We start from the raw sequence: 144,179 nt of genomic DNA on the forward strand, positions 1-144,179 counted from the left end.
TCAATTATTCTCATCTGGGACAGTACAAAGTAAAGGATATAGTATTTGCGTGTGTGTAACACTTTTCAGTTGAGGAGCTCAGAGTACCTTCCACAAACATTAACCAATTATCTCTCACAACACTTGAGAGAGGAAGCCAGGCATGGTTATTATACACATTTTACAAATAGAGGAGAGTGGGGCACAGAGGAGTTAAGTAGGTTGTTCAAGGTCACACAGGGAATCCATGACAAATAGGAATAGAACCCAGGAGTCCTGGGCTGAAACCACGAAACTCTTGTTGCTTTTCTGGAGGGAGAAGAAAGGAAGTTCTTTCCTACTTTTTCTCAGCCCATTTCTGAGTAAAGAACAGGAGCTTTTTTATGTGCCAGGTTATATTCAGGGGTCACATCAGATACAGGATGGTGATGGAGCCTGTTGGCCAACAGTTGAGAACCTGAATATCCACTGCGGGATACCTTGTGCAGTCAGTGACAACAGAGCAAACTGAGTGCATGATGGGTGTAAAATATTATTGAGCAAAGTTATAGCATTTTACACACATTGCTGAGTAAGTTCCTGGCCAATGGAGAATCAGGTTCTTACAATTTTAATGATTTAAAAAAAATGTTTTGTTTTGTATTGCTGTCAGGTGTACTAAGAAAGTGCCAAAGCACATAGTCAGTCAACTCTGAGATTATATTAAAATCCTTATGTTTCCTTTAAGCTCTCAGTGAAGGAAAATTAATAATCCTACATATTCCAATAAACTTTCTGGCTCATTTCAGGGCACTGTTACCATCCAGTTCACATCCAACCAGCAGAGGGGTCCATGAACCACCAGGACAGGAAAGAGAAAGTCAAACCCAGTATTGGTGGCTCCCCGCTCAGGAGGGAGACAGAAGCTGTGGGGAGTGAGAGTAGGAGCAACAGGCCAGAGCCAGCAGCCTGGGATCAGGCAAGGAAGCTTGGGAGAGGGGAATGAAAGGCTGGAGAGCCCCTGTTGGTGGCAGGGGGGTGCCAGTAGTCATCAGAGATTTTACACTGCTAAGCAGCCTGGATAGACCGATATGCACTTGCACAAATGGGGGCCCTCCGATCAACAGGGGAACCTCCCCCCAGAACATACACAACCCAACCCAGAGGCAAGAAGAGGTCAGGGCATTGCAGGGGGAGAACCCACCTGCTCACTGTGGTGAAAGCCACCCAGGCCTCAGAGCCAGCCCAGCCTTGCAGGACAGACACAGGTGCACAGTGAGTGCAGGGAGGGCTTGCTCACTCTACAGCAGGCCCCCTTGGGCCTCCCCCACCTCCCAGGAACAGGTCCCAAACTCCTCCCTCCCCCCAGGCCTCCCATCTCCTTGGGACAGGGAAGGTGTGTGTGTGTGTGTGTGTGGGCAATTGTCATGGTGCATAGGGGCCCAAAATTCTTTCACCTGGCCCTGCTGCCAAGGTTTGAGGTCCACTATTGATCTTAAAAATGGTTCTAAATGGATAAGGGCATTACTCCACTCTACATTTCTAGCTGACCTCTTAAATCTCTCACTCCATCAATGAGCAAATATTAAAACCAACTATTTATACAGCCATCTAAACCCAATTTTTGGTGCCTCCTCCGTCGGCTCTGTCTGCGCCAGCAGTTAAATAACAAACACTAGAACTATGCTTTGCAAACATGTTAGCTTTAAAGTATTAGGTGTTAAACAAAGTTAGCCTAAATAATTTATCTCCATTTAAAATGCAAAGAGGGATGGGGAAAAGCAATATTTTCTTAATGGAAAATGCCAAGTAGGTTGCGAAAAATATTTACTTCCAAGCCTCAAAAATCTATTACCAATCTTGGGGAGTATAAAGTTCTGTAACCCTATTGAAAATATTTGTCAATATTCTTAGGCCTAATTCTCAACTAATCTCTTCATCCCAAGAACCAGAGGATTTCACGATTTGGTTCATCAGAGTGTGCCCGTCATGCCTCACAACAGCAAGCTATTTTTATGAAAGGGAAGAAATATGTTTAATAACTTGATAACTAGACTTGGGAGTCTGACCCAGAGTTCAGCTAACATCAGGTTTATGGCATTTTGAAGTAGTATTGAAGGTACATGGCCAAATCTGATCAACACCCCATAAATCTAATGATGATTAAGCAACATTTTATTTGGCAAAGCACAAATAACCATTGTGACGGAGTCAGACCAGAAGGATATAAGAGAGTGGTCCTATTGGGATCCAGGAAGTGGCAGGCTTCCGCCCGCCCACCCACTGCTAAAGCCCTCCCACTGCTAAAGGATCCCGCCCCAGCCTAAGAGGGGGATCCACAGGACCTGGAAACCAAACGATTACGGGGGACAACTAATGAAATAACAGGGACAGGAGTGGGGTCAAAGGGTCAAACGAAGGGAACCAGATGGGGACACCGAGCAGAGAACCCCAGACAGCGCCCACTGCTCCTCAAAGGTGTCAAGGGAGTCAGTGGATGCCACCCAGAGAAACTCTGCCCGGATACGTGAATGGACGGAGGATCGGAAATAGGCCCCACAGTCACAGGAGACTCCATCGGCGAACCTCCTCACCCTGGTTTTATAGATGGCCACTTTAGCCAGGGCCAGGAGGAGGTTGACCAGGAGGTCCTGTGACTTTGTGGGGCCAGGGATAGGGAGTGCATAAAGAAAAAGGGGAGGGGAAAAGTGCAACCGAAATCTTAACAAAATGTCTAATAGGAGCCTGAATAGGGGCTACAGGCTGGCGCACTCTAAGTACATGTGCGCCAGGGTTTCCCTCACGCCGCAAAAGGGGAAGGTGTCTGGGATAGGGGTAAACCGTGCCAAGTACATGCCTGTGGTCACGGGCCCGTGAAGGAGCCGCCAACTTATATCCCCGGCAGGATTAAGGTGGAATATAGGCTGGGCCACCGGGGTTCCTCACCCTCTACAGGTGGCAGGAGCTCCCGCCATTTTGTATCGGGACGGGACGCGAAGGTGAGGATGTGAAGGGTGTGAAGCTGAGCGTGTTTAGATGTTTTCTTGGCGCGGTCTGGAAGCAGACCGGCTGCAACTCGTGCAGCTGGCTCATGGTGAAAGGACGGGGGGGGGGGCGGGTCGGTTGGGTCCACGGGGCAGGGGCCCAATGAAAAGCTCCACAGGGCCTGGGGTGGAGGGTGGGCGGGGCGTGCCCTCATGTAGGACCCGGTCGAGGTAAACCCGAGCAGTGGGCGGCAAAGCAGCCCTCATCTCCTGAAGTATGCACTGGGAGTACGAGAACTGGATAGCCCCATGCGCTGAGCGAGCGTCAGGGGATTCAGCCAATCTCCCCAGTCATAGTCCGGGAGGTCTTCAACACTTGTAACTTCTGCCAGGACCAACCTCTGGCGCACTGAGGGGGACTCCGCCACCTGCACACGGAGCTGGGGGTTGTGTAGCAGGGGCTCCATGAGAGAGTGGTCTTATTGGGATCCAGGAAGTGCTAAAGGATCCCCCCCCAGCCTAAGGGGGGTCCACAGGACCTGGAAAACCAAATAATTACGGGGGACAACTAATGAACAACAGGGACAGGAGTGCGGTCAAAGGGTCAAACGAAGGGAACCGGACGGGGACACTGAGCAGAGAACCCCAGACAGCGCCCACTGCTCCTCAAAGGCGTCAAAGGAGTCAGTGGGCGCCGCCCAGAGGAACTCTGCCCGGAGGCGTGAACGGACTGAGGATCGGAAATAGGCCCCACAGTCACAGGAGACTCCACTGGCCAACCTCCTCACCCTGGTTTTATAGATGGCCACTTTAGCCAGGGCCAGGAGGAGGTTGACGAGGAGGTCCCACAACTTAGTGGGGCCACGGACAGGGAGTGCATAGATAAGGAGGTGAGGGGAAAAGTGCAACCAAAATCTTAACAAAATATTCGTGAGGAGCCGGAATAGGGGCTGCAGCCTGGCGCACTCCAGGTAGACGTGCGCCAGGGTTTCCCTCATGCCGCAAAAGGGGCAGGTGTCTGGGATTGGGGTGAACCACGTCAAGTACACGCCTGTGCTCACGGCCCCGTGAAGGAGCTGCCAACTGATATCCCTGGCGGGCCTCGGGACTAAGGCGGAATATAGGCTGGCCCGCCGGGGCTCCTCACCCTCTAGAGGTGGCAGGAGGTCCCGCCACTTTGTGTCAGGGCGGGACGCGAGGGTGAGGACGTGAAGGGTGTTGAGCACGAGCGTGTATAGCTGTTTCTTTGGCACGGTCTGGAACCGGACCGGCTGTAGCTCGCGTAGCCGGCTCACGGTGAAGGGGCAGAGGGGGGTCAGTCGGGTCCACGGGGCAGGGGCCCGATGAAAAGGTGCGGAGGGCCTGGGGTGGAGGGTGGGTGGGGCGTGCCCTCTCTTAGGACCCGGTCGAGGTAAACCCGAGTAGCGGGTGGCAAAGCGGCCCTCACCTCCTGAAGTACGCACAGGGGAGTACGAGGTCTGGAGAGCCCCATGCGCTGAGTGAGAGTCAGGGGATTCAGCCAATCTCCCCAGTCATAGTCCAGGAGGTCTCCAACACTTCTGCCAGGACCAACCTCTGGCGCACTGAGGGGGACTCCGCCACCTGCACACAGAGCTGGGGGTTGTGTAGTAGGGGCTCCACGAGAGAGTGGTCCTATTGGGATCCAGGAAGTGGGCGGGCAAAGTTCGCCCACTGCTAAAGGATCCCCCTCCAGCCTAAGGGGGGGATCCACAGGACCTAGAAACCAAATGATTACGTGGGACAACTAATGAAGAACAGGAACGGGAGTGTGGTCAAAGGGTCAAAAAAAGGGAACCGGATGGGGACACCGAGCAGAGGACCCCGGACAGCGCCCACCGCTCCTCAAAGGCGTCAAGGGAGTCGGTGGACGCCGCCCAGAGGAACTCTGCCCGGAGGCGTGAACGGACTGAGGATCGGAAATAGGCCCCGCAGTCGCAGGAGACTCCATCGGCTAACCTCCTCACCCTGGTTTTATAGATGGCCACTTTAGCCAGGGCCAGGAGGAGGTTGACCAGGAGGTCCCACGACTTAGTGGGGCCACGGACAGGGAGTGCGTAAATAAGAAGGTGAGGAGAAAAGTGCAACCAAAACTTTAATAAAATATTGGTGAGGAGCCGGAATAGGGGCTGCAACCTGGCGCACTCCAGGTAGACGTGCGCCAGGGTTTCCCTCACGCCGCAAAAGGGGCAGGTGTTCGGGATTGGGGTAAACCGCGCCAAGTACACGCCCGTGCTCACGGCCCCGTGTAGGAGCCGCCAACTGATATCCCCGGCGGGCCTCGGGACTAAGGTGGAATAGAGGCTGGCCCACCGGGGCTCCTCACCCTCTAGGTGGCAGGAGATCCCGCCACTTTGTGTCAGGGCGGGACGCGAGGGTGAGGACGTGAAGGGTGTTGAGCACGAGCGTGTATAGCTGTTTCTTTGGCGCGGTCTGGAACCGGACCGGCTGTAGCTCGCGTAGCCGGCTCACGGTGAAGGGGCAGAGGGGGGTCAGTCGGGTCCACGGGGCAGGGGCCCGATGAAAAGGTGCGGAGGGCCTGGGGTGGAGGGTGGGTGGGGCGTGCCCTCTCTTAGGACCCGGTCGAGGTAAACCCGAGTAGCGGGCGGCAAAGCGGCCCTCACCTCCTGAAGTACGCACAGGGGAGTACGAGGTCTGGAGAGCCCCATGCGCTGAGTGAGAGTCAGGGGATTCAGCCAATCTCCCCAGTCATAGTCCAGGAGGTCTCCAACACTTCTGCCAGGACCAACCTCTGGCGCACTGAGGGGGACTCCGCCACCTGCACACAGAGCTGGGGGTTGTGTAGTAGGGGCTCCACGAGAGAGTGGTGGAAGGCGGGTATATCAGCCTCAGGATGAGCAGGTTCCTGTTCCTTGGATAGCCAAACAAAGGCTACTCCAGGCCATTCAAGAAACCTGACGCCAATTAACCAATTAAGGTCATTGGGCTAATGGAGACAGGTGGAAGCAATCAAGGTGTCACTCAGACTGCTTAAAAGCTCTCCTTTCCAGTTCCCTTGAGAGAGCCCAGGTGAAAGGAGCTGGAAAAGGGAGCATTGCTGTATCCTGAGGTAAGGGTGAAGCTAGGAAGAGGGGACCACGGGGGAAGCGGCCCAGGGAATCAAAGCAGCATTTAGCGGTGGCGGGAAAGCCACAAACAGCGGTTATCCTTAGGGTCTCTGGGCAGGAACCCTGAGTAGAGGGTGGGCCTGGGTTCCCCCCCAAAACTCTACAGAGATCCCCTTGAGAGGGGAAACAAGTCTCGGTCCATTCAGGAGGGTGAACTGTGCCTACTGAGCTCTACGGCGAAACAAAGACTGAGGGGTATTTCCCCTTTCCATGTCCCCATCACTGGCCTGTGATGAAAGTAACTCAATAGGCTGTGACCCTGGCCACTACACTGTGAAAGGAAGGTCACATTGGGGCTTTAGTGAATCTCTGAGGCCCCTGGATCTGCCAGGAAGTGTGGGACGCACAATTACAGGCTCGGAACTTTGTCAGACCATGTAATAACTCTGTAATTCTATGGTAATTTCTTACACGTGGGTACTGATGCCCTGTAAAATAACGTGTTACTAATGATTCCATATTACATCTCTGGTCTTAAATATAAGACCTCTGACAGACCATTCATTTTAAATTTTCTTTTAGTTTGGAACAGAAATCATGGATAATATCTATATATCTTGATGGGTAACTTGCTTGCTTTTCATTAGTATTTCCTTGCCCTGGTGGTACATATCAGTTATGTATTAATATGGTCCTAGACTGTTTGTAGGATATTATGAATAATAAAAGAACTTCTAGCTCTGCAGGTTTGCACAGAGACCTATGTGTGTTGCCCAAGCTCTCACAGCAAATCAGTGACAGCACCTGTAATAAAATTCAGATTGCCTGAGTTCCAGTCAAGTACTCTAGTGACTATTAGGTTGCATCAAGTTATCTTGATAGTCTATTGTAGTTGAATTAATAATAAAAATTGATGGATTAGATTATTTGCCCCATGGCAAGGAGCTCAGGAAAGGTACTAGCTTGAGACCACTGGAAACCTGAAATCCCCTGCTTATCCAGATTCGGTACAGGCAGTGGTAGTGACCAACATACCTTATGCATCTCTAGGATACAAGGATAGTTTTATTTCCATATGTATTTAGTCCTTTGCCTCTCTATTGAGATTGCCAATAAAAGGAGCTACTTATTGGAGATTTTGTAGGCAGTGGTCCCTTTTAAAATATTATTTCTACAATCGATGGACTTTTTGAGAGTTTTTTAAATTTATTTTTGTGTTTACAATCATGCCTTGAGACTCCAACCCAGATCAGGGTCTCATTTTGCTAGACATTATACAAACACATAGTGAGAGACAGTCTGTACCCTTAAGAGTTTAAATAGACAAAACAGCTGACAAGAGAAACAGAAGCAGAGAGAGATTAAGTGACTTTCCCAAAATCACAAAGCAGGTAAGAGCCAGGGATGGTACCAGCCTCTTCCCAATGGAAGGACTGAGGTGGGCTAGATAGAAAATTTGGGGGGGGGTGTCTCTCTGTGGGGGGCATGAGCTGCCCAGCTCTGAAGGCAATGCTCCCCCAGCAGCAGCAGAGAAGTAAGGGTGGTGTGGTAGGAGATTGCTGCTGCTGCTTGCCTTCAAACTAGAGCTGGGTGCCTGGCCAGCAGTCACGGCTCTCCAGCCACCCAGCTCTGAAAGCAGCAGTGCAGAAGTAAGAGTGGCAATCCCATAGCATGCTACCCTTACTTCTGTGTAATGTTTGACCTTTACACTGGGAGGGGTGGCTACAGGGGGAGCTAAGGCAAATTTTGGGGAGGCAATAGGTCCAGCAAGTCCCCCCTAGTGCCGCCCCTGTGCAGATATAGGAGTACATGGGTTTCCTGACTCATAGGACTCATAGAATCTCAGGGTTGGAAGGGACCTCAGGAAGTCATCTAGTCCAACCCGCTGCTCAAAGCAGGACCAATCCCCAATTTTTGCCCCAGATCCCTAAAGGGACTCCCATTCCAGAACCCCAGCCAGTGGACTATGCTGGTCTTCAAGGATGGTACTGCACAATACTATAGACCTTTCTTAACCATATATGTTCACAGGAACCTCTTCCTTTCAAAACTATTTATTTTTGTTCTGTGGGAGAATTTTTGGGAACTTCTGTGAAATGGATCCCAATCAAACTGCATAACTTTTTCTGTCCTAATGAATTGAATAAAATAAGATAGAGAACAAAACCTAATCACTCAAAACATCTTTAACCTTTGGCAACATTTGAATCTAGATCCATATTTAATGGCTGACAATTTCTCTGTAATTGACCAATCAGACCCCAAGTTTGGAAAAATGCAGATATGGCTCCAGATTTGAACTTGGCCACTCAGAATTATCTCTAATTAAAAAGAACAGGTATCATCACAACAGCTCAATCCTGCATCATTAAGGTCAGTGGGAGTTTTGTCACTGACTTTAATGGGAGTAGTCTGAAAGTAACACTCAATTTGCATGTTTAGGGGACAACCCTGTAGTCTGCTGAGCACTTCAAGTGACATTGACATTGCTCAGTACTTCACAGGACTGGACTCTAAGGAGCCTAAGACTTGAGGCAATTTAGAAATGTATGTAGTCCTGTCAATGAAGCAAATATCTTGTTTCATTCTTTATTTTATTTGTATGGTTTTCAGATTTCCAAAGTCCCTCTTCTATTTATAACTAATCAACTCTGGTATATTTTGTACAGCCAGTGCAGTGGAAACCTGATTGTAGTAACAGTCTTTCCTTGAAATAACAATAAATAATTCCCGAAGTTATTGAAAGGCAAACTGTAGCTATATAGCAGACAGTATTGCTTAATAAGAGAGATTTAATATGAGGATGGGGTTCTCTAATGACCTCCCAGATTTGGTGGGTGCAGATTTCTGGATTGGGCCAAAAGTTTTAGGAAAGAAAGAATTTTAAACTTCAGTGAAATGAAAAAAGATTTTTAATTCACAAAAGAAGCTTTTTTGTTTCTTTCAGGAAAAATAAAAAACCAAAACATGCTCAACAAACAAACAAAAAGAAATATGCTAAACAAATTCTGATTTGCAGATGGAGTGTAACGAACAGCAACAAACCAGAAAGCCAATATATAATACCATAGTCTTTCCTTCCATTGAGAATTTTCTTTTCAGGGCACAGGGTATTCGAAATAATAAATTAAAACATACCTTATTTATTTATAAATTACATTTTCAGAGATTTATAAACATTTTTATCTTATCATTATTATCAGTTTCTAAATACATAATGATAATACAATTCCATTGGACCTGATTCTGCATCCTAATTCACATTTGAGGAGTCCGTTTGACTTCAGTGGGATTAGTTAGATGACTAAGAGATGCAGGATCAAGCCCAAGGATAGCAACTTTCATCATCTCACAAATGAACAATAATCAATGGCCTAATTTTGCAAATACTCATGTCAGTAACATGGTTTCATCTCTGTAGCGAAGTGCAATAAGACTGCTGACATAAATGAAGACTGTCTTGCATGTAAATATTTGCAGAATTGGGCCCTAAGTGATTATATAGTCTCTTTGGACGCAGCTCGACTTAGCGTACCATTAGAGTTCATTTTATCAACTCTGATCGTCAGATAAACAGACTGGGAAGAGAACGGAACCATCTGTGCCTAGAAATAAAAGTGAATTCCAGTTGACTAAACCCACTGGTAATCACAGATATTGGACTGTGGTAGATCTTCATGAATAAGAGCAATATTTGACCCATGGATACAATAGTCCTCAAAATTCACTTTTGAATTTAAAGTAATTTTTAAAAATCTGTGTTGGTTTAGTATGCAGCTGTGGAAGCACAGAAACTAATGGATTTTTTGTTTGTTCTGACATTTACTTATTTTTTTGCACTCTGTTCTCTGCGCTCCCTTAAAGGATGCATGGATGCAAACAATACCTCCTACAGGTCCGATCATATCTGCTGTGTAAATAAGAAATTTTCAAAACACTTTGTAACGTGTCTCATTACTAGGGTTTGTACATATTTATTAAAAGATGAAATTTAAATATTGGCACTGGATTCTGTGCTTTGTGCCCTACAATTAGCATAGCTAACCATAGGATGATCACTGCAATGTATAGGAACCTCCAGTAATGTAGATCTGAGAGCAACCCTCTGCAAACCCCTTCCCGTTGCTGGCCAGGACTTCTCTGTGGCCCAGCAATCCCTGTTTGCCATATTGATCCTTAGAGCTGCTGGCAATTGGCACAAGTTAGAGCCATGTTTGGATGACTCTAATTTATACGAGGGGCCATACTGGCTCCGAGCTGGCCTAGCACCAGAAGATAGTAAAGGTGGTATAAAGCCACATTTGTACTCCTGCTTCTAAATTGCATTATGAAATTGAATGCAACTGAGGATTTGGGTGCTGGTATCCAATAAATCCAAAAACTCCACATCCACATATATTAGAGACATATTCTGAGGTTTGATCCAAAGAAACATAAGTGAAGATTACTTGGAAGTTCCATATAGTACTGCGTATGGCAACAAATCAACTTCTCACATTATTTACAATAGTATTGGCAAATAATGCATAATGATTTTTCACAAAACTTTGCTTGAACTGAGAAGTCATTTTGCTTTGGTTACATTTTCACTGTTCCAGTGATCACTGTGAGATAGTTATCCTGAGATGGCCAGTACAACAAGTGTGCTGATGTAGGAGCAGTCCAGTGACTCTGAGTCATGCTTTGGTTCCTTCTTTCTTGTTGTTCCAGTCCTCTGCTCCCCACCTACCTGTGCAGGAGGGGAAGGCTGGTCACATGGGTACTCCTCTGCATGGGTGAGTAAGGCAGGTCACAAGTAAGTCCTTTTTGAGTTTTGTTCACACAGTCATGAAAACTAAATCTAAACTCAGTCTTGAATATTTGCACCAGAAGGGGTATGTGTATATATATATATATAATATATATATATATGTTTTGTGACAGCATTGGGGACCCTAAACTTTTTGTACAGCAGATAACTAATAAAACTAGGGGAACATATTACAGCCTGTATCAAATGGAGATACAAAGGTATTTCAGATTAAACAGTTTTTTTTTAAAAAGGAATTTATAATTGACACAGGCAGACCAGGCCTCAGCTCATGCCAGAGCCCCAGGCCAATTCACTTGTGTATTAGTATAGATCAAAGTGATTGCTGAATGCATAAGAGCATATTTGATGTTTAAACTTCATGAAAACAAGTGGGATGTTACTGGCATTGTTTTTGCTTATCTGTATCCTGTTATGATGTAGTAGCAAACATTTACATTGCACATAACCCATCAAACCTTGTGGAATGCAAATGAAGAACTTTAATAGAAAAGTGCTACTTTCAAAACAAGTGGCCATTGTGTATGATAATCGGAGGACAAATACTGAAAATGCATTCCTCACACTCCATCAAAGTAAAAGCCCAAGTATGGAGTCAAGGAAAGACCCTTCATCTCTGGACTGTTTGGACTCTTACAGGAAAGTGTACCAGATGCAAAGCTGAGACTCCCCAGAGATAATCTGGTACCTTGAAAAGACTTTTGGGAAACTGGCAGTTTCTTGCGTCACTGTCATCATTTGGAATTACAAACTGTGAGTCACCTGTGCTTATCTTTTACTTGCTTTAACCTCTCAATAACTCTCTTTGTTTTCTTAGCTAATAACCTTTACTTAGTTTACTATAGAATTAGCTACCAGCATTGTCTTTGGTGTAAGATCTAGTGTACCAACTGGTCTCTTGGGACCGGGAGCAACCTCATGTGGTGGGAATTTTGGTTTAAATGACCTTTAATCACAAAAAGAAAAGGAGTACTTGTGGCCCCTTAGACTTAATGCATCCGATGAAGTGAGCTGTAGCTCACAAAAGCTTATGCTCAAATAAATTTGTTAGTCTCTAAGGTGCCACAAGTACTCCTTTTCTTTTTGCGAATACAGACGAACACGGCTGCTACTCTGAAACCTTTAATCACAAAGTCTAGTTTGTTTGGGTGGCAAGATAAACTGAAGAGTTCAAAGGGACTGTCTGTGACTCCATGGTAAGACTGGTATAGAGATCCAGGAGTTCACATTTGTTACTGGGTTGGTGAAATCTAATTATAGAACACACCACCAGCCTCAGGTGTTTGCCTTGTTTTCTGACAGTCTGCCCTGGGATAGGCACTCACAGTTGTGAGCCACCCCAGACAGCATGACAGTAATGTCAGTATTGAATAGTATTTTATGAAACATGGTCATAATAATTTTATTTTAATGTCTTTTTTAGTTATGACACTTTTTACCATGGTATCTAAGTGTCTGCGAGTACAGGGCTCCCAAACCCCTTTCTTAAGCCTTGTGAAAGGGGCAGTCAAATGACCAACATAAGGATTTGATCACACCCTTCACGAGCTAGGACTGAGCATGTCATTACTTTCTGTCAGTGACTGCAGTGATGACAGAAAAATACAGAACAGTAAAAGCAATGCACTTGGTATATTTTATATGGGATGATGCACTGCTCATCATATTAAAATGGGACAGGGATCACAAAACCCTGCACTAGAGCCCCAGCATAGAGACACGTACATTAGCTAGAGAAGGATCTGACCAAACCCTTTGCAACTAGGACTACGGAATGCACGTGCGGATAAAAGAAAATTAAATTTAAGCTTCAGAACCCTAGTGCATCCTTCAAGCCTTCTCCTTGATTTTAAGGGTTTTTCTCATCAAAATAGAAACTATATCATAAGATTTATGCCACCGGTTATGTTTTGAATATTGTCACAGGTTATGTTTTGAATATTGAATATATGTCACAGGTTATGTTTTGAATATTGATTATCAAATTCTTATAGAACTTTTTTCAAGGAATCTTCAGGTTTAAAAAGAAAATCATATCATTTGGAGTAAATTGGAATAATGACTAAATTAGGGGAAATTTTGATCCATTTTTGGATATGCCACAAGTAAATATAGAGGCCAAATGTACTGAGGGAATTATTCATCAAGGGTCCTCTCCAATGGCCACTGAAGCCAGTGGGAGTCTTTCCATTGGCTTTAACAGATGTTGGATCAGGCCCTAATTAACTTAATTTTCTGTGCATGCACTGCTGCTGGAAGCAGCATTAGGAACTCCTCATTGTCGTCATCATATCTCCATGGTAACCAACATGCCAAAAAGTCCTAGTGCAACTGACTTACTGAAATATGATGACCGAATTACAGAGCAGTATTGATTAAAGCTTTGAAGGAAGTCTCTCAAGTGGTTCTTCAAGTTAGGAGGCTAAATACTGCATATGTAACTGACAAGTGCTGGGAGTAATGGGTCAGAGGCAACAAAGCAGCAGATATCCCCAGCTACAGAGTAGGTAAAATTCCTCTGTTACCATGAAATGCTGCTTTTAGTACCGTTTCCTGTATCAAGTTGATAGTTGCCAGCAAACACATAATAATAGTTCTTTCTGATCCGGAGAAGAGAAAATATTGTTGGTAACAGTTTTCAGGCTTCAGCCATAAAACCATCACCAGATGAGGAGGTAAATAAGAAATAGAAGTTTCCCCTCATTTGACCAATGGTACCTCAGAAAAAAACCCTCTTTAAGTAAAAAGCCTATAAGAAAGAGAACAAGCACTAAACCAGACCCTCTTGTGCTTCCGTTTCTTGGATTTATTTATTTATTCATCCATGCCAGATTATAAGCATCCATCCTTTTTGCTACTTAGCTAATTCGAGCCCAGGTCATGGCTGCCCTGCAGTTCCTGATCTGCTAGCTCCACCAGTAGAAAAGGTGCCCCAAGGATTTTCCCCAGTATAGGCATAAATTGGTGAAGCCAGCTCTGTACCAGACCTGTGGGGGACCCTGATGCAAGGGACATTCCAGGGGCATGTTAGGATTGCGGTGGGGGGGGGGGTTATGCCCTCGTTTTTCCCTTCTGCCTCTACCCCCTCCAAGGACAACTGGGAGCTGGGTGCAAGTCAGGGAAAATCTCAGGACTATTCCAACATCAATATGAGGCCAAATTGGCTCTGCAACCCCCCACTGTGGGGGAGATGTAAGAGTGACATAAAAACTTCATTAAATTCAGTTCTGGTGCAAGGATGGCTTCCGCCCATTACTTTGTTATTGATAAAGTTTTCACTATGCTCCATTATGTCTTTCAGTGTGATTGTGGTTTCTTTTTAGTTTGTTCATCACTTCTAAATGAGGTAGATTTTAAAATTCAGAAAATGTTGAAAAAGCTTCTTGAGAGCTCATAGTTATTTCCAGTTGGTAAACTTTATTTCAAGTGTTGTTCCAAGAGAAATTATACTCTGAACTTTAAAGGCATAGCCACTGTGAATAATCCACCTTTTAATCCACTAAGCAAGAGCAGAAGGGGTGGGTTTTTGAAATCTATCATTGTTGGTACTTATCTGATCCCCTCTTGGAAACTGAATAAGAAAAGCACAGCTTCCATCACCTTCGTAATGTGTACTGTGTACAGTGCTGAGATTTGTTCTAAAATATAACAAATTGGATTTAAAGAAGAAAAAGAAGAATAAACCTCCAAATTATTTAAAGGCCATCTTATGCTTTTAGGAAGCTGCACAGAAGAATATAGATAAGTTTACTAGCTCCAGAGGGATCTAAAATTAGCTTGTAGACACTAAAAAGCAGCAAAGTACTAATTTAATGCTTTTCGATGTGGTTCATATAACTCACTTCAATATGCTGAAAGTAGTGCACAGAGAGAGAGTGCCAATGTCCTTGGAACTGACAACATTTCAGCACCAACAAATACTTTATTGTCCTCCTTCCTAGAGAAACTGGAAGCAATGGTGACCCTAAAGCATTCTCTTTGGAAAAGGAAAACAACTTTGCAATAATAATTATTCCTTGAGTTCAAAAGATTAAGCCTTATCCAGAAAGAAATAAAATGATTATAACAGCTGTTTGAAATTGAATGAAGATGTCAATTATGCAGATAAGGAAAAAGGAATGGTGGTCTAAAAGCTTCAAAGGAAAATCTATGTATAGATGTGTTTGGGTTTTTGTAAAAATAGATCTACACTGCTAGATGGTCTGCCCAATTAATGTTTCACCTTTTATGTTTTTTCCCTTCTTAAATGCTTTCAGTTCCATGCATAACCACAGACTTTTCTGAAAGAATAAAAAGTTTGCCTGAAATAGCCCCCCAGTACCTTTTCCAAGTGTCCCAAAGCCTGATCTAAGAACATTACTGATCCTTTCTCTCTTTGACAGCGAAATTGTTTGCACACTGTTCAGTCCGCGGTGCTTACTTTACCAGTGACAAGAATAGTCTCATGCACCATCCTTCTCTGTGGTAAAGGAAAAGCTTATTTACTTAAAACAACTGCTTGCAATGCTGCAGTTAAAGAGATAGTCAGTGTTTGCATTTAATGGGTATAAACTTGGTTTTAAACCCTGGACACTACTGAAATTTGTAGTATAAGAGAACAATACTGCGCAGAACTAAATTTAAAAATAGATTCTTCAAAGACAGAATTAACATCTGATAACTGGCTACCATGCATATGCAATGAATATTTTTTCAATTACATTTCAAATTAGCATTGTGTTTATTACAAGTCTGGTTCACGCTACTATTGCAAAAAGTGCTAATGTCATGCATATTATGAATCATTAATGTGCATACATTCAAGATGAAATTCTCTATAGCAGGGGTGGGCAAACTTTTTGGGCAGAGGGCCACATCTGGGTGGGGAAATTGTATGTAGGGCTGGGGCAGGGGGTTAGGGTGTGGGAGGGAGTGCGGGGTGTGGGAGGGATGCAGCGTGCAGGATCGGGTTCAGGGCAAGGGATTGGGGCAGAGGAGGGTGCGGGGTGTATGAGGGGGCTCAGGGCAGCGGTGCAGGAGGGGTGCAGACTGCAGGAGGGAGCTCAGGACAGGGGGCTGGGGTTTGGGGTGTGGCCGGGGGCTCAGGGCAAGGGGTTGGGGTTCCCCATTCCTGGCCAATGGGAGCTGCGGGGGGTGGTGCCTGGAGGGAAGGGCAGCACACTGAGCCCTTTGCCCCCCCCCTGCCCCCAGGGACATGGTGTTGGCCTCTTCTGAGAGTGGCACAGGGCCTGCAGCACCACGGGGAGCAATCCCACATGCTGGATACGAAGCCCTGAGGGGCTGGATCCAGCCCGCGGGCTGTAGTTTGCCCACCTGCTCTATAGGAAGAGAGAACGCTACCCTGTGCACCTAGACAGTTAGGTGGATTGTGTAGAACTTTCCTTTGTCTGGATGGGCTGTCAAACCTTTCTGAGGTTGGTTTGTGGAGTGGAACAGCTGCACAAAAGGAGGGTTAATATCCAGGCCACCTTTTAAGACCATGTGGTCCTGGGTGAGCAGTTTTACATTAGGAGATTTCTAGGGGTAAGTAGGGAAAGTGAAGATTTTTTTATGCAGGAGTGTCCAAGAGAGAGACACAGGCCTAAAAGAGATGCTTCTTAGCCTATACTGAGGTTTCTGCAAGGAGGGAATTGGCTATGTGTAGTTTTAGCTACGCAGTTCCAGGTAAATAGGATTGGTGTACAACTAATAAATACACAACTGCACGCACAAGTTACGGTAGAAAATATTTAACTCTGCTTCACTGACTTGTCAAAAAGGAAGTTGACCTGCAAAATCTCAAAATTTGCTACCGCTCAGCACTAGGGTTTAACATGATGGAGCTGTTGTTCTGTATCATGTCAAAGAATGGTTTTTAGTTTCATCTCAATATTAGAGTTTAAACAATACTCTGTTCCATTTCCAAGAGCAAAGGACATATTTAAAGACGCTTTGTTTAACAAGTAAAACTGCCTTTCTAGAAGGAGCTATTACCATCTATTGAATAAATATGTATTTCACTGAGTCAGACATTTGTTTTTCAATTTTTTTTGTGCATTACAGGAAAATGTATAAGTGCCATTTGGAATCTTTGTTAACTAATTTTCTAAAAATAAAGGAAATTCCCCAAAATAACAACAATATGTAGTTAAAAGGTCGGACTTAAATAGAACAGAGAAAATCCTGGAAATTCAGAGTGAAGGGTAAAACTGCATCATTCTTAACGGCGTCGTGGTGTAACAGATGATGTATCACATGGAGCTGCCATTGCTCAGAAGCCCCCTGACAGAGGGCCGTATTTACAGTGTGAAAACATGATGGGACCAGCTTATTTTATTTTCACAGGGGCAAAAGGAATAGATTATTTTTTCTCCTCCTTGTCACACAAGACCCTCCTGTTCTCTAGAACACTCCTCAACATTTTCTTTATAACATTTGCAAGACAGAAATATTGAACTACATTCCTGTCCCAACTTCAATACAGAAAGGAAAGATGGTTTAGCAACCAGAAGAGCCTGTCTTCTTAATCTAAAATCTATGTGAGGGATAGACTTTTAAGGTCTCACAGGCTTAAGCCCCTACCCTTACTCTCAAAACTCCCAAATTGTTTGTGTGATTTCACCCAGTTTTGCCTGGTATCCAGGAGTTCCCCATCTTCCTCATCGGTTACTGGTAGGCAGGTTCACAGATCTGGGGCTTCAAAAACCAACTTGGAGCATCTCCTAGTTTCTGCCTTTGTTTAAATTCAGTCTTCTGGTACACATTGTTGTAGCAAGCCCTAGTACTTGTGGGCTCCATTGGGCTCCAGCCACACCCGGTTTCTTTAAACACTAGGAATAGCTGATGCCTTGCATGTGGCTGATCTTCAAACCATTAGTATGTGAATTGTCTTTCAAAATCTGATACAAATATTAACTGTCATGGCTGCTCTTGTGACTACTACAGCTGCTGTTCTGGAGTGGCAGTTGACAGCTTCATCCTGCCTTGTCTCTAGGGCTTTTACTCTCCCTCACTCAGCAAACTACAGCTGGTCTGTTTTTTCTCTGAGATTAACTTTCTGGATTTATTTATGCTATGGCTGCCAATTCTGGAGAAGCCCATTCCTAGAATTGGAAGAAACATTTAGGATAAGGAACTAGTGAAGCGGAGTAAGCACTCAAGCCCAAGTATGTATAAGGTATGTAAAATAGGTACTTGTTTACTAACACTTCAATCTGCCCCCTGCTAATTCTTCCTTTTTGTTTCCTTTCTTCTCCTGTGGTCTCCATTCATTTAAGTCATGTGGACAATGGCTGCCATAATATGGGCCTGAATATGAGAAGTCCGGAATACCTAAGTCAGGTAACTTTTACCCAGGGAAGCACCACTGTAGCTATCCTTCAGGCAGACAAGATTATGAGGCCTATTGGTCTTCATCAGGCTAAATGTACTTAAAAATGCATGCTACCAGTAGGGCATCTAGGGGAATAGCAGAGCTGGGCATGAGGAAAACACCTCATCAGGGAGAGAGAGGGGAGAGTTTCCTCCCTGCCAGTTATATTCTGGATCTTTCATATGTTGGAAGAATTCTGTCACCACTGTCATTGTCCCACTCAATATAGTCAATATAGCAAAAGTAAAGTGTTGACTCTGGATCATTTGAAATGAGTAACAGTACGTCTACATTGGGTTGATGCTACTATCTGTATAAACACTGTATTATTTTTCTTTCTCTCTCTCTGCACTGTACATTCCTGATTCCATATTGTAATCACTAGACTTTCCAAGTTTCCCCATCAGCCAACATCCCCCACTGTGTAGCTGAGCAATGTTTTGTATTAACTCTACCAAATAGTAAATATGATACAGAAAATAAACACCGGTAAATGTCACAGAGAAATTAGCCTGCTAATGCATCTAAACCACTAACCCCACTGAAGTTATTTTGGACCAGGGGTTGGGATTTCAGAGCTGTGTAAATTGCTAGACATCAATCCATATTTTGTTGTTGTAACTTTTACTCTTAGTCACCAGATAATACGTTGATAGCTTTTGTACCTTACTATACTCTATTTACAGTATTTCCACTCTGAAAAGTTAATCTCTGCTATTTGTATAGCATATGGAATATTGAAAATTCATTTATGATACTTAAACCTTTGAGCTGCAGTATAAAAAAAAATATTTCCTATTAGATAAGAAAGTCAACACTGAAAGTACATACATCATAAAAGGAAGTTCAACTAAATGAATGGGCATAGGCACTGTTAGCTTCCCAGACCCTAAAACTAAATTCCAAGTTAATTTTCTTTGGAGGGAAAAGAACTGTTGCTACGTAATATCACTCATGCATCCTGGGACACTTAGTTTCTCATAAGCCTTTGAATTTTTTTAAAATCCTGTTTTAAGAATTCATATTTTTGAGGTGGTGGTTTTTTATTCTACAAAAGTCTGTTTCCATTATTATAAGTATAGACAGGGATGAATTGAAAACATTGCGTAAAATACGATGACTTGAACCTTCATCCAAAACTTGAACCACTTTGAATTAAAATAATCTCAGATGCAAAGAAAGATGGAAAAGCACTGATGAGCCAAATGCTGTCTAAGAATATGAAATGCAGGCTTTCTGCAGAGCTCCTGTCAGAGTGCAGCGAACTATGACCCAGAGAAGCTGAAGGGAATAAGATTTTAATATGGCAGACGTTCAGAGAAAGTGGCAAATATAAAACTTCTAAGTGACGGAGTTATTAAAGGCAGGGGTATATAGTGGGTGATAGTAATGGTTGGAAAAGGTCATGAAGTTTGAGGGGGTTAAAATAGTGGGGTTTAGGGGTTGGTACCAGAATGCTTTATCTATCTAATCTGTAAATAGTTAATAGCTAAATTACCTGTGTTTTGTGGAACCAATAAAACTCATTGTGCACTGGAAATGGCTTCCTCTGCGTGCTGCTCTTTACATTAGTTCTTAACAGGTCTCAGGAAGCCTCCTGGGAATATAAAAAGGGAGCTCAGAAAATGTATTTAGGATTAGAAAGATTGATTTGGGTATGGTTAAGCCTATTGTACATCAGGGAGCTGTTTGTAGTTTATGCAGAAGGAACTGGGCCTAGAAAGGGAAGCCGGATCAGGAAAAGGTACACTGGAAGGCAGGAAGAAGGTTGGGACATGGTGAAGAGGGAAGAGAGGTACTGGAACTGGTTAAATACTTTGAATAATCATCCAGGAAGGTGCTCCTCTGAATTTATTTAACACACTTTTCACCAGTAAACAATATGCTATAAAAATAGCTCTTGAGGTGTAACCTGCTGTCAGAAATCTCAGGTTGGGAAGGATTTGTTGTTCCCAAATTTGAAAAAAAGAAAAATCAGTTTTAAAAAGTTAATATCTGGCAAGCCTGGGATAGGAGGGAGCTGTCACCCGCCTTTTAACAAGTAAATAACAATTACTATTTTCGCCATCTTTTATTTAATCATTTAAATGACGTCTCTGTTTCTAAATAGCTTTCTATGGGATGCAACTGTAAATCTTGGCAAAAGAGGGTTTCTGCAACTTTTCCCAACTCCTTCTATTGAACATGTGGAATCCAGATCCAGGACCTTTCATAAGCTTTCACAATGCAGAATGGTGCAAGGGTTGTTTATTTGTTGAACTGAACTCTAAACTCTAGAGTTCTAGTGAACAGGAGCATGTTTAAATGACAGAGGGTGTGTGTGTGTGTGTGTGTGTTATTATACGTTTATTTTCTTCAAGTATGAATTCAATAGCTGATTCACGCTGTGGGTATTATAGGAAATGGAGTGAACTTCATATTATGAAGTGTGAAATGGCTTGTCAACTGAGCCAAAAATTAACTTCAGTGAAATATTCTCTTTTTAAATTGGCAAAGTTGAGGACAGCTATGTTCTATCACCTCCACTCTTCAGACCAGCTAGCACTAAATATGTTCGACAATGCAAGTTATTTAAATGATGTGTTAGTGTGCTGGTGAAAGCTGAAAATGCTTTAGAAGTTAGATTCAAGAAAAGAACATGTAAATAATTAGTTTCATCCAAATACAGTAGTAAATGACATCAATGACTGTCTCTCCTTTCCGTTTTATCTTGGGCTGTGTATCAAGCAAGTATTTATTGAAATATTAATGAAATATTGTGCTGCTTATGTAAACAGCATGCCGATTGCTTGTGAGTGATGTGATAGTGATGGTAAGAAAGCTGTACCTTCAGCTCAAACTCTCTATGATTTAAAACACACATCTTTAATTTACTTATTGCCACTTTTATGGACTCTAGGCCAGATCCTTTGATGTGCTGAGTGCCAATTTCTAGTTGCTGAGTGCCCTCAATTTCTACTGACCCAGGAAGTATTGACTTGTTTCTTTTTGAAGGCGAGCATAGTGGTCATAAGGCTAATAATGCAGCCCTTATAAAGCAGTTCATTGTTGTCAGCAGAGCAGATGCAAGAAGTGGCAGTACAAGCTTCCACAAACCTCTGTCTACGTGCCTTTCTACAACGTAAGAGGACCCATGTGCCACACCTTCTGGGGGTGGAAGAGCAGGTCAGCCTTCAGGCCTCCCTAATCCTTCGATTCTCTGATGAGCTTGCCAACAAGTTTGCCCATTGGTGACAATTCTGATGGGGTTTTTTTTTTCATCTGTCTATGGAACCTCTCCACACAGGAGCTAGATTCAAACAGTCAACTCATTTTACTTAGGCTGGCAAACAGCTGTATAATGACTGACAAAGACTTTTTGGTAACTGCAAGCGAGAGTAGTGCCCATTACTTCCATATTGTAGAGCAACATCTTACATTCCAATATCTGGTTATATTTATAAGATATTTTAAAAGGAGTTGTAAAAAAATCCTTTAAGGTTAAATTTAAAGTACATAACAGAGTCTGACTCAAGAAATAAGCTCCCAAAGCAAATTACAAATACTTGTGGTTTGCAAAGTTGCAAGAAAATGACAGAGCTGCCATTTAAGAACACATTTATAATGCAGCTGGATGATTCCATGGCACATTGGACTTTTTCTTCCTGAAATAAAACTTCTCTAGCTAGCCAGGAGAGAGGTTATATCAGGAAATCATTTCCATAGGTTGAAGTACTAGACTTTGTATAAAGTTCAAGTGTTAACTCTGATATGATTTAAAGTGGTTCTTGTTTCATGCAAATATCACAAGGAAAACAACAGAGGAATTTGAAAACCTGTTAAGTTAAAATTATAGGTCTAATTTCCTTTTGAAAATGACTCTTCAATTTTTTTTTTTGCAGCACAATACAAAATAACTTTATCAAAACAAAGAGAAATGCAATTCCCTGCCAGCTCTAGTATATTTGGAAAGATTTAAAATTTTGATCACTTGGCTCAAATGCTGAAGGTAATTTGACTGCATAAATTTCATTCTGATACCAAGGTGATGAGCTTTTCACAACTTGGAGCTGTACATCAAAATAATGAGTGCAGCTAAATTACATTATGCTATTAATTAAGTAAGTCTGCCTGTTGTTATTATCCTCTGATGGGCACCAGTGTGAGTGCGTGCACAGACACAAAGAAAGTCAGGATGTGTAACTGGAGGGAGTTGTGATAACCTAATTTGTGTAGGAATATATCAGAAATGGCACTCTACAGTACATGCATATGTTGCATGGGTTTTTTCTACTTTTGGTTTGATGTTCTAGGCTATGATTTAAAACAATAATAATTATAGAATTGTAATTGTATCATGTTGTGAATCCTTATTTACATGGCTATAGTAAATATCACATCAATTAGATGAGTTAATACTTCCTTTCTCATATTCTAAGAAATTATTTAATCAGGAATTTAGAGAAACGTAATTGTGGATGACCTCCTATTCATACTATTACAATCACCTGCTTCCCCATACAAAATCTATTTTCTGCACACTGTGTCCTAGATCTCCCCTTTTTTCCTTTTCCATGCACTATCAAACAGTTTAAGATTTGAGTCTGAGCTCGTGCCTGTGGCTCAGCAGTAAACTTGGCCCCTGGGAAGAGAGAGAGTGCCTTGACTAGCCCTGTAGTGACAAGGCCAAGACAGTTCAGACCAGGCTCAGGTAGGAGTACGCCACAATCAAAAGCACAGTCACCCAGCCTCCATAATTTACAAATTTCTAAAAATAAATGCATTCATGTAAAGCCAAGTCTGCTCTTGCTGATGTCAATAGGAAACTCCTACTCAGCTCAAATGTTAAACATTGGAGATAGAAAATAAATGGGAAGATGAAGCACATATCTCATTTTCAGAAGAAGATTGTAAAGAAATTGGCAGAACGTCAGGAATACTTTGAACTTTTTCTCTTTATGATTTTTCCAGAACAAAGTCTTCAACAGCTTTTACAGGAAACCAGGGCATCTACATAAATTTGCTTTAGCTAATGCTGCACTCTAAATGGAAGGGAGGGTCAGGCAGAATATACAAGCACAGAAACACTCAGATGAGAGAAGCTGAAGAGAACTTTATCGCAATAAGACTGAAATGGACATTTACAGTAACTTTTTCTCCTTCTTTCATATGCTCCACAAGTTGATATCTGCATTGTTCAGACATCTTACTGCTGCATCACTGAGTGTAGCAAGATGCTGCAGTCCTCCTATCCTCAACCCCATGTCTGACCATCAGCATCGCTGACCCGCAGTCATGCTATGAAGATTGGGCTAAGCCAAATTTCTGCATTGTGACAGCCACTCTGGCTGGTCCAGTCAACAGCCTGGTAAACCCAGTCCAGAATCTTCATCCCAGGTTGAAAACTGGTGGGTGTAAGTTAGGGGTTCTGAAGTTCATCAACATTCCTGTCTCTCTATCCCAGGACTGCTGCCACTCTGCAAGGACATAGTTATTAAACCTGATATACCATTATTCGTCTGAGCTTAACACTACACTGGGAGCGCTGGACATGAACTTATGAACAGCAACTGCAAAAGGATGTGACAAAGGCAGTCATGGCAAGTCAGCAGGAACTGCAGGTGTAACTTCTCTAGATGTGCCTTAAGTCTTGTCCATGGCTATGTAATGCCATGGGGTCTTTACAAAGTCATGGCCTGTTCAAGGCTGTGAACACCAGTGGATCTTAGCACTGGTATTTTCAAAAACACTACAGAGGTCCCTAATTCTGCTCCTATTGAACTCTATAATTACTATTCAAAGGGAACAAAGCCAACGCTCAGAGCAAAACTCCCACACTCAATGATGAGGAGCTTCCCCTGATAGAAAAGTGTGCAGTCCGGTGATTTAAAATGTGTCGGGTGAATTTAGTGAATATTTAGTGAAAATTTAGTGAATATTGCTACCCCCTAATGGAATTACTCATGCAGCTGAAGTGGCAGAAGCCATGCTTTGGAGATGAATGTCTAGGTTCCTAATACACTGAAGACTCAGAAATTCAATAAGCTAATAATTATAAAAGCTGCAAAACAGCAACTAAGCTATCTGGGGTTTTTTTTTTTGTGGCAAACAACAAAAATATTGGTACAATATATGCAAAAAGTCTCTCCAAAGCAATAATACCTAGATCTTATATAGCACTTTTCACCACTAGGTCTCAAAGCACTTTGCAAAAAGGGCAAGTATCAATATCCCCATTTTACAGATGGGGGAAACTGAGGCACAGAGCAATTAAGTGATTTACCCAAGGTCATCTAGCAGGCAAATTGCAAAGCCAGGAACAGATCCCAAGTGTCTTGAATCTCAATCCAGAGCCCTATCCACTCGGGAACATTACCTAAATGTATTCTGTTCTTGATCTCATTAAGTTAATAACAAGACTCTTATTGACCCAAAGAGGAGAGATTTTATACCCAGATATTCTGTGGATATGACAGGAGGCTAGTTTTCAGTCTGCAGTTAAACATTAGTCAGGAGGTCTGGAAGAATAATCTAAACAAATTCACACTCTTATTCAAACGGGAAGCTTTTTTATTACTTTTCTTTTTCATGTCTCATTGGGCTTAATTAAGCTAAACCTAATACCTAAAAGCAACTATTAATGAGTCTGATATGTGTTGGACATAAACAAATGAGAAGAGAGATATGACAGGAATGTGTGAGTATTTCAGCAATCTGATTATAATGTAAATTATTTCTAGTTTTATTGGATTTACTTTTCCCATCATATTCTATTGATGGATTTCAGATCTGTAGTGGAACTTTATACAGAGAGGACTGAAAAATTAATTTACTAATTGATTAATACACTCATTTTCTATAGCTGTAAAACATACAAACAACTGGAAATACACTTAATTAGTCTCATATTATCCTACAGCTATTTTGTGTACACGTGAAACCAAAGTTGATAAACTTAGACACAGACTATAGCTTGTAAGAAACAAATTCTAGCTATTCTAATAGGGCCTGAGTTTCCATTGACTTCAGTGGGCTTTGGATACAGATCATACAGTTGGATAACTCTAAAGTAAAGTTAAGCTGATAATAGGTAACATTTCTGTCAAATAAGATAGAGGATGAGATTTTGTGCTATGCCTTAGAAAGGTAAAATAGGTTTGATGTTTGAGCAAAGATTCAGGTCAGTCCTTATTTTATTCAAAGTTGGCTTTTCTCTACTTATGTGTAAAGCAATGTCATCAGCAAAGTCAAGGTTATGGAACTTGTCTCCACTAGTCCATTCTACACTCTCAGGAATGCCTTTTGTTGTCCTTTTCAACATCCAGTCTCGTTAGTACAAAGAGGATTGGTGATAATACACACCTTTGTTTAACTCCACACAATATCAAACCACTCACCCAGAAGTTTATCCCATCTTACTGAGTATCTACTTCCATTATATAAACCCCTTATTATATTGATCAGCTTTTTTGGTATCCCAGGCTGCTAACAATATTCAAGAAAATTGATTAAAATGGGTTTTTCCCAAGCAGTAGCTATTTCAATGATCTGGCAAAGAATGAAGTATGATGTGAAATGGAATGATTGCCCTTACAACAGAGGTAGAACAGGAAGTAGCAAAAACAGGATTGAAAGTAAATGCAGAGAAAACTAAGATTATGATGGTAGGAAACTGGGTAACAGATGTAAAGATCTACATGGATGGTAGAGTTTTGCTATATGGAGAATGTGATGACATTTGAAGATGGGTGTGATAAAGATATTCCTATGGGATTAGTAAAAGCAAGCACCACCTTTGGAAGGTTGAACAACATCTGGTCAAACAGAAGTCTCCACACCAGTGGTGGGCAACCTGCGGCCTGTGGGCCATACACGGCCCGTCAGGGTAATCTGCTGGCGGGCCGCGAGACAGTTTGTTTACATTGATTGTCTGCAGTTTACATTGTCTGCAGTGGCCGCGGTTAGTCGTTTCCAGCCAATGGGAGCTGTGGGAAGCAGTGCAGGCCGCAGGGACATGCTGGCCACTGCTTCCCACACCTCCCATTGGCTGGGAACAGTGAACTGCGGCCACTGGGAGCTGCGGGCAGCCATGCCTGTAGGCGGTTAACGTAAACAAACTGTCTTGCGGGCTGCCAGCAGATTACCCTGACAGGCCGCGTGCAGCCCACGATCCGCAGGTTGCTCACTGCTGCTCCACCCTGAAGGTCCGATTATTACCATGCGATTGTACTGAGCACAAATGTACAAAGCAGAGACTTGACAGATGACAGGGACTAAAAAAGGAAGAGATTGGAAACTGCCCATCACAGATGACTGAGGCACATTTCATGGAAAGACAAAATAACAAATGTGAGAGTAAGAAAGGTGGCAGAGCAGCTCATGTTAGAAAATATCACGGGAGGACATTACACCATGTGGAAGATGTCAGACACACTAAGCAAGAGTTGAACTGTGTACCTGAGGAAGGAAAGAGAGAGCCAGGAAAGCCAAGGAAGAATTGGCAGAAGACAGTGACAGAGGATACTGAATACACTAATATCACCTTGGAGGTAGTACCACATTTAGCCAGTGACCATAACCATTGGAAGAACTGGACTGCTCGATGTGTCACTTGCACGGGAGGAACAAACGTCAAATGTAAGGTAAACCTCAGAAGAACACATCACTCATAGCATGTGACTGTGGTAATTTGCTTAGATTTATTCAGTCATACATCAGAAAGTCAGTGTTTCTACCATGTCCAGCAATTATTTTCTACTTAAGAAAGAAGGCACAGAAGCAAAGTGTTTGCTCTGACTCATTTACTGACTCACACTTCTAAAGTTCTGAGCTGTCTCTTCTCCAAAAAAGAGATGCCGTTACAGGTCTCTCCTGTCCAAGAATTTTAAAAGCCAAATTTACTACTGGTTTTGAATAATAACATAGAGGTGCCAACTCATTAATAGTTGTAATTTTACTGAGAACAAATATTGGCTTCTTACATTTCACTAGGGCATGATTTTTGCTGCCACTAATTCTCTCACTTATCATTCCCAGATAAGATCATTTTGTATGTGTTTTTAATGTTTGCAAATGCTCCCATAGCTCTAAAACACATCTATCACCCACTGTGAAATGTAGTACGTAAACTTGTTTTCCCATATTTTTACATTTTCACACATGTTGAAACCCTTTTCCTGCATGCAGTATTTTATATTTAGACGTGGTGCTCTTTTTCAAATGTTTTTAGAGACAATGACCTCTTGAGACCACATAGTGTTTTAGTTCAAACTACTAATAAGAGGCACTTTGGCCTGGCTAATTACTTGCCTAGAGTTTTTGTTCTGTGCTGCTAGTCTACAGTGTTTAACACTGGTTGTCACTGCCTTGTGTTTGCACCCCTCTGCCCTCACACATTCTCTTTCAACTAGTATCTATATTTTAAATACTTTTCCTTCCATACCTGAAATTCACATGAATCATGAGAAGAAAAATCAGTAAGCTAGTTCATACAAGAAGCCCCACAGTGTTGGATATGCTTGGTAAACTATACCCATAATTAAACTCAGTTTAAGATTTATGGATCCAGAGCTTCTTATCATTTCAGGGGCACCTCATTATTTCAATTTTCAATCAAAACCTTTTTCAGAACAAAGACAACTCAGCAGGATCCTTTATTGAAGTACGTGGTCTCCTTAATAACGGGTGGCTACTTGTTAATTATCAGGATGGGGGAGCAGTGCTCATTTTCAGGATGAATAGTCATGTCACAGCAATAGTTTTCACATCAGTTCTTTCCAGAAGTAAAACAAGACATGAACAATATTTTTCAAACTTTAAAACAGCTCTAAACTTTAAAGTGAAATATACCAACAAAGGATAGAAAACAGAACACTCTATAATCTTTACATAGTCACCTATATTTCTTAAGACCATAATTGTTTTTTGTTTAAAGCTGATGGAGTGGTAGGTAACTGGTTTATGTTTGGAACCACTCTATAAAAAAAAACTTAAATACATATTTCAGATCTTCTAGAACATTTTATATTTCCCCACTGCAATAAAAGGTAAATTGGTTGTAGAGTCATTGCCAACATAAAGAGAACAGTCAGATTTTGATGCAGAGTGGAAAATATATTAAACCATTACAGAAGTGATGTGCAAGAGGGGTATCTCAGGAGCTTACTGGCAATCTTGTGTTAAAATTCTACAGCCAAATTGAAGGCAAAATTTCGATGACTTCCAGCCTGAGGTGAAGTTGAAACTACTTTGTAAATATTGCTAAATCCATTGATCTATCTAACCTATCTATTTGAATGAGCTCAGAAGTGTAGTATTTAGAGTAGACACCAAATACAAAATGAAAAGTAGCATACTTTCTGCCTGAGAAATGGCAGGGAAACAGAAGAACCAGCTTTCCTCATTTTTAGTACCTTACTCTATCCCACTGGAAAAATGGGACTACTCATGGAGTAAGGCATTACTCAGAGTAAGGGTAATACAGTATGACCCAGAATCTCTTGCCTTTGACATAGAAATTTCTATTCCTGGTACTCATGAGCTTCTAAAGTGCTGTATTCCACATTGTGTACTGAGAATGGACAAGTTTGCATCAAGTGGAAGATACTTTCAAAACAGTTTCTCAGTAAAGGGTACCCACGTGCCCGCACTCCTACCAATTTTAAACAAACATAACTGAACATGGAGCTATACCCCTGCATCTATTTTTTAGGAGTGAAGTATGAACATTTCCTGCAAAGCACACATAACAGACATTTGTTTGCCAAATGGTGGTGTTTTTTTCCTTGGCTGTGATTCTTAGAAAATGTTCATATTTTAATTTAAAAAGAAATGAATAGAATTTCACTTCCTTGCAAGAACATGTGCCACTGGAACATGGGAGCGTATCACAAATTAAGGGAGAGATTTTAGTGGGAGTCCCTTGTTAAAACATTGGCAGTCCATCCTTGTATTGAAGAAAAACGAAAGTTAGTGCCCATGGAGTTTTTCCTGATAACTGATTGTAAGACGCCTTCATGGCTGCAATTTATCTTCAAGAAATGCAATAATTAGATCTGTGTAAGCTCGGGCCTGTCTCTGTCCACTGAAGAGGCAGATATCATTCCACTGTTCAATTCCTATGAGGTCATTAGTAAACCTGGAAATCTAAACAGGCTGTCTGGGTCTGCTGGGCTTCCAACTATGAGAAAGAATAGTAAATGTATTTCTAATAGCTTAAAAGAACCACTGAAATCCTTCACTTTATTTAAACGTATTTTTAAAAGTTCTTTTAATACAGCATCGAAATGCAGCGTGCCTAGGACTATCTCTACACTAGTACTTTTGTCAGTAAAACTTTTGTGGGCTAGGGGTGTGAAAAAACACATCCCAGCCCACATAAGTTTTCACTTTTTTGTGAAAAGGGGCACCCCATTTTTTGAAAAAATATTGAAATTAAAAATTTTGATTAAGAAAAAAGGGGATACATTTTTTCATAAAAAATGTTCCTACTTTTGACAAGCTCTACCTACTAGCTCATGCTACCATAGAGATAAAAGTGCTACAATAATACACAATCACTTCAGATTTCAGAGTAGCAGCCGTGTTAGTCTGTATTCACAAAAAGAAAAGGAGAACTTGTGGCACCTTAGAGACTAACAAATTTATTTGAGCATAAGCTTTTGTGAGCTACAGCTGACTTCATCGGATGCATTCAGTGGAAAATACAGTGGGGAGATTGTAAGACGCCTTCACGGCTGCAATTTATCTTCTCCCTACTGTATTTTCCACTGAATGCATCCGATGAAGTCAGCTGTAGCTCACGAAAGCTTATGCTCAAATAAATTTGTTAGTCTCTAAGGTGCCACCAGTACTCCTTTTCTTTTTACAATCACTTCAGTGGCTAGTAATAGGGGGAATGAATAAGTGTATGTACAGTTTGTCCAAATTATATTTCTCAATCCAATTATATAAGGTATTGGTTAAATATGACACCTTCCCCAACTGTATTGCTACCAAGAAACCCTATGCATAAATTAATTTCTTTATTCAACAAGTTATATTGCCCTATTGTAATATATATCAAACATATACCAAGGCCTAATAATAGAGGTTGGGGCATATTTGTCATGTGAGATAACATTACAAGATTTCTGGGAATTAATTAATCATAAGGTGATACAGGGTGTCTGCATGTCAGGGAATCTTATCCTGGTTCTTCCAATAACACTTTTAAAAAGTGGGCAGAGAAAGACTCTGTTTTCCTTGTACTAAAAGAATCTCCTATAGAGAGATAACAGGAGCGTGACAGAACAAGATACAAATGAAGTTAAGATGGACAAAGTAAAAAGGAGAATGAAGTGATTGGGGTTATTGTAGTGCAGTGGTTTTCAACCTTTTTTTCATTTGTGGACCCCTAAAATATTTTGAATGGAAGTGTAGACCCCTTTGGAAATTCAACATGTGGTCCGTGGACCACTAACATGGAAGTCTTAGACAGAAAACTGACTGAACAGAATTCAACTATAAATGGTGCACCTGCTTGGCCTGGCATTTGACGCAGCATGAGAAAGGGAGCTAAACTGTGGGCTTCTAGGGTAATGACAACAATTCCAGGTTTTGATCTGTAGATGGGCATATTCACATACTTTTGATTGATCAGAAAAATGGAATGCTTTCTCTGGGACCTGAGACTTTATTTTCCTAGTCATCTTTTGTGGATCCCTTAGACATAGACTGCATATCCCCAGGGGTTTGTGGACCACAGATTGAAAACCACTGTTGTAGTGAAATCTGTAATTCTTCAACTGCTCTTGGCTGGTTTCTGCTGGAGACCCCAAGAGGATTGAGCAACCAGTTAGACTCATCATTCTGTTCCAAAACCTGTTTACCAGTTTTGACCCAGAGGAACTAATTGCAATTTTCAACTGGAATTTCCACAACAGTTCACATTTCTTTTTTGCATTAAAATGCTTACAAAACTCATCTGTTTTTCCCCTCCTGCCCACTCTCACATGTCTTGTATTTGTGAGTCCTAACATTCAGCGAGTTCCACTCCTCACTATGTCATCTTTGGCCTGGTCTACACTGGGGGGGGATCGATCTAAGATATGCAACTTCAGCTATGAGAATAGCGTAGCTGAAGTCAACGTATCTTAGATCGACTTAGAATCACTTACTTCGCGTCCTCGTGGCACGCGATCAACAGCCGCCGCTCCCCTGTCGACTCTACTTCTGCCTCTCGCTGTGGTGGAGTTCCAGAGTCGACGGCAGAGTGATCGGGGATCGATTTATCGTGTCTATACTAGACACGATAAATCGATCCCCAGTAGATTGATCACTACCCACTGATCCGGCGGGTAGTGTAGATGTGGCCTTTGTGTTAACAGAGAAGGCAGAGGACTTATCAGCTGATATAAATAAAAGCTATTGATAAAAAATGAGCATCATTCAGAGTTAATTACATTGCCAACTGTTGTCATTATAGGTGTTTTTCAGTGCTTTAGTACACCAAACCCTTCGGATGACAGTAGCTTGCCAAGTGTAATGCGACTCAGAGGGAAGCACTGAAGGTTCTTCAGCAGATGGGCCTTGTTGGTGCCATCCCTGGTAGGTCCCAATAACCACTCAGAAATGTAAGTAAAAGGGTATTTTATAAGGGCTGATACGAAAGGGAAAGTTTGCAAATACCCTAGGTACAGAGGCTTAAACAGTTACAATAGCGGTAAATGTTTGGGTCTCTAAGGCAGTCCAGTCAAGAGTCAGGGCTCTTCATGTCTAGTGCCTGGAATGCCCTGTCCAATCTAGTTTCTATTCAAGTAAATAGGAGCTTGTGAGTTTGCAGCAGCTGCTCCCCCATAGGTCCCACACAGACCTGCACCCAGCTGTAATGTCTGGCAGTCTCAGCCTGTTCCACAGATGGCTCTGCATACAGGTCTTCAGGGTTCCATCCCACATCTGGCTTCTCTGCAGCTTCTGGCTGGCCATGTGGCTGCTGCCGCTCAGCAGAGCTCGGCCACTTCCTGGTTCAGGACTTTCCCCCTTGCCTGTTCAGGAGAAAGGGGGATGTGCACTGAGGAAAGGGCTGATGGAATTTGTAGTCCTCCGCTTAGTAGATCCGTCACACTATGAATGTTTCCTTTCATCATCTTTTTCTCACTGTAAGGGCTGTGCATACTGCTGTCACCAACTGGGTGGCAAATAGAGGAACCACTACTGCCACTGTTGGGTAAACAAATAAGTCTGCCAGGCTGTTTAGCCTCTGGACAACTTACAATCATACTGCTTTGTGTAATGTTAATAGTCCCTACTAGAGAGGGACAAGTAATTTTTGGCATTTTGCTCCAAACGGAGCCAAAATCTGTTTGTGGTTAAGAATATTATATAAATAATAATAATTGTTGTGTCTCTGTATTGCTTCATTTTGGCAAGGTCAGCAAGCTGAAATTCCACAAGCTGAAACGAGGACGCACTGGAAATCTTTTACCCAAGGGCCTGTTTTTGTCAGATTTTCAGTCTGATCTCCAGGCAGCACATACTTTTGCACACTTTTCTAAATCAGACCCCTAGACCATAGGGCCAGTGGTTGAGTTCTATAACAACAACAACAACAATCCAAGAAAAGGGTTCAGGGAGGGAGCTGGAGATGGCTGGGTCAATGGATTGGGATGCAGGATCACACTGAAGGAAGCCCAGATGTGTGCGTGTTTCTGGAAGCCTGGGGCTTAGAGAGACTCTATGCACAGGGGAGGAGTTGGATGCACTAGGATATTATGACGATGGGTAAATGTGGGAGTGAGCGGTGGCTGGGATGTTTCTGTTGGCACTAAGTTTCATTGGTGGTTGCTGGTACTTACACTTGGATTTTTTTTTACATTTTTGTAACAAGCATCTCTAGTCATAGATTTTTATGTATATTTTGTTAGAAATGTAAACAAATAGGTAAACAATATTTTCAGATATTACTGACCAAAATAACTATTGATTACTTTTGACTCCAGTTAGCAATTGAGAGCTTTGGGAAAGGGAGCTGTTTTATTTTATTTAGAATTTTATATCGTGGCAATTACCATGGTATCTCCATACTTCATAGCATGTGATATGGATTTTGTTCTGGTTCAGGCATCATCATCAGAATTGTTAACTAAATTCCAGTTGCAAAATCTTTATTTGGGGAAATCAGCCATCTAGAAAGAACCCAGCTTCATTTTCAAAATCCAGGCTAAGTTTGCAGGGCTGTACATTAGAAAAATATATTTTACTAATATTTGATCTGACAGTTGTTGAGGACAACCATGGAATCCCACATTGCTATTTTTCCTGTGTCACTTTTCAGAGTAGAATTACACCGTTAATAAGCTACATATTAATCATACTGAATAACTGGAGAATCACTTCACCTCATGGGATACATGTTTGTAGAACACATTGCTTTGTAAAAATGTCTAGAGAATCTTAGAATCGGAGCTTCATATTTATCACATTTATACTTGTTTTTATTCCATCATCATTTATTGGCTATTTTATCGAGGTACTTGTATGTATTTCAGTAGGTTGATTCACAGTCAAAAAAATTCAAACTGTCATTAGTAGCTTACAATTCAGAAGCAGTAAATAACTAGGGCTGTCAAGTGATTAAAAAAATTAATCGCGATTAATCACACAATGAAAAAAATTAATCGTGATTAATCATGCTGTTAATAATAGAATACCATTTATTTAAATATTGATGTTTTCTACATTTTCAAATGTATTTGATTTCAATTACAACACAGAATACAAAGTGTATAGTGATCACTTTATATTTATTTTTATTACAAATATTTGCACTGTAAAAAACAAAAGAAATAGTATTTTTCAATTCACCTAATACAAGTACTGTAGTGCAATCTCTTTATCATGAAAGTTGACCTTTCAAATGTAGAATTAAGAACAAAAAATAACTGCATTCAAAAATAAAACAATGTCAAACCTACCAGTCCACGCAGTCCTACTTCAGCCAATCACTCAGACGAACAAGTTTGGTTACAATTTGCAGGAGATAATGCTGCCCGCTTCTTGTTTACGTCACCTGAAAGTGGAAACAGGTGTTTGCATGGCACTGTTGTAGCTAGCATCGCAAGATATTTACATGCCAGATGCACTAAAGATTCATAAGTCCCTTCATGCTTCAACCACCATTCCAGAGGACAAACTGATGATGGGCTCTGCTCAATAACAATCCAAAGCATGTTCATTTTCATCATCTGAGTCAGATGCCACCAGCAGAATGTTGATTTTCTTTTTTGGTGGTTCGGGTTCTCCAGTTTCCGCATCGGAATGTTGCTCTTTTAAGACTTCTGAAAGTATATTCCACACCTCATACCTCTCAGATTTTGGACAGCACTTCAGATTCTTAAACCTTGGGTCGAGTGCTGTAGCTATCTTTAGAAATCTCACATTGGTACCTTCTTTGCATTTTGTCAAATCTGCTGTGAAAGTGTTCTTGAAACGAACATGTGCTGGGTCATCATCTGAGACTGCTATAACATGAAATATATGGCAGAATGCAGGTAAAACGGAACAATTCTCCCACAAGGAGTTCAGTCACAAATTTAATTAACACATTATTTTTTAAATAGCATCATCAGCATGGAAGCATGTCCTCTGGAATGGTGGCCGAAGCATGAAGGACATATAGATGTTTAGCATATGTGGCATATAAATACTTTGCAATCCTGGCTACAAAAAGGTTTTGCCTAGAGGGATTCTCTATGTTTTCAATCGGATTACCCTGTAAGGTATTTACCATCCTGATTTTACAGAGGTGCTTCTTTTACCTTTTCTTTAATTAAAATTCTTCTTTTAAGAACCTGATTGATTTTTCATTGTTCTTAAGATCCAAGGGTTTGGGTCTGTGTTCACCTGTACAAATTGGTGACAATTTTTATCAAGCCTTCCCCAGGAAAGGGGGTGTAGGGCTTGGGGGGATATTTTGGGGGAAGACGTCTCCAAGTGGGCTCTTTCTCTGTTCTTTGTTTAACACGTTTGGTGGTGGCAGCATAGGGTTCAAGGACAAGGCAAAGTTTGTACCTTGGGGAAGTTTTTAACCTAAGCTGGTAAGAATAAGCTTAGGGGGTCTTTCATGCAGGTCCCCACGTCTGTACCCTAGAGTTCAGAGTGGGGAAGGAACCTTGACAAAAACCAATCACAGTTTCCTGTTACTCCTGCAGCTTTAACATTTGAGGTTGTTGCATTTGTTTTGACGTAATGAACAAGCCCATTGTGATTTACCCATAATTAAAATTATTGATGAGGGTAACATCAGTTAAAGTTATTGGTAAAGCAGAAGAGCTACAAGCCAGGGTTAAGGCCCCAAGCTGAGACTCAGCAGCTCTAGGTTCAGTTTCTACCTCCCGCTCATGCTTCTTGTTTGATCTCCAGCAAGTTGCTAAATCTCTGTGCTACAGTCTGTAAAATAGTAGCTAATTACACTTTCTCACCTCATAGGAGAGTTGTGAGGATAAAATTAATGGTTGAGGTGTTGCGATACTGCAGTGATGGATAGAGCTTGCTGTGTGACTTTGCAAACGTGATTTCATCCCCAAATTCTTCAGTATCCCCATCTGTAACATGGGGATAGTATCAGAAGCCTGTTGTGAGGCTTATTTCATTAATATTTGAAAAAACAAACATGTATTTAAATACCACCTTCCATCAAGGGAGCCCAAAGTGTTTTATTTGTAGTTTGAGCCTGTAAACATTCTGAATTCTACCCAGGCCTCACTGTTATCTTCTTTTATGCCAGCTGGGCTGTTGGTTAAATATCTGAAATTGCTAAGATTTTCCAAGCTACTCTGTCTTAAATTATCAACATAATGGTCTCTTGCAAGAATACATGGAAATTAGAATGACAGGTTATATTCAGGGATAAAATCCCATGTTTAAATTGCCATATTTTGCTTCTGTCAGAAATAATAAGTGGTAGTATTTCTTAAAGCCACACATTTGCTAATGGTGTTTAACAGTCCAGGGGGAATAAATGTGCTGTCTGATCATGTGATAAACACTTATGAAAATTCAGGAAGCTGAATGTGACACCACTGCATTGGGGCAGTATGTGGTCTGATTGCAACCCCACACAGGAACACTAACCATGCCAGATTGGTTCAGTTAGTGATTATCACACCAGCGTGGCTCTGTCTCTTGTTTTTCTTCATTGTGCTACTATGTAGTCCTGGCTTAAAGCTACTTTGACAATTTTCTCCTGTTAAATTTGTTGCTCCAAGACCATAATTTGTATATATATAAAACGTGTATATGACATGAACAGGATGAAAAATGGTTAGTGATTTAGTGCTCTGGATCATTTTAACTGCTGATAGTCTTCATGACTATGATTATAATCAGCAATAAGTTTTTCTCTCAGTTGTTGTAACTGGGGCAGACATTTGGGCATCAGGAAGCTCACAGCCTTGTGCCTTTCTGATTTGGGGGAACTGTAAAAGAGAATCTCAACCCCCATTTTAAAAAGTGTCTATCTCTTTTCCTTTGGAAGAGAGCCTCAAAATGTAAGCCAGAAGGTAGAGTTGAATGGAGCAAACAGCTGGGTTCCACTTGTGATGCAACGAGAGAGATTCCTCCCCCCAACATGCACACACACACTTAATACGAGTCAATCAAGCCTGGGTGTCTCACTCAGAGTCGTCTCACTACAGTTCCCCAAAATCCTTAGGCCAGCGTTGTGTACCATGGTGTGGTAATCCTTGGAGGCAAAATCTTGGTTTTGCAGGTCCTCCCCAAATTCTGAAGCCAGATGGAGTCCTAGTAATTGGAAATGTGGAGTATTTGGCTTTTACATTCGACTATCAGTATATAGAAAGGATGGACTGTTTTATTCCATACAGGAAAACTAAAAATGTGAAGAGACACCAGAAGGACAGTAATTTTCTATCTTTGTTTCTGTAACTGGAATGTGTTCATTAGGTCATTGGGAGAAAGACAAAAATAAATTATGTAACAACATATCTATGAACTGTCTGGAGAGAGACGTATATGCACACTATGGTTTTTTGGGTTTATTCCCTTTCAAGCATTGACTATGTTAGATTTGCTTATGTGATTTGTGTAGCTATGAAACTATATGCATTTTGTCTTCTAGGTGCTACACCTTCACGTTTCTAAGCACTGTCCATGGGTGCTAGAGCGCAACTGCCATTTTGTTCTCAGAGCACAGCACAGCTGAGGAAAATGTATGTGGGACTGCCAGAAAAAAAAGGATCTAGGCAGGTTTCTTAGGAGCAACTCAGGAATACAGGAAGATATGTACAAGCACTGCTGTGTGTCTTTACTCAAGCGAACTTCCTGTGGGTTGCCAGAGAGGTTCATCTACTGCAGAAGTGCTAATGTTTCCTTCTGTCTTCTCCTACAATGCTCAACCGCCCCAACTATCCCTGTCTGTGCCTTGAAACCTCTCTACCAAAAGCCCATAAAGCCCCCTTATCTATAGACTTCCTCATTGTGGGGAAACGCACAAGCATAAGGTTTGCCTGATTGGGGGAGAACTAACAAGTCTCCCAAACTTTTCGGAATTGTGGGGTTCCTGACAAACCTCAGAAAGCTTAATGGGAGGCAGTTTATGACCTACCGAGGAAGAGCTCTACTTGATGCAAATCCTAAGGTCTACTAGATGTGGGCTCCCTTTCTAAAGATCTCAGGAATTGTGTATCAATGAGAATCCACTAGTGCCTGGCAACATCAGGAAAACAGAAAGAAGAGGTTTGGAAGGCACCACCAACTTTCTCTGCTCCTCAATCCCAAGTCATAGCTAAAAATATGAGAGACTTTCTCCCACAAAACTGTAAGGTGTTGCAGGCAAATGGCAGTGGTTCATATGCACATGACCTTTCAAGAATACTAAAATTAAAAAAACCCAACAAATCTTCAACTGCTAGTATAAGAATATACCCTCTCTTCAAGAACAAGAAAAGTAAAAACATACCAAGAGTTACAAAGTCTTAATATAAGTTGAATAGGTGAGAATGCAGCTCTACCTAACCAGTTCAGACAGGTTGCGAAGAATAACTTATCCATTGAAATTGTGGAGGGATTTTATGTAAGCAAAATGTAATTAAGGGAGTTGTAATCTTTGTTCTTCTATCAGTTAGAATCCTCAGAGAATCAGTATGTGCAAATTGTGGATACTTCTAATATTAGTCTCCTTTTTAGCTGTAGTTCATGACAACTTGTTTAAATAAAGAAGGACAAGGTGGGTGAGGTAATATCTTTTATTAGACCAACTTCTGTTGATGAGAGAGACAAGCAACAGAAATTGGTCCAATAAAAGATTTACCTCGCTCACTTTGTCTCTCTAATACCCTGGGACCAACACAGCTACAATTATATTAAATACAGAAATCAATTCAAGTGAACAAATGAATAATATTAAGCTCCTCTGAGACTGATTACTAGAGCTATATGAAATTGCTTGGGCTTGCTTGTAAGACTCTCAGCAAAAAGCAGGAGATAATTAGTGGAATTTCACTCCATTGCTGAGAAGCAAAAATTCAACACTGAAAAAGGCATGTTTTCCACCGTCTAAAATGCCAGGTAGCCTATTAAAACCCTAGTCTATTGAAGTTTAAAATAATGCTGAAACTTTGAAGCTTCCCCTCACCCTCTTGCAAATAGTTTCGTCACTGTCAAAGAGGCAAAAACTACGGGCCAGATTGCTAGCTGGTGTAAATCACCCCAGCTCCATTATTGTCAACGGAGCTTCACTGATTTACATCAGATGAGAATAAGGCCCTGTCTCCTGAAAACCCCATACAAAATATACAAACCCCAGACAAATCAGGAACATATGGAAAACGTTTGAAATTCTGAAATCCTCTGAGTGCTTCCATCTTTGTTTGAATACCCTTATCTGTTTGCTACATAGTATGAAGTATTCATGCATACAGTGGTCAAATTTTATCCCTCCTTCCCTTTGTATTTCTAACCTCACTGCCCTCAAGAGCCAGAAACCAGTTTCTTTTCTCACCACAGCACATAGCAGTGCTTCTGCTCTGAAACAGAAAATGATCAGTAAGAGCCAATACGTATCTGGTCTTCAGAGCATGTATTTGATTACCAGTTATATCTGAATGAGCACAATCCTATTTATCTGATCAAATTATACATCTTGATTTGTACTTTAATGCCATAAATACTGTGGACTACGTTCAATGAAACCATCAGAAAACCCTAGCTCTGGGGCCAGAGTGGCTGCAAAAGTAGTTGGCAATATATGGAGAGGAAGAATATGTAGGTTGGCAAATAAACTGATTCAACAGATCTCTGCTACAGCCCCACTAGCAGAACTCCCCAGGGTAGAATTCAAAGCTCCCTTTCCTATATTTGAATGCAAAAGGAGAGAGCTATGCAAATACCATTGATCTTCTACTATGGGGTAATCCCCCTACTTGGGGGATCAGCAGCCTTCACTAATGCAGTCAGGTAGTCTAATAGATATGGCTTCATATTCCAGAGTCGGTAAAATTCTTCTGAAACAGCAACTGTAGCCTAAAGGTCATTTGCTCTCATTCACATTTGTTGGGCTTGAAATATCCCGGTAATGACAACTGGAGAACAGCACTGAAGGATGTTGCATTCTGAGCTGTTTAAAAATCACCCATTCTTTTCTTATTTTGTGTAAAGATTTGTCCGTTCCTCAGCAATTGCTGTCTGTGAGTATGCGCATTTATACTAACACAAAACTATTTCTCCTCAAGGTACTGTTTGACTGTACGTAAACCTTTAAAACAAATTGTAATAAGCACAAGCCTGGTCCTCAGAGACACACATGCTCTTATATAGATGTGACCGAAAATTTGTCATCAAAATTTATTTTCGCCTAAAAATGACTTTTTGACCAAACCAAAAAAGTTTGTGCAAAATTTTCGATTTGATCAAAATTTGTCAGTTTCACAAAAAATGAAACCCATTATTTTTTGACAGCTGAAAATGTTCAGTTTTTTATTTTCAGCAACTGAAATATTTCAGCCTTTAGTGGGGAAAAAAAAGAACTTAAAGAGAGAAACAAATCCCAGCCCCGCAAGAGTGGAAACTGAAATTATTTTTTTTGTTTAATTGAAAAACTGAAAATTTCTGTGAAAATTTAAGCACTTTTTTGGTGTGTGAAAAACACCATTTTTTGATCATTCTAATCCCATTGACTTCATAGGAGCTGTGTGAGCATATATGAGGCAGAATTTTGTCACATAGCCTAAAATCTTATAGCCAAATCTCTCTCTCTCTCTCATTCCTGATTTTGTTTCATTTGTTTGAAAATCTCCTGAAACTACCAAATATCCAACACTATACTTAATAAAACTTACATGTTTAAAAAAAACCCTCATATCAACATATCTGTTAACGAAATCATTGTACAATTAATACCCCCCATGGACTCACATAAGGTTGTATAACAATAACAGCAATAATGATTTGTCAATGATTCCAAGGTATATTTGTGAGTAATTTATCCAATTCATTTTCAGATTAATTTTTTTCTTTATAAGTGTTCACCCAGTTTTAATCCTAGTGCACTAGAATTTGTAACTGCGTATGCCCAAGTGTCCTCACTTTAAAGCACTTTCTTTGCCTCTCATAGCTCTCATGTCTGTAGCTTTCCATTCACTTGTCTGTTCTGAGGACACGCATTTTTCTTCCAGTTTTCTTCAAACTCCCTTCCTGTGCTGACTGTCTGGCTCAATTGCACTCAGATTCTCCTAGTCACTTGATCGCTACCCTAGTGAAAAACTGTCAGGTTATAATTTAGCTGATTACCTAGTAGTAGTGTACAGCTGGTTTTCACTTTATGTCCTTTGGGTGCTCCAGGCTTCAGTTTATTTCAGCAAATATGTTTCCTTTCCCCATGTGCCACAAATGACTCTGTCCATTTGTTTTTGGATCACCTTCTTTCCTTTGATACGCATTTTACCTGCAAGGCTTTTGAAAATCTATACAGAGGAGCTTTCCTTCTGTCTATTTTAATTCATTTTGGTTTGATGTAAGCATAGAAGAGCAGCTCCAAAGAATACCACTCAGGCATAAAAGATTTTGTGTTGCAAAGAACTCAGGAAAATGCCATACCAAGAAAAAACAATTTCCCTAGCTACTGGAAACTCAAATAAGGAGGATGCTAGGCAGTACCTGTCCATGGCTAGATACAAAGCTGAGTGCTTCCACTTGTTTCAATAAGACAGGAGCAGAGGGTTTTCTGTGAAATATAAAGTCTTCTACTTTGCATAGATTCATGATTATGGTTCAAAGTCAAACTCAGTTTCTTATAGAATGATGAAAGTTGTAAACTCCTCTGGGCTGGATCCTTTTTATTTCTGCCTGATTATCTATGGTATATTAATAAGAAGACCAGCTATTATATATACCCAGAAGTGTTTTTTTTTAAAGTGATCTCTCTTCCCTTTTACATGAAGAAACTAGATTGGATAAAATCATTTATCTTGTGGATAGATTAAAAGATAAAAAGAAACCAGGTCAAGTTATTTACTGGTATAACTCCACTGTACAGTGAGAAGAAAATGTAACCGTACATCTCCTGAGAACTACTACTACTGCACATCTACATTTCTGCTTTAATTTCATAGGTACTGGGTTTTATATATTACTAAAAATGCCTTGTGACAGTCTTGGTACCTTTCATTTTCAGTATGAACAAAGCCTTACCTGCCCTCTACCATTCACTTTCTAGGGTTCTGAATTCCTGTACTCTCTTTGTACAACAGATGGTAGGCAAATCGTTTTCTTTCCAAATACCCTATGATTACAAGCTTCAGTTCCGTTCTCTATCTCCTCGTTCATCTCCACAGATTATCTCTGGCAGACATACCCAAGTAAAATGAGTCTGATTACCTGATCAGTTCTTTAACTCTGTTTCATTTTAAGAAAAAAGGATACAGTAATTATGAGGTGCAGAGGCATGTTCAATTGATCTTTCATGTGTAAGTCACGGTCAGGATTTATGTGCAATTCAAACATAAAACCTGAAGACTTGTAAGAACATGTACTGGCACATGGGCTGGGGGTTGTTTAAGTAACAGTAGATTTGCACATAAAAAGACAGAACACATGGTTGGCAGCTGGAATTTATGAGGATCTTTATTTAATAAAATAGTAGTAGCTACCTTGTGCTGCTAAATTCCTTTAGTAGTGACAAAATGGTGGCAGGAGAGTAAAATGCTCTCTTTTAAAATAAAATAAAAAAACATTACTTTTTGGAAAATAATAATTTCTTATAACCCTTTTCAGATGAAGCATGGCAATAAAATTGCAGCGTGAAGATAAGGTCCCCACTTGTCACTGTGGCTGCCATGGTAAGTTTGCAATTTTGTGTAAAATAATAGGCAGCCACTCAGTGTGGAAATTACGGTCAATCCTGAGAACGGCTGCAGTTCCTATAAAATGTATTCCTTGTTTCTACTGGGATTAGCTGATCAGTGTGTATTTTCCAGCTACCACTCATGTAGATTGGCTTTGCAATCGCAGCCTTTTGGGGCTGATTTTTTGTGGGAAACTATTTGGGTCTGATTGTGCTCTGATTTACACCAGTATAACTCAGCTGTCTTGTGGGGGAGATTCAATGTCCCATCGGCCCTTTCCTTCATTTCTCTTCTAATAGACCCCAGTTTCTTCCTTCAAAAGATAAGTAGGGAAAGAGCTTGATCATAAAAAAAGGAACAAAGGGATAGAGGGACAGTATTTTGCGCAAGTTTCATTGGGTTTATAGCAAAACTGAAAAAGTTGCCAAGTTCTTGCGGTCTTGTCTAAATTCTGGCTTGAGTTTTGTCCTGAGCTGTAAAACCATATGATCTCTACCTGCTGATAAAACTGGCTGAAATGAATGCACACCCCCATCAATAGGTTTTAAACAGCCCCATTCACAAGCCAGTGCTTTATTTTTCTTTCTCTCCAGGGTCATCTTAATGATATAATGAGGCTTGTGAGTCCACTGGAACCTTGTTTTTCCTAGGCATCACTCAGTGTGGGGAGTTGACAGCTGGGGACATGACTGCAAGTATGTTAAAAATGAAGAACCGAGAGTTTTTTCTCCTTCCTTTTCTTATGTCAGTGGTGGGCTGTTTTTTCAAGCCAAGGCACATATTTTGATGATGACTGTGTGATCATGAAAAACTTGTAACTATTTTACAGGCAACTGCATAGCTTCAGAACAACACACTTTGTTTCTTGTCTGGTATTTTATTTTTTAAAGTCAGCAACATTCAGTGCTGTGTTTGCATTTCAACCAAAGTTTAGTTCTCCCCAGAGATTCCATCTTGTTTTCAGGAGACACTTGTTACAACTTTGCTTTTTTATTTAGCTCCCAGCCTATTCTCATTGTTTAGTTGGAAAGACCTTCATCCTTTACCATATTAGGGATTCCATTGAGCATGAGATCATAAAAAGGACCTGAATGCCACATGTGTGAGGTGGTGATTTGACTGGGCCACCAACCCAGTGAAGCTGGCAAATATGAACCAGGAACCAAAAAATCCTCATAAAAAAATCCTTTCATTACATTGCTGAATTTTAAATTTTGAATGAATTGACCTCGAGAGCATGTGCTACGTGTTAATTACTGGTATTTCCTTTACAATTGTTATTAACCAATATTTAATATTTGTATTTGAAATCTGCCCCTACCCTTCCATTCTTCATTTGTTTAAACAGTCTGAAACAGTGCAATTCTGTGCACATTTTTAACACACAAAATCATCCGTGGTTTAGGAAATGTGTGCAGAAAATCTGTACCCCACTTGGTGTGATTGATGGACTGATCGCACGAACAACACAGGCAATTGTGGGTATCTATTAAATTTAGAGATGGGTCTTAGGTCTGAGTTTTAAAATATTGATTCATTTTTCAAAGCCTCCAAATCTTAAAGTAGGGACTTGTAATGATAGAGGTCCGCTACAAAATTCTCACCCAGACCTGGGTTTTGAATACTCTCAAAATGCTGGAGCATCTTGGTCCATCTCTAATAATAAGACATATAAAATACTTGTAGCTTGTCCACATGCTTGTGAACACTACTACTGTGCTGCTTTTTTAAAACTACTTCACTTTTTTCCTTACTGGTTGAAGTGTGGTTAAGCACTAAAACTCCCACAAATTTACTAGCTTTATTTTTCATTGGTTCATGAAAAGGTCTTCTTCAGCAATGATTTGTGTATGGTCAAGCTTTGCTTTCAGTTTCAAATTCAAGTGAACCTCACCCAATATTTCAAAGAATGCTCAGTTGCACAGCTGAGAGAAACCACATATTTTGCAGAATTTTTATGCAAAAACATAAACTTCACTTAGAAGTCTCATGAAATTTAGTAATCTTTCAAAGAAACTGGTTCAAACTTCCAGTTTACAATGATATTTGAAATGGCGAGTTTTGCCTGACTTTGTATTGCTTTGCAAACTTTTATCACGGCTCTAACTGATCTGCAACAGATCTGTTACTTTTCCTGTGTGGTGGCTTCTTTTAAAAAAATCTATTTCTAAATAGTTTTCACCTCAGATATCTTGAGTTTATGTATTTAATTTGGGAATGCCAGATGGGGACTGACCTAGAATCCTGAATCATAGAATCATAGAATATCAGGGTTGGAAGGGACCTCAGGAGGTCATCTAGTCCAACCCCCTGCTCAAAGCAGGACCAATCCCCAATCAAATCATCCCAGCCAGGGCTTTGTCAAGCCTGACCTTAAAAACTTCTCAGCACACTACACTTTTGGGAGGGTTCAAAATCCAAAACTGAACAGAGATCTGAATTTTACATAGATAGCTTCTCTCTCCAACAGACTGTGAATCAGAACCTCAATTCTCAACTGCTCCAAATTGTAAGAGGTGGGAGCAGGGATGGAATTTGAAATCTGAATTTAATATTGGTCAAAATTGGACCCTTTGGGCCCATCTCTAAAGAGTCTCCTTTTTTCAAACAACCCTTTCACAGTCCCCCTCTCCCTGGCCTCTGCCCACTGCTACCCTGCATTTGGAATTCTACATGTATGACATGTATAATTGAGAGGTGTCTTTAGAGGAAATGGACTGAATGAACTGTGGAATGTGTTCTTTAAACACAGAAAAATTGTGGAAAGATGCATGCTGTAGTTTCTGAAAGCAGTAGTTGAAATTTGTGTACCGTACCATATATGTTTTGTAATTAAAATGGCCCTCTGATACCAATATAATTACCTAGTGAAGAGACATTCCTCACAGTCTAGGCTTCGGGATTTTTATTGTTAAGTGTGGAGAAACCTTTCAAAGTCTCCTTGCTTTAATGCCAATGACATTTATTACTGTACAGTGGTGATCTTTATGACTGACTACATATTTTTGTTGAAGAATAATGGGACTTTGAAATGTTACAATTGGTTATGTTAACTTCAAGTTACTAAGTTGTGTAAACAAGTCAGGTTCATCAATTTAACATAATTATGCATTGTAGATTTCTATTTTTGTTAAAAATATGTGGATAAATGTTAAAAGTTTTGAAAATGAGAGACTAGGCCAGGGACAGGCATCCGTGCACCTTCCATACACCACTCTGCTGAGTTCTGACATGTCACACCTTTCTTGTTCCAGACCACAGGCCTGTGACCCAACTGATGTCATGAATAATCCTTATTTACCCCGAGTAGTAGTGCTGGTTTCAGTGGGACTAGTAAAATGAATAAGAGTTACAGGATTGGGTCCCAGGGCCCTTTTAAGCAATGTCTACTAATTATAATGAATAGTGTAAAATTCTGTCATAAGAACATAAGAATGGCCCTACTGGGTAAGACCAAAGGTCCATCTAACCCAGTAGCCTGTCTTCCGACAGTGGCCAGTGCCAGGTAATGATTTTACAGTGTAGAAAAATATCCATTGGTTTAAGATGAGATCTTTCATTTTCACTTTGGGATCTTGGGGATAATGGTGGATGAATAGTCACCTATCCTTGTCAATTTTGTAATTTGACTCATTTTCTGTTTTTTGGGGTCAAGCAAAGAAGCCAACTGTCCTTCCTCAACCCAATAAACAATCTTCTGTCCACTTTTCCATGGGGCAGGGAAAATATTTCTCCCAGTGCTACAGCATGACCCACACTGCATCAGTCTTAAGGCATCATTAATCTGTGGAACCCACTGCCACAAAGTATCACTGGGCCAAGAATTTAGTTGGCTTCAAAAAAGGATTTAACTTAGACATGGGTAATAAGAATACTCCTCATGCTTCTAGGGGGGTAAATCTGAAATTAGACATGGAGCAGATACCTGAACTTAGAATGTAGAAGTGAGGGAGGACAAAATAGATGGTTTGCCATTTGTCTCATTCGTGACACTATTTACTCACAGAGTAATGCCATGTGCCAGTACATCCCACTTCCTGAACAGAGAGACAACTCCTGGGGTAAAATCTTGGCTCCATTAACATCAATAGCAAAACTTCTATTAACCTCCCTGGGGCCAAGATTTCGCTCCTGAAAATATTATATATCACCGAAGGCTGTTACAACCTTTTCCCATCCCCCAACGTATGATCACTAATCTATTGTGAGTGGATGAAATTTCTGGATCCCAAAAGCTTACCAGTGAACTAGATCTGGGTAGCATCCAGTTACAGTACACTTTCTAGCTCTGGGTCTATAGGGCACACTGCCAGCCTCAGACCTATAGTCTGACACTCTTCTTTGGAAGGTGGGGCATGACTGCCCCACTGCCCTTGAACCCAAAATCAGTGTCTAAGACCTCCCAACACCCCCACCAGTTGACTACACATGCTCTCCCAGAACTCCATCTAGAACTCCAGGCTTCTAGTTTAACACCTTCATAGACAATGGGGCAGGAAAGCAAGGAACTTAGATTTAGCAAAGGAATTTGTTAACCCCAGAACTGTTCATAAAGCATTGGAGAGTTACAGTTCTTTGAAAACTATAGTCCTGAGACACACCTGCCTAATAAATGATTAATCCCCATCTGTGAGCCTGAGTATAATCAGCGTTTCATAGTCCCTCTTGTGCTCACCCTCCTGCAAGTCCTTTGGGTGTGTGAGGTGATGGTTGGTCCTGCACAGAGCAGAACCCCTCTTAAGTAGGGTGCTATGTGGTCAAACTTGGGGAGCTCCATTTGGTCTCTCCCATTCATGTTTGTCACCCCCCCCCATCCCAACACCCCACATGTGGAAAGTCCATTGTTCCATGGGGATGGATTGGAAGCTGAGCATCATTCCAAGTCAATGTTATGAGGCTATGGTTTTGTCAGCTCTTAGTGTTAGTCCTTCAATGAGGTGTTAAACCCCATTCCTGAACAGGCAGCTGTCTGAACGCAGCACAGTAGGTTGACTTCGGGTATGTCCAGATTTGTGTTCAACCCAATATACAAAATGGAGTTCATAATTTGATGCTCATTTCTATCCATCTATCTAGATAGATAGATAGATATTGTCACAGAGGCAATGCCAAATCATTGTCCTTGACCATCGGAAGCATATTTAGCATAGGAGGATGAAAGGGACAATCCATGAATAAAAGCAGGTAGTAGATTTTGTAGTAGCTACACATGCAAAGTTATAATAAAAATAAATCTCAGTGCTTTAGTACTCTCTGTTCATGCTGAATTTTAAATCACTACGCTGCTTTAAAACCAGAAATCCTGGCAGGTATGTGTAAAATCCATTCCCATTTTACTCAGCTATCTGTTATTTCTCATTGAATAACTCCCAGCAGTTATTTCTCTTCTCCTATTGTAGTTCATAGATATAGTTTGAAACAGGCAGATATATAGTTATTTAATGCTGTTTTGATCATGGATGAAAAACCATGTAATTTAAAAAAAAAAATAAAAAGGATATCCCTTTTTTCTATCCCTAGAGGATAAAATACCATCTTAGCCTTTTGCTAGTTGTTATAACAGAGTCTAGTCTGACACCTAATAATGTCTTTGGTTTTTAATCTCTTGGGCAGAATATATGAGAAATAATTTTCTTACAAAGCTTTTCTGTTTTGCCATGTTTTTGGACCATGAATTGATATTTGTAAATTGTTTACTGTATCTTATGGAAGTTTACAATACACAGAAGTCGTTGGCTAAGATAGTCTCATTTGATGAATGGTAGGGGTTCTTTGATTCCTCCCCCTTTTTCTATTCTTTTCTTCGCTCTTGTTTTAGGATAAAAGAATGCAGAGATTAACTGGTGGAGCTTTGCTGCAGAGATTAAATAGGAAGAATTTAAACCTAATGAGATATAGTTAAGAAGGTTGAAGTGATATGAATAGTCTCAGAATTTGAGACTTTTAATTTCATTGGAACAGGGAGATTTGTATCCCTCTTTCTTTTTTGAATAAGCTGCATTAGAAAGGAACTGAACCAATTCAAACAAAGCCAAGTATCCAGGAACAGGGGATCTGCCAAAGGAATGTGGTTATTTTACTACTCAGTACAGAAGAGCAAAATCCTAAACAATTTATTCTACCTGCAACCCCTGAAACAAGGGTTCAAATAAAATGGGATCCAGACAGAACTACTCCTGGATCTGGATTTGGAAAACCAACACCTGGTCAGCCAGTCTTAGTAAAATTCATATTACCTCTTGTTACCAAGCTACTGCACTTCAACATGCCTTTCTCTAAAAGATTGCATATGGATATACCAGTGTCAAGGTTCCTCCCCCACTCTGAACTCTAGGGTACAGATGTGGGGACCTGCATGAAAAACCTCCTAAGCTTATCTTTACCAGCTTAGGTCAAAACTTCCCCAAGGTACAAAATATTCCACCCTTTTGTCCTTGGATTGGCCGCTACCACCACCAAACAAATACTGGTTACTGGGGAAGAGCTGTTTGGACACGTCTTTCCCCCCAAAATACTTCCCAAAAACCTTGCACCCTACTTCCTGGACAAGGTTTGGTAAAAAGCCTCACCAATTTGCCTAGGTGACTACAGACCCAGACCCTTGGATCTTAAGAACAATGAACAATCCTCCCAACACTTGCACCCTCCCTTTCCTGGGAAATGTTGGATAAAAAGCCTCACCAATTTGCATAGGTGACCACAGACCCAAACCCCTGGATCTGAGAACAATGAAAAAGCATTCAGTTTTCTTACAAGAAGACTTTTAATAAAAATAGAATTAGAAATAAGAAATCCCCCCTGTAAAATCAGGATGGTAAATACCTTACAGGGTAATTAGATTCAATACATAGAGAACCCCTCTAGGCAAAAACCTTAAGTTACAAAAAAGATACACAGACAGAAATAGTTATTCTATTCAGCACAATTCTTTTCTCAGCCATTTAAAGAAATCATAATCTAACACATACCTAGCTAGATTACTTACTAAAAGTTCTAAGGCTTCATTCCTGGTCTATCCCCGGCAAAGACAAAATGTAGACAGACACACAAACCCTTTGTTTCTCTCCCTCCTACCAGCTTTTGAAAGTATCTTGTCTCCTCATTGGTCATTTTGGTCAGGTGCCAGCGAGGTTACCTTTAGCTTCTTAACCCTTTACAGGTGAGAGGAGATTTCCTCTGGCCAGGAGGGATTTTAAAGGGGTTTACCCTTCCCTTTCTATTTATGACAACCAGGAACATGTGAACTGGTTCAAATATGAGGGTGGGGGAGAAGATAGTTAAAGAGGGCACTATTGCACTTCATCTGTTTAAAAAGAGTGGACAGCCATAAACCTTCCATTCTTTCCTTATTACTCAGGTCTGGTTCACACTACAAAGTTAGGTCAACCTAAGTTGACCTACTACCATTGATGCAGTGGTAGTGTAGACACTGGGTTACATGTGTCAACCCCAACAGTCCTCCAGCAGATATCTCCCAATGCCCCTGTTCCCATGACAGTGGCTCCTCTAGTCACAATTCTGAACTCTCCTGCCCAGGAATCGCAGAGACAGGAAGCCCACCCATTTAAAAAAACTCAGCATGTTGCTTAAATATGCTGGCTTCGTGCAGACGGAGAGTTACACGTAGACACACTCCTTGGAATTAGGTTAGAAGTCCTGAATCTCCTCGGCCTGTGGGAAAAGCAGCAAGCAGGACTGTGGGAATTTTAAAAATGGTGTGAAAATTATGGGATGGAATAAGCATTGTAGGATGGAGAAAGTGGGATTGTGAGAACTTGACTCCTGTTTTGTGGAAATCCCTGGGAAAATTGCTGGTATCCCAGAAAGCACTGCAAAAACATCCCACAGGGCAGTGTGCTGGATGGCAGCATGGGGCACACTGGATACCTGCCCAGATTTTCTATCAGCACAACCACTCATGGTGAGGACATATAGCACCAACATAGGCAGCCATGTATGCACACTCCTGAGCAAAGTTTGTAATGTAGATACCACCTCAGTGTCTTGCCCACCCTCCAGATCAGATCCCTGCCCTTGCCCTGAGAAGGGGCAGGGGAGAGAGAAAACAATCCTCTGAAATTTTGCTCTCCAGCTGCTAGGGTTGCTCTTATGGGTGCTGAGCAGTGGCCAACAGCTCTTATTATCGTTCTTCCTTCTCACTTCCTCTCTGCCATCTACTACCCTGCTCAGGACTACACAGAAGGAAGCCATAGAGAGGAGCCAGAGAAGAGGAGGAAGAGAAAAAACAGATCTGATAAGAGCCCTATGGAATTCCCTGTGAGATTGGGATAGAAGTGTATGTACTAGAAATGAAGCTTGAAGGTGTGAAATTGAGATTTGACTGATTTGGGGGGAAATAGTAATTGACAAGTCCCTTCCTACAGATTTCAAGTCAACTCTGCCTTTGAATCATACTTCCCTAACTTCAGGCTTTTGGACTGAAACCAAGATTCTGGTGGGAATTTTCACCTCTCCCTCCAAAATCTCATGACTTTTAGTGCTACAATTGTGACAGGGGAAAAATCAAGATTTGACTGATTTGGGGGGAATTCTTGGTTGAAGAGCCCCACCCACGGTTGAAGTGGTTGAAGAGCCCCACCCACGGCAGAATAGAGGGATGGCTCTCATTAAAGCAAACTGCAAAAAGGACAGTGCTTATCTCTTGAGACCCCACTTTTGTCTACTGTAAATTGAAGGCAGGGAATATATTATTCCCCCATTTAATCCTCGAGTTAAAAAACCACCCTTAAGAAGAGAAAATTCACATAGTTTTGGTCTAGTAGCAAAAGCAAAACTCTAGAGGCCAGGTGTGCAGAGAGCAGCAGCCAACAAGCAAAGATGAGGCTCTTTGATTTCTCACTATAAGACGGTTTGTCTTGATTAGCACTCTTATGAGTGAGCCTGATCTCTCAAGGTTTCCTGAACAAATGTTTGGAGAAATATCTGCGTTTGAGATATTTATCTGAAGCAAAGTGAGCCTCTGAGGTTTGCCCATTGCTGTGGTTTAGATTGGAATCAGCTCTGTTTTCAAGGTAGTATAGGCACAAGTAGGGGTCCCTTTCACGGCAGAAGTCTGCATTCCCACTGTTGCATGGTCTCTCTATGAAATTCTGAAAGCCATTTTTCAGTTTGTCTGCGCCTGTGAAACAGCTGGAAACTGCATTCAAAGCACTGGGAAAATCAAACATACAGCAAATAGCAGTGCCACAGTGAGGTAACTCTATCTCTACTGTGCACTTACCACATTCAGAAAATGTGCCAGAATCATGCTGGGGGAGGAGCAGTAAAGGGGGGAGAGGTCAGTTTGTTGGCAAAAAAAAAATATTTATTTATAACAAGAACTATGGGTGCCAGGTTTTGTTACATGGATGTGAGGCACAGGGCTAAGACTAGCTATGATGATGCCTTCCAGCTAGTGAGCACACAGTGCAGTCCCCACCCAGTGGCTTAACTCACTGTGTGTGTGTGTCCTTCCCATTACTAGCCCCCGAGGCTCATACTGGGACACTTGTGGCCTGCAAGGCAGAAGCCCTGACAGGTGAGGCAAAAGGAAGCCTCCCTTAACTAAGGCCAGTAATAGCTATGCTAAGCTTTTCTCTGCAGGAAGTTGCTCTTTGCATAGTTACATGCTTGGCAGGGGATTTGTTGTTTCATGCAGATATCCACAATTTGCTGTGGTGATTCCCCAAAGTCACTATTAACACACAGAAATCAGAGCACTTTCTTTTGTTCTTATTTTGAAAATTAGGCACAGTGGGAATTGTTTCACTTTATCTGAACTGGAACATCAAAGGCTGCAGGATAAGAGAAACATACATTGCGCCTCTAACACCAAGGCAACATTAGAAAGAGAGAGAGAATAAGCTACCTCAATTAAAACAACTAAAATTCATGCACTATACCATGGGCACAATTTAATCTAGGCCATAGTCAAAGACACACTGATAAAGAGGCACTAATAAATAGATACAGTTGATAGAAGGCATAGGAGAACAAACAGAATCAAATGAACTAGCTAGCCAGAATAAATGGTTTATTCTGCATGTTAAACATTGTAATCCCTAGCAGTTTCAACCCCTCTCTCAGTACGGTTGTAGTCAGGAATACTTGAGAACCTGTAGGGAAATTAGCTACTCCCATCTCTTGCAGATATTTTATTTGAGGGAACTTAGATTGTCAAGGGCTTAATCCAGAGGCTTTTCAAATCAGCAATGTTTCGATGGATTTAAATGGGCTTCAGATGACACCCATAATAGATAGCATATTTGGGTTGATGGGATAAGAAAATGTATTACTTTTTATGAAAAATGGGAAGAAACTTTGGAAATAATACAGGATTTAAAATCTGCTAAAATATTCATAATTCATAATATTCATAATTCACTGTTACTGTTGCTTAAAAAGTATCACAGGCATGACTTTGACTCCAGTTAAATGGATGCGTGCTGGAGAAGGCAAGCCAGAAGAAAAATAATCTAATTTCTGCTGGCAAGCATGCAGTTTGCCAAGTTATATTAATACTAGAGTGCACTGGAAATTTTCAGAAATTATGTGAAAAACAAGGCTAAAATATTCATGAGATGTTTCCATTTTCTGACCCACTCTTAATTAATATACATTATCTTCTTTTGGCTGTAGAATTTTATATATTGAGATGATGTACCTCAAATAACTAACATTATATAGAGTGAAAAGATAAATGCAAGGGAACAGATTGCCCTCTCCACTGTAAACACCCAGAGGGGAGAATTCAAAGAGGAAGAAAATTCTGCTTGCCGAGTTGGCTGAAGGGGTTCAGCTCCGTGGATTCCTTGAGATTTGCTAAAAGATTCCAGCTCTTGATTTGCTCCGGCTCCCTAATAGGTAGGGCCCCACCAAATTCACGGTCCATGTTGGTCAATTTCATGATTATAAGATTTTTAAAGTAGTAAATTTCATGATTTCAGCTATTTAAATCTGAAATTTCATGGTGTTGTAATTGTAGGGGTCCTGACCCAAAAAGGAGATGTGGGGTGGTCAAAAAATTATTATAGTGGGGGTTGTATTACTGCTGCCCTTACTTCTGCACCGCTGCTGGCGGCAGCTTTGCCTTCAGAGCTGGGCAGCTGGAGAAAGATGGCTGCTGGCTGGGACCCCAGCAGAGTAAGGCAGAGCCGCGGCTAGTAGCAGTGCAGAGTTAGGGAGGGCATGGTATGGTATTGACACCCTTACTTCTGCACTGCTGCCTGCAGAGGTGGGCTCTCGGTCAGCAGCCACCACTCTCCAGCTGCCCAGATCTGAACGCAGCAGTGCCAAAGTAAGGGTGGCATGGTAAGGTATTGCCACCTTTACTTCTGTGCTGCTGTTGACAGGGTGCTGCTTTTAGAGCTAGGCACCTGGACAACAGCCACCGCTCTCCAGCCACCCAGCTCTGAAGGCAGCACAGAAGTAAGGGTGGCAATACCATGACTGCCCCTAAAATAACCTTGCGACCCGCCTCCCCTCCCCCCCGCAACTCCCTTTTGGGTCAGGATCCCCAATTTGAGAAACGTTGGTCTCCCCCATGAAATCTGTATAGTATAAGCTAAAAGCACACAAAAGACCAAATGTCATGGGGGGAGACCAGATTTCATGGTCTGTGACATGTTTGTTTTTCATGGCCATGAATTTGGTAAGGCCCTCTAATAGAGCTACTCTGTGGCGCCACCTTGCCACGGAATCCTCTGCTTGCTGTTGGCCCTTGACTCATCCTCACGCATTTCCCATGGAAAAGTTTACTCATGGAGTTAGTAGAGAGACAAGATACGATCTTTTAGCCCTCTGATCCAAGTGCTTGATCCAAAGCCCATTAAGTCAATTAAAGGCCCTGGATCTCGTCAAAGGGCTTGATCCAAAGAATCTCATTGATTGAAGTGGGTTTAGGATCAGATGCTATTGGGCTACAGGTCACAATGTAGCCAATGGTTATTTTTAACTCTAAGCTGTACCACAGCCCATTCATATTTTCAAATAATTTTAATTGGTGTTTGAAAGTAATCAGCAGAAACATTACTATACCTCCATTATTACCAGGGACCCAGTGTAGTTATAAGCCTATTTTTACCTTTTTAAAATAAAAGTATCCCATATTTAATAAACATTCTAAAGAGCTTGCAGTCCAGAACACTATATATATTACTGCCATTTAGGCCATGAGCTCTCTTTTAAAATTTTTAACCAGCACACTGAGACATCCCACCTGGGGAGAGAGCTTAGTTTTTAATGTTCTCCCTGCTTTTGAGCTTAGGTAAAGTTTAAGAAAGGTTACAACACTTGCTGTTATTTAAAAAAACCCTGTTCATACTGCTCTTCTGAAGAACTCCCACACCCACATGGTGCTGAAGCAACATGGGAATATTATAAAATGGCATGTTTTAAAAAAATCCTATTCACCATCCTCTCCTAGATTCAGACTCCTAAATTCAATCCATGCCTGGGGTATGAATATGACAAAATATATATGGGAACAAAATAACCCTGCTCCATTGATATGTTGAAAAAAAAGTTTCATCATACAAACTTTAAAAATTGCCATAAGGGAAAAGCCAAAAGGCCTGTCATGGATTGCTATTATGACCCAGATTTTCAACTGTTGTTAATAGGACCATGGCAATTTACTCCAGTGTGGACATGGTCCTCCGTCTCCAGCTGCTCCAGTAAAAGATGACCTCCTCTCTCTTTCCCCTCACAATCTACCTCATTTAGCAGTGCTGAATCAGAGCGATTCGCATGAGTAAGTGGTCCCCACCATGAGTCAGTGTTACAAAATCAGGCCTTTAGTGATCATCTTATTCCAGTGGTTCTCAAACTAGGGGTGCTGCTTGTTCAGGGAAAGCCCCTGGTGGAGTGGGCCAGTTTGTTTGCCTGCCGCGTCCACAGGTTCGGCCGATCGCGGCTCCCACGGGTCGTGGTTTGCCACTCCAGACCAATCGGGGCTGCAGGAAGGGCAGCCAGCACATCCCTCGGCCCGTGCCACTTCCCGCAGCCCCCATTGGCTTGGAACGGCAAACCGCGGCCAGTGGGAGCCGCGATTGGCCGAACCTACGGACGCGGCAGGTAAACAAACTGGCCCGGCCCGCCAGGGGCTTTCCCTGAACAAGCGGCGCCCCTAGTTTGAGAACCACTGTCTTATTCCATGTAGCATAAGGAATAATAGCCTTGTTTATTGTTTTTCTAGCAAGTGTCACATCAGGTGCAATTCTTATTGAAATAATAGTGCCATCACATTTAGAGATGTATCATTTTCCACTCCATTCATTTGAGGTTGAAATAATCTTCCGCACATGCCACTCAGACCATTTCATTCCTTTCCTCATATCTCTCCTCTGGCCTTCTTAACAAGGTCCAGCTTGTTCTCGCTTTCAAAACTCTGTATAATTGTATACTTGCCTGTGTCTCTTCCCTTATTTCTTACTTTGCTCCAGCTCTGCCAGGGAATTCTACATGTCCTCTCTTTCCATCTACTCTCATCTTCTTGCCTTTTGCCATGCTGTTGCTGTCTCCTACTCCAGTAACTCCCTCCCTATATAGCCCAACTCCTTCTTCCAATCCCTTCCTAAAAGTCACATCTTCCCCTAGCTCCACAAATACCAACTCACCAACCTGTTCTATTACAACCTTGTTCTGAGTATGCCAGTGCAATTTCTATTGTTCAGCTGCTTAGATGAGAAACTCATGGGCACAGAATGTGTCTTCTTCTACGTCTTGTGCAGTACTGCCTTTAACATAAGCTCTTAATGTTAAATAATATTCCGGCCTTGAAAAATTCTGCTTTCCCACTGTGAGTAATTCTTTTATACAGGCAAATAAAATACCATCAGGTTTGTAATTACCATCAGTCATGATGGCAAAGGATGGGTAACTGGAAATTTTCTTGAGCCGAATAACAATTTTCATGACAATTTTGCACAGCTGTAATAATTATAACAATACCTTTTTTTTCCTCCCCCACACTGTGTGGTAATTTGGAAAAAGCTAAACAGGGAGAGGAACTATAAGAAATATAGTCATATAATCTTCTTTTATCCCAGCCCCCTCTCACTCTTCCATGCCAACTCATGGAATTTTCCCAAGGAAGGACAGTGAAAGAAAACTAAAATAATTTTTCTATTTTTATTTCAAATGAGAATTTGGAGTTACAAGAAAGAGAGAGTGAATCTGATTGGCTTGGAAATATCTTTCTCCCCATCCAGCTCAATCCTCCCTGTATAGAGCATGCATATGTGTGGGATGAGAGCGTGAAGCACTTTAAAGGAACTCCAGTTCTCAGCAGAACAAGAGAGAGCAGTTTATTTATCTTCATCTACAAATCTCAGACACAAACTGCCTATCAAATAAACAAAAATAAGTGAATTTAAAACAAAACTACATTTAACTACAACGAAATTAAATGTAAGTTGAAGATTGCTTGAAAACACTGTTCAAATTTGAATGCTTTATACGCTGATATAAATGGGAAAGAGATTTTTTTCTACCATACAATTAATTTGCTCAAAAGGAAGTTGGTAAACTAAGTGGAATATGTTCAAAACAGTCAACAGATAGAAGAATGTTGAAACTTGCAGAGGAATTTTTTGTATTAGTTGGTTGTTGGTTTTATATATTTAGGATCAGATTTTTCAAAAGAGATCATCACCCAACAGCTCCGATTTAGGCACTTAAATGAAGTGCCACATTTTCAAAAGGGGTCAGGATTCAACATTTACCTTTGAGCATCTCTGAAAATCTGGCTACCAGTTATTGGTTCTGAGCACTCTTGAAAATCTCGTACTCAGCAACTATGCACTATTAACAGCTTTTAATAGAAGATGTGCTGGAAATTTCATTTGAAGTTGCAAGATGACTTTGATTATAACACTTGATTGGTCTTATATGATAACTTTTATTTACTTGATCATTTTTATGAAGAAGCTATTGTTTTTATAAAAAAACCAATACCTAAACTTGGAAACTTCAAACCTCACATATGGCTAGGCCACCATGAGAAATAGCTGTTACATGAATTTGAGTGAGAACTTTGTAATATTTTTTTAACTTATAATTCATTACTAACATGGATTTCATACATGCACAGAAAAAATATAAGTTTGAAGAGGTGAAATTATCTGCGACCTTATAGAATTCTGCAAAAACTTGTGTACTTTTATGTAAGTCCCAGTCCTGTTCCCACTGAAGTCAATATCACCATTCCTATTGACTTCAGAGGGAAAAAGGTCAGGCTGAAGTGGTGTACGTAGGTCATCTGTGTCTGTAAATTGTCTGAGATTAAAATACATAGAATTATTATTAACTTCTACTTGTGTTTTGAAAATCTCCTCCAAATACATAGCTTAATAAATATAACCTACAAGTGAAAAGGGAATGAGTCAGTTTTTCCATGAGAATCATAACCTCTTTATTTTCTAAATATTTGTAGGTTTAAAGTTAAAGCTATATTAATTCACAATCTGGATTTTTGTACCTTTTATTGAAGGCTCGCCATGCAAATTATCCATTCCATTAGCAATTTTAGCTGTTTTCCAGTATTGCTATCTGAATTTGTTAAAAGTAAGTGAACACTACAGGAATTAGATACTTTTGGGAGCATATTTTTGCTCCCTAGACAAAAGATTGTAATTAGATATTTCTTTTCAAAGGTTTAACTAACACATTTAAATCTCTAAAATACTCTTGTTCCCAATTATGTGTTCTTAATTATTCTTAATATTTAATTTTTCCTTTGTATTCCAGTCAGGTGTTGCTTTCTTTTTCCTTTGCAATCCAAAATACACATAGCCAAAAGCTTATATGTTGCTAGTTCCACTATGAAATGGAACAATACTTTTGAAATATAAATTTAAAAAAAGACATAAGTTAAACATATTTTTGTTTGGAAAGACTGGAATGGGTTCAAGGTTTAAGTGGCTATTTTGAATGGCACTATGCACATAAGTCTGGTTATCACATTGACACCGTTGATCCATGATTAGTAACTCATGTATGACCGTATACTCTAACAAATATATAGAGTGTATCATGGACTCAATTGATTTAATTCCCAGAAAAATAAACTATTAGATCTTTGTTTTCATTTCTATGTTTTTCCCCCTTGTTCTTTTTTGTCCTGTATGATTGCCAAAAAGCCCATGCATATGGGAGGTAGACTCCCCTACTGCTTTACAGCAGGCTCCCTACTGCTATGGAAAGCAGTAATTAGCCAGAGAAACAATGGCCACATTATAACACAATTTTTTTTTCCAGTATAAAAGCTTAGTTAGAGTTGTTTGTTATATTCATTTCTTTCCCAAGATGCTTATTCACTCTTTGCAGAATATTTTAATTTTAAACAATTATTTAAAACACCTCAGAGACAATGTTTATTTGATAAATAGTAACTCTTTTTCTGCATTTTGGAATATGATTTAAAAATTCCACCTTGGAAAATAAACATGAAATTTAAAAGAACTCTATAGATTATAACCCAATTCAGTGTGATGTTTTGTTATGGGATGAATTTGCCCTTCCACCTAATGAACAAACTGAACCATTCAAACCATAAAACCCCTCAGCCTACCAATACTCTCTAAAATTCTTCTAATGTAAAGGATTGTAGTTTGCACTTAAATTCTAAATTCATGATGTTTAGTACCATGTTCTCATTCTTTTTCATCATTTTACTCCCCAGAAGGAATTAGCACTAATACCACCTAATTTTATTTTACATCTGCTAATCCAGGTTTGATCAGCATGTTCAAAACGTTAATGTTAAATTTAGACTTTCTTAAATTGATCAAAGCACTCATGAGGCCAGAGAGGCCTCAGAATTTTCTTCCCAGTCCTCAAACTTCAGGTGGAGCAAACTCAGTTGATTGTGATTACAATAAACTACTGACTTTATACGCATATCAGAGCTGTTTGAATTTTGGCAGTTTAACTTTCCTCAGGTTTGTGCCAACATTTTCTTTAGTTTTAATCCACAAGAGTTAATACCCATAAATTTGGCTTTGAATTTCAGGACAAAGGGAACTCGGAATCTCAAAGTGAAACTTAAAGAAAACACCCTTTGCGTCAAAACTATGCAAAACTATTTCAATTCAAAGCATAAGTTAGCCCAGGTTTGCATAAAATGTATCTGACTTTTTGACAAACATGACCAAGTTTCAACTAAATCCCAACTCAGTTGTGTGTTTACATGGTTTCAGGTTTCATTGCAAACATTGTACATAGCTGTAATACTTAACTACATTGGAACCCAGTTGCATTCTTAATAGTGCTGGATGGAAAATACCAGTTGTTTTTTGTTGAAAATTTTGGGGAAAAAGGTTTTTTTTTCCTTCAGAATTTCCCATGGAAATTTTTCATTTTTTTTTTTAAAGCTTCCTCGCTCTGCATAAGTCTTTACAGGAGCAGGGCCCTAATCATGTTAATGCAATGCTGTGTAGCTTCATAGATCTTTTTCTATTTGAGAATGGCTCACACTCATTATCAAATAAGTTTTCATTGCTTTGCTAATATTGTTCAAGTCTTTCTGCCCAGTCTTCTAAAGAGAATAAAAAATGTACTGAAGGGAAAGAAGTGCGTGTACCTATTGATGGCACTGATATTGCATGTGTCCAAGTACATCTTGCAATGAATGAATTCTACTAATTGAAGTACAAACCAGGGCTGAATACTTGGAAGAACAAGGTTTTTGCTGATGAATACTTGGATAAGAATACAAGAGTCAGTGCCATATAGTTGAGAACATGTGTCAGACTTTGCATGGCCGGGGTATAAGGTACTAGGAAGACTTTTACTTGCGTATTCCCACTTTACACAGTGCTAGAGATTTTCAGGCTACCTATGGAATTTCCTAGGTCTGATTGAAGAGAGATGCATGAAAAGGCAGGCAGACAGTAAGAGTTAGTATTTTATTTTTATTAGCTGCCATCCAGCAGTAGCTGTAAAACTGACTCTCATGTGTTGGAGGGGTTTATTTAAATTTATGTCCATGCCACACAAATAAAGTAACAAGTAGATCATTGGCTTTCACAAATACAGGGAGAAATCTATCTTGTGTTGCAGTTTGTAATAAAAAGGAGTGCTGATGAACAGGCACACCCAGCCTGTGTTGACAATGGTAGCAAATAAAAACAGCACTAAAAGAGAAAAACATTTACATTCAGCAGTAACTCATTCTGCAAAGCTATCTTTGTGAAGCTATATCAACTTCATGATCCGTACACAAAAGTTGGGAAAATCAGGTTTTACTGGCACAAATTCATATGTGGTTTGCAGTGTTGCTGTAGCCATGTCGGTCCCCAGATATTAGAGAGACAAGGTGGGTGAGGTAATATCTTTTATTGGACCAACTTCTGTTGGTGAGAGAGACAAGCTTTTGAGCTACACAGAGCTTTTCTTCAGGTCTACAAGTTTATACAAACAACTCTGAGACAGAGAAGCATGCATTATTGTCTGATATCTAATACAAGAGGAGAGGTTAAAGAAATAGGCTGAAGGCAATGCTGTCTAAATCCATCTCTGGCAGTGGAACTTTAGTAGGAATGGGGGATTGGAATATCCTCTGTTCCGAAAGCACAGATTAAGAAGGTGAACTGGAAGCAATAATATGCCTGGAGACCAGAATGTAGATGTATCAACCCTTTGAAATGCCAATTCTTACCTAAGAATTAAAATTAGAATAATACATGACATGCACATAGAATATGAGAGAATGAATTATAGTATTTACAAAGGCCATTCAGCTTTTATGAGGAAGTGCAATACAATTAATTCTGCAAATCCATACTCACGTGAGTAGTCTGTAACAACAACAGTACCGTTGAAGTCCTAGGACTAGTCTGAGTAGAGATTGTTCAAATAACTTTTGGCGCATGCCCTATTAGAAAGCAGCAGGCAAAAAAAAGCAAACAGGCAATTTTCCATCAAATGGTACAAATCACTCTTGAGGAAGTGTCACCCCACATCGCAGTATTTAGTGGTGTAAATAAGGGAAGAGAGAGCGGGGAGGATACATAGTTCTGGTTATTGGTTTGGGATACTCTGTGCTTGCAGACTTGCTGGGGCTGGGTGGGGTGACTCTGTTCTGGACCAGAATTATCTACCAAAAAAAAGGCTTCAAGCACTAGGTATGCTAGTTAGTAGTTTGAAGTTACTTAGGTTGCTTCCATTATGGGCAAGCAATCTGTAAGGATATCCAGAGTCCCTCTCTGAGAGTGGAACCAATGGGAATGTACGGAGAGGGGGAGTTTATAAATAGGAGCAGGAGCTTAGTGACTGGGGAATAAAAACCAGCAGGATCTGCTGTAAGGGTTGTGTTACAGGGACTTTGCCAGTTTTGTTGGATTAGACTGTAGGCTCCCTCATCCCACTAAAAAAGAAGACAAATAGAATTGCTGCAGGCTGTACAAATTGAAGACTGTCATAGCGAGGGCTCAGGGGGAGTATAAAGAAGACCGTTTCCCAACTTTAAGGAGCTAGAAAGCCTGACAGAGGGTTTGGACATCATTCCATTCAGTGAGAAAGGTAAATCTTTCCAGACAGGAGCCCTAGGGGAGTGTATGTATGTGCACAAACATAATTATATTTTGCTTTTGAACTTGTGATAGTAACAAGTACTAAACCTTGAGCAAAATTCACTGAAAATGTTGTCTTTAAAAAAGAATTGTTACTAAAAATATTCACAGTTGTTTCAAGGATTAAATAAGGAGTAAACTTTGTGTTCTTATACACACCCACACCCTGAAAAGACTAAACTCTGGTCTGTGCCATAGTAGAGCAGTAAACTGAGGTACAGGGAAGGGGAAAGAAACATTATACCTAACATTATCACAGTGCTTTTCCCATGCCCATTCCAGAATCATTTGAAAAGATTATCGAATATGGTAGAAGTTACTCCAAATCTTCTACAGCACTCAACATATGCATAAATTGGTTTGTAAAGATGAATTTGATTTGTAAAGATGAATTTAATCTGCAATTTTTTGTGTTGTGGAGTTTGGGAAAAAAACTAAACATTTTTCTGTGATTTTTCAAAAGCAAACTTGGAATGTCAACATCTGCATAGTATCGGGGGTAGCCATGTTAGTCTGTATCCACAAAAACAACAAGGAGTCCGGTGGCACCTTAAAGACTAACAGTTTTATTTGAGCATAAGCTTTCATGGGTAAAAACCTCACATCTGCATATTCCACTGCACTTGGAAAAATCTTATATAATTCCATTTCTCTGTTTACTCCATAAAACATGATTTTGTCCTGGAAAAACTGCTTTTAACTTAGTGACATTTCTAAAACTACACTAGGCAAAATACAATTACAATTTACAATGTCCACAAAATGGTGAAAAGAGACAAATCTTGGCCCTGCACTTGAAATGTGTTGGACACACATGAGGCTGGATCCCTATGCCCACACACAGACCCACTGAAGTTGAGTGAGGTCTCTTGGTGAACATGGTGTTGTCAGATTGCAGTTCAAGACCACTTCTTTTCTGCTGTGCTGTTTGTAGTTTCACTCAGGTGAAAAGTCAAGTTATCTATATGCACTTCTAAAGTGGCAGATAGTCAGAAGGATCTATTCCTGCTGACTCTAACTACTTACTTCTGAGTAGTCAGAATGAAGGCAATTGAAAGAAGCATTGAACTCATTGGAAAATGTTTTACAGGTGAGGGGTGAAATCCTGCCTTCATTGAAATCAATGGCAAAACTCCCAGGGACTTTACTGGGGCCATGCATTTCCATCCCAGGCCTTTAATTTTCCATAAAATACCCCAGAGCTGCTCCTTTCAGAGAGTGTTTAAGAAGAAAAAAAAGATCTGTTTGACATTTTTAATATACATGCCACCATAGTATTTAGTTGCCTAGTTCTGGCTATTACATAACAGGCTGTGGACAGGATGTGTAATCATTAGATTCCATGTTCATTTTCAGTTTTGTACACATTGGGATATGCACCCTACTAAGCATGTGAAACTGGTAGCTCTGAGGCCTAGAAAAAAAGCCACACTATACCTTCATGCACTGTTCCCAAATTAGCAGAAAATTGTTTGTAATCTTGTTTGTAATCTTCATTGTCAAACCTGAAATTTTGAAAAGAAGCTGATTTGGAGTAATTGGGATGCAAACTTTTTTTTTAAATAGCATCTGAAATAGTGAAAAACGCTTTTTGTTTTGTTTTTTTGTTATCTGAAAAGTGGCCAAGTAGAGTTTTTTGACATTTTCAAGAATAATTTGGTCTCTGGTCTCAAAACAACCAGGGGAAATTTCAGCTCAAAAATTATGTATTTTTTCCTGAATGTTTGAAAACAGATTTAGCAGTGTTACACACAGAACAGTAATGTCTATGATTGTCAAAGGGAACTGGACCCACAACTCTTACTGATTTTCAGTAGGATTTAAGCGTATAATAGAGCTGGGTAAAATTTTTGGATGATTTTTTCTCACCAAAAATTGCACGTTGTGGCATCCAAAACAATTAGTGTCAACTTTTGCCAAATTGTTTTGGTTGGAATTTTTAAAAGAAATAATCAAATTAAAATATTTTATTATATTTATTTTTATTATTATTATAAAATATTCATTTTTTTATTCAAAATGACTTTTCATTTTCGAATTTTACTTCAGTTTTATTACAAAAAGGTAAAAATTCTCAAATGAAACAAAATATTTTGTTTTGGCTCAAACAAAAAAATTTATTTGACCCTGTGATGGGGCCTGAAGAGATTAAAAGGCAGTACTAGGCCCAGACCTTCCAAGCATGCTCTGACTACAGGAATGAGCTAAAAGGAGCTCAGAAGCCTAGGCAAAGGGTGATGGACAGGCTGCAGGAGAAAGAAATCCTTCTCTAGGAAGCTAGACATATGAGTGAGCCTGAGAAGTAACTATAGAGCTGGTAAGGCCTTCAGGGAGAGCTTTCTCCAACCACCATCCTCTTTGAAAACTCACAGGTTGGGCAGGACCCAGATCCTTTGGATTCTTTTGGTTGTTTGGGGCTACAGGGGCCATGCCCCAAACTGAAAGGGCCTATAGGTAGGAAGTAGCCCAGCGAAGCAATTTAGATTTGCTGCAGGGCACACCCTGCCATTGTTGCTTCCCACAGGGCCTTGGGCTGGGACCTGATGGAGAGGAAGGGCCTGGGTCTTAAGACCCAGATGTGGGTGAAAAGCTGAAGATCCCTGACTTAAGGTCAGGGACAGACACCTCTACTGCCCTGACATAGAGGTAAGGGGCTAGAAGTTGGGTGCTCTAACCATTAGGATGCCTGGCCCTCTGAGCTCTCTCTCATAGACCCAAAATGAATTTTTAAAAAACATTTCACCCTAAAATTAAAAACAAAATAGTTTTGCATCAACCTGAAATAATTTTTTAAATTATTTTTTCTTGTTTGGCTGAATAATTGAAAAATCAGTTATTCACACAGCTCTAGTGTCTAACTCTCTTAAGGGGCCCTTTGAAAATCCCATCCATAGCGATTACTGTCAGGCAGACATAATTATCAATGTTGATCTATCTGCCTATCTTAGGTATTTATAGGGCCCTCATTGACATAGTATCTGAGCACCTCACAATTTTAATATGTTTGTCCTCACATCACCCCTGTGAGGTCAGGATAAGAGCACTTCCCTTGTTACAGATGGAGAGCTAAGGCACAAAGAGACTAAATGGAAGCAGTGCTGGGTTTACAATGGCACCAGTGGTGCCATGGAGCTGGGCCCATGCTCAGAAGGGGCCCCAGCCTGCTCCTCTTGCGCTGCACCCGAAGACCCCGCCAGCTCCTTCCTGCCCATCACTTGCTCCTCTCTGCCCCATGGCTCCATCCGGCAGATCCTCTCTGCCCCCTGGCCAAACCCCAGTGCACCTCCAGCTCTGGGCAATCTCTGCTTCCCCCACCTGTGGGGCCCCACCTCTCTTCCCAGAGCTGAGCTGCCTGGGACAGGTATAGAAGCCTGGCCAGTCGGGCGGGACGGATAGTGGGGGCGGGCTTGGCAAGTGGGTCCTGACCTAGCTGATTGCGCCACTCCCAAGGGGCTGGAGTGATTCCCTGCCCTGGGACCAGCCCTGGCTGCGCTGCCAGCTCAGCCCATCAGACACAGTCGCCTCCCAGCAGGGCCGGTAAGTACGACCAGGAGGCAGGGTGTGGGGGAATGAGTCTCTGAAGGGTCTGGGCAGGGGGTGCTGGGCTGTGAGGGGGCGGGTAAGATGTGTGTGTTGGGGCACTAGGACGTGGGAATTCTGTGTGGGTGCTGGGCAGCTGTGGGCAGGGGGATGCTGGGCAGGGGTGGTGTTGTGCAGGGCACTGTGCATTTGTGGGGGGGTCTAAAGCGGTGCTGGCCATAGGGAGTCGGGGGGGGGGCGTTCAAGAGGTGCCAACATTCTGATTTCTGCAGGGGTGCTCTGCTCCACTCTGCTCCAGGCCCCCTCTCCACTCCACTCCTTCCTCTAAGGCCCCACCCATGCTCTGCCTCTTCCTAACTGTGCTCCTTCCCTTCATGACCCTGCTCCTCCCCCTCCCCCCAGCACCTTCTGCCCACTGCTGAACAGCTGATCAGTGGCAGGAGGGAGGCGGTGGGGAGGAGTTGATTGGCGGGGCCACTGGTGGGTGCTCAGCACCCACAATTTTTTTCTGTGGGTGCTCCAGCCCCAGAGCACCCACAGAGTTGGTGTCTGTGGGGTGGGGTGGGGGCGGCTGTGTGGCGTGGTATGGGCCCACCCCTGAGGGGAAGAGGCACGCTGGCAGCACAGGGCTGGGTGGGCCAGTGTGCCTCTGGCAACTGCCGGTTTCATGGAGCGGGACTGTCCCCGCCATGCCATGCCCCATTGCCTCTGGCCAGCCCCTTGATCTGGGGAACAACCTCCCTGTGCCATGCTCCACTGGTCCCGTGGGGGCCCACAAATATGTTTGGCACCAGACCCACAAAAGGTTAATCTGGCCCTGAATGTAAGAGCAAGGAATTGAACCCGCATCTCCTGAGTGCTAGGCTAGTGCCAAAGCACACAAATTTGCCTTTTGTGAGTTCTGAGTTTTTATGTTGTGACATCATTTAGTTTTATTATTTGAATCAAAAAGGGGCCTGTGAAAAACAAAGTACTTTTAACCATCTAGCTCATATTTTTAAATGACCAGGTATTCAACAACCAATGCTGCTTATGATTTTATGGCAAAACTGGAACAAAATAATTTCACAAGTCTATAAAACACTGAGAAACTGGTAGATAGGTTATATTAGTATCAAAAGAGCCTGTTATTACTGTGTCTGTTTAACATCTGAGGCAATGTGTGGGTTGAGGTCACTTTACTTATACCAGTGTTTTGTCACTAATTCTTTAATCAGATGCTCCCTAATGCAGCATACAACTGCTGAGGAGCAAATACATTTCTTTAACAGCACCCTGTAATGGTGATATGTAATTTTTGTTACTCAATAAATATACTTTTGGAGAGATGGAACTGGAGATGTGAGATGACCTTCACTTCTCTGAAAGGAAGGCCCTAATTGTTACCCCTTTAATATACACAAAAGGGAACTCAAAAGGATGAAATCCAATATAAATAAATGACAACATTTTGGTAATGTGGTACGTGGTCAAATTTCAGATCTGGGTTTATTTTCGATACCCAGTTGCCAGAAATAAATGACTAGATGAAATTTAAAGATTTGTAGCTCAGTGGAAATCTAGAAATTGATTATCAGTATGTTACCTGTTATGAGCATCTGTATTATATTAGATTTTTGGGAGGATACATTGTGTTCAAATTCTGCAATCTCCATGATGTCCTCTAGTGCTGAAAACTTCTAAACCTGGGATATGAATATCTGATAACCTAGAACTGGAATAGATTATGGTGAATTAAATCCACACTGTGGCTAGAGATACTGTACTTTTATATTCAGCTTCTGGAAGGTGCTGAGTGCTGTTAACTCACTGTCCTGTTCCCATTGACATCAGTGGAAGATTTGCTGTTGACTTCAATGGGAGGGGAACTGGACCCTAGATGTCCTTAACTCCCACTTAAGAAAATCCAGCCTGCTAAATGTAGAAACCTCACCCACCTACAGACACATGTAATGTACAAATCAGTGGAACTTTAATGGCATGACAATCTGTACAAGTGTTGCCAAAGTGTAAAAAAGACAAACCCCTCAAGTATGTGGGAGGTTAATAAAAGGCAGTCATAATAGGGCCTCATGCTGATTGGGGTTTGATCTGTCTTCATTTAACAGTAGTCACACATATTTCTCACGCACATATAAATCCTTACCTGCATATATCATATTAGACTACTAAAATGGAGAAAATTTAAAAAAATCTAATTTATTGTACATTATTTAGGCTATGCTTACTCTGTGCATAAGCAAGGGCACACACTCTATGGTAAAGTTCCGTTTGCTCTGCAGTAAATTTCACTTTCTGAGTCTCATGTCTGACAACAATGGTGCTAGGTTTCTGTTTTCAAAACTTTGCTGAAGTATGTATAGAAAACAAAAAAAGTTTCCACTGGGATTTTAAATGTATATTCGGTTTATATTTTGTTTTGTTTTTAAATCCCCCTTTTAAAAATGTCCATCCCTGTATTTGGGTCCTAAAATATTTCGCAATATTTTTTAAGCCATCTGGGACACCATTTCTGTGTAAAGTGAATATTAAACGGTTGAAAGCCCTCAGGATGTTGTACCTACTTAGAGATAATTACAGTCTCCTCCCTCAGCATCTTAAGTTAACCTGCACTATGTTTTCTAATAATAACAATAAAAAATGTCTTATTTACAACTCTTCCCTTCTCCCAAATGGATATAGAGAGTTACAGTGTTTGGACATCTGTGACTTGTCATGTTTCTGTTGACGAATGAGCAAATGAAATGCATTTCAATTTACTATACATGGCAATAGTCCAGAAACCTAATGGTTTAAATAAAGGGGGAGAAAAAGGGCTTGTAGAAACATAGTAGGTTGACATGTGGACTAGTTTAAGAGGTAGGAGGGATCAAGAAGTGGTAAAAGAGGATAAGGGTGGTCTTGAAGGGAGAAGAAGAATGTAAAAGTATTCAAAACATTTGCATTTCTTGTGCGGTCCCCGTGTTTCTTCATCCTGCTCACAAACCTGTACAGTCTGTGTAGTCCTGTAGACCTGTTTAAATTGAATCTGCATGCATGTAACTTAATTCAGAGAACAGGTTGTAAAGTTAGTTGGAGGTTATCATTCTTCTGACACAAACATACTATGGGAAAATAAAACTCTAAGGGTTTAATTTATCCTGAGTGGTTGCGGTCTGCCATATGGTTCACAATCTATTAACAGCTGTGAGGCCTTTTGTATGAGAAGCATGAGCAATGCATTGACTTATGCATTATTATTAACTTGGAAAATGTAATCTACATTACTTATGATTAAAATAATAGGGATGATAAGTTGTGCAATCTTTTATATTTTCATGTACTACGTATGGCATAAAATTGTCCATATATTATCAGGCTTTTCAAGTAGAAAGTGGGAGTTTTTGCTTAACTGAAAAGACCTATCTGATATCAATACATCTAAAATACAAAGAAAGGACTTCATCCTGCTGGGGTGAAGGTGAAGGCTGAGAGAGAGCAGCATTCAGGATGGGATTTTCATAAGCACTTCAGTGAATTAGGCACCTAACTCCCATTGACTGACAGGATGAAGTATTATGCTTCTCTTTTTCTCCTAGTGTTTTTCCAAATGTAAAGCCCTTATCCTTCTAACAAAACCATGTGACTGCTCCCTGCATCTATGTGTGGCCCCACTGAAGCAAAAGTTTGGGTGAGTAGTGTAAATCATATAGGATGATATTGAATAATGAAGGGTTGTGGTATGTAGAAGTTGATGACTGGTCAGTCAAACAATTTCTTTGTCCTAGTGTGTGAGCAGGTGTTTAGTGTTCGAGGAAATGCAATATTATTGTTTGCTTGGTTATGCAAGGTTCTTATGAGAGTAACTGTGGCAGATAGCCGAAAGTTTAATCTCTGCCTTAATCTCTCCTATCTAGAGTCAATTGTTGGGGCAGAATAGCTTCCTGGGAACCAGGAAGTGGTGTGTGAGCTGAGATTTCTGGAATGTGTATGCTGTTTATGACTGCCTCTGTTCCATGACTTGTGAATATGTATATATAAAGCAAGTCACACAGAATACACTTGGTATATGCTCCATGTCACTGATTTCTCCTTCACTGGGAAGTTGACCTGTAAAGCTGAGGAATTCTGCTGCCATGTGTCAGAGGGGTCATATAGATGTTAGAAGCAAAACACTGGTATTGGAAGAACAATATTATAGGTGGCGCAGTTATTAATTCCTAGAGTTAACTTTCCATTAGAAGATCCTGTTTTCAATTGCATATACCTTTGGCAGACTTGAACTGTTTGGGCTGAAATTCTCCATGCTGGGTGAATTAAAAAAAATCAGCAAGAGCAGTTTGGGTTAGGAAAAAATATGTTTTTGCTGTGTCTTGAGACACTGAGGTCTGGTTTACAGACGTGCTGAGCATTCACAATTGTAACTGAAGTCAATGGGAGCTGTGCTTTGAATTTATATAGTGCTATATAATAATTAGTATTCTGAAAAATCAGGCTAGGCCTCCCATATTGGACACCCAAAATGAGTGGATACTTTAGAACTAAATCTCTCTGTGCTCAGTACTGTTGGAGGGCTTTCCCTTCACCCTCTACCCTGGTTCTTGTCACATAGACAGAAAGCAGAAGACCAGAAGTCCGATGTGCAGACAATGCAATGTTTATTGGGGTTAGTTTCCAAGCGAGCATATTCCGAAGCCCTTCACACTAGTCAGGCTTATCTCTCTATGCCGATAGAGTTTGTTCCCCAGTGTTCCCTTCCCAGCTTTGACACCGCAGAGTGTTTATCCCGTGTCCCCCTTCCCAGCTCTGACACCGCAGAGCCTTGCCTGTGTCCCTGTTCCCCGTTCCCTATTCCCTGTTCCTGTTCCCTGCCCCCCAGTAAACATGATTCCAATTTCCCTTCCACTTCCTGTTTGACCCCAGTTTATACAGTAATATTCTCAGCTATACCTTAACCAATCATTTTACTGAAATTTAACTTACCAATCCTAACATATTGTAACATAATTCTCTAACCAATTATATCCCACTACCCAAATTAACTTACACCTCGCAAAATTAATTATACAGCAGACAGAAACAATTAAAGGACCAGACAGATTAACAATAGAAAAGTGGGGGCTATGAAGATAAAACAATACAGAAATGAGGGTTTCACAACCATTGATAAGTGATTTCTTGCCAGACAGGATGCTATCAGATTAAGTTTTCGTCTTTTCTTTAAGATCTGTTTCTTTATCTGGTGGTGATGGGCACTGTCAGGACAGGATCGTCTTCCTAAAAAGCCCAGTACAACCTTATTTCACTATGACTGTTTTGGGATGTGAGGATGTGACCGTACACTTCCCAGCTTATGGCTGCCCCTGCTGCTTAGCCAAAGGCCTTAGCCTAAGAATAAGGCCTCAGACTATCGTAGTGAGAGAAGGCCCATACACAGATGGACTGTGATTTTGATTCTTTGTTTTATACCTCTATAACTAGCTAAGTGATAAAAATACACCTACGTTCTTAAAGTATAGGCCTTTACAGGCAGGTCTGAATATCCATATTCTAACAAGTTCCCCATCTGTAATATGGGGTTCTGAAGACAAATTAATTAATATTTCCGAAGGACTCGGATACTATAGCTATGAGTGGCATAGAAAAGTCCATGACGAAATAAATAATTCTGCCTTCCAACCAGGATTTGTATAATGTGTAAGGCACAGATGGAACAATGAGGATAAAATGAAATATTGAATAGCTATTCATTAATTGAGCACTGTCCCCCCTGTGCACTGAGTCAGGAAACGGTCCTGTGGAAAAAAATTGTGTGAGATAATTTGATTTAAAATAATGTATCTTAATGCATATGAACAAGGGGAGTGAATAAAAGTTGCACAGGTGAACTTAATTCTTGCATTTACCAACTTCTGAGTGTTTGACTTTGCAACCTTAATGTTTTTAATGTATTTTTTTTTTGTTATATACACATGTGCGCAAACACATATTCTTGCCAGCAAGTTAAAGAAGTATGGGCTGGATGAATGGACTATAAGGTGGATAGAAAGCTGGCTAGATTGTCGGGCTCAACGGGTAGTGATCAATGGCTCCATGTCTAGTTGGCAGCTGGTATCAAGTGGAGTGCCCCAAGGGTCGGTCCTGGGGCCGGTTTTGTTCAATATCTTCATAAATGATCTGGAGGATGGTGTGGATTGCACCCTCAGCAAGTTTGCAGATGACACTAAACTGGGAGGAGAGGTAGATACGCTGGAGGGTAGGGATAGGATACAGAGGGACCTAGACAAATTGGAGGATTGGGCCAAAAGAAATCTGATGAGGTTCAACAAGGATAAGTGCAGAGTCCTGCACTTAGGATGGAAGAATCCAATGCACCGCTACAGACTAGGGACCGAATGGCTCGGCAGCAGTTCTGCAGATAAGGACCTAGGGGTTACAGTGGACGAGAAGCTGGATATGAGTCAACAGTGTGCCCTTGTTGCCAAGAAGGCCAATGGCATTTTGGGATGTATAAGTAGAGGCATTGCCAGCAGATCGAGGGACGTGATCATTCCCCTCTATTCGACACTGGTGAGGCCTCATCTGGAGCACTCTGTCCAGTTTTGGGCCCCACACTAAAAGAAGGATGTGGAAAAATTGGAAAGAGTCCAGCGGAGGGCAACAAAAATGATTAGGGGACTGGAACACATGAGTTACGAGGAGAGGCTGAGGGAACTGGGGATGTTTAGTCTGCGGAAGAGAAGAATGAGGGGGGATTTGATAGCTGCTTTCAACTACTACCTGAAAGGGGGTTCCAAAGAGGATGGCTCTAGACTGTTCTCAGTGGTAGAAGATGACAGAACAAGGAGTAATGGTCTCAAGTTGCAGTGGGGGAGATTTAGGTTGGATATTAGGAAAAACTTTTTCACTAGGAGGGTGGTGAAACACTGGAATGCGTTACCTAGGGAGGTGGTGGAATCTCCTTCCTTAGAAGTTTTTAAGGTCAGGCTTGACAAAGCCCTGGCTGGGATGATTTAAGTGGGGATCAGTCCTGCTTTGAGCAGGGGGTTGGACTAGATGACCTCCTGAGGTCCCTTCCAACCCTGATATTCTGTGATTCTATGATATTTGTGTGTGTGCATATGTGTATATAATTTGCTGTGTGTATATATAATGTATCTATAACATGCTGATTTTTATATTATATCTAAACTATAAAACCAGCATGTACTAGAGAATGACTGCCCTGCACCTTTAAGCAGGGGGGTATTTGTCTGGATTGCCGAATGAAGGGAACAGTGCTTTATGGCTGGGGGGTTGGGGGGAGGGAGATGAACACTGCTGCAAAAGGGGTCAGCGTGGTTGCTGACTCACTCCCTTAAAAGGAGGGTTTAAAAGATGCAGCCCTGGGCTGGGAGCCTCCCTTTTACCCACCCTCCCTCCCTTTTATGTGGTACAATACCAGGTTTGGTCAAGACCTGATGTGGGCATTACACTGGCCACCCCTTTTTAGGGGGACTGGGAAGGAATTTTTGCCTTACCACCATATTGACTTGGGTGCGGTTGGGGTTTTTTCGCCTTCCCTCCAGCGGGTTCAGGAAGGGCTCCATGGCATGAGGGGCAGTAGGCTATATGTCGCAACTCATTATTGAAGTGTAGGGTGGATGTCCAGTGCAGGTACTCCATAGGAAAGGTATACAGTGACCGGATAAATGGCTTAGAAAGGGAATTAAAAAGAAGTGTTCATTAAAGGAACTAATGGGGAGTGGTTGGGGATTCCTATGATTGGTACAGGAGGGAGCCAACCCCCCCTTCTTATAGCCCACCTTAGCCCTCCTATGAGGGAGGTGGATGATAAGGCCCTGGCAATGGATTTGCTGGAGGGACCTGGATGGAAAAGAGGGGGAGCTGGTGGGAATCCCCCTAGGTATGGAACGGTCTCAGCAATAAATTTGCTAGAGGGACTTGGATGAAAAAAAGTGGGGGTTGGGGGGAGGAGGCTGGTAAAAGCCCCTGGGTAATTACAGAAAAACATAGGTTTACCTGCACTGTACACTTTTATCTTCTGGGTAGTCCCAGACATCTAATAATAAAGTTGTGGACTGATTAAACCCATGTCAAATGGCTCCTGTCCTTCTTTCAGTATAGCCAGACAATGTTCTAGTAAAGCCTTCACATCAGAACCTAAAAGCTGAAGTGCAGTCCTGGCTTCCTTGAAGTCAATAGAAGTTTTGCCATTAACTTCGATGCGGTGAGGTTTTCACCTCTGGTGTTCTTAAGTGTCAAAATACAACCAAGGGAAGTGAAAGCAAACACTAGTAAAGCATCAGTAATAAACCTGTCACACAAATTTCTTGTGGTTTTACAAGCATGTAGTTAGTGCATTAAGTTGTTGTTACCTAATTATGTGACTTTTATTGTGTCATCAAACAGAAAACTGATACCAAACAGTATAAGCAAATTAATGGAGAATCTGGAGCTACAATGTTAATAAGAGTGAAATTCAAATCACCGGATAGCTTCAGTATGGGAGTAAGGAAAGCTACCACGCTGTCTATTGTTTTTGAGAGGGGAAAAAAGACACCCCTTTTGATAGAAAACTGAAGGCTGAATAATAGTTACTAGTAAGTTAATGGTAATAAAGTACTGCAAGTAAACTTTTATTTGACAAATTCCCTTCCAAACACCTATCTAGGGCTGAAATGTGGCGTGTAGGCACAGTCCTTGTATCAAGTGCTTCGCCCCAAGGAGCATACCAAGAGGCATTCTTTTTCAGGCAGCACATATGCTACTACATCCCTTTGTGCAGCTCCCATCTTGCTTGTGGAGGGATCAGAGACACGGCCCCACCTCCTCTCTTCCCTCCCGCCTCCCCTTTTGGGTACCATGCACTCTTGGGAGAAATAAGGACATAGTAGGACCTGTGCATTTCTGAATGCAGGGAATATAATTCTTCCCAGCCCTTACATGGACCGTGCAAAGAGGAGGAGGAAGCAGCCCTACCTTCCATCATACACCTGCATAGAGCTTAAGCATGATCTGACCCTAAAGTATTAAGGGCCTCTTCCTGATCCTATTGAAGTCAGTAACTTGCACTGATTTCAATGGGAGAAGGACTGGGCCCAGGATTGGGATCTGTTATTTGTGAATACAAAGAAGCTCCACACCTCCTCCCTAACGGACTTCTCACTTAATGTAAGAATTTTGCATGACACAAACAAGTATATTCAAAACCAGAGTAGCCTTTGGTAGAGTAGGGGAACCTTAATTAGCATACTAGATTGGGGTGCCCATGACATGAGGAGCCTTGATGTAAGGGAGTTATACAACAGAGTAAATGTGACTGAATCCTTGGTTTTCACACAGTAGCTCTGACTCTGAAAAAGCTTTTACACATGAGTTTTCCTGTGTTAACACATCCTAGAAATTAATTCTGTGATTTTAGGTGACAGACTGTACGTCACAGCTTATTGTAGTAGGTGAGTCTGTTTATACCAAAGGGGTGTCATAGGAGATTGTTAGCAGATAGTTTATCAATGCGCTGAGCTTTATGCAGCAGCTGATTAACTTTTATTTATAGATCATTACAACAAATCATGAAAAAGGCTTTTAATCTCATAACATCTGAGGAATTAGAAATAATTTTTTCCCCTGGAAATGAAAGATTCTCTTTGGTGTAGTTTCATGGGGCTGGAGAGTGGTGTTGACTGAGCAGTCACCATAGAACAGCAATTTAAAACTGCATTTTGAACGCATTCCTGAGACTTAGGGAAATATGTTTGATATTTCATCTGATTTGAGGGATGATTTTGCAATATCATTTTATGAACGTTGCTGGTCCTAAATATTCTAGTGATAGTACTGGCCTTGTAGTGGTTATTTTGCACACCTCACTTAACCAGGCCTTTATATTCATACTCTGAATTCCTCTGTTGGAGTTGAGCTGCTTCTTGAATGGAGAAAAATCTCAGCAGTAGATTGTTTGTATCTGTTGGCTAAGCATGGGTGCAGGTTGGTGTATATCCTGGCAACAGAAATGGACAAGAGCTGTTTAAGAATGTCTTGTACTTAATAAAGCAAGTAGAAAGGGAAATGGTTCAATCATTCAATGTAATACTGTTTAAAGTTTGGACCACCATACTAGATCCAGCATTGTAGGATCAGAAGAGTCAGATGTAAACTACTTCTTATTCTGCAATGACTTTTCCAGGAGACATTTACTAGAAGAAATAATGCATATAACCCAAATAAAAGTTTAGTATTTAAGTGTATTTAATGCCACTTTAATAACAGTCCCAACTATACTGTTATTTAATATTGTGTCCTGGTAGACACACCAAGGCTTTGGGCGAAATCATTTGTTAAACAACGGCTTCTGCAACTTTCAAACAATAGTCAGGGCTCAGACTGTATGTTAGTACTTCATTTTCCAAGGAGTATTTCCCTTTGTTTTCATAACTAAGCACCACTGCACCAGTACCTTGCTTTTTATTTGTGAAACATTTTATTATTTTCCCGCTTGGGGAGCAACTATATAATGTGTAAAAAAAAAATAAAAAAATAAAAAAAAAAAAAAATTGGTAGCATAAGGACCAGCTATGTCTTGAGTTTACACCTCTTTTAGAACAGCTCTAGTCTGGGAAGGAAGACAAGTGTTTTGATTGTTTTTTGCATGTTGTTGAGCTTTATAAGCCCTTTGAGGCAGGGACTGCCTTTTTCATTTTATATATATATAGCTAGTACAGTTGAGCCCCAGTCTCTGAGTGGGGCCTGAATGCAATACCACATAGAAATACCAATAATAGTCATTCAAAGATTTTGGAGCAATTTCATTATAAATCCCCATTTCTATTTTAAAACCTAGAAAGATAGAAATATGTTTTTATAAAGAAGATAATGATTGATTGACTGCATTGCATTCAAACATGCTTTTATCACCATCGTCTTAGGGAGCATGTAGAGAAGTCTTAAGCAATGCAAGTAACGTTGTACATAGAACACACCTTTACTCCTTCAGGCAAAAGCATGATTGAAAAACTTGGGTGTTAAAACTACAGCTCAACTTGTGGGGTTCTGTCAACCCAATTAGGGAAGTGAAATCAAGATTTGTGAGCCCACTATTGAAAATGCCTTCAGCCCCCCAGACTTACAGATCTAAGGACTGTTAGTGAGACCACATAAGCTGATCTCTGGAGAGAGTAGGTTTCTTGGGTAGTTGGACTCCAAAACATTCAAAAAGCTTCAATGGATGTGGGAGCAAGGAATATTAAAGTTTATATACTTTTAATAGGGGAGCAGTGGACTAAATGAAGAAAGAAGTGCTTTAAATTGTTTTAAAAAAACAAAGCAAAACTCTGCCAATCCTACTGCACATAATTACTTCTATACTTCTTTGGTCATGAATCAAAAATGTATCACTCAACAAAACAATTTATAATTCCTGTTGGCCACGGGATTTATGTTGGGGGCTACACAAAGGGCAAGTGATGGTGCACACTAGTTTGTAAATGTCATAGCACAGCAGCCTAGAAAAAGAAAAAATTAAACTCTAAGAATCTACTTTCCCTAATGCCGCATGACACCATGCTCAACAAAGAGTAATTGACAGGTAGGGGGTGGAGGAGGAAAAATCCCACTGCCTGTCTGCCTCGGCAGGAGCAGATAAGTAACACTGAATGGGGCTTATGGGAAAATTCGGACATATTTAAAAATAAACACCACACAGGCCATTATATTTTATAAAATGCTTTGTTTGTAATAACTCTTTTGCTCTTTTATTAAAAATACATGGTGCTTTGGAAAACGCTCTCTGTTTTACAATATTTTCTGGAGTATATGCTGCTAGAGGTGCCAGACTATGTGAAGATAATTCAATCCGTCAGGAAATCCCATTGTCTCTCAGTTTGTAAATACCAGTGATAATCGCACATTGAACTAATGTCAGTCTGTGGCAACAGACCCATAATCAGGATTATGGAAAGGGGTGTGGGGGGGCTCTTTATATGGAACTGAGGTTCTTCTTGCATAGATTCCTTCTTGACTTCTGATTTGTTGATTAAAATTGTCCTCTTTTTCAGAATGCTTTAAAAAGCCTTCCTTTATAGACTTGAAGAATAACTTTAAAGTAGACTTTTAGTCTAGTTTTCCTTTACAAAAGCTTTTCCTTGTACTTGCTCATATAATGCCTCTGATGCCAGATGATGTAGGGAAACCAATTCTGAGGCCTGATATAAACATGAAGTTGCACTGATATAACTAAAGGTATAGTTTCATACCAGTTTACTTAATCAGTGCAACGGTTGGTGTGGACTCTCTTATATTGGTTTAAACCTGACACATTGGTTTAACTAAGGTGATACAACTAGTTCTAAATGATCATAGAAGAGTTAACACAGAAAAGTTGCATCCATTTAACTAAACCCATTTAAGTTCAATAAGTGCTACTTCTGTTTATAGACCAATCCTAAGAGGTTAGCCTTTTGTATAGCTGTAAATGCTAAAGGAATCCTTCTGTTGTCCATACATGCTGACAGGAGACCATGGATGTGGTTTAATTAGGTCACAACTTTATTCATTTATTTTATTTGGGAGTACCCAGCAACAAATTGTACAGTGCCAGGAGGCGATCAAAATTGTCTTGTTTAGGAGACTAGCTGGAAAATCTATTCTAATTCTTGTAAGCATGGACTGTAATGAATCTGGGCAAGAGGAACAAGAATGTTGTTCACAAATTATTCCATTTATCTGGATAAATCACTGAAAAATATATGCTAAGTAACATGCTATTTGTAGGGGGTTGGACTAGATAAACCACCAGCACATATCCTCTCGTTCTCATCCTCTCTCACTCTCTCTATGTGGCACCATAAAGAACAAGTAAAACCTCACACTCTATAAAAACCAAGTGGATAATATTTGTTTTGGACAGCAGGCAGGGTGAAACAAAAGTGAGGTTGTTGTAAAGGTGTTTTTCTGTGTTGAAACCGTATGTCTGGGAAGGGATTTCAGAGCTCTCTCTCCACTGTTGCTATTGTATTGTACAGTGTACTTGCCAAGAAACCCCAGGGGGTGGAGATCACCCCCCACTATATAAATTTGTACAATTACAATTTCATCTTCCCCATGAAGTCTCAAACTGTTAGTTGACATCTTTACACGTTACCAACCTTCAAAGAATCAAACAAAAACTGTTGAAAAGCCAAAAGTTATACTGATGAATATGTTACAGAGAAATCCCATTCATTTTAGCTAGAAAAAGAGGAAACACCACCATTCTCAAGGCTACAGAAAAAGGCAAGAAAACAGAATGTGCTGTTCTAAAGAAAAAGGAGCCAGAGCTCTTTTCTTTGCACCAAAGGCTCTTCGTTGTGCATTAGGATCCGCAGTTTTTTCTTTTTTAATATGGCTATTCTTTCCTGACTAATTTTCTCTCAGACTCCTGTAGCTGTCCCTTGTCCTGTACCTCATTGTATTTTGCCTTTCCTATTCCTTCCACCAGTACATCCTTCCTTCTTGCTGAATTGCCAGATCCAGCATTGGTCCTGATAGTGCATTAGTTAGATTATGACAACATAGGAAAAACTGTCAGGGTGGTTAAGCACTGGAATATATTGCCTAGGGAGGTTGTGGAATCTCCATCATTGGAGATTTTTAAGAGCAGGTTAGACAAACACCTGCCAGGAATGGTCTAGATAATACTTAGTCCTGCCATGAGTGCAAGAGACTGGACTAGATGACCTCTGAAGGTCCCTTCCAGTCCCATGATTCTATGACTATAGCCCTTTAAAATCATGGCCAAAATTTTCATGTTAGAATTTCACATGGGTAAATTCTGTTCCTTTTACTGTTTTGTTCTTTTTATTTTTTTTAATTCAATATGATTGATTTAGGGGATAATTCCCAATATACTGCACCCTGGTACTGATTTGTATGGTATACAAATGTTATTGCACGTCAGCATCATAAATCTATTAAGAAGTTTAAAAAAAAACCCAAACAATCCAATGTTTGCATTTTCCTACAAAAGGTATGAAATGGGACCAGTGCACATTGCAAATTAATTGTCAACAAACATGCCATTTTAAAAATTAAACTTCTTTTGAATAGCTGTAAAAATATGGGAGGGGGTAGAGGAAATGTAACTCTTTTAATAATTAAAAAAAAGACCAAAAAAATAGAGCCAGACTCTGATACCCTTGCTCATGTTGCATAGTGCTTTACTGAAGTATCCCCCTTTACTTCAGTAGGACCATTCATGATATAAGATAAGGCCACAGGAGTAAGGTATTACTGTCTGGCCCAAAGTAAGATATACTCAATATGAGTAAGGGTGGCAAATTGGGCCACACATAATTAATGACCAGATTCTGCTAATCTTGTTTATACTGAGTAGTTCTTTACTTTGGAATTAATTCCATTGAAATCAGTAGGATGATCCACAGAGTAAAGTACTATTGAGCATGAATATAGATCTCAGAATCCAGCCCTATAAAAAGTACGTGATCCAAGGCAAAGAGTTTATGTACCAAACTTCACCCCTCAAATGTCAGCTTTTATGACCAAGGTAGACAAAATAGAAACCCTGAACTAAATGCAATGAATGGCGCCGCTATAATTATTCCTAGCTGCCCTTGTTGGATTAAAACCATAAAATGTGAAATGGTAAAATTCACTTATTAAAAAACACAGTTAGAGATTTTAAGAGCTCTATTAAACGTAATTAGGGAAAATATTGTCCTGGTGTCTTTAAGTTAACTCAAAACCTAGCCTGTTGCTCTGACTTGAATAACAGTTTTGTTATAAGCTTTTTTTTTAATGACCTTCAAAGATTTATGTTCTCCATAATATACCTTTTCAAAAATGCGCAGTACTTAAAGGTAAATAAATTGTCTGTGGAAAATTATTATTTTATAACTCTTATCCAAAGTTTTCTTAATGCCAAGGCTAATTGGGCTATCAGAGGCTTATATAATCTATCATTTGACATAGTCCTGCACTGTAAAGTCAATAAGCTATAGAAAAGCTTTGATCGACTACAAATACTTCTCATCTGTAGCTTTTAGATGATCATAGATGAGCATCTAAAATAGAAAAATTCTATCCATTTCTATATTCTGTAAATTAACCAAGGCCATAGTAAAGCCCCTAAAACCTATAACAGTGAAAGCGGGTCATTTAGGGAGTAATCAAGTCAGTTAAGTGCTAATGGCTTTCCTTACCTAACCCCATAAAGTATGTCTACACTGCATGTGCAGCGCATGTCGTCATACCCACTCTAGCTTTAATCTAGCCAACACCGGTAACAATAGCAGTATAGGCATGGTGGCATGGGCTTCAGCATGAGCTAGCCACCAGAGTACATTCTTAGGATCCCCGGAAGGCTTGTACTCAGGTTGCTTGCCTTTGCTGAAGCCCATGCCACAATGTCTGCACTGCTATTGTTACATATGCTAGCTAGGTTAAAGCTAGCACTTGTATGCCTACCTGTGCTACAATCACAACTTCACTTGCAGAACAGACATATAATCTGTTGAGGGTTATTTAGAGTAAAGGGAAAAACAACTCAAGAAAGAACAAAAGGAAAGATACCACAATGGTGCACATAATGTACATGTATCCTCTGTTACAGTCTGCATTGAATCAAACATAAAATGGCTACTGTCTCCGCACATAAAAAGAATTCTTAAAAATGGAAAGGTGCAATATGCAGAAACAAAAACATTCAAAGCTATTTGTTAGCTAAATACACCAACCAGTCTACTGTTCTCAGTCTGATTGTTAAACTGCTCTTAGTGTAAGTGGAGAGATTGAGGACATTATATAACTCACTGATGAACTCTCCAACTCGTGGAAATCTTCAGTTTCATACTTCTGAATATAACATTACAGAGACAGCCAAACAGAATTGTTCTACATCATGATATAATTTTTGTTTGTTACTGATAAGCGAAGAGCAAATTCCACTCAGTGTAGTGAAATATATTGAACAAATGTTTTGTAGTTTAAAGGGGAAAAAAACTGACTGATGAAATGGAAAACTAAGACATTTCAGGTGTCTTGAGTGAAGTTCCCTGGAACAGTATATGAAGATGTGATTCTGTTCCAGCTGAACCAGGCAATGGTCACTTTAACTAGGAGATGAAATCATTTTACACAGGCAATTGAAATATTAGAAAAAATATTGCGCTACTCTGGCTTTTTTTGTCCACATTCAGATTTGTGGCCAGTCAGTGAAGGAACCACATTTCATTAGCTATTCCTTTTACCACCTGATCCCTTTTGTCATATATGATAGTGTGTATTTAAGCAGTCAGACCAAAAAAACCCTCTCTCTGCTAGGACGTTTTGGGGATTACCCAGGCCAATAAGGGATTCTGTTACCATCTGGCTTGAACTTTGGGTGCCTAAATGCTGTTCTGCTATGGCTCAGGCTATGTCTACACTCGCACTTACGTTAGCAAAACTTTTGTCACTCAGGGGTGTGAAAAAACCACACCCCTGAGCGACATAACTTTTTCTGGCATAAGCGCTGGTGAGAACAGCAATATCTCGGCAGGAGACGTTGAGCTGGTTTTACTATGTTGACAAGAGAACTCATCTCCATCAGCATATCGCAGCTACATAAGCAATCTTACATAAGCGATCTTCACTGTAAGCTTGGTAGTGTACACATGGCCACAGAGCTCTGACACCAGTAATCTGCCTACAAGCATCAAAGTCTCAAGCATGGCATCCAGCCACCCAGTTACTCCTTGCACAGTGACCCCCAATAGCCCTTCTGGTCCTGAGTCTCCCCAAATCCATCCCCGAGTTCTTAACTACCAGACATTCAGACTTTTCACCTATGGTTCGTCACCCGCTGAAGAGTGACTACTGAGCCCAATTATCAGTTCACTTCGGTGCACATGTGCCACCACAGTTTGAACAACAGAACTCTGCTTGCGGTAAAAATAAATAAAAGTCTTATTTAATGGAAAACTTATAGAGTCAAGGATGAAATAGTAATGAAAAGGAAACACATACAAGTTACACAGACTAAACATAAAGATGCAATCTCAGGCTGTATACTTCCATATTAGCTAAATTATGTTGTCTAATGCAAGTTACCTATTACTTCTGAACAGTTTCCCAGCATGCCCTCAGTTTCTGGATAGCCTTCCCTTCAAACCCTTCCCTTTTAAACAGGTTTGCAGGTTTGTTTGTTTAATTTTCTTTCAGACTATGATAATTCATGGATACATAGAGCAGGGGAAGCTCCCTCCTTCCTCAGTTTTCCAAGGCTGGGAATTTCTTTTCCATTTCAATGTCTTTCTGTTAACTTTAATGGTCCACCATTGTCTTTCCCTGGGTTGTACAATGCTAAGTGCTTGGAGTTAGTTTTGTGTAAACAACTAGCCTGGGAGGTGACCCTGTCTGCCCAATTGCTTCCCTACACTGCTGTGAGGTGATGCTGTAGTAGCTCCCTGGTAACAATTAGTATGTTCTACACATGTATACATTGATAACCATAACTTGTATACAAATTTCCTAATTTTCCTAAAGTTCAGAACATTACAAGCTTTCATAAAAGACCTTCTGTGACACATATTTATACACAATAATATTGTATACAACCAGTTGATTCAATTGCTTATTCTTTGGAGTTCAGACCCCCTGTTCTCCCCTTGTGGTGGCTGGACCCTGTTTGCCAGATATACAACACTTGTTCGGTTAGTAAAGTAAAGTTTTCTCTACTGTATACACTTACTATATTACACCTCCCTGTTTTTTTCTGGGTAGCAGTTGTAGGACACAGCTGGCAAGCTGGTGAATGATAAGGCTTTCATGCATCTGCATGAGTATTTTCTCTAATCACTTAAAATCCATTTACAAATATGGTCCAGTATAAATCCTCATGAATGACCATAAGGTATAAAGCAGTACATATATAAATCAGCTATCCCTTATCAAAAAAGTCCTATAGAATTTAATAGGGATGAAACCTCTAGAATGCTGTAGAAATTAATCTAAAATCTGTAGAATGTAATAGACCATGGTTGTCTTTCTATGGGATGAACCATTCTATAGAATTTCATACTGGAATATAGTACACTATTGAATTCTACAGGATGGTTTTAAAACCCAATAGAAAGATAATTCTCTTCTATTAATTTATGTGGGATTTTCCAGAAGGGATACCATTGTTTTATGCAGTTGGAACTAAAATATGCAATTGTTATGATACAATGCCTACCTCTTGAATTTGACATTTTATAATTTGTCTTAGAAATAAAATTTAAACACAGTCTAAATCATTATTAAAATCTTATGTTTTACAGTGTAAGATATTGGATTAGCCATGATTAGACTAGGCAAATAAAGGGAAAAATGATTCACAAACATTGTGTGAATTCTGAATCAAATTTTAGTCTGCTGTTTTCACACCCCGACTAATTTTAGTTTGCTGTTTTGGGACTATTCATGTAAACTAATTTTGTGTGCACAGATGTTGGGAAATGGCTCCTCTGTATGCAGATACTCACATTCATATATATTCAGTAAAAGTGTATTCACATATAAATATGGGAGCCTGTGGTTCACACTGAAAGTGCTTGTTCCCTGTTTAAAAAGTTTCAGATACCCAATCAGGGAGCACAGATGATACCATGTGACTTAGGTGACTAATTATGCACCATGAGAAATGAGTAGTTGAAAGCCTAATAAAAGTGAATACTTTGCAAATAACCCATAGATTGAAACGTTTTCATGGAAAGTGTCTGAATTTTTGTCAATAAAGAATATATTAATTAAAAATTACTCTGATTGATGTTAATCTGCAATCAGGAAAAGAGTTGGAACATATTTTAAAAGTACTTAGTCACCAAAAGATGCAGATAGACGCCTAATATGATTTTCCTAGGTGCCTAACTCCCATGTCCTAAAAAGTCTTTAAAAATCTGGCCCGAAATTCATTAGATAAACTGTTTGCTTTGAATAGACATGGCTTATGCTGTGCTCTGAAAGTGCTCATTTTAATTAAAATACTTCTTTAGGAGACTTTTAATGGAAAAAAAATTGTTTACCAAGTTTAACACTGTAATTCAACTATCAATGATCTATTATATTGGAGATGAGGAGCCAGATCCTCAGCTGGTTTAAATTGGCATAACTCCACTGAAGCAAAGAATCTCTGGTTCTAGGATGAATGGCCCTACATGATCTCGTTATTGCAATTCTTTAAATATCATATACAGGTTTAACATCAACAAGTTTATCTTGCTTTTCAAGAATATAATACATTAAACATTTGTTTTTTCTTCAGAGTAATTGCAATTGCTTGCCCTTAGAAGGCATTCTTATGCTTTAGTAATAATTTCTGAATTAAAAGCAAAAGTAACCAAAATTTGGACATGTGTTTCTAGTCTTAGTTTTTAATGCTAATCTTTTGTAGAAAATGTTAAGCCAAAACTTTTTAAGACCTAAAACATCTCCCATTTTTATACTGAAAACTTTATATCACTCTTATTAAACAATAGTTATTGTATTAGATCCCATCCCACACATGGAAATCATTTTAAAAAAAAGTTGTGTGTACCTTTTTGAGTCATGAGCTACTAACGTATTCCATTTAAACAACGCATGATAGAAGTTACAGATTCTCATGTACCCTATTGATCTATATTAAGACTGTAGCCACATTGAAACATTGTTCCTGTTCACTGGCATTGCAGAAATAGCTGTCATTTATACACTTTAACTTCCATGAAGATGATTATTTTGGATTTTATTAAAGACACTACAGTTAAAGATTACCTTATAAGACTATACATTCAGGGAGCCATAAACTAGCATTAAAATCATTATTCCTGCTGTAACTTGATATACATTAAATGGTCTCAACCCTATCAGTAGTTTTTTAAGTCCTTTTTATTTTTTTTTTTTTGTATTTGCAAGCAAAAGAAATACAATAGGCATTTTTTGTTTATGGGATTCTACTAGAATTATATTCCTAGGGCATAAAGTGACCAGGGAGCTGTACTGTACTGTAGGGAGCCATCCTGCATTATCAGGGAGCTGGATTGGATGATTTACTAGGTTTTCCTAACTCCAGCTTCTTTCTTTATCATCTTTCTTTTCATTCCTTCTTGAATGGAAAGGTTTCTTGTCAGATGGCAGATTAAGGAATTCCTTAAATTTACCCCAAAGATTAAAAACTCTTCTATCTTGTGTTTAGAATCAAATCCACAACAGACAATTCTGGTCAACTGGGTTTTTCAAAAAATGCTAGGATCTGCCCTGCTTTGGCAAACCATTAGGGCTGGTTAGAAAACAAAAATAATGATGTTTGTTTTCATTCCAGTGGTGGGGGAAGGAGATTTACCCCAGATTAGCTAAGCTTGTAAGTACAAAATGTGGTCTGGTTAACAGTAAATAATACTCACAGCCATGAGGCTGCTTTAACTGGAGCTGGGGGCTGGCTAGGTGTCATCCTGGCCCCAAATGCAGGTGAGCGTAAAGACTGCTACAGTCACAGTTCACTCCCACAAGTCTTGTACTGAGCACAGATAAACAGGATGTGATATTCTAGCCTTATTTAGCTGGAAAATCCTTTCTGGATACTTTCAGACCATTGATAGTGGGAGTGTACTTCCTCTACAACTCCTTATCTGTAGTAAGCTTTTATGGGAGCTCTCAGAAGCTTTGGGATCATGGAAGGTGGTTCATACTGATCTCCGCATTACACTCCTCTGAAAAGCCCATGGATATCAAGGAAAATATTCCACTTGGAGAAGATATTGCTTAAAACAATTCCAAACTCCTCCTGGGGCCACTACTGAACAGCTGTTGGTGACCGACTGTGAAGATACTGTGCTGCTGGGATCAAATGAGTGAAAGCAGACCCATTCAGAGGTGCAGCTCTTCAGGCAGATAACACCAGTCACCATCCATTTGGGGTGACTGGAAGCCTCATTTTCTTCAAATTGCTATCTCTTGATGGGACAGGAAACCCTGAAGTCCTTTCCTGAGGTTTCATAATGGAGTGCTGTGGATAATCTAGCTCATTTAAATTAATAACCTAATTTCCACTGACTTCAATGGCTACATGATTAAGTACCTAAGTAACCTATTATGTATTATATACTCAGAATCAGATGAATATACAGCAGTTCATTGTATGGCCAGATGAAAAGGTCAGAAATATAAACATTAATCCACCTGGATATTTGTTGCTACTTACGGGTAGATAAGGTACCAATGAAACCTAAATTTTAATTTGTTTGTTTTCAAGATTTAGGCAGTTTAAGATTTAATAAACTGCTTTAGGGTTAAGTGAAAACTCTGTCAATAATCTTTTGCCTCTTTATGCAATTCCAAAATATATTAATTTCAGATTAGAAATTAGCTGACAGTGTTAGTGTTCAGCAATTTGTGACTTCTTCATTACTCTTCCTCTCGGGACAAAATTCATCTTTATTTGACTCAGTGGAATTCTCGATAATTGGATTGCTTCAAGGTTACTCACGTTGTATTAGAGATTTAAATGGAAATTAAATAATTTTATGAAGACTAAAGCCATTATTAAATATATAACTGTTAAAATTCATTGAAATAAATTGTAATATGTCACTGCTATTTCATTATTGTTTTATATATATTTTCCTGAGGCCATAATTCAGATAAACCTAATTTAAAAAACTATATTAGAAAAAATATATAATTTCAAAGAGTTAGTTCAGGATAGACGATACATTAATATTTTTCAAGGCACTCACTGTTTTTCTTCACACCTTTTTTTCTTACATTTATTGCCTTTTGAAGTTTCATAAAATACACAACTCACCTCCAGCTTCAAAAGAATTATTTTTGGCTGGTTTCAAGTTTTCATATATGCATTCTCCTTTTTTATAAAGAAAAAGAGATTCTTTGTGAAAGGCACATTTTACCCTTACATTCTCCCCACCTCCTGCTTTTACAGATATTATGAGAACTATTATGAATATCTGATTACCTTTGGAATATAGAAATTGATGATGATGATGATAATAACATCAGCAATAAGAGAAATATTTGCCACTGAGAGTGCTTTGCATTTTCAAAGTATTGTACATAAGCTAAAGGCTGGATTTACACCTTACGCAGCCCCAGGCACAGCATCTACAGCACCCACCCGCGTACAGCTGACTTTTGTGTTTTCCCTAAAAAATGAAATTTTTAACCCACTTTTAGGCGCCCCTAGGCAAGTGCCTACTGTGCCTAATTAGAAATCCGGCTATGCATATACTGATCCCAATTCAGACCTAGTGTAACTTCACTGATTTTATCAGGGATAAAAATGACATGTTAGATAATAAAGCCTCACAAATAGAAGTGGGTGGCTTTTTGGCTGAAAGTTTTTTGGTGAAAAATGCAGATTTGGCAACACTGAAATGTTTCATGAACTTATTAGAGAGATCAGGGGGGTGAGAAGCAACTTGGACCAGCTTCTGTTGGTGAGAGAGGCAAGCTTTAGAGCTTCCACAGAGCTCTTCTTCAGGTCTGGGAGACTTACTCAGAGTGTCCCTGCTAAATACAAGGTGGAAAAAATTATTTAGTATAAGTGGTTACAAATTTGAAAGGAGCATTAGAGGTGAAATGGTTTATGCTCCAATATGTCTGTTAGTCTATAAAGTGCCACAGGACACTGCCGCTTTTACAGATCCAGACTAACACAGCTACCCTTCTGATACATTAAATATGTCACCTATTGCTATATTTAGCTGCAAATCCTAAATTAATTGGAATAATTCCATAATAATCTGCTATGTGCTGCTTAGCAGTGATGCTAGACTAATTCAAAAGCTCTTTTAAAAGAATTGTAGCCTGTATAACAAAATCAACAAAAGAAAAGCAGACCGTTAGATGTAGGATTTGAAGAGTTGAAACACAGTTAGAGAGAATTAGAATCATGGGCTCCACTTACACACATGTTTCACTTTAAGGATGCCAGTAGTTCCATAGAAGTCAATGAGACTCCTCACGTTACTACATGTGCTTAAATGTTTGCAGTATTAAGGCTATAGACAGTAGCCAGAGATCGGGCTAACCATCTGACAGACACTTTCTTCAGTAAGTGCACCAGAACAGGCCTTCTTGTATGTGTTGACATATGTGCAACGAAATGTGGCCAGATAAGTTGGAATTCAGTGATGAAATTCATTGTTCCAAAACCTGCCAACTGAAAGCTGTGGACCCTAGCTGAAAACCTTCATTTGGGATTCCCTTAGAACAGATGGGACCATCATCTTGTTCCTCCTTTAGGTAAGGATTGGCTTTCAATGAGTTACTTTTCAAAGATGCTGAAGAGAGTTAGGCACCCAGCTAAATCAATGGGAATTGGGCAACTTAGTCTGCTTTGAAAATCCCAACCCCTAAAGGTATTTTGTGGTCCTAATTCACCACCATATTACTCTCGTTTTATGCCATTAATGTTATTGATTGATGTACGTGTAATACATACATATATATTAATACAGGACTTTATATATAAAATGTGAGTGACTGGAGACTTGTATATATTAATAGCCAAGTGGCACCCCATCCTCTTTTTTTTTTTTTTTTTTTTTTACAAAGTAACGTATGAAAAAATTGGACAGTTTAACTGACTGAAACAATTTAAAAGTCAAGTCCGATTGAACGACTGCCCACTTCTTCATGTGGAGAAAAAGCCTATGTTAAAGTACAGATGAATTACTTCACTTAAACCCTCACAAAAATTGATGTTGGCTGTGCATTTGTTCATTTGATCCAGATGTTACACTATTAACTGTCTGTAATTTTTTTTACTAATAACCCACGATTCAAGGTTTTCGCTTAGCAACATGGCAGGCAAAGATGTTTTTCATCATTGCTTATTTTTATTGTTTTACTTTATTTTATTGTACTGTTGGTTTGTTTTGTTTCCTCTTTAGGCCTCACTGGCAAAAGTCATGAGGCTGCTGTTTGTTATGCAGCTTCCCGAGCAGAAATGTCACATGGAGAGTCATAATTACAGCTGCTAGACTGGGGTCCTTCTTGGGTACTAAACATAAAAATGAACAAATCTTCCCATTCTAAATGGATCAAATAGATCACTTTGTTAGCACTTACTGGATAACAAAGTAGGAAGATGTATCTGAAGAAAGAAATGTATATTTAGTTTCTCTCTTGCTCACATACACCTGTGGAGAGCAGTGGCCCAGTGCAGGGCTGGTGGAGCTGGGAGGCAGTGGGCGTTAGTGCCCCCGCAATAGAAATGTTGTGTGCTGATCTGTATTTCCATGCCAAGTGTTGTTCTCCTATGCATCCTGGGAACTAATGTTCCCTGTAAACTGCCTGCACATACTGGCAGGTAGAGATGAATGGAACCTGGGGGGCTGGATCTGCAGCACCCAGCATCAGTCCAGGGAGCAAGTAGGCACCGGCATGGTCAGGCTGATTTTGGGAGCATCTACCTCTGGTGGCCAGTGAGAGAGATGTAAATTGCCAGCCCCCTCTCCCTATTCCCAGCCTTGAGCCAACAACCTCCACTCCCCCAGCTGAATCTCAATAGCTTCCCTTGCTCCCCATGCAGAGCACCTATCTTGCTCCCACTCCCATCCTTCTGCCACCCATGCTCTTCGACTGCCTCTAACCCAGGGTCTCCAGCTGCTACAGGTCATGTAGTAGTAACATCAACTGCTATCCTGTCTCCCTTTCTTTTCTGCATCCCTGCTGCACAAGATAGGGGGAGCATTCTCAAAACTTTGCTGCTTCTCTAGACTCAGTGACATCACCTTTCTTCCCATTCCATGTATACCCCAAACAGTGGCAACCATGATCTCTGAGCCATCCAATTATCGGAGACATTTGTTATCAGTTCTTCCTGCAGGCCAAGCTCCCGTCCTCTAAAATCTCCAGAGCTCCAGGGACACGAGTTACCACTGCTGTCATCTTCACACAGCCTAAATCAGCCACTTCAAGCAATCTGCAGTCCTATCACAGAGACCCTAGTGACAGAAGTAGGAGTTAAGTGCAATAGGCACCTTGCAACATTGGGCCCTATATTGGTCTCTAGACCTGAAATGCAGTCCCTTGCCTTGTCTGTGGAAAACTGTAAGACTGTTAGGGCAACGACTGGCCCTAGTCTACAGTTTGCTATATAAAATATCTGTATACTTATGGCATTGTATATATGTATATAGTAATAATATATGCACATTATATGGTTATAAATGTATTTATTTCCTATGTTCATGATAAAAATCCTGTTAATTAAGTTGTTTAGAAGATACTGGGTAGAGCTATTGCTATTTTGTAACAGATAACAGTGTCATTTATGTCAATTTATACTATTCTGTTTTATGCCACCCATCTTTGGCCTGTACACAACTTCTTTCCAAATCTAAACTAATAATTTTTGATTAAACCTGCTGTTACCATGGAAACATTTCTTGGGGCCTTTTGTTATTCCTGCACAACCTTGGTAGTGTTTATTTTTCCTCCATTTTTGTTGAGTTTTTAACTACTGACTTTCTTTACTTTCCTACCAGCTTATTATTTTTGGAACTTTGGCCCCCCTTTACCCCAGCCAGCTTGGCACCAGTAATTAATAGAGTACTTAATACACTCCTTGTGTGTATATGGAAGATATTGACTGTGACAACTGCTTTTTTTCCCCTATGTCAAGCCTCCTAGCCACCCCATTGCATACATTTTATCTGAAGACTATAGCGCTATTAAAGTGAACTTCACGAAGCCATAGCACACAGATGATGCAAGAGTTTCTATTTTCAGTGGATGAAGGCCACTGCATTTTGACACACCATACTTTACATTGTTAAAACAATATTTACCAGTAAGATCTGGTGGATGATGTTAAACACATCATAGCAGGTAAAAGAGTTTCATGTTGTAATGTAATATAAAGTGGTGGGGGACTGCGGTTTTGGAGCAGAAATTCTACCTTCGCTATCATGTATAAAGTCTATGCAGCCTTCGAGATCCATATACTTGATCATCAGAACATCCTGTGCAGCCACAGAATGTCACTGCCTGAATGAATTGGCCTATTCATTCCTCTAGCCACTCAGACTGTTCTTTTCTGCTACCATTTTTAAAGAACGGGACAATCTTGAATTGCAGAAAGCAGCTATCACATGACAGCGTTTCGTGCTTAGAAGGAAATATTAGACCACTTCAGCAGCAAGACCAGTTACTTTTGGTCACAACAGGATATGTGTCAGGCATTTTTATGAGAAATCATGTCCACAAGGATAGAAATTGCCATACTGAATCAGACTAGAGGTCCATCTATATAAGTTGTCTTTCCCCCTTCCTGATCCTCAGCTGGTGTAATTTAGACAGTCTCAAGGTCCTATATAAGTTAAGGCAGCCTAACCAAGGTGCACTATGGGCTGCAGCACTGCCCAGAATCTCCACAGTATTGTATCCTGTGGCTCCACTCCAGACATGCCCCTACCTCTGGCACATCCCATACTCCAGGGCTTGCAAGGAGGTTCTCAGAAGGCAGACTTGTTTACTCTGTTCCTTCAGCCCTTGGCCATATACAGTCTTTTACATGGGGTTGACATGTCTTCTGTCTATCACTTATGTGGGCTATTAGTATGTGATCAGACATTTCTGTCTGAACAAATGGAAAATGAGCTGAAGCCCCTTTGAAGAACTGGTCCCCACATTAAAGTGCTTCCATGAACTAGTTAGGATGTAGGTGTACTGTAGATGTGATATCCTTGATCTTAGAGGATGGGCAATAGGAATACTGCCTGCATTGTCAACAAAAACTTGACACATCTACTATGTTCATCTCATGTACCTTGGCTGTGCTTGAAAAGAAAAATTAAGAATGAATATATAAATGGAAAATGAAATATTTTTTTAAGAGGCAGACAAGAATAGAAGTACATAAGTGCCTTGCTCATATCTTGGCTACAGCTTGCCTAGGGTGGCCATTGTATAATAAAAATATTTTCCTCAGAAGGACACTTCTTTGGTTAAAACAAATTCCTAATAAATATAGGTATTTTAGGGACAAATAACACTGTGACACCATTCTACATTAAATGACTATTCTTTACTCCTATAACCTATGTGAAATACACAATATGTCTCAACCATTAACAGCTTCTTAGTTTCTCTCTATTCCAGAAGCCCACTTGAAATGTCAAATAAGGAGGCTTATTTTATTGTTATCAAGCAATCCTGTCAGGTACAGAATGAGGTAGTAATGGTGAAGAAACAGTTATCGTGTATCCTATGTTTCATAATTTCTGGTTTTAGCTCTTCATGCTTTTTAGTGTCCATTCAATGGGCAGCTGTGTTTATCTATCCCACATACCTACTTCATTTAGTGTCAGACTGAAGTTTGGCTTCAAAACTAATTTCCAAGGATGTGGATATGTCATTGTTTATCACTCTAATTTATGTGGCAAGGAAACATATTTACAGTCTACTGACCCTTTTCATTATGCCTCTAAGTAGAACATATAAATTATATGAGTACCAGGAATTCCCATGCATCTATTTGAAATCCACATATAACTTTCTGTGCGCATATTCCATCATACACATGCTCATGAACACATGGATTTTATAACAAATCTTGCTTATAATTTGCGGCCCTGCTTATTCTCAGATCTAACCACGGAATAGATTTTTTTCATTAATAGGGCCCCAAACAGTTTATGTTTGTGGTGTTATTGCTCAATCTATTGATCTGTCATTCAGGCTTTCCCACACCAATTTGCCACACCTCTTAACTCTGGCCTGGAGGGACTCTAGAAGTGAGAGGTTTGGTATCTCCTCTGAGACCAAAAACAAGGGTGCCTTTTAGGGCTAATTACTGTGATAGTGTATTTGATGTGATCAACTGTATCTGTCAATCTGAAACAAGACTGAGACCATCAGTTACTTAAACATGACCGTGACTGTCTATCAATCATTACATGACTGTCTATCAATAAAACATTACATATATAAGGTGCCCATCATTGTAGCATCTGGGCATACTTTACACAGATTAAAAGTTGATCAACTGATATTATATTGTTATATTATAAATAATGCAGTGCTCAGAAGGTGCTAGGCATTATCCCTGGAAAGACACAGGCCTGCCCCAGAGAGCTTACAGTGTAAGCATACTAACTGTTCAAATAATGTAACAACTGTACAGAGGTGCTGTGTGAATTTTATTGATCTTAGTTGCGGGGCATTTTACACAAATGAGCCCAACAACTCAAAACAAAATTCACTGAAACTGTTCGGTTTTGCTTGTTTTCGGATCAAAAAAACTCCAGGTGGGCATAAGGATGAGATTGGGACAATCCTTTTGAAGCCTGTGGGCCTTACCGAATGGGGTTTGAATGTCAGAACAGTAGAAATTTCTGTGATAATATCTCCCTGTAGAGGCTAACCTATATGAGGATATTGGCCCTGATATATACAACTAATAGAGATTTCATTTTGCCTCATGTTGTAACAGCTTGTGTTTTTGAAGGAAAAGGTTCTGAGTTCAGTCCTTGCTGATTACCAGGAATTTGGTATGTGGCCACAGAATTATTACACTACAGATAATGCTTCTGTTTTGAAGATTTAGCATCAATACATTGCCATGTAATTCAAATATACTTTGTTCATAGATAACCAACTTTTCATTTCATTGGAAACCTAAATAAGGAATGTTAATGAGTTCTTGATACAGTTTTACTTTTTAATTTTTTAAAAAAACTGAGAAATGGCCATGCTGTTTGTGAAGTGCTTTAGAGACTGATGTCTATGGCCATGCGTGCTGTGGGGGGAAAAGTAGGAGGAGCAGCTTTCTGGTAAAATGAAATGCTTTTCAGCAGAGTAATGGGTGAAATATAAAAATGCAGAGGAAATAGGAGCTCTAGACAATAGAATAACTAAAGTGCGAAGTGAAGATGACAAAAGTAGTGAAGGGGGGAGAGGGTTTTTTTTAACATATATTACACTTTTTGTTAAAGTGAGCAAATCATTTCATAGTATTTTATTGTCTCATGGTGTATGGTGTTGCTAGAAACCTAGGATGGGATTACAACATTATTTTTTACTGTTTGAAGATAATTTTTTCCTTCTGCATTAGCCATTTTTAAACTTATCCCATATTGCATTACCCGTTTTGAGATAAAATAGATTTTACATCTACATATATGTGGAAGAGTAACGTAAAGTGACACTTTACAACATCACATACAGTAGGATCTTACACAATTAAGAGCCGTTTGATACCCTTATATATATATCAAATATAAATAGACCTATAATAAATCAGATTTTTAGATAAAAACCAAAAATCAGGCACAGCATGGTTCGTATTAGTGTAACAGAATTTTAAACAGCACAACACCCAGAAATGTATTTTTCTCTTGGTTTTGTGAAATTATCACTTAGGATTCGTACTGGGTAAATGGGAATTTGACACTTCATACCAGTAACCATTTTAAATTATATCTTTCAACATCATCCACTAAGCAAAGTTGCGGAGGGCTAGTTCCAAAAACAACCAAATCCTCTCCCCCCCCCCCGCTCGCCCAAACAACAGCTGCCACCAACCGAAGGAAAATATAGTGTCCCAAAAGAAAGGTACACAGGTAAAAACATTTTAAATGCCTAAGTGACCTAGGAACCTAAGTGCCACTGAAAGTTAATACAACCAAGGCTCCTAAGTCGCTTAAGTGCTTTTTGAAAATTTCACCTAACACTAAAGAATTTACAGTGTTAGAGTGACAACAGCATGGCTAATTTAGTTACAATTGTGATTAAATAAACTGAAAAGGTGATTTTTGTAATTGCCGGCATTGCTCACTCAAATCTGAAAATGAAACTATCCTTGCTGTCTCTTACAGGTGGAGCCCTCTACAGGGAGTATGGCCCTGTTGTCCTTAGTGTTCTGCTAGTACCCATGGCATGCTAGGTGTTCTCCACACCTAGATCAAAACACAGGACCTGTGTCCCCAGAGAGTATAACAATGTGTCCTACTCAGCAGGTGAATGATTTAAAAGTAGCTCAGGAGTAAAGTCAGATGAAAACAAGAGACCTGACCATAGAGGGGGAATAAGACCTTGGACAGAACTATTAGGACATCATTGTCTATCTCTCCTGAGCCAATTGGCCTCAGCTCCAGCCTCTTCCACTTATCTGCTGTCCTTTTAGCCAGCCTAGCCAGTGCGCTCTCCCTAGGAAGCAGAGAAAAGAAATAAAAAGGATCCCACAGGCTGCTATGCTGAACTAGTGGTCTAGTCCAATCTTCCAAACAATGAAACTTTGGCTGACTTGCCTTAAGAAAAAAGGATACCCTCTTCAAGTCATGTGCTGTTTGTATGTACTCCAAGGATTGCCCCAACAGTGGCACTGGTAGGTTCAAAGAGAAGCCCTGGGGTTTGGACTTTGCACAGATACAGGTGAATAACAAGGGAACAGACCTGTGTTCATGAGAAGGTCTCCTATTCTATTGTATTGCTATGCTGAAGGGTGTTGGTAGCTCCCAGGAAACATGTCTTTGAACTGTGGGCAGTCACATGCTCCACTGAAGCTGATGGGTGTTAGCCAGGCTAAACGAGGGAGCAGTTAAATGCCCCTTTGTTTAGTGATAGCTGAAAAAATAGAGAGCACCACCCTACCTACTGATAATAAATACTAACACCCAAAGACTAAACTGTATGCAATAAAAGATATTACCTCATTCACCTTGTCTCTCATAACTAATATCTGTCATGTATGGTTCATTCTCTCTCAGTGGCAGGGGTGGGTATGTGGAAAGTAGTGTAGTGTAATATTTTCTTTTGCTGAGGGGACTGTTTTTAAATGTACACACTGCTCTGGGTTTATTGTAGAGAAGTCAAGGTTGCAGAAGTTTGTGATAGTCCTTAGTTTCTGTGGGAGTTCATTCCACAGTCTTGGACTCAGAAAGTTCTGTTTCCAGCACAGATGAGATTTACCCTTCTGGGAGAAGGTTCCATTATGCTTGAAGAATGGAGTTGTCATCCATGAGCTTCATCCCTGAGCTTCAGATGATCTTTTAGATATGCTGTGCCCAGGCCATAGAGCCCCTTATGATTTACACCACTGCATAGATCTCTGCTATTGTTTTTAGACCCTCACTAGCATATTGACTATGCGCCTGGCAGCCAGACAAAGTTCTCGTACACTGATATCTAGTTAATGATCATCTGATTGATATTTTGTTGATAATTCACTTCTGTTCCCTTCCACTAAAAGTCACTCCTTAGTGCTTAACGCTAGAAATTCATACTGTGTATGTTCATTAGCGCCTTAGAGCACTGTGTAAGTTGTACAGTGAAAGTGTTTGCATGAACAAGATGGCAACCTTTTGTGTACATTCTAATTAGACTTGGAGACACAGCACAAAAAAGCTGATGTCATCAATATCCTGTTGCTACTGAAAATATGATGTCAAAAGCTAAGGGCTTGTCTTTACTGCAAAGTTAACTTGTGTTACACTTTGAATATTGCCCATAACTTAAGGCTTCATTTGTGTGTGGACAGGACTTAACTCAAGGGTGGTGGTGCTTTTAACTCCAGTCAGCTGGGCAGTGAGGAGATGTAAGCTATAATTGAAGTTAGCACAACTGGTTAGTTCAGGATCTCAGGAATTCTCTACGCAAACAATAATTTAAAGTTCAGCTCCGTATTTCCCACAGAACACCCCTTCATTCATCGCAGTATAATTTGTAATTATGATTCTTCAGTCAAGACTTAGCTGTTAATTTAACTCATGCCTGAGGTAGAATGGAATCTAGGTCACCCTTCGATAGCTGTACTTGTTCTGCAGTGTTCACAGACATAACAATAAATGTCAGAAGCAGTATGATTTGAATCAACATAGAACAACTTATGTGGGTGAGAAAAATTTCATTTGTTATAGTTTATTTTCAGATGATAAGCATACAGAACTTTCCTCCCCTCTGCTGTAATTATGGAACTTGAATATATATATAGTTGACTATTGGTGACTGAGACCTACAACAGAAAAGCTGCCCATAACAATATTGATATTTAGAATAGAATTTTTAATATTTAATTGAGGCTAGCAGAGAAATAAAATCAAAAACTGATATGAAATTCCACAGTTTTTGTATAATAAACACGAATATATATGTTAATTTTTGTACATTTGAGACTTCCAAAGCATCAGTCAAGCAGTATAATGATGCATAACCTTGTGATACTTTAGACATCTTCTGCTTTCCAGAAATCCAGCTGACTCTGTTATTTTGGTAGTGGGATGTTACTGTGAGTACAGGATTTGGATAAATATTTATTTATGTGCAGTTATGTCATATACAGACTACCCCTCTGTTTTTCTGGCAAAAGGACCGATTAAATGGCAAGAGTCTAAATGGCTGTAATATCACAATTTTGCTTTTCTTACTGTTAAATAAGATGGCAGTGGCACAAAAAAACACTGCCAAATCATGCAAACAACCCAACCAGCCTTCCACTTGCCCTGAAGTCCTTGACTTTGCCAGCTGTGAGGCCTCACCTTTGCTTTTGTTCTCAAAAATGGATTAACTTTTGAGAAAACATTAAAGAAAGAATAAGAAGTTGAAAAAGCTGATTCATTTGTAATTGCAACCTTATTTTTATTAAATGCACTCTAAAAATGGGGAAAATATGCTGTTTATTAAAGCCATATTTTGCTATTAACATTTTGTAAGAGTTCAGATTACATAGTGCACTATTCTCTGCTCCTTTTTAAGGAGGTGCTGTAACTCTACAAAGCAGTGAGTTGCTATGGAAAATTCACATTTTGATTCAGTTATGTAGTAAATAATAACATAAAATGGTGTGCAAAATGGCTAAAGTGAATGTTAAATAGCCTCCCAAGGTACCTTTAACTGGTGTAGGGTACCTTCTGGTGAACCTTACAGTTCTTTAAAATGTTTTTTTTTGTACAGACTGTATATGTATCTATCATATGTATTTTTAACTGCACTTTTATATGGTGTTTGGCTTATGTACTCCTTTTGGACACGGTGTATAGAGGGAGGGTTCCATGCCATGAGAATAAGGTGACTAGACATCCCAATATTATTGGGAAAATCCAGATATTAGGGGCTTTGTCTTATATAAGCAACTATTCCCCCTCTCCCCTGAGAAAAGAAGTATCCCAATTTTTCACACTTGCTATGTGGTCACCCTACATTAGTAAGATGGACTTAATGAAGAGGTGAACTCTATACTTTGTCCAAACCAGCTGCATGCTTTCAGGTACCTCCAAAATATCTGTGTGTAATCAAATAATCACACTCACCTCATGAAGGAAATATGTGGATTTTGTACTGCAGGAGACTGCAAACTCAGCAATTGAAATAGACACAGAGCTGCTAACCTTTGGAGGTGTTCATAACCCATTCTGCCTTTTAAAATGCTCACTATTTGTGATAAGCATGTTTCACTGGCTTTACAACTAATCTACGGTGACAACAGATCTTACCCTTATTTCATAATTGGTAATGGCTCATTTACACTTCTTGTAAGATAATATATACCTGTCTCTTAGTTTCACAGTGTTGTTTCACAGACTTTGTTTTCCTGTTTATATGTAGTGCATTTGAGAGGTGACAAATAGGGTTTAGAAATGCTGCTCATACTCATATAACACTAAGAAAACAATGACACCATGTAAAAAATGGAAAGAGACTCTTGAGGGGAAAGTCTGATTCTGGGAATCTGTCACACTGCAGGCACGCCATCAGTGTACAAAACATGAGCAGAGGGAAATATGACTGCAAGAGGAGTAGATAATGGTTCTGTATCCATAGTACATTCATCCCTGTGTGCACTTGTACACCTCTTACATGTTTAGTTATTTCATATGGATGACTTAAAAGATCTATAATTGAAAAAATAAAATAATCTGTAAAAACAGGAGTGAAGTTAACAAGGTTTTTGGGCATTGTGAGATAAATACAAGTAGCAATCAGTGCATGAGAAAGACATTAGAGGAATAATCCTGTATCAGCAGGGGAATGGACTAGGTGACTTAACTTTCTTTATGACTGCTAATTCCTAGTGCTGCAATCATTCCATCCACATCTATGAGGTAAGGGATTGAAATACAATGGATCTCTTCTAAGGCACAAAAAGCAGGAAACTGTAGCTCGGTGGAAGAGGAGTTGGAAGTAAGAATGGGTGAAGAATGAAATCTAGAAACATTCTGTGGCATCTTTCTCTGTTAACAAGAAGGATTTCTGTTCAGAAGCTGCATTAATTCCTTTGGAATGTCTTTTGTGCCAACTGCTGTGCAGCCATGTGGGGGACACAGTAGGCAGGCCAGAAGAGATGGTCTTACCCTGGACCTATCAGCATCCATGTGTCTTGAGCTTCCATTCCCAACAGGCTCATTGAGTTGAGAAGACTTGCACACATGAAAATCTCTCCCACATTAGGAGTAATCCAGTGAAAACTAAACAGAGTGCACCTCAGAGTGTGTCTGCCCCCCTCTTCTCAGAGTGACTACATGTTTTGTAGCTGTTAATCTAATTATTTTATTGTATTTTCCATCCAATTTCTCATCTGATCTTTGTGCAGAGGCTATTTTTGCCCTTTTCTGTGCCAGCCTTTGAAAAGATTAAATCATTTTAAATTATAAACTTCCCACCACCAGTTGCATTGGAGTTTTTACGATCAAAATTACTGCCTAGTGTTGTTTTTCTCAGTCTTTTGTCAGATTTGATTTATGTGCAGAGTCAGAACTGTATCTGATCCAAGCATCGCCTTGAGAAATGAAAATAAAGCATTGGGCTCAAGCCAGTGGAGCTACTCTACTGTCTTGGAACGATTTCTTTTTATCAAAGCTCATAATGTTATTATTATTGTTTTTTCCCCGCTAATATGTAGCACTATTTTCAATGACTTTTTCTGATAGTTCATGTATAAATAAAGGGGGAGATTTTCAAAGACAGAAAGGGTGAATAGGCAGTCAACTCCCAAAGTCAATGGGAATTTGGTGCCTAACTTCCATTTGTGCGTTTGAATGTTTCCACCATAGTCTCTAAAATGTGACCCAAGTGTATCTCCCCTTTCTAATATGCTAGCATAACGCATTGTACCTTGTTTTCTACCATTGTCCGTCACTGTCATAAATTATATGTACTTAATTTAAGGTGTGCGTGGCGTTGCACTGAAATTAGTGGAACTATGCTCATGGGTAAAGTTAAGCACATGTGTAAAAGCATTGTCGTATAGGGGTCCCAAATTAAGACAAGGCTCCACAAGTGAATGTTACAAATTTAGAAAAGTAGAGGATAGGAAGGAGAAGGGTAACAGTAATAAAATTACAGAGTTATCCTAGCCTACCTACATTCACACCGTGATGTTTTTTAAAGTTTACATGATTTGTAAAGTATCAGCAATCTCTATTGGCCCTCTATTAGCCATTATCAGTGGACAATTTCATGTAGGCAGCAAAAGTAGGTCTTGAGAAGGGGCTTGAAGGAGGACATCATGGTCAGGGTTTACCAGTTTGGAGAAAGTGTCCCAGCCATTGAAGCAAAAGGTTTGGCATTAAAGAAAACACAGAAGTTTGTGGAAGTGGAGGTTGCAGTGGTCAAAATTAGAGGTGGTGAGGGCCTGGCTAAGAGCTTCAGCTCTCTGAACAGAAACAAAAGGTGGTATATATTCTCTAGAATATTGTTATGTTTTTTACAAGGGATAGGAGGCAGTTTTGGTTACAATAAGAAATTATCCAACCTTTCCTTAAACCTTAAATCAAGCCTATTCTGTTGCTTGAAAATATCTTCAAATTCCAGCTCTGGTCAGTAATGGATGCATTAATGCCAAAAATCAGTAAGAAAAAAATAAGAAAACAGAAATACTGGAAATCTCATCACAAAGTATTTTCCTTAGATTTATACTTCCATTTTGGAAATGAAAAATGTTAGGATGTTTGAGATAAACATTCAGGGTGACATCCTGGTCCATTGAAGTCAATGGCAAACCTCCCAATTATTTCAATAGGGGTCCAATTTCATCCCCCAGTATTTGAGTGTTTATCTGACTCTCCATGTCTTTTGAGATTTGTCATGCTGTATGCAGTGGTTCAAGACTGTAAGTGCCAACCTCTGGACAGACTGTCAAAAAAACAAAGCGTACACCTCAAACTGTGGTGTATTCTATAATTAGATTTCACCAACCCAGTAACAAATGTGAATTCCTAAAGCACTATAACAGTCTTACAATGGAATCACAGAGTCCCTTGGGACACTCCAGTCTATCTGGTCACCCAGGCAAGCTGGACTTATTGATAAATGGTCACTTACACTGAAGACCACAAAATTTTCAGGTTGCTCCCAGTCCTCAGGGACCAGTCATTTATCCCAGGTCAATTTCTACCTTAGATCTCACACCAAAGACAACTCTTGTAGCCAATCCTATAGTAAACTAACAAAGGATTTATTAACTAGGAAAAAGAAATGAGAGAGTTATTTACAGGTTAGAGAAGGTGTCATGTATACCCAAATGTGTTAGTTTATGATTCCAAAAGGTGACAGACATGTAGTATTATCTGTCTGTACTGAATGACCCTGGGGATCTTTGCTTTAGTTTCCTAGTTCAGCCCTCTGAGAGTCCAAACAGCAAAGAGGTGAATAATTTTCATGTTAGCTATCTTTATTCCCTTCTTCCAGAATTCAAGCTGATGGGAGGAGCTTTCTCACTCGTAGCACCTTCGTGGGTGTAAGAGGACCATCAACACAGTCTTTGGTGATGTTTCACAATGGCCCACTTAGTTTTGATAGCCCTTCTTGATTGGGAGGGGAACCACTCCTACCTGGGTTCACAAGTTCAGAGAAGTCATTTTTACAGTTATAAAGCAAAAACTTCATATTACCTTATATAGCATGGGATACAGACATTACAAGGAAGATTAATGCAATCAGCAACTTACAAGCATTTTATAGAGTCTAAACACTAAACACACCCTTACAAGTCTAACACCTATCTTTAAAAAACTAACATACATGTGAGCAGATCTGTTTTTCAGTTATGAATTTGCCAGTGCTTAGATGATACCTACAGCCTTGGCAAAAGCTGGCACCTGGTCTACCAGTGTCACAAGATTCACACATCATTAATTACTCTAGCCCTGATGCAACAAAGTATGTTAAGCACATGCTTAATGTTAAGTATGTGAACAGTACTATATTGATTACTACACTGAAACAGTGTTACATTGATTTCCATGGTAGTAGTTAGGTGCTTAAAATTAAGCACGTTTAAGTGCTTTGCTGGATTGAAACCTATGACATTTTGTAGAATGATACTGAATATAACTATTGACTTCATAAGCTCATTGGTTGTTTTGAAAATTGTGGTAGGAAATAAGGGGATTGGAGCTCAGTACAAAACACTTAGGGCTAGATTCTAAACTCAGATGTATGATAGTGCATTTTTCAAGATTCAGGATAATGCCCGCTTGCAAGGCCAACAATGTTTTTGTTTCCATCTGATGAATCTTCAGTGCTCACTGTGAAACTTAAAGTAGAATCCATATCCTTAACATTCATTTTTGGTTTTTGCCACTTTTACAGAGATGGGCCTGAGCCACAACATTTGGATTCATATCCAGATTGGAAAATCTCCAAAGTGTGAGGCCATTTGGATTCATGGTTTTCGCTCAAATCGTCTCATTTATTGTACACAATTTGGCACTCTTCATATTTGTACATACTTAGTGAATGATGAGAACCAGAAAAGATAAGTATGCTAAAATAATCCTCCCCCCTCCCTCTCCAGTTGTGCATGTGCATGGATTTGAGTTTGTTTGAAAGGATGTTTGCCAGTATCAATGGGGAAGTATTATTTTTATTATCAATGGGGAAGCATATGTTGTTTGCTAAGGAAATCCATGTTAAGAATTATGGTGGTGCACAGATAGTAAAAGAGGAGAAGGATGCATTTGCTTCAGACAAATTTTCTGCTGTCTAACTTTCCAATTCCTTGGGTTTCTAAAACCATTTTACATAGTGTATAATCTTAAATTTAAAGAGATTAATTTGAACTACACTCAGAATTATCACAACAGACTAGTATTCTAATGGCAATACTAAAAAAAACTGAAAAAGGGGTATTGTGTAGGAACGGTTATCAAAATATACAAAATCTGGATTTGTTATATCATATAAAAAAGCCAAGGTAAATAAAGAAGGTTCATCATTGCTCATATATTAAATTCCTTTATTTCTGAGGTTTCTCAAACTGTATTAAAACAATCTGTCAGTAAAGAGCATGTAGGTATGTCTACACTGTATAGTAAACCTGGATCTGTGTGACGTGCTCCTGCAGGAGTCACACAGACGTTGATGTTTGCAAGTCTGTGCTTGACTGTCTTCACTGCATTGGAAATCCAGGCCTGGCAATCATGCTGGCATATCCATGCTGCACTATGTAGACCCAAATCAGAGCTTCAGCTTTTGTAGGCATATCCCAGAGTTATTAGCACCCTTGGCCTCTGTCATAGCTCTAGGGTTTGATTCATAATGGGTTGTGGGAGAACTTGTCTGTTCATTCCACAAGAGTTGACCAGAAGTGTTTTGAGAGGTTTTAGCTCACCAAGACATCCAACTAAGCCATTTTGTATCTGCATGCTTCCAGCAGTCCAAGTCATCGACATGGATCCTGACCTAGTAAAAGAACCTTGTCCACCTCACACTTTCAGTCCTAGTTCAAGAATCAGACAGAGCATCCATGAGACACTTGACAGCAGTTTTTGACCTGTCTAAACAGCACCTGTCTCCCACAACTCTTAGAGGGGTTACTGGCATGTCAACTGTGACCCAGCTGATGCTGCTCATGCTTGTTGTCTTAGCTGCAGATTTCCCCTATATCAGTGCTTCTGGAGCAGGGCCATGAACACAGACTGGTGGGATCATGTCACCAGCAGTGGGCCCAAAACTTTTACATGAAGAAGCAGATGTTCCTGGAAGTGTGTGATCAGCTTGCCCCAACCTTCCAGTCCCATGACACCCATATGAAGGAGGCCATGCCAATCCAGAAGCAGGTTGCTATAGCCATCTGGAAGCTGGCTACAACAGACTGCTACACGTCCATGGCTAACCAGTTTGGAGTTGGTGAATCCACTATGAGGGGTTACTGTGGCAGAGGTCTGTGAGGCAATCAGGACTTTGTACCCCAAAGTGGAGGGTATTATAAATGTTTCTGAAATAATTGTTGGCTTTGAGAGAAAGGGCTTTCCAAACTGTGCTCTGCTACTGATGGGAGTCATGTGCCTATAGTTTGTCCTCTGCAAAGAGCACGAGTATACAAACCTCAAAGGATAGCACTCCATTGTTATGTAGGCCCTGGTCAATTACAGGGGCAAATTCATGGACACTAATGTGGGATGCAGGGTTCATGATGCTAGCACGTTCCAGAGATCAGGACTTTATCTTCGTGGACAAGCTGTGACATTATTCCCACTGATTTATGTTGTTATAGTGAGTCACTATTCCCAGTGTTGTTCCAGGGGACCCCACTTATGTCCAGTTTCTATGGCTTATGAAACAGTACCCTGATTTCAGAGGACCTGGCAAAAGAAGGTTCAACTATACACTCCATACCTATAGGATGGTGGTAGAATGTGAATTTGGCAGATTGAAATCCCATTGTCACTGTCTTCAAAGCTGCTTAGATGCTAGTGTCATCAATCTACTCTGCATTATTGTGGCCTACTGTGTTCTTCACAATATCTGCGAGGAGAAGAGGGAAACTTTTCACCAGGAATGGACTCAAGACAGTGCAAGATTTCTGAATCAGTACACAAAGCCAGACAATACTGGTACTGGATCCACATGCACAATGGAAATCAAGGATGCTTTGTAAGCTCAGGTAATGGGTTTTTCATGGACTCATGCATCAGCGGGAATGAAATGATATTTGAAGTTATGCTGTTTATGGGTGAGGGGTTAGCACTGGGATTTTTTTAAAATGTGTTAGTATTATGGATTACAAATTTTGTAAACACTTTCCTGAAATGTGTTATGCTTTTTTATAAATACTGATCATGTATTTCAACTCAGTTTTAATGACTGTCATCATAGTAATCAAATATTTTTATTGTTAAATTTATTGAGAATGGACATGTGATGACATTTATTAAAGTTTGTGCCACTTTTAACGTTGCATATAATAAAATTTGATTGTGTGCAAATTCAACAATTTATTTTACACACATATTTACATACCAATGTAAGTACCAGAAAGGCAAGCCATCTGCAATCCTAATATACAACACAATACAAAACTCAATGCCAAAACCGTAAAAGGTGCATCTTACCAAATGAAATGGACAACTATTTCACTAGACAATGGTTTTTCAGTCCTTTCTGCCAGGACAAGTTATGGAGAACATTGATATTCTGGAGGTTCCCCAAGTGGATGCATGAACTTCTGTTCCAAGACAGTGGAGGATAGCCATCCACCTATGATAAGGAGATATTTAGACATCTAGTGACTGACCATTACTTCTGAAAATGGAGGGTCTCATGAGTTTCAGAAGGGGGGCCATAATAAGTATTCCCCCCAACATAACAGACCATCTGGTGTGCCTGCCCTGTAAGAAGTTAGCTTTCATCACCAGCCAGAAATGGCTGAAAATTCATGGTAAAATCAACAAGATGTTGATTTAACATGGAGAAGCAATACAGCCTCTTTACAAACACCCTCTGTCCATGCACAGACCCATCTGACTGCCAGCCATAGGGTCTGCTAACACAGACTCCACTGTAGTTTAAGACAGCTATGAACCAACAGCATACTTTGGTTTTATTTGTCTATTTGGGGGACTCAGGAGGTCTGAGACAGTACAGGTGTGGCTGAATATAAGGAGGGGTATGTGAGGCTGTTAATTGTGGAGTCCCAACCCATGCTTGTAACAATCAGAGGCTGGTTCTCCTCTGGCGGTGCCTGTGACCGCAGGGCTATAAGGTTGCCATCCTTGCTCAGCATAGTACCATCCAACACCGTGGGCTCATTGCTCACTACAGTGCCAAATACCCAGTCAAATGCCTCGTAAAAGCAGCGGGCAGACAGGGAGTTCCCAGAGGTTCCATTAGAACTGTTGCCTTTGTGGTAGTCTGTCTTCAGTTGTTTGATTTGTTTTCTGCATTGTTCTTCTGTCTGGTTGATCCCCAGCCACTCGAATACAGCTTTGTAGATACAATCCTTTCTTGTGTTCTTGCTGAAGTCAAACATCTTGCTTGCCTTGCCCCAGATGGTACCTAGTCTTCTCTGAGCAGCCAGCAGTGCGCTTGATGCTGGACTTCTTGGTGCTGGTTATAGCTAATCCACATGAAGGTTAACTGTGTTTCCAGTTGAACAGACGACATGGAAATGAAAGGTTAATGCTGAGCAGCTACATTTGAACCAGGTGACTTCCAGTTCCTGAAAAGTGAGTAACAAGTTTTGGGATGGAAGGGCTGGGAAACACAGCCCCAGGGAATTGTGGGATAGCATTGGCAGACTCTCCGGACCAGAGTCTGGCACCCTGAAGTTGAGCTGCATCCACACTACGAAATGTCTGGGCTTCGATCCACATTAAAACAGGTCTCAAGTTCTGACACTCTGCCCCCAAAGCAGGAGTTGTGGGCTTGAGTCCAGAGTGGTTCCTGGCCTGAATCAGACCGATTTCTGTGTGGATGTGGGAGGAGTGCTTGGGCTTAAACCAGTGTCAGAGCCCAGATTTAATGTGCTACATAGACATAGTGTGTGTGTGTGTGTGCGCGCGCGCGCGCATGCACTTGTTTTTGTCTGCTTCCATATGGCCTGATTTTGATTTCAGTGTCAGGTCAGGAGCAATTCTGTTGACGTCAATGGAGTTATACCAGTATAACACCGGTATAGGTAAAATTAGTTCTCAATAAGGGGTGAGGCATAAAAATTATCATGAATTCTCAAGAAACAATTTGCTAAGGGGCAAAAAGTCAACCCTGAAAGCAAATTCTTAGAAGAAAGAGTAAAGTAACAAAATTAAAAGAACACCCACTGGTGCTGTGCTTATGCTGTCATTGGTTGAATCTGGCACTCTGTATGTCATTCAACAGATAAATCTTACCAGAACCCTCTGGAAAAAAGGTACAATAGACATATTTAAAACAGACTGCTGGGGCTGAGGGGAAACTTTGTTGGTGGTCACAAGACACCAAAGAATCAGGTATAGGAAATTCAGAATAAGGCAGGCTCACTTTAAAAAAAAATATTTTATTTGTTCACATCCAAGACTGTTGCAATCGAAGCTGATTGCACTATAACATAGCCACTCATAAATTTAAAGAATAAACACAGATTACCTGTGTGGCTAAATTGGATGTGGTCTTACCTTTTAGACATATGGCCACAGATTCATATAATTTGCTTTTTGGGAAATCTGGACATATTTTATCTGCTCGCATCCTAGTCAGTGTAAAGAACCACATACAGCAGGAGGTTCTGCCTACTCTGCAAGCCATTAAACACCCCGTGGCTCTTGTTAATGCAAAGTGTTTTCAACTGTGTGCCATGTGGTGAGTCTCTGCAAAGCAAGAAATGGTGTTGGGTTTTTTTTGTTTGTTTTTTTGTAAATTAATACACAGGCTGAGAGATCTTGAGCCGGAGCAAACATTGAAAAAATACTAAAAATATTTGAACGGGAAAACACACTCATTTGCTGAAATTCCTGTGGATCTCTTTATAGAAAACACAGGATCTTCTTTTCTCATCATCCCCTCAAATGTCAAGTAGGGTAATGAAGAAAAGTTCTAAACAATTTGTGAAGCATGTTTTCATAGGCTATTTACAGCCGTTTCCATTTATGGATATTTTTTACTCTGTTTGCAAGCAAAATTAAATTCTTCCTAGGGGCAACTTCATCCAAATTTCATCTTCTGCTCCACTGTTCATACATGTCATACACCATGAACATAGTCATGTAACTAGAATCTGATCTGTGCACATGAGAACTGTTATGAAGGTTTGAGGGCCAAAAACATCAAAGATGAACCTGTAGCTTTTGGAAAGGTAATTCTGCAGCATTTCAGATCCATATGCTACAGAAGGGGATGCTAGGTTTTTGAAAGAATTAGCTTTTGCAGCAACTTCTGTTTGAATCAGCCCAGCCTGACTAATTCCCTTGATGTCCGTTCATTACTGTTGTTATTGCATGATGTAAGCAGTGTCAGGATGAGCTCCACCCTGACATCTTCTGGTGAGGTGTGGCAAGTTGTGGAAAAGAACTTCAGGGGCTGATCTCATTTGCATAGGCACACCCACCCCGCCTAGAATGAGGCCATAGCTGCCCCACTTTGGCTGCTGTGGGATCCCCCGTGTCTCTGTTATTGGGGCAGGAAGAATAAATTGTTATTAATTTAGGGGATTAGGGGAACTGTGCTTGGAACTGTACTCGGCCTTTTGTTATGATGGAGGGACTCACCATCAACTAAGTAGCACTCGCTAGGCAAGGGTCATGGATTCCAAAACTCTGTGAATTGAGAGAGGTTGGGGACAAGTATTAATACTTGGTGGTATGGGCCCCTTGGTGAGGGCCTTACATGCTAATTGCACTTCCTCCTCTCTCCACTGTGGAATATCAGAGCTAATTTTGATTTCATTAGGAGTCTAGTTACAGGCTGTTGAGCTCGCTTTGGGCTAATGGTGCACCAGCACTGAGGCTCCCCTACTATGAGCTGAAATCACTGAGTGTTGTGTTAAGTAGTGGGGGAGCCTGAAGCTATATTGTGGAGCAGTTTGCGGGATGGCTGGAGTGCCTTGTGGACAGGCTGGTGGAGCAGTTCATAGGACAGTGGGAGCTGCTGGTGGGACGCGGAGCAGTTCGTGGACCGGCTGGTGGAGCAGTTCATGGGACGGCAGGAGCTGCTTGTGGGCCGCAGAGCAGAGTGCAGCTGAGCGAAGCAGTTCGTGGGGCGGCTGGTGGAGCGGAGCGAAGGCCTATGGAGCTGTGGGGCGGTCAGCTTCAGATCATGTAAAGTGCCTCTTACCCCCGCCCCCATCTCCACCCAGGTTGGGAGGTAAAGATCTGCAGATAAACTCTCGAACTCTGGGGCTACCCTGACCAGGGACAGAGACTTTTGGGTCATTGGACTTTTGGGACTTTGGGTGATTTGGGGTTGCTGGACTCAAGAACCAAAGGGAAAGGGCATGCCCCAATTTGCTTGGGGTGGGTTTTTTGCTCATGGGTTGTGTTATGAATCCTGTTGGTGGTGTTTCCCCAACATAATGCCACATTGTTTCTCTCTGTTATTAAAAGGCTTTTTGCTACACTCAGACTATGTGCTTGCGAGAGGGGAAGTATTGCCTCTTGGAGGCGCCCAGTGGGGGTGGTATGTATTTGTCCCAGGTCTCTGGGTGGGGGCTTGAGCCGGTTTGCATTGTGTTATTGGAATGGATCCCCTAGATATTGAAATCGGCCCTTGTTGCTGCCAACTCTGACGGGCAGAAGGGTTACACATGTACCACTTTTGTCCATCCCTTTATTTCTCTGAACAAGCTATGATTACGATGAATGTTTTCTATGTTGTTTTCAACACATGGCTAAATGAAAAGAAAAGCTAACTTGGGTACAGTAAGGTGTACAATAAGGGGGTGAGCGATCTTACATAGATCTTTTGATTTTTCAAAATATTTTAAAGCAAATAATACCAAAATAAAGTTATTACAATTAATTATTATGTATTTATTATATCTTTCTCATCATTTGCTGCTGCTTCCATCTGTTCTATGCTGTTGAGATAAACTGTTACGCCTTTCCTGCTAAGGGATCTTCTTCAGGTTTCTCTTGAGCTCCTTCTTTTCCTCACACCAATTGCTTTCATTTGACTGCTTCATGTCAGAGTCTGTGTGTCAGCAACTGGAGTACATGCCCCAGATATGTCCTGTTGATTCTGATCACCAACCAGCAGCTTGTTTTTAATTTCATGGATCTCTTTGTTGGTAATGAAGTCTTTTCGACCAACTCCCAGAATCTTTCGTAGGCACTTATTCTGGAAGGCATCTAGTTTTCTGCCTACTGTTCTGGTAGATCTCGAGCTCTCACAGCCATATATTAGCAAAGAGATTATGTTTGAATGACAAATTCTGAATTTTGTTCTGATGCTATATATCTTTGATTTCTGTATGTTTTTAAGTTTGGTAAATGGATTGTCTTTCCTATCCTTGCCTTCCTTCTTGAGGTCTCTGTTGACCAATATAGTGCTGCCCACGTAGATGAACTGTTCTAGTTTGTTGTTGTTGTTTTTTATATTGAAAATATTGTTTCCTAAATGATTTTCAATATTTTTGTTTATTTCTGTTTAATTTCTGGTGGTCCTCCTGCTCTTTTGGGTGAGCAATATCTTTTCAGTCCAATGCATGAATTCTCTTGACATCCAAGGAAAGCTTTGGAATTGGCCAATCTATTTCAAAATTGGACAATCCACAATAAGTGTATGTCTGGCAGTAGAAATTAGTATTAAATATTCAAAAAAAGAGCCTTGCTACTAAGGATAGGCAAACAGTTTGCATCCATTAGAACCCACATGAATTTTTGCTCAAGACTTGTACTATATCAGGAACCATTCTGAGACTGAAATGTGTTTTTAATTTTCCTCCCCCTTGCCATCTCACATACCTCTGAACTTCCTAATTTAACCCCAAATGGAAGCAACAAATGGCTAGTCAAAAACTATTTTTACACTTTCCGTTGGATTGGACAAAGCCAGGACAATACTTGAAATATGAATCAGACTTGGTCCCAATGACTTTTTCAGATCTATTTCCAGACCAAAGAAATTTGAATAATTTTTTAGATAGATTTTAATAAACATCTCAATTTTTGTTAATTATTTCCATTGACTTCAGACAGCGCAAGATAGGTTCCCGAATCTGTTAACCTTATAAGGGTTGTCCTTATTTGCATACTAAATAAATAAAATAATAATAATTAATAATACACCATGGCCAAATTGGTTCAGACACAAGGACTCTCTCCAGGGCTGGATTAAGGTAACCTGGGTCTCTAGGCATGCCAGAGCCTCTCTGCACCCCAGCCTTCTACACCAGGGTCCTACCCCCACTTAGAATGACAGGTGGTGCTTTCCTCATCTCCCAGAGAAGTAGCGCTATGGGAGCAGAAGTGGTGGGATTTACTCCAGCAGCTGGAATGTATTTAATTGGATGATTGGGCCAGACAGGCTGCATTCCTGTCTTCCTGCTACAAACATAGTCCTCTATCTGGTTGATGCTGATAGGGCCCCTGAAAACAGGGGCCTTGGAGTTAAGACCCTATTGAGATACACTGGGACAGTTCAGAACTGCACTGGTTATATTCAGGGCATGTTTTCAAGCTTTCCTGTGCAACCATGAAGGCTAGAGACTTACTTTTAAAAAAATAATTGAAAACAGATTCTCCCTTCATTAAGTGACTCTAGAAGCTTGGACCCTGGGTACAGACCTATTATGCTCTGACCCTTCCACACCAGAATCTTAGCTCCTAAAGGCAGTGACCAGGGAATAAATCCTCCTGTCTGTTACACCAGTGTACAAGGATTAAAGCCAAAAGAGTTACTCAGGATGCACAGCTTTCACTTATTAAAAAAAGTAAGTTTCTAGCCTTCATGTTTGCAGAGAAAAATTTGAAAGCAAGAACCATAACAGGTCAAAAACTAGAAGGGGAAATTTTAAATACATAAAATACTCAATACATGTATATTTTTAAAAATCTCTTTATTTTCAAACCAGTATAATTATTTTTAGGTGCCTGGCTTCTGATTTTTGAATGCTTGGTAATGGCATTGCTTCGTCTGGATTCCTCCAGATACTGATTGCACCCTTATCGCTCTCAGTTTTGCTGGAGAGATTGGAGAGGGGCCGTGCTGCAGTCAGAAACTGTAGCAGGAACTCTGACTGACTGAGTCAGAATACCATTTTGAGTTTCCCAAGCAGTTCCCAAGCCAGGTAGCAGATACATCACGCTTGGAGACGATGCACTGGGCATTCACCTCCACAGCATGCTATCTCTACTTGCTAGTTCAAAGGCAGTGATGGAGTCAGAGTCCTGCCCACACCCCACTCTGTTTCAAGCACCATACTGCATGTGGGCTCAAGAGGAAGCAGGGATACAGAAGGTGGCTGTAAATTCTATGATAGCACCATATGTCTGTGTGATGGGGCAGCTGCCCCTCACTGGCTGGCAAAGGGTTAATAGCAGCCCTTGGAGTGGCTGTGCAGAACCCAGCCAACCAGAGGAAGGCTTAGAAGCAGCCAACCAGGGCCAGGCTGGGTCCTATAAGAAGGGCTGCAGGGCAGAAAGGAGGAGAGTCTCTCCCTGGAGCTTGAGGGAGAAGGACTGGTTGACTGGGGACGGGGACGGGGACGGGGACGGGGACGGGGACGGGGACGGGGACGGGGACGGGGGGCAGGCAGGCAGGCAGGCAGGCAGGCAGGCAGGCAGGCAGAACTCCAGCCTGGCTGGCTCCCAGCCTGTGGCCTTGATACAGGGACCAAGTAGGTGCTGGGGCTACAGGGAAGTGGCCCGAGGAAAGCAGGTAGCTGCATAGGGGAAGGAGAGGTAGTGAGTGGCTGCCAGCTCTAGGGTTCCTGGGGTGAGGCTCAGAGTAGTGGGTGGGCCTTTCCCTGCATTTGCCCCACTGTCCACCAAAGGAAGTGACCAGCCAAAGGACTGGAGTTTGCACCTGAGTGAGGGGCTGGACTAGGGGCTGCAGTTCGCCACTCTGGCGAGAGGCCAGGCGAAGGACTGCCGGTTCCCCCACAACGGGGGAGACAATGGAGTTGGGGCACAGCTGAAGGGTGGTGCCCTGAAGAGGACGCCACAGTCCGGGGGCGACGTGGGTCCCCACAGACAGCAGAGACGGTGGAGAAGCAGGGACGGAGAGTGAGACACCACAAGAGGAGGGTGCCCTGCCGATGGACAGAGCTAATTCCCGGAGCAACCAGCAGAAGGCGCCACGGTGGTGAGCACTATCTGTTACAGTCTGGATAAGAAATTGAGATCTATGGCAGATGCTGAAGCTGCCTGGTTCAAATAAGTAAATTTAAAAAACAAAAATAAATCAGCATGCCAAACAGAGTGAGTTTACCTTAATTGTCCTTCAACCAGCTGGGAATTTACTTAAATATAATAATTTTCTGATGTTGGTAGCCTACAGTGGAACAACAATACTTGATAGATTTTATGAGTTTCAAAAAGTCTGCTATACTGGAAAAATTAGAACTAACAAAAAACCCTAAAGCCTTATTTGAAATTCTGTTAAACCAGTTTTACTAGTGAAACTGCATAGTGTTTAATGGAATCATTCTGGCATAAAGTTGGTGTCAGAGCCTCATGAATCAGCGCCCTAGATAGTTGTGAATTATGTGCTTTCTACATGATACTTGAGTATTAAAGTGAAAAAAAGATAATGGAGTTGGGAATGAATCCCAAATGCAGTCAACCTGAAATGTCTGATAGAGAGTGGTGTGAATCTAGTGCTAGTTTAATGTGTTCAAAAGCACTGTATATAATTCTTTTTAATAGACGGTATCACCTGTACAATTCTTCTTCCATGACTCCCAATACATTAATAAATGCAGGAACTGTAATGTTATGCATAACTATTACTTAGTAGGTTATTGCAATGGACAAACCCAAATATTTGGATAAGATTTGCTGACTTTTTTGGTATGAACACAGTGCTAAAATATTTACCCTCTGGTATTAAGAATACCTTTTGTAAACCATAATGTAAGCCTAGAACTCCACTTTACTTTTTGTCTTATGCATCCTACAAGAAAATACTCGCATTAAAATAATCATGGTAAAATAAGGAATGCTACATTAATTAAAAACATTAGCAAAAGAAGGAATAGACTCCACAGTGCAGCATCTTTTTAACCCAGCAGAGCCAATTCATCCTATCACCATTTGAAACGTCACACTCAATGTTTGTTTTATGTAATATTTGCAGAATTACATAAAATCACTAAAAATCTGCAAAATAAATAAAATAAAACATCTGTAAGTAATCTAGCATCTGAACTTCCAAATTAACTAGGAGACTAATGTACACAAAAATTACCTATGTTTATTAGAGCCACGTCTGAGGAATTTCAGTTAAACATGCAAATACATGTGATGCTTTATTCTTCTCTCACTCCAGTTTTACATCAGTGTAACCTTATTAACTTCTGTGGTGTTACTCCAGATTTAGTCTTCTGTTTGTCAGAGGAGAGTCTGGCTCTTGGTTTGTAATTCACCAAGAGAGACATAACCACTTACGATTTCTGAGTCTTAAATGGAATGATTGCAAAAACCCCAAAGTGCAATTTTTACTGCCAGGAATTGAACAACTCAAGCATGCAAAATGAAGCAATATGGTATTTTAGTGCCAAAATAAGTCCACTTAAAACTTCTGAAAAGCTACAACTTGCCAAATCAATGTCTGCTGCATACAACTAGGTAGTAATGGGGGATAAACTTAGGAAGGTAAATGGCCAGCTTCCTGTACAAATACTTGACTTCATCTTAAATATTTATCCCAAATTCACTCACCGCCTTAACTCAAAACTGATTCTATTCTTCCTTTGACCCATAGTTACATAGTGCTTTAGCATCTGTGCAGTAGATGGCACATGTAGGGTGAGTTAAATTCAAAGGTGAGTCTAAATAAATCTAGAAGAATTCTTAATTAGTGGAACTAACACTGCCTCCCCAAACATTATATTAGTTTAAACTCTGTTTATACTCCTTTATTACGTTTACTACTTTTAAATTATTAAATTAGATTTACTTATTTAGAGCCACTTAGACTCTCACCCACTTATCAATGCATTACTTAAACTCCCTCCCTACATTCCCTCTGAATTTGGCCTGGTCAGTTCACATTTTAGATATGTGCAGTCCAAATAGTTATATGGTCATCAATCAATGAAATCCCACCAATTACATGGCTTGTACTTTGTTCTACAGATCTGATTGTGGAGAGAGATTAGCAGAATAGAATATAAAAAATATTGAAATCTTAGATGTTTTGTATCCCATCCAATGCTCTTCTTTCCTCACCCCACCCAAACACCAGCAACCTACTGCCCACACTCCCAGGTCTCCCCAGACTAGAGGAGCCCAGAGGTGCCCTGTTCACCTCAGGGACCAAATGGGTCTGATTCACCAACCAACCACCCATCACATCTCCAAGAGGAAACCACACCCACCCAACCAAAACACCTCAGGGTCATAGGCTGCAACATGTCTTGCCTGCTGCCACAGCTGCTAGGAGAGGCTTCTGCACAATCCACCCGTTGCTGCTGTCTGCAGTGAGAAACAACTGCTAGGTAGGAAAGTGACCTGGAAGAACCTCTGTGAGGTATTGTGCAGAAAGAAACATAGTGGGGGGGGGGTGATCAAGGAAAGGTATATGGAATGATTTGTGTGTTAATGTGGTGGAGTGTGGAACTGATGGATATTTAGGGGGTATCTGGGGAGGAGTGAAGAATATTTACCAGAGGAATGTCACATTAATTGCAAAGTGGCTCCCTCATAACAGAAAAGTTATGAGGGAGCCACTTGTTAAACTTTGAACAGTACATCATTGACACAATACATGCTACACTACACTCACATGCTACACTCACTTTGCTGAGAGATAAATAGAAGCAACAAATTACCGGTAAAGGAAGAAGTGAGGAACTAGAGTAGCCTATGTACATTTTAAAATTCTATCAGACTAATGTCTTCAAAAACATAGCTGAAAGGATTTGAGTCTCTAGAGCAGATTTTACATATATTTAGAGCTAGGCAGTGAATTTAGATGGAGAACTGGAACACAGCAGATCAAATAGTTAGATTTCTAAATGACATAGCTTGGCATGACAATTTATTTTCAGGCACCAAAAGGGAGGCCAAGAAGATCCCTTTACATATCAGGCCCACAGTCTTCAGGACGTGATGGTAAAGTCATGATGATGATGCTAGTCGCCTCCATTTCAAGGACAATGTTGACAATCATAGTTTGTAGTAATGGATCTGTGTGTGACTCCATAGACCAATTCGGGAAGAACAAGGTTTACCGCACTGACCACAGAGCCATTTGCCTAGTTGTGTTGATTGAGCTGAACATTTGCTTTGCCTGGTGCTGTGCTTCCAGCTGCTCAAAGCAATTCTTCTCAAAGTCATGGACACCCACCCTTATGGTGTGGCACTGTGCAATACAATCAATCACCAGTTGCTCAAGGGTGAGTCAGAAAAGTTCATGTTGTGCAGATTTTGTTTTGGGATGTTTTTGAGGCGTTTCATCTGCCATGCTTATGGTTGCTGGAGGTTAATTTGGAACATAAGACTTGTTTTGATGAACCGGTCTCAGGCATACGGATTTCTTGGTCAGTCCATCTCAGCTGGGTAGAGATTAAATGAACCTTGATGCCGACTGACCAGCTTTTGCCAGGACTTCCATTTTGGAAATCCAGCCCTGCTATTTGATGCCTAGAAATTATTGTAGATGTTGCAAGTGGAAACTGTCAAGCTTTTTAATGTGCTGATGATAACAGGTCCATGTTTTGCATGCATAAACCAATGTCACGAGATAACAGCATTAAAGACTTTGATTTTTGTATCCAGATTCCCTGTTGCTTCCAAATTTGGTAATGGTAGCAACCACATGTGGTGCTTGCTTTCTTAATTTGCAAAAAGAAAAGGAGGACTTGTGGCACCTTAGAGACTAACCAATTTATTTGAGCATAAGCTTTCGTGAGCTACAGCTCACTTCATCGGACGCATGATTGCTTATGCTCAAATAAATTGGTTAGTCTCGAAGGTGCCACAAGTACTCCTTTTCTTTTTGCGAATACAGACTAACATGGCTGTTACTCTGAAACCTTTCTTAATTTGCACATCCACTTTGTGGTTAATTTTCGCTTCTTTGTTCAACATGCTGCCAAGATAAGTAAATTGTTTGATGGCTTGGAGCATGCTTATTGACTGCTTCCAAGCTTATTGATGCCTTTGTAAAGTTGTTGAGCTGGCTGGTACATTACCAGTCTTCAGGATGTGATGGTAAAGTCATATATCCTCAGTAAAGGATTGGACTGAACTGGAACATTACAAATCACATAGATTATGTGTCTTCAGAAAGTGAATGAGGAGAAGAAGCAGACCGCTTCTTAAAAAAAGAAAAATAAATTTAAAAAAAAATTCCAAGCAAATCTTCTCAATAGAAGGGGGGAAAAAAGGAAGGGAAGGTGAAGAAAAAAATCTCAGTGTACATAATATATAGGCAGAGATGTCACCAAATGTAGTAGAATATTTTTCAATTTTTTTCCATGAGTCGTCAGCAGGTCTTTAACCAAGCACCTCAAATGGTCTTCTCCAATGATATATTTAGCAAACTTTCCTTCTCCCTTTCTTTTTCCAATGTATTTTTGAAGAGTTTGGAAAAATCAGCAATGCTCATGCATGAGGAAGTCACACACTGTACACTGGAAGCATATTTATTGTATCTAAATTTTTATTCCAACAAAAAGCCTAAAGATTGTTACAATATGGTTCTGAGCTCCAATAATTCCCTTACAAGAATTCTGAACTAGAAGTAGAGCCAGAAATGACTTAATGAGGAGATACATGTACTTAGTGCAGATAGTATTGGGGAATAATTCTTTTAACGTGGGCCATATGACTGTTTAATGCTCTTAACAGCAGGGGAGGGGGAAGTGTGATAGTGTTAGGTACTGAGCATCTTCAAGGCCAGTGAAAGGTGTTTAGCTTCTCACAGGGGTTACTTAGTACCAAGCAGGATCAGTATTTTCTAGATCTGTACTTTCCAACAGGAATATTCTGTGTAAGGCAAACTATCTTATAAGGTTAATTATAAGTTGGTTTTAAGAATCTGTAAAATGGGTATAATATGTACATTCATCATTTGGGAGCAGTAAGAAATAGCTTGTGCTGTGCTACTGCATACAGCATTGCATTTTAATTGCTTTTCACTTACAGACTTCACAGCCGCTAGCTAACTCCATATATACAGAACTGAGGACAAAAATTATAGGGGTAGACCCATGCTAGTGAGCCAGGGATAGAAACTTCCCTAACTTGTACATCTGAGCAAAGAACAGCCATAGTCTTAGCCTGGTACAAGTGGATTTAGATTTCTGGTGCTGACAGCACCTCTAGCCACCACAAAGGGGGTCAGATCAGGGTGTTGGAGGTGGAGTCATGGCCTGATAACTGTCCTTTCCTCGTTATCTCTGGACTGGAACATGGAAGATATTAATGATGCAGACTTTCAAAAGGTGTTGCAGCTCTTACTATGACATGCACTCCCCAGGTTGCAGTCAGTTTGGCTAAATTAGCACTGGGGGAGTGCATGCTTACTTTAGGGGAGACAGCAACATGACACCATCCAGAAATCACCACTAGTGCACAGTGCGGCTGCCTGTTTATTAAGGGGTATTCGTTTTATGGCAAAAACCACACCTGTGCATCAGTGCTCATTACTAATGGGTTTCTGCATGATGTGTGAGTTGTTTTCACCCATAAAGTCTCAAATAGTTCGAGCTCTGGGTATAGCAGCTATGACCATCTGAGATGGTCCAGGTGACAGCCTGAAGATTTCTGAGTTTTAGGGAAGGTTTGACTAACCTTTGCATCCCTCCATGACCCAGGAAGGGAAGGATTCTAGATGGAGACTCCCAAAATCACTTCTGCGATCTAGATCAGTGCTTCTCAAGCTATCTGATGTGGGGGACCGGCAATTTTTTTTCCAATGTGCGCGCAGACCAGCAGCTGATGGCTCACGCACCAGCACCAGTCCGCGGACCACCACTTTGAGTAGCACTGATCTAGATGACCTCTCCGCCAGCCAGACAACTTCAAAAATAAATAAATAAATGATGTTTTGAGGGATTGCACTCCTGAGAGCCGAGTTCATATTTTCAGGATTAAATCAGTTGAAAGTCAGTGATTCTGTCTGCATTTCACTTTGAGGTTTAGTGTTCTTTAAAATCTAAAACTTAAAGCAAATGTCAAGGAATTTAAACCCATGCAGCTCACATCTGAACATGAAATACATGAACATCTGTGATGGAAAAAACCCCAAGTGTTGTACATCTCTAGAAAGTGCAGTATAACCTTTTGAACAGGATATTCCTTGCAGCAGAAGGCAGTAGTATGTATAAGCCAGACATTACAGTATACATTTAAATATGTTTGCAATTGTCAAATGTAAATCCTGCGAGGTAAATGATGCAAAGGGAAAACAATACTTCCAGTGAAACAAATAATGGAAAATGTTTGAAAAAAATCTAGATCCAAAAATTGGGATGAACTCATATACCACCTTTAACAGATAAGGAATCAAACTCTGTAATCTCAGCGATAAAACAAACATGTATATATTAAAATGTGTAACCTCTGAGGAAATCTCTCCATGTTTTGCTCAACAAAGGCTGCAACCATGTTTCCTGCATGCAATTTAAAAAATTGTAATATTGAACATGGGAGCATCCCTACCCTATTAGAAATAAATGTCTCCTCCAAGGCAGTGGAAACTGGCAATCTTTGCTGAATAGCAACAGCCTATAGAGAGATCTCTTCCCTTGTAATCATTTCAGTGTATGGATGATGACATTTAGAAACATCTGGATCTGATAATATCCAGAGGAGATTCCAAAATGGTAGTATCTAAATGTGGTGATCTCTACAAGGCATTTTATTTTAGATTTAGGCAGCAGAATGAAGATGAAAGTAGTTTTAGATAATGCAGACCAAAGATGGTACTACAGGTAGCAGAGTTTAAGCCTCTTACCTCATGAAAATATCTTAAGCAGAAACCATCATCCATGGTCTCAAACCTGCGGCTGCTCTTCAGCCAAAACACATAAGAGGCTTGTGCTTACTAAAATATGTAGAAGTAATTCAAACCATTCTTTACTCAAAGTAATTAAGAATCGCGCTGAGTCCAGAACAATAGTCTGCTCATGCACTAGCATATGGAAGCAAAATGAGACTTTTTGTCTTGGCTCATGTTTGCTTTTGTCTTTGTTTTTTCTTCCCCTTCCCCCTCAATCTCAGCTGCTACCCTAGCCCCGTAACACATAAGTGATCAGTTTTCAAATTATCATAAACCACTTCAGACTTTCTTAACTTCACAAAACAAAATGGACCGTTGCTGTGTGTATACTGTATAAATCTGCTGGAATCCATTGACCTTGCCTGGTTCTTGATCTATGAACAAATTTCAAGACACTCAAAATGTAAAAATACAGAATTAGAGGATCATTGCTTCTGGTCCACCTGAGCTATCCTTGGCGCAGGACCAAGGGAAGTGTCTAAGATGGTTTTACAGTCTTTACACAGTCTGCCTAATCCTGGGGCTAGCCAAGGATCACTTCAAATCTCAGTCCAACTTGGAGCAGCCTTACAGGTGCTCTAAACTATTTCTGGCCTCCCAAGGGACAATTCTGACAGATTAGCCAAAATGCAGCAGTCACCTGGCCATGCTCTTTCCCCCCCCATCCACACCATACCAGGGGCCAGAAGACTCATGGGATAAAGACATTCATTCCGTTCTATGGAGGGACGTGCACAGGAATTTAAATTTGACCCCTTTTGGAGGGGCACATTCTGTATTCCCTCACAGGAGCTCACTCTACCCTTCCCGCCTGCCCTGGCCCTGGGAGGAGCTTGCTCTTCACCCCCACCCCCCGCCGGCAGGAGCTCACTCTTACCTGTCTCCATGGCCCTGGGGCCGGCAAAGTTCCTAGCCCCCAATGTTTGTGGGGGGGGGATGTGTGCCCCTGTTTTCCCTCCCTGCACACCCCTGTTCTGTGTCTCTCAGGGATTCCTCTTACACTATAGAAACCCCAGGTGGCATTCCAGCTGTCTTGTGTGCACATGCCAACACTAGAGCTTTTCCCATAGGCCCACAGTAGGTATGTGTTCCATCATAAAATATATTTCCTTCTCTTTGAGAGATCTTGGTACACCTTTAACTTTATTTTAAATATAGGTCATATCCAAATGTACGCTCAGTGATTATTCAGGAACTATATAAAATGTGGTAAAGTCATAAATAATGAAACAGGGCAGCCATGTGTTTAGAAAATAATGATCACAATGAAAGGTGTAAAGATGTTTGGCCATAAATAAAAAAGCTTCACTTTAAAATAAGGAAGCAAACAAGAACAGGATTATCACTCTGCATATATTAGATCTTTATAAACACAGATACCGCTAAAGAGTTGAACCCAGCAAATATTACATTTTGTGTTTTTGCAAAATAAAATTCTGACATTAACTGTAAACAATGCTAGGGAAATAATGCAAAAAAAAGTTTCATCTTGAAGATGTGAAATTAAAAGCACCCTTTAAAATATTTCCATGTTATGCTCTTTCTTGGGTGGGTCAGCGCATTAGAAATAGGATATAGAACTTTTTACTTCCAAGTTGCCAATTCATTTCAAATTCTATTGGAAAACTGGTGATCAACTTCCTTCAGGTCCACATCATAATTTTATTGGATTTTGTTTAAATCCTTGTTTCGTTATTACTAACACATTTCTTGTAGAGTTACTTCAGCTATTCTATAACTATCTTATTTTACAAAGAAAGGAACATTCAATTTTTTAGGGTCAAATTCTGTCCTTGGATACATGTGTCAAGCTCCTCTTGACTGCAAGGGATGCTGAGGTTAACACAATGTTGACAATGGGATGGTGAATAGATTAAAAAATATGATGAGATTAAATTAAATATGGGTTGTATGCAGACATCCAATGGCAGATTTTGGCCCATACTTGGTTTATCAATAGACAATAAGGGTGCCTACTGGTCTTGTTTCTGCTCTCAGGTTTAACAGAAAAATTGCAGTGTCCAGCCAGAACCCTCTGTGTCTTGAAGTAGTTTGTTTTCTTTCTGATCCTCAAACAACCCCAACCTGTTTAAATTGACACACATGCCATTATCTAAATTCTATCAGTGAATATGCTGCATTTTATATATTTAAATGCTTTTCCTCTTCTGTTATTTATCAGCTTAGGCCTCAGTCCTGCAAAGACTTTCACATGTGCTTACCTTTCTTCATCATCGAGTTCAATGTCCTTGAACAATGCAGTGTCATTAATCACAATGCATAAATGTAAATATGTGCATGGATCTTTGCAGTATTAGGCCCTTATGTAAATCAGTCCAGTGCAGTGTTAAATGGCCTCCTTGCCAAATAATATTCAGGGTTGGCCATCTTCAGTCCAACTCCTGGAAGTCAGCCCTCTTATTTTCCCCTTGTGCGGGGGATGAGGGTACATATGAAGGGTACGTCATGTGGAAACACTTAAAGACTCCCCTTCTTTCAGGAAACTGGTGGTCCTTATTAGTGATCTCCCAGGCTGCATCTTTACCTTTGGGATATCTCTGAAGGCTTCATATAAAAGAAGGAGATGGGTGTGAGAGTCAAATCAACTCTGCTCCCTCACGTTCCCTCACCATCCCCCACACATCCTTGCCAATGGGGAGAGACAGAGAATTCTGTCCTCTTCTCCTCCTGGCCCCCATCCACTCTCCACAAACATTCTGGAGAGGGGGAGTAAATGCCTCAAAGCAACAAAACCTGCCCTTCCCTTCCCTCTTCTCCCAAGACCCCAAAGACTCAATTTCCATTGCTGGTCTGATCAAATACCCTTCCGCCCTCTATCCTGCTGAGATGGACATTTTTTTATAATGCTTTTTGTCTAAAACGTTTTAATTGACAGACTTGGCTTGCAGACACACGTGACTCTCAGACCATGGCTTCCCACTGTCCTTACATCTGGGTTTCACTAGCAATATTTTTTTATTAGTTCCTTGTTAAACGATAGATAAAATACTCTTTGTGCAGAATTCTAACTATTTTATTGTATATATTTTGCTTGACTCTAATACTGATCAGTTCTGTTTAATATGTACTGGTGTGTCACTTCTTCAGAAAAAGCAAGAACATCCTCTTCCTCCCCCCCCCCCCCACTTGCATTACTTAATGCACCAGAATAACTAACTAAAAATATATTAAAAGGAAAACTTTGTAGATATCTGTAAAGTTGTTACTATAGAACTCTCGTACTAAACTATTTATTAGCAAATGAATCCCATTAATGAAATAATAAATGAAAACTTAAAGAAAGCAATAATTTGGAGGAGGCAAAACCGAGAATCTTTTTCTATGTTTTAGGTATTCATTCTGTATTTTACTTTACTGTTGGCTATGGGTTTCCTTCAAAGGTACAAGTTGTTTTATTCCCATTTTCATGTACTCTTACCCATATCCTCCTCAAAGATACTAGGTACCTAACTCCCATTGATTTCAATGAGTTAGATACCCAAATACCTTTGAGCACTTGGACCTTAGTCAAACATTAATTCAAAAGATACTGTCAATTTTATTTTTCAAATATGGTGACTAATTTAAAAAAAATTCTGATTAAGTATTCTGTTAAAAGTATATTCTAAATTATAATTAAAAAGTTCATGTAAAAAATTAAAAGCTGTTTTGTGCTCCCTTGATTATAAGGGTGGGTTTTCTCAACAAGGAAGAATCTGGCTATAGAGGGAACAGTGAAACAAATATTGTCAAATTCACAAAGAAAACACCAGACAAAGAAGTTGCTTTTTCACTAACTTATTTCAGCTATAGTTATCCTACATATTACAAAATGTTCAAGCAAATGTAATTTTTCAAGTTGATAGTGTCCCTTTAAGAACAGAGAAAAAGAAACATGTTTCACTCCTTCCAAGTTGTAAGTCAGCTGTTACCTTTCCAGAAACTATGGTACTGATTGAGTCAGTAATGACTTCATATGCAGAGAATCCTTCACAAGTTTTGAGAGGGATGATGCCGCAGACAGCGGCTGTCTGCCTGGTCTTTCTGAGCCATGGAGCCCAATCCCACCATTCGTGGGCTTTTGTTTGGCTGTGGAAAGTGCAAGGGGAATGATGTTGCAGCATTGACATGCCCACATTCTGTGCTCTGCAGCTCAGAAGGGTTATGACTTTTTTCTGCAAGTGGATGGGATAATCTAACCCTTAATATTTCAGATCATACAGTTGATTACCTGCCAACATTTGGAAGCCAAGAAACCCTGAAAGCTATGAGGATATTGTTAAATTTTTGTACACCTGCAATATAATATGAACTGTTATTGGATATGGAATGTATCCATATTTTTGCAAATAGATTAGCATATTATAAAAATGACTCTTGGGCTTTTCCCAATACAATCTGAAAAGTGGATTTGTAACCGTTTTAAAATTCAGTACCAGCTGTTGGGGGGCTGGAGGGGAAAGATTAGTTTAGATTATGAGAACCGATAATTCTGTTTATTTGAAGGCAGTTAAGGCTGATTTCCCACTCTGGCACTTTGAGTGCAGAAGGTAGGGGCCTGCAAGGATTTTAAAAATTAATACTGGCCACTCCAGGCTGGTATTAAACTCCCAAGGTCACAGCTTCTCTCTGACCTTGAATGGGTAGGTGCTGCTACCACCCAAGTGCAACCCTCTCCCCCTTTTTTAGAGAACCCAGAAAGGCACATGGGAATTCCTTCCTGTGGGGTACTCTCAAGCCCTTTCACCCCTCCCCCCAGGGAAGAGCTGAGAAAGAAAAACAAAGGAAATTAGCTGAAATTAATTAGCTGAAATAACCAGCTAATTAAACAACATATGCACAAACCTCTTAGAACAACAAAAATTCAATCCTGTTCTTAAAATAGGTAAATTTTATTAAAAACAAAAATGAGAAAATATAACATAGGCTTTTGCTAGATTTAAAAAAAAAAACAATTACAAAAATTAAGCATCAAGATGGCTCTCGAGGTTCATCTTAAAGGTTACAAGCAAAACAAAAGTACCTTGGGTTAGCACAGAGGAGTCCACAAGCCAATAAAAAAGTAAAAGAAATAACCCTAATCGCATCTTCCTAGACATTCCCTAATTTACTTACATAATTTATGGATCTAAAGGTAGAGGAGGCCTGGGATTATTTTAAATCAAAGCTGAAGAAGCTATCAGAAGCCTGCATCCCAAGAAAGGGGAAAAAATTCATAGGCAGGAGTTGTAGACCAAGCTGGATGAGCAAGCATCTCAGAGAGGTGATTAAGAAAAAGCAGAAAGCATACAGGGAGTGGAAGAAGGGAGGGATCAGCAAGGAAAGCTACCTTATTGAGGTCAGAACATGTGGGGATAAAGTGAGACAAGCTAAAAGTCAAGTAGAGTTGGACCTTGCAAAGGGAATTAAAACCAATAGTGTAAAGTTCTATAGCCATATAAACAAGAAGAAAACAGAGAGAGAAGAAGTGGGACTGCTAAACACTGAGGATGGAGTGGAGGTCAAGGGTAATGTAGGCATGGCCCAATATCTAAACAAATACTTTGCCTCAGTCTTTAATAAGACTAAAGAGGATCTTAGGAATAATGGTAGCATGACAAATGGGAATGAGGATATGGAGGTAGATATGACCATATCTGAGGTAGAAGAGAAACTCGAACAGCTTAATGGGACTAAATCGGGGGGCCCAGATAATCTTCATCCAAGAATATTAAAGGAATTGGCACCCGAAATTGCAAGCCCATTAGCAAGAATTTTTAATGAATCTGTAAACTCAGAGGTTGTACCATATGATTGGAGAATTGCTAACATAGTTCCTATTTTTAAGAAAGGGAAAAAGTGATCCGGGTAACTATAGGCCTGTTAGTTTGACATCTGTAGTATGCAAGGTCTTGGAAAAAATTTTGAAGGAGAAGGTAGTTAAGGACATTGAAGTCAATGGTAAATGGGACAAAATACAACATGGTTTTACAAAAGGTAGATCGTGCCAAACCAACCTGATCTCCTTCTTTGAGAAAGTAATAGATTTTTTAGACAAAGGAAACACAGTGGATCTAATTTACCTAGATTTCAGTAAGGCGTTTGATACCGTGCCACATGGGGAATTATTAGTTAAATTGGATAAAATGGGGATCAATATGAAAATTGAAAGGTGGATAAGGAATTGGTTAAAGGGGAGACTACAACGGGTCCTACTGAAAGGTGAACTGTCGGGCTGGAGGGAGGTTACCAGTGGAGTTCCTCAAGGATCGGTTTTGGGACCAATCTTTATTACTGACCTCGGCACAAAAAGTGGGAGTGTGCTAATAAAGTTTGCGGATGATACAAAGCTGGGAGGTATTGCCAATTTAGAGAAGGACAGGGATATCCTACAGGAGGATCTGGATGACCTTGTAAACTGGAGTAATAGTAATAGGATGAAATTTAATAGTGAAAAGTGTAAGGTCATGCATTTAGGGATTAATAACAAGAATTTTAGTTATAAGCTGGGGACGCATCAATTAGAAGTAACGGAGGAGGAAAAGGACCTTGGAGTATTGGTTGATCATAGGATAACTATGAGCCGCCAATGTGATATGGCCGTGAAAAAAGCTAATGCGGTCTTGGGATGCATCAGGAGAGGTATTTCCAGTAGGGATAAGGAGGTTTTAGTACCGTTATATAAGGCACTGATGAGACCTCACCTGGAATAGTGTGTGCAGTTCTGGTCTCCCATGTTTAAGAAGGATGAATTCAAACTGGAAGAGGTACAGAGAAGGGCTACTAGGATGATCCGAGGAATGGAAAACTTGTCTCCTTTCATAAGACTCAAGGAGCTTGGCTTGTTTAGCCTAACTAAAAGAAGGTTGAGGGGAGATATGATTGATCTCTATAAATATATCAGAGGGATAAGTGCCAGAGAGGGAGAGGAATTATTTAAGCTCAATACCAATGTGGACACAAGAACAAATGGTTATAAACTGGCCACCAGGAAATTTAGACTAGAAATTAGACGAAGGTTTCTAACCATCAGAGGAGTGAAATTTTGGAATAGGCTTCCAAGGGAAGCAGTAGGGGCAAAAGATCTATCTGGCTTTAAGATTAAACTCCATAAGTTTATGGAGGAGATGGTATGATGGGATAAAATGGTGTTGGTAATTAAATATTCATGGTAAATAGGCCCAATGGCCTGTGATGGGATATTAGATGGGGTGGGATCTGAGTTACCTAGGAAAGAATTTTCTGTAGTATCTGGTTGATGACTCTTGCCCATATGCTCAGGGTTTAGCTGATCGCCATATTTGGGGTCAGGAAGGAATTTTCCTCCAGGGCAGATTGGAAAAGGCCCTGGAGGTTTTTCGCCTTCCTCTGTAGCATGGGGCACGGGTCACTTGCTGGAGGATTCTCTGCTTCTTGAAGTGTTTTTAAACCATGATTTGAGGACTTCAATAGCACAGACATAGGTGAGAGGTTTTTTGCAGGAATCGTGGGTGAAATTCTGTGGCCTGCATTGTGCAGGAGGTCAGACTAAATGATCATAATGGTTCCTTCTGACCTAAATATCTATGAAAAAAAAAAATTGGGGTTTCAGATAAGTAGTGTTGAGGTATGATTTGATGTGTTTTCATACCAGGTTTTAAAGCTTTTTACAGCATAGCTCCAGCCCTGTCCTGCTCTGTCCCCCCTTTCTGGAGAACAACAACAGACAAAGGGAAGTTGTTTTCCCCCCCAACTTCAAAAGTTCTAGCCCTCCCATTGGCTCTTTTGATAAGATGCTTACTCCCTTTCTTTTACCTATGGGCTTTTTTAACCCTTTACAGGTAAAGCAAGCAGAGAATAGTTATTAACAGGGATTTTGTAGCTAACTGGCTGGTTGGGTGCCCATAGAAGGGAGCTACCTCCACACAGCAATGAAGACACATTATTTTAAAGATGACATCAAGTGAAGCAGCGAAAATCCTGCACCCCAACATCTTATCAGAATCTGCTATGAGCAAACCTCAGTGCCCACTCATAATTTATTTTTAACCAGAAGTCATGAAAAAAGACTAGGACTCCTGGAGATTTTAAAAATCTCTACAGGGAATAACATCAGTAAGAATAAATACAGTAGCATGTAAACATCTTGATAGTCAAAGCATGAAATTAAGACTTGAGTCTGACATTTCCCAAGAGCATGGGATGTAGCATAATATATAATGTCAGCAATCCTTCAAGTTGAGCTGTCTCTTTCCCTAGTCTCAGTTGGTCTTCTCCATTTACATGTGAGTCACTTTATCCAGTTTCCCCCAGGTTCTGAGGCTATCAAGTAAAACCACAGTCTGGATGGCCAGCACAGATGGATCAGCAAGCTGACTTGCCTTTCATCATTGTGGACAGCAGCTTTTGAAGTACTGGGAAAGTGGGACACAGAAAGATACAGTGAATGATTCCAGAAGATTGAGATTGGATTTTTTCTCACAAGCTTTCCTTCATGAGGACCTGAAGAAAAATTGAGGAGTCATGTGATTATGTGAGCTGGTGAATAGATCCAGCTCTGCAGTTCACTACTGCTAACACAGGTGAAGAAAAATCACCTGTGTCTAATAGGACCTGATCAAGAAAAACTTACTGAAGACAATGGAAGATTCCCATCAACTTCAGTGGCTTTGGATCAGGCCTATTGGTGTCCCTGGACAAGTCAGGTAGAGCAGAATCACTGCTTGAGGACAGACCTGCAGTATCTGGGCATTTCACAAGGGAGGGAACTCTCCAGTTCACTTGTTGTTTTGTTAATGAGTCTAAATCTAGACTGAGATCATACTGGTAAGAAGAGAATAATCTACCAAAGTCAATGGAAGCTACATATGCTCAGCAGCTGTGATAATTAGGCCACTTTTATTTAGGTGCCTAGATGTAGACTTAGAAGGCTACTTTTAGGCATACTGTTTTTGTTAAAGGTCTCTTTTTTGTGTATGCTAGCACATCTGTGCATGTTTGACATAGACACAAAATCGATGGCCTTCATAAATTTGGCTTTCAGCTTCTAAAACTGTGAAGCTGGCATCCTTTGGAAAAGAATCCAAAGTCCAGAGTTACATGGAAGGAGATAAATATTTTACTTTTCATTATCATTTAGAACACAGTAAAATATGTTGAATTGGGGTAAAGACTTGGTATCATACATGAATACTGAATATTCCTAATATTATTGGGTCATTTAAACTTCTAACATAAAATACAGCATTATCTGGCTTCCTCCAAGGGGCAAACTATGTGAAGTTGAAGATGTGTGAATCTTTTTTTTTTAAAAAAAATTGGTTTTGCAGGGTTTGTGAACAATTTTTCCTTTACTTTAAACCTATGTTTTTTCTGCAATGTCTCATCTAAAAATGCCTTTTTTGTTAATAGGGAGCAAAACTTTGTTTGTCGTCTGAGAGCAGCAGGCACAAATTCCATGCTCCATCTAACAAATTATCCATCAGATAATGGTAACCACCTGTTTAAACCCCAACTTCTCCTTCCACCATCCTTGCTGCAGCATATGGAAAAACCTTCTGTTGCAGTCCCATTCCCCCTTCAAAAAAGAATCTTAGTCTATCTTGTTCCGTCTTTCTTTGAGTGAATCTGACAGTCCCCGCAGGGGACTAAAATATCCCTGAGGCTTCTGTCTTGTGGGTAAGAAGGAAGATGAATCACCTATGAGGAGCCAAGAGGAATAATCAGGAAGAATTGGATGAGTCTTTGAGTTCTCCAGAAATGGCTACAGAAGTATGTGAAGCAAGCAGACCTACCTCCTGTTCTCTCTCTCCTACCTCTGCTTTACTGCTGAGGTAAATATAGAAACCACTGAACTAGCTGGTGAGTGAATACAAATAAATGGAATTAGTTTGGGGAGGGGTGGAGAGGATTAGGAGGTGAGGATGAAGAAATGATGTATTAAAGAACACAGGGTACATGTGAGTAGCAGGGAGTAAGTGGACTGAAGGGGACACTGAGCAGGAGATAGAAGAGGAGGGAGAGATGAAGAGGGTAAGTCAGGAAAAAAAAGCAGTGAGACAGTGTGCATGTCATTACTGTAATTGCAGATATTTCATCTGAGCTTATTTTCAAAGACCGTAATATTTCAAATCACAATTAATTATATCCCCTAAGTACAGTTAATTACCTAAACTTCTCTCTTTACCTATTGGTATACTCCATATCACACACTTTGTGGGTAAGGGAGGCTTTGCAGGCATTTTTCAAGGAAGTTAGCAAATTATTTTATCTCTTCTTCTGAAGATGTTAGTTTAGTCATTGGTTATATAGGTGGAACTATATACAGTCCTTCCCTCAAAAACCCTAAGTGGAGAGGGGCGGGACAGGCACCACCTTCCACAGTTCTGTATGCTTCCACCTCCCAATTTGAGGATGGAGTGGACACAAAAGATTTGCTAACAGACAGCCTGACTTTCATGGGGGTAGGAGGGGAGCGTCACTTTGGAATAAAGACATGCTGTTGATTGCAGGTGAACTGAGTTGCATTGACTGGGAGTGCTATCACTCCAAAACAAAGAGGGAATTGGCTATAGGACACCTGGTTGCCTCTTGACCAATCAGCTGGCCTGGGGGGGGGTGTTTGAGGGGGGCAGTATAAGTGACTACAACTGCCTAGACTTTCACTTTGAGCCTGGACTTGAAGAGAAGAGGAACAGGAGATCAGGGATCAGCACTGCTAAGTGATGTGACTCAGAACAGCAAGATGCAGTTAGAAAGTAGAGACTGACTCAGGAGTAAGGGAACTAGAATCAGCTTATGCAGTAAGAACAAGGACTCATCCTGGTGAGCTCACATTGCACTCCAGAGAGAACCCCAAAGAAAAGGGTTAGAAGGTACCTTGTCCAGGGCTGAGAAACTGGGATTTAGGCTCTTTGGACTTTTGATTGATTGATTGTGCATATTTAGGTGTTGGGAACTGCGGACATTGCCCTTTTTCAGGGAAGGCATACATGTAACACCCTTAAGATCTCCTTCTGGGATCACTCCTGGGTGCTTGCTGCTAGGCTGATAAAGGTATTATTCCAAGGTTAAGGGTAGTGTTTGTTCTTAGGGATTTACCCTGTGTACCTCCCATCCAAAAAAGGAGGCTGGTGCTTAATTTGATGCATGTGATCTGTGATTTGGGAACCAGTCCACCAACCCTGGGTGGCTGCCTCCTAACATATATTTTGTTCAAAGAAGCAAATGATCAAAATACCCTTTGATGTGAATTAACTGTCTTCTTAATAAAACCGGACAATGATAGGGAAAATCGTAATTGTTTTAATTTACCGATGTGCCTTTGGATCAAAAAGGATTCATGGTTTCTAAACAGGGGCTCCAGCTAAACTTTTCCAAGACCTGGAGTAACAGAAGAGGTAGTCCTTCAACCTCTGTTGTAAACAATAGGGTCAAGAGTATTCTCTTCATGGGAACTATTCCTGATGGTGAGACTCTTTATAGAAAGGACTTATTAGTTATAATGTCCATCTTTATTATTAGCAAACCATATTTTAATATGGTAAGATTTACTGAGAAATATACTCACATGGTGGGATTTTCAAAGTGGATTATAGGAGATAGGTGCCCATCTCCTAGATTGCAAGGCCAGAATGGATCATTGTGATAATCTAATCTGACCTCCTGTATAATACAGTCCATAGAATTTCCCCAAAATTTTTTTGGAACTAGAGCAGCAGGTCTCAAACTGTGGGTTGGGACCCCAAAGTGAGTCATGACCCTGTTTTAATGTGGTCACCAGGGTTATCATTAAACTTGCTGGAGCCTGGGGCTGAAGCCAAAGTCCAAGCCCCACAAGCTTCAGCACCCCCCAGAGCGGGAGGGGACAGGGGTTCAGGCTCAGGCTTCAGTCCCCTGTCTGGGGTCTTGTAGTAATTTTTGTTGTCAGAAGGGGGGTTGTGATGTAATGAAGTTTTAAAAAAAAAACTAATTCAGGGTTTCTCAAAGAAATGCTATATCAATTTTAAAACTATTTGTGATGGAGAATCCACACGGCTCTTGGTAAAATTGTTCCAAGGATTAATTGCATTCACTGATTTCCAGCCATTGGATCTTTATTATGCCTTTGTTTGCTAGACTGAAGAGCCCATTAAGCATTTGTTCCCATGTAGTTTCTTGGGTGCCTATCACCTAGGGTCTCTTTGCAAATTCCATCCACAAATGCCAGTGTTGTGATGAAAGGGCCATGCCTGCCATGTCAAAAATATGTTCAGAAAAGAAAGACAAGATGTTCAGGAAAGGCCTTTGTTGTTTTTAATAAAATTAGTTTTAGTTCTTTTACGAGGTCCATGTATTGAAATCCAGACAATGTATTCATTGTGTGACCCTGAGGACTATTGTTTACTACCTCCCTGTACCAAAAACAGTTTGTAATGTTCCTTAAGTACTTCTGTTTTTTCCTGGTTTGGCTTTCCCTGAGACTCACTTTCAAATTTTCCTCTGGAGAAATAAATCTTGTGCCCTAGAGACTTGACACAATCCTTGCGGCCATGATCTTGAAACATTTGGCCAGGTGTCCATATGCAATTTAAACTGAATGCCTGTGCTTCAACTAATGGTCCTGTAATGTGTTTTGAACTGAAAGAATTTTACAATCTTTAAGAAATGCCTGGCATTGTGGATGAGGAAAGAAAAGATGTCAGTGAGCCTGAAGAGTTAACAGGACATGGGTGGCTTGTCAATACTTGAGGAGTCTCTTAGCTGGTAATTAGTCCTAACAAATGGGAGTGCTTGGTGAAAGCCCAGTTGTGGAATTCTTACTCCCACTGGTGGGGACTAGCTGCCTGATGAGTACCAACATAAGTAAGGGTTTTACAGTTGGGTCCTGAGGCTGGTACTAGGAAGTGTAAGGGAGTTGGGCAGAATCAGACCCTGACTAATGTATGGTCGTGCTCTCGGTTGGAATCTTCTTTCTGAATAAAGAGATGAGCTTCCTTGGGTATTCATCTGATGGAATTATTTTACAATCTGCAATTGTGTTTTTTTTATTATTTCTGTGGTATTGTTCTGATTGGTAACTTCAAAGGTTAGTGTAAAGAAACAAGAATTATAAAGCTAAAATTAAAATCTAATTTCTTTGGTATGTTTGCTTTGATGTGAGATTCAGTTCAGCCATGGTATATAAGTGCAGCAACTAGCAGGGGGATGGCTTACGTCTGTCAATTCTTCTATTGTAGTTTAAGAGTGATTTGAACAGTCTGCTAAAATGTCTGAGGCAGATGTTACTTTTACCACCAAAGTGAAAGCAAAGGTCCTGTGTGTTTGACTTTCCAAATCCCCTCTAAGTTTCTCAGAGATCTAAAATGGTTTGTTTGTTAAATCTGTATCTTTGCAAAACTTGTGAGGTCCAAAAAAGAAAAAAAAGCCTGATTCTATACATCCCACTGGAGAATGTATACTTCCTTAATCTCCTAATGAAACTCCTTCTCCCAGTCCAACACCACACCAGTATGTTTAGAGTTCTAAGAAGACACACTAGATTCATTACTCTCTTCATTATCACTTCTTTCTATATACATTATCAATAATTATGGAGGTTGACTTTAATTCATCTGAACTTCCACAATCATTAGTGAATTTCAGCCCCACACAGGCATTTCATTTTGAATGCCTAAATGGCAAGCCAACCACTCTGCCCCATTCTGCTTTTTGTAGGAAATGAATACTTAAATTGGTCCTTGCACAAATTACTTGTTTGTTCTACATTTATTGTGTCCCGACATGCATATTGGTTTTGACTAATTTTGCATTTTCAAGATCCTATTGTGACAGACTAAGATTATTACAACAGTGTGGACATGGGTGCAAAGTATCATTTTAAAACACATAATTTGCTGGTCCATTATTGTCCTGATAAAATGTGTTGCAACATTGTATGTGAAGTTATATGATTCTACTGTATGGTGTTCTTAACCCATGTTCCAAATGAATGTTGGCAAATAGGTCTGTCTCAAAGGAATGTGCCCTCTGCTTGGTTTGCATTTAAGTAGTAAACAGAGTCAGTCATAAGGCAGGAAGGGTAGACAAAGAAACCTCATACATGTAAGGAAAAACATCAGGGAACATCCTTTCCTATAAACTGTCTCCTGAATCTCGGCTGGAAATGTTTTCCAAGAGGCAGGCTGACACCACAAAAATGAGGAACAAACACCCCAATGCCCATCAATTCATGGCACCAGAAGGGACAAAGGAAGCAGTCACTGAACTCAAGAAGGGATCCTGACCTATTAAGTTTCTTCAGTGAGACTACTGAAGGCATGTGGTGAGAGAACCTTGCTTTGAATTTAACATAGGTTAAGTTAGGCACCAGCTGTATTTAAATCAACATCTCTGGAAAAACTCCATTTGGTCTAACAAGGTGTGTGTGTGCGCGCATGCATGTATATTTAACTTCTATTAATGTAATGATGGACTTTCTATAAGCTTGTATTGTCTGGGAGAGGCCTGCACAGTGCAGGACATACATTTATGATGGGAAATCCAGGACTGGCGGTGTGTTGAGTTCACCCTGCAATATAACCAAGGCTGGTAAGAGTTAAGGTGTGGCTGGCAGTACACAGACAGCTGACAGTGACTTGAATGCTGGAAGCTATTTGTGAGCAGTCCTGAATGAAGGCTACACCAGCAAAGCTGTGCAAAGGGCACTCCAGGTTAGAGGGTAGGGTTGATACAGCAACTCGTTAGTTTAAATTGTACCGTGGGTATCACACCTATATAATATTGACAAATCAGGAATGTTAAATAAACACAAGCATGAAAATAGTGCAAGGCTTCAGCAATCAAACATCAGCTGAAAACTATATCCTAGGTTATGTACTTAGTGCTATGGTGACATTAGTACAATGATTACCAAGTACATGATTTTACAAAAATGGAGTAGATTTCTATGCCCAGAATAGAGCAGTGGTATCAGAGTTGGTAGCAAAAGCGTATTTTATGGATGTAGAGGGCAATTGTATGAACTCTGAGAAATTTGGGCCTTGTTTCTTGACGCACTTGAATAAATCACCTTGTGAGCTCAAATAATGAACTTTCATTCCACTTCAGCTTTCCACTTTTCCCTCTCCCCCCGCATTTCTCAGTCCCCACCTTCCCTTTTTTGTCTTTATTCCCTTCCTAACAGATCTCTCGGTAATGTTTGTTTGTTTTCTGTATTGTCTGGTCTTGCACTTTTGACAAGTTGTGTAATTGTACAATTTTATTGGATACCCTGTAAAAGGTGTGGTATTTGGTAACATACAAGCTGTAAATCACTCATTTTTTGTACTGTTTATGACAATTATTTAGAAAAAACAGCTATTGACTTTAATGAGTGTTTGAGTAAGAACCTCTGGATTTTGCCTAAAAAAATAACAAGGGCAATAGTAACTTTACATACACAGGAATCACTTTACCAGCTACCAAAATGCAGTCAACTCTAGGGATAAATTAAAACAAGGCAGGAAGTGGAAGATCTTTGCTTTCCCTTCAGTCCAGCTAGCCAATCAGATTGCAATGTATGGGCTCAGTATTGGTGATAAAATATTGGAGTAAGTAGCTGAATAGTGGTCACATCACAATTAAATGGTTGTGATTTCTCTGTAGTTGGCTGTGTACTGGGAGATGGTATTAAGTAAGTACCAAAGGCAAGGGTACGAGACAGTCTTGGAAAAGGGCAGGTTGTGCATCAAATGCAGGATAGAGAAAGGATATGTACCAGTGAGTACTCAATAATACTTGGTCAGTGACTTTAAAAAGTAAAGGTAATTTGTCCAAAGGAAACAGCATGACCATCAATGGTGAAATTCCAATTCTACTGAAGTCATTGGAAGTTTTGCCATTGACATCAATGAGACCGGGATTTTATCCCAAATATTATAAGATCAGTTTACTATAACAAATTAAAATGTGGTTTATTTAAATGGCCATGCTTCTGCTTACATCAGGTCTGACTTTGGCCCAGTGAGCTTAGGCTATAATACTGAAATTTTGAGTTTAATTTAATTTTTGGCTCTTTGCTCTGGAAAAATAATGCAGAGGCTTTTTTTTTTTAAACCAGTTTTCGACTCCTCTTCTCCCCTGTGCTATGCATTCTAATGTCAAATACAAGTTTAAATGTGTGATTATCAGTCTCATAAGGTCCAGGCTTTCACAAATGCTTTCAACCATCTTAAAGTGTCACAGAAATTGGAAGTCAGCACTGACTATTCAGAATTATCACACTTGCTCAGGATGTGTACTAAAGCTTTGAAAATAGATTGAAAGATAAGCAGATGAAACATGATTAAAATGCGAGTATAAATTGACTATTGAAAGTCAACACACATCTCTTAACATCACCTGGCTTATTTTACCTAAAACTGACACCCAGGCAGCATAAACCAAATTGAGTCTGTCAGGTACAGAACAGAATCAGATCTTCATGATTTAAGGCAAATTAAGAACAGCAAGACTGAGAAATGGGTGACAGTGCTGTTACAAATTGTTTTGTCGTGGCAGGTCTCATGTTTTCCTTGCATAGCGGGGGTGGGGAATGTATGCCTAGGAAATGTATAATTTGGGGACCAATTCAATAAAATGGTTCATGGATCAGTAAACTGACAAGTGATTTATAAATTACATTGGTTTTATTAGTCAGCAAATGAGTAACAGATGATCAGTAATGCAGGAATAGAAGATTTGCTGTATCAGACTGAACACTGGTCCAGCCAGTACAGTACCCTCTCCTAAACCCTATTGTACATTAGGCCAGTTGTGCAATGCGCATCAGAGGTGAAATGAGTCAGTGTGTGCCTTCTGTTGAGGAGGTCTCCAAATTATTTACAAAGGTGGATAAGAATTTGCTTCATCTTTAAAATAGGGATACAGGGTCACAGACAGGTTAAGTGACCTGCCCAGGGTCATAGTGAATTAGTGGCAGAGCCAGGTCTCCTAACATGCAATTTCCTGATCTAATCATTAGATTATACTTCTCTTCACATGTATAGCTCCAAGTGTTGTTAGTGCTGATAAAATTACCCATTCACTTTCTGAACCCTGCCCCATTGACTGACAGACTCCCTCTGGTGCAGCAACCCAGAAACAAACACAGGCAGCTGCTGTTCATTTGCAGCTTCCTAGCACAGACCTTGGTGGGCAGGGCTCAGTGAAGCGCACACCTCCTTTGGTGTGTTGAAATGTTGGCCCTGGGCTTTGGTATCAAAGGGAAAAAAGAAACCAAACCCTCAGCCCTAAGTTAGGAGAGAAGCACATAATTACTCTTTGTGCACAGGCTGAGTGAGGTGGCCAGGCCCAGTTTGGGCACTATGGAGTAATCCATTAGCTAGAAAAATTTCATTGTTACTTGGATGGATTGTCATGCCCCGGGTGTAGTCTGGGAGCCAGGGGAACTGCTGTGCCCCTCTACTCACCCAGTCGGGCTGGCCCTTTTCTCATACTGCTTGGCTGGCGACACAGAGCCAGCCTCTCCAGGCCCTGTTATCACCCAACGTGACAGCAGGTGGCACCATACACCCAACTAAGCTACCTTGAGTGCTTTACCTAAGCCACTCAAAGACAGACTGCCAATTACCCAGCCCCCTCAGGCTTGCACCCCTTGATCAAGTACAAACCCAAAATTATAACATCTTGCACTGCATAGGGATCTGTACAAGGTAAGCTCGTTAATAAAGTTCACCTTCCCCTCCACGTAGGAAAGATATGCAACAGCCTTTGCTCACAGAGCTGAGATTTTTCCCCAGCCACTTCACTTAAAGGCACACTGGTTTAGATAAAAAGTTTAACTACAAAAGGATAGATCTGACATTTTTGCAAACAGATCAAAGCATCTTACCTAGCAAATAAACAAAAATGCAAACTAATCTAGTATAAAAATCTTTTATACTAAAGGGATAGGATTTGAATTAGCAAGTTTGTTACAAGCAGTCCACCAAGTTTCCATACACAGGCTGGAAATCCCTTTAACCTGGGACCTGCACTTCCCCTAGTTCATTCTTTATTCCTCAGGTGTTTCCAAGAGTTCTCCTGGGGGCGGGGCATGAGGCCAGAAGGTGATGTCACTCCCTTCCTTATATCGCTTTTCCATATAGCGGGAATCCTTTGTTCCAAATTCAGTTCCTTGACCAGTTTGTGGAAAAATACATGTACCAGAAATGGAGTTGTCATGTGGTCTGGTCACATGCCCCTTGCTGAGTCATAGCAGCCATTATCCATAGGCTGTCTGGAGCATTCTCAGGAAGGCTCACCAGGTGTGGGATAAGCTTCTCTTAAGGCCTATTGTTTTCCCTAATGGCCTATTACCTGGAATAGGCTGTTCACAACCATCTGGCTAGACTGGAAATCTTTTGCCTAGTGGGTGTCACTGAGGTGTAACTACATTACAAATACAACTAAATGGTCACTATTCTAATTTCAGATACAAAAATGAGAAATGCACACAATATGATTGATTATCCTAACTTTTCCAGTGACACCTCACAAGCCATATCTTGTACCAGATGCATCACCATTATTTCTAATACAATTATGAAGAATATGGGATGCAGTGTCACAGTTACCACACCTGGCACATAGCTGGTGCTTATTGTGATGCTGGCACTAGGTAGTGGGTGGGGCTTGGGGGACAGGGTCCCTGGGAGGTGGGTGATCACTGTTCCAATCGCTTCATGGGGGGTGGGGGGCAGGGATGGGAACTGGGGTGTCCCACAGCCTGGGTGAATAGCCAAACCATAGGGGACAAAAGAGTGACTTGCATTTTAATATTTAATTAAAAGGGAACCTGAGGTGACAGATCCTTGTTCAAAACCCTTCCCCTCTTGGGGTGGGGGAAATCAAACCCAGGTGTTTAACATCAAAGGTGCATACCCTAACCACTGCACTATATAGGATTTCCCATGCTTAAAGCTTGCTTTGGCCCAATCAATAGTTAAAGTGGAACAGCTTCAACAGGAAGTATGAGGTATTCTGAGGGATAGCCACCTCAGAATACCTCATAGTCCAGCAATTAGGACATTCACTTGAGCTGTAGGAGGACACTGCTTAAAGCCCGTCTCATCAAACATAAGGGTGAGTGAGCCAGACTCTCCCATAGTCTAGGTGAGTACCCCAAATACTGAACTGTAGAGCGATTCTTATACTCTTCGGGGCCCCGTTAACATTTAATTACAATGAAACTGCATCGATAATAGATCAACAACAACAACAATCCACATGGAAGTATCCCTTAGGTTAGTGGTTAGGGTGCTCACGTGAAAAAGGTTAGACGGCTGTTCACATCCCTTTTTATCAAGCGTAGGGGGAATAGAACCAGGGTACCCCAATGGAAAATCCTAACCACTGAGCTAAGGATTAGACAGGAGCCAATTGGTGCCTTCCCTGTTTTCTGCTGTATGGGGCAGCTACTTGATGTTCTCCCGAGAAATGGTTTAGGCACCTAATTCACCTGACTCTAGCAGTGGGGTTCCTGGTTGTGGATCAAAATCAGAGATGGGTAGCAAACACTTGAAATGCAAGGCTTAGCATGTGCCTCACACCCTTGGCAGCAGCTCCCAGTAGCTAGCTTAAGTGGCTCCCTGCCAAGCATACTGGCTTTTATGAATCCCATTCTTAGGTGCCTATCTCTCCCTATTCATTGAAGAGGGAGCCTAAGCACTGACCTCAGGTTTAGGGGATCCCATCATTCTTCCAGGCAACTACAAGTCAGGGATGGTATCACTAAGTATTGCTGAGTCAAAGGGGAGCTGAGATTGGTTCTACTAAGTCTAAATATTACAGAAAAACAGCACTATGTGTGTGTAACCCTTCTGCCAGGCCAAGTTGATAGCATCAAGGGCTCGGTTCAGTACACAGGGGTTCCCGCTCATCAAAGCAAATGCAAAACCAGCTTGAGCCCCCACCCAGTGACCTGGGAAAATCTTACACACATCCCTGGGCACCTCAAAGAGGCAATACTTCCCCTCTCGCAAGCACAGAATCTCAGTGTAGCAAAGAATCTTTAATAACATGAGGTAAACGACATCAGCATTAAATTGGGAAAACACTACAACTAGGGTTCATCAACCAAACCATGAGCAAAGACCCACCCCAGCAAATTGGGCCATGTCCTTTCCCTTGGGTTCTTGAGTCCAACAACCCAAACGTCTCTTGAGTCCAGCAACTCAAAAATCACCCAAAGTCCCAGAAGTCCAACAACCCAAAAGCCCAGCTCCAGAGTTCAAAAGTTCATTTGCAGAGTGTTACTCCCCAGTCTGGGTGAAAATGTGTGTGTGTGGGGGGAAGAGGTAAGGAGCACCTTACATGATCCAAAGCTGACTGCCCTGCAGCTCCATAGGGCTTCACTCCAATCAGCTCCGCTCCACCAGCCATCCTGCGAGCCACTCCGCTCCACAAGCAGTTCCCACCATCCCACGAACTGCTCCACCAGCCGATCCACAAGCCACCCCAGCCATCCCGTGAACTGCTCCGCTCTGCTCTGCAATAGATCTTCAGGCTCCCCACTACTTAACACAGTGCTCAGTGATTTCAGCTCTTAGTAATTTTAGCTCATTAGTGATTGCAGCTTGTAGTAGTGGGAGCCTCAATGCTGGTGCACCATAAGCCCAGAGTGAATTCAGCTCAGCACCTATAGCTAGACTCCTAATAGACCCAAAATTAGCTCTGATGTTCCACAGTGGAGAGAGACAGAGGTGCAATTGATGTTTCAGGCCCTCATAAAGAGGGCCCATACCACCAGGTACTAATCTGTCCCCAGCCTCTCTCAATTCACAGAGTTTTGGAACCCATGTCCCTTGCCAAGCAAGTGCTACTTAGTTGATGGCGAGTCCCTCCATCATAACAAAAGGCCAAGTACAGTTCCACTGTCCTTGATTCCCATAATCAGGATAACAACAATTTATTCTTCCTTCCCCCAATAACAGAGACACTGGGGATCCCACAGCAGCCATAGTGACCATTTGGGCAGCTATGGGCTCATTCTAAGCGGGGTGGGTGTGCCTATGCAAATGAGATCAGCCCCTGAAGTTCTTTTCCACACCTCACCACCAGATGTCAGGGTGGAGCTCATCCTGAGTCTGCTTACATGTATAAGGCAGCTGAGAATGGTGACGACACCGGCGAATAGCCCTGAGACCAAAGAATAGGAGTTGCTGGTGTAAGCCCAGTGATGTCAAAGGTGTATACACCAGCTTAAAACTAGAACAACACAGTAGCAAAATCAGTCCATGACATTTAAAACAGCCTGTCATACCCCAATACTTGTCAATATTACTATAATGCTGTATTAAGATTACCATAGTTTCACCCTATATTTGGCACAGGAGATAGCTGTGGTAATAGAAATGCTTAGCAACTGTTTGTCTTTTTACTGACTTCCATGTAGTAAAGCTGAGCAAAAGCACAGCTCCTGCAGGAAATACCATGTTAAGAGATTCCAATATTAATTATCTAAATATTAGAAATTTTTTTTCACAGATCTGAATATCCTCAGTCCAATATTCTTTTACTAGGGGATCAAAATGTTTTCCATAAACTATTTGCTTATGAAATTGGAACAGTGTTTGAGGCCTCTTACCCACATTCTTTCTTGGAAAAGCTTATTATGGAGCCCATTGTATTTTCCTTAGTCCTTAGAAACAAATTCAGAATTATGATTTCTTTTATAAGCTCAAGGAGGGAGCGAAGCTAGAGTGTAGGGTAGAGTGCTTTTGTTCAAGCAATAGGTACCTTTGCTTGGGAGTGGGGGGTGAAGTTATTTTATCTAATTATTTTTTTCATTAAATTTCTCCTATCTTAAGTCAGAAGCACCCATAACCTTGTGCTATGTGAAAGGTTGTGTGCAGTTTGGGCAAAATTGAGTGTAATTAGAAGAAAACGTGTTTTCCTCAGGGTGGATCTGGCATCAAATTATTAAACATAAATTAGTCCAAGCTGAGCTGGAACAACATACACTTAAACATCATCAAGACTGTGATTCAACTTAATAGGAAGTCTGCATTGGGCTTTGGATCAAGTTCTGTATATGTCTGTAACGGGGAGGGGGACCTGTAGGCAAAGTCAGAATCAAATGCAAATTCTAAAAATCTGAAATCTCATGTGGATTGTTATTTATCCTTTAGGTGATTTGGGGTCTATGGACAAGGTCATTCAATGCAGAATTGATTGCATTGGAATTAAATTTCCTCAACTCTTTTTTTTTTTTTTTAAATGGAGCTTTTTTTCTGCAGCCACTGTAGTAATGATCTTCATTCCACTTAAATGTTCCTGAACACCCCCTGAAAGAGAGAAAACTAAAGAAAATAACAGTTGGGTGCTACAACAGGAGCTGCTACAGTTAACGTTGCAAAACAATAGAATTCGGAGTTGAGTTTTTGACTACTCCAGGACTATTGTGTAACTTTCCAAAAATGCTCTTTCAGGCTGAATTCTTCCATGCCTGATCTCTCTCTAGTGGTGCTGGTACTCTTAATGTGTGTTTGTAAGGTTTCCCCCCTCCCACCCCCGCTGTTGGTGTGCATGGGGGTGGTGTTGGAGTGCTTTTTGGAGCAAAATGGATTAGCTCTATTGCATCTGCCCCATACCTTGTTCTGACTTAGATATCCTGAGCAAGGTATGTGATAGTTATGAATCTGTGCCTAAATGGTTTTGAGGATCTGGGCCTATATGCGTTTTTCACATATTCCGTTGTCAGAATTAAGAAGTCAGCATGGGATTTTCAAAAGCACTTAGTGTTAGTCTAACTTCTCTTATGACTTCAATGGGAGTAGAATTAGGCCATAGCGGAGCAGTTCCAAAAAAAATCCTCCTCACTGTTTACTGCCAGTTAACGCTCAGCAAGCAGAGATAAATATTAACCCTGCCTTCTCAGACAGAACTAGAATACAGATGTGAAAAAAATAAAGGGAAGAACGTATCATACAGTTTGTTACCCTTGTTATGTGTGGGGAGCAACCTACATTTTCAGTTTAAAGCACCCTTAATAAGTTGCTCTCCTCTTACTACAAACATGCAATTCTTATTGACAGTAGAATAGGTAAAGGATTTAACCAAAAAACATTGTTTTCACCTCAGAAAACTAGATAATGTTGCCACAGGATTTGCTATATTTTCTAGGTATTCTTTATACTAAGTACAAATTGTTTTCATTACCTAAAGCAATAAAACATTTTTAAGGGTGACCAGTAAACATTCAGATAGAGAAGGAAGATTGCACCCAATAAAATTCATTCTTTGAAACACGCATACATGTTTAGACATAACCTTGTACATCCACTATACTGGTCAAGGTTTCATTTGTCCAAAATGTGGGTCCAAACTTTCCTGACGCTTGGGATGTTTGAAATCCAAATCTAAATCTTTGCTTCTTTCTGCAAGACATATTTACTTATAAACAAGACACTTTATTTTTAAATAATCTTTACATTTGTGGCTAACTGTGGCAACTTTCAGCCCTATTGGTAATTTATTTCAATCTTCTGATCTGAAAAAGCTTATTTCCACTGACTATGTACAGTAAATAACAGAGCACAGAATGTATCACTAGAGGACCTACTGTTGATGGAATCACAGCAATTTTTATAGTCTAGCTTACATTTACAAGCGTGAGTATCACGGGGGTCACAGTCCTGTTTCATGTCAGATGGCAACTGAACAAAGTCGAACACACACAGTGAGACATTTAGGTGGCCAGCTGGCATGGTGGTAACTCTGTAATATCATTTTGCCCACCCACATAGAGAGTGGTTTAAGACCAGTAAATAGGGATACAACAGTAGTTTTATAAACAGACTGGACC

At 40.5% G+C, this 144,179-nt stretch overlaps 1 long non-coding RNA gene across 1 annotated transcript; it reads left to right on the forward strand.

Moving 5' to 3' along the window:
• Nucleotides 1–10,771: 10,771 nt before the first annotated feature.
• LOC141985827 (uncharacterized) lies at nucleotides 10,772–103,328 on the forward strand. The gene is made up of 3 exons (XR_012639027.1): nucleotides 10,772–10,803; nucleotides 11,478–11,591; nucleotides 103,142–103,328. It is a non-coding gene; the product is annotated as an uncharacterized LOC141985827 (long non-coding RNA).
• Nucleotides 103,329–144,179: the final 40,851 nt, after the last annotated feature.

This window comes from Natator depressus, chromosome 4 (genome assembly GCF_965152275.1).
Source record: "Natator depressus isolate rNatDep1 chromosome 4, rNatDep2.hap1, whole genome shotgun sequence".
Taxonomy (NCBI): Eukaryota; Metazoa; Chordata; order Testudines; family Cheloniidae; genus Natator; species Natator depressus.